The sequence below is a fragment of the Coffea arabica genome, chromosome 10c (assembly GCF_036785885.1).
Source record: "Coffea arabica cultivar ET-39 chromosome 10c, Coffea Arabica ET-39 HiFi, whole genome shotgun sequence".
Classification (NCBI taxonomy): domain Eukaryota; kingdom Viridiplantae; phylum Streptophyta; class Magnoliopsida; order Gentianales; family Rubiaceae; genus Coffea; species Coffea arabica.
In genome coordinates, this window is record NC_092329.1 from 998,074 (window position 1) to 1,136,153 (window position 138,080).

The 138,080-nt window shown below is 36.3% G+C and overlaps 16 protein-coding genes and 1 long non-coding RNA gene across 32 annotated transcripts in view; 9 read left to right on the plus strand and 8 right to left on the minus strand.

Moving 5' to 3' along the window:
* LOC113715155 (mechanosensitive ion channel protein 2, chloroplastic) overlaps positions 1 to 4,670 on the minus strand; it is a 6,628-nt gene extending 1,958 nt beyond the window's left edge. Inside the window, exons 1-12 of one of the 2 annotated variants that reach the window (XM_027239378.2) lie at positions 4,507 to 4,670; positions 3,580 to 3,745; positions 3,440 to 3,499; positions 2,864 to 3,021; positions 2,542 to 2,665; positions 2,348 to 2,445; positions 2,144 to 2,257; positions 1,483 to 1,543; positions 814 to 963; positions 569 to 679; positions 231 to 398; positions 29 to 142 (exon numbers count right to left, since the gene is read on the minus strand). In XM_027239378.2, the coding sequence (XP_027095179.2) occupies positions 29 to 142; positions 231 to 398; positions 569 to 679; positions 814 to 963; positions 1,483 to 1,543; positions 2,144 to 2,257; positions 2,348 to 2,445; positions 2,542 to 2,665; positions 2,864 to 3,021; positions 3,440 to 3,499; positions 3,580 to 3,672 (1,251 nt within the window). In that variant the 5' untranslated portion in view covers positions 3,673 to 3,745; positions 4,507 to 4,670. Of the gene's footprint in view, positions 1 to 28; positions 143 to 230; positions 399 to 568; positions 680 to 813; positions 964 to 1,482; positions 1,544 to 2,143; positions 2,258 to 2,347; positions 2,446 to 2,541; positions 2,669 to 2,863; positions 3,022 to 3,439; positions 3,500 to 3,579; positions 3,746 to 4,506 lie in introns of both variants that reach the window. The other variant, XM_027239377.2, reaches the window with a different exon arrangement.
* A 3,103-nt stretch (positions 4,671 to 7,773) lies between these two features.
* LOC113714286 (kinesin-like protein KIN-4C) lies at positions 7,774 to 19,025 on the plus strand. Of its 2 annotated transcripts, none has more exons than XM_072068930.1 (28): positions 7,774 to 7,910; positions 8,114 to 8,274; positions 8,466 to 8,612; positions 8,710 to 8,862; positions 8,963 to 9,213; positions 10,358 to 10,536; positions 10,667 to 10,791; positions 11,417 to 11,453; positions 11,604 to 11,695; positions 11,771 to 11,887; positions 12,105 to 12,218; positions 12,319 to 12,402; positions 12,478 to 12,664; positions 12,916 to 13,016; positions 13,122 to 13,220; positions 13,288 to 13,401; positions 13,469 to 13,585; positions 13,666 to 13,746; positions 14,693 to 14,764; positions 14,850 to 14,940; positions 15,039 to 15,070; positions 15,236 to 15,321; positions 16,098 to 16,169; positions 16,282 to 16,500; positions 16,590 to 16,725; positions 17,355 to 17,450; positions 17,601 to 18,248; positions 18,359 to 19,025. In XM_072068930.1, exons 2-28 carry the CDS (start codon positions 8,146 to 8,148, stop codon positions 18,683 to 18,685), a joined length of 3,906 nt encoding a protein of 1,301 aa, XP_071925031.1. In that variant the 5' UTR covers positions 7,774 to 7,910; positions 8,114 to 8,145; the 3' UTR covers positions 18,686 to 19,025. The 2 variants fall into 2 exon arrangements, with proteins under 2 accessions (XP_071925031.1, XP_071925032.1); XM_072068931.1 differs by having other exon boundaries at positions 17,358 to 17,450.
* A 342-nt stretch (positions 19,026 to 19,367) lies between these two features.
* Positions 19,368 to 23,857, minus strand: LOC113714499 (argininosuccinate lyase, chloroplastic-like). Its single transcript, XM_027238368.2, has 7 exons — positions 23,381 to 23,857; positions 22,801 to 23,064; positions 22,576 to 22,692; positions 21,610 to 21,758; positions 20,787 to 21,078; positions 20,413 to 20,577; positions 19,368 to 19,997 (listed from the first exon to the last, which is right to left on the minus strand). The coding sequence occupies exons 1-7, from the start codon at positions 23,756 to 23,758 to the stop codon at positions 19,740 to 19,742; spliced, it is 1,623 nt and encodes a 540-aa protein (XP_027094169.2). The 5' UTR covers positions 23,759 to 23,857; the 3' UTR covers positions 19,368 to 19,739.
* Positions 23,858 to 26,415: 2,558 nt separating this feature from the next.
* Positions 26,416 to 28,395, minus strand: LOC140016041 (uncharacterized). Its single transcript, XR_011822370.1, has 3 exons — positions 28,004 to 28,395; positions 26,830 to 27,256; positions 26,416 to 26,665 (listed from the first exon to the last, which is right to left on the minus strand). It is a non-coding gene; the product is annotated as an uncharacterized lncRNA (long non-coding RNA).
* Positions 28,396 to 34,843: 6,448 nt separating this feature from the next.
* Positions 34,844 to 39,242, plus strand: LOC113713559 (uncharacterized). Its single transcript, XM_027237313.2, has 3 exons — positions 34,844 to 35,142; positions 36,041 to 36,663; positions 38,531 to 39,242. Exons 2-3 carry the CDS (start codon positions 36,192 to 36,194, stop codon positions 38,578 to 38,580), a joined length of 522 nt encoding a protein of 173 aa, XP_027093114.1. The 5' UTR covers positions 34,844 to 35,142; positions 36,041 to 36,191; the 3' UTR covers positions 38,581 to 39,242.
* Positions 39,243 to 40,279: 1,037 nt separating this feature from the next.
* On the plus strand, positions 40,280 to 45,612 carry LOC113714287 (protein NETWORKED 2A). Its single transcript, XM_072068360.1, has 3 exons — positions 40,280 to 40,658; positions 41,351 to 44,089; positions 44,164 to 45,612. Exons 1-3 carry the CDS (start codon positions 40,565 to 40,567, stop codon positions 45,432 to 45,434), a joined length of 4,104 nt encoding a protein of 1,367 aa, XP_071924461.1. The 5' UTR covers positions 40,280 to 40,564; the 3' UTR covers positions 45,435 to 45,612.
* A 179-nt stretch (positions 45,613 to 45,791) lies between these two features.
* On the minus strand, positions 45,792 to 53,167 carry LOC113714869 (uncharacterized). The gene is made up of 6 exons (XM_027238994.2): positions 51,629 to 53,167; positions 51,313 to 51,508; positions 50,825 to 50,911; positions 49,655 to 50,023; positions 48,017 to 48,170; positions 45,792 to 47,199 (listed from the first exon to the last, which is right to left on the minus strand). Exons 1-6 carry the CDS (start codon positions 51,697 to 51,699, stop codon positions 46,064 to 46,066), a joined length of 2,013 nt encoding a protein of 670 aa, XP_027094795.2. The 5' UTR covers positions 51,700 to 53,167; the 3' UTR covers positions 45,792 to 46,063.
* A 1,486-nt stretch (positions 53,168 to 54,653) lies between these two features.
* On the minus strand, positions 54,654 to 62,219 carry LOC113714485 (NADPH--cytochrome P450 reductase-like). Its single transcript, XM_072068285.1, has 18 exons — positions 61,603 to 62,219; positions 60,534 to 60,593; positions 60,368 to 60,444; positions 60,167 to 60,224; positions 59,983 to 60,069; positions 59,782 to 59,818; positions 58,439 to 58,508; positions 58,083 to 58,277; positions 57,889 to 57,981; positions 57,123 to 57,348; positions 56,909 to 56,992; positions 56,548 to 56,699; positions 56,354 to 56,450; positions 56,102 to 56,251; positions 55,948 to 56,025; positions 55,731 to 55,853; positions 55,535 to 55,648; positions 54,654 to 55,128 (listed from the first exon to the last, which is right to left on the minus strand). Exons 1-18 carry the CDS (start codon positions 61,894 to 61,896, stop codon positions 55,048 to 55,050), a joined length of 2,076 nt encoding a protein of 691 aa, XP_071924386.1. The 5' UTR covers positions 61,897 to 62,219; the 3' UTR covers positions 54,654 to 55,047.
* A 4,091-nt stretch (positions 62,220 to 66,310) lies between these two features.
* On the minus strand, positions 66,311 to 74,178 carry LOC113713479 (protein ECERIFERUM 2-like). 7 transcript variants are annotated; one of them, XR_011822555.1, is made up of 5 exons: positions 73,605 to 74,178; positions 69,764 to 70,754; positions 68,299 to 68,865; positions 67,784 to 67,812; positions 66,311 to 67,587 (listed from the first exon to the last, which is right to left on the minus strand). XR_011822555.1 is itself a non-coding variant. In XM_027237206.2 (2 exons), exons 1-2 carry the CDS (start codon positions 74,034 to 74,036, stop codon positions 69,867 to 69,869), a joined length of 1,320 nt encoding a protein of 439 aa, XP_027093007.2. In that variant the 5' UTR covers positions 74,037 to 74,178; the 3' UTR covers positions 69,654 to 69,866. The 7 variants fall into 7 exon arrangements, 1 of the variants encoding a protein (XP_027093007.2); XR_011822552.1 differs by having other exon boundaries at positions 66,311 to 67,670; XR_003453547.2 differs by lacking the exon at positions 68,299 to 68,865.
* A 4,460-nt stretch (positions 74,179 to 78,638) lies between these two features.
* LOC113714373 (VIN3-like protein 2) lies at positions 78,639 to 83,268 on the plus strand. Of its 2 annotated transcripts, none has more exons than XM_027238181.2 (5): positions 78,639 to 78,921; positions 79,022 to 79,074; positions 80,474 to 81,140; positions 81,642 to 81,961; positions 82,122 to 83,268. In XM_027238181.2, exons 2-5 carry the CDS (start codon positions 79,032 to 79,034, stop codon positions 82,949 to 82,951), a joined length of 1,860 nt encoding a protein of 619 aa, XP_027093982.2. In that variant the 5' UTR covers positions 78,639 to 78,921; positions 79,022 to 79,031; the 3' UTR covers positions 82,952 to 83,268. The 2 variants fall into 2 exon arrangements, with proteins under 2 accessions (XP_027093982.2, XP_071924488.1); XM_072068387.1 differs by having other exon boundaries at positions 82,125 to 83,268.
* A 1,202-nt stretch (positions 83,269 to 84,470) lies between these two features.
* On the plus strand, positions 84,471 to 88,277 carry LOC113713337 (double-stranded RNA-binding protein 1-like). 2 transcript variants are annotated; one of them, XM_072069487.1, is made up of 3 exons: positions 84,471 to 84,661; positions 85,502 to 85,780; positions 87,276 to 88,277. In XM_072069487.1, the coding sequence occupies exons 2-3, from the start codon at positions 85,508 to 85,510 to the stop codon at positions 87,948 to 87,950; spliced, it is 948 nt and encodes a 315-aa protein (XP_071925588.1). In that variant the 5' UTR covers positions 84,471 to 84,661; positions 85,502 to 85,507; the 3' UTR covers positions 87,951 to 88,277. The 2 variants fall into 2 exon arrangements, with proteins under 2 accessions (XP_071925588.1, XP_027092844.2); XM_027237043.2 differs by having other exon boundaries at positions 85,518 to 85,780.
* A 1,321-nt stretch (positions 88,278 to 89,598) lies between these two features.
* On the plus strand, positions 89,599 to 96,655 carry LOC113714754 (tRNA-specific adenosine deaminase TAD2). Of its 5 annotated transcripts, none has more exons than XM_072068422.1 (8): positions 89,599 to 89,904; positions 90,038 to 90,200; positions 90,638 to 90,798; positions 90,886 to 90,990; positions 91,718 to 92,494; positions 92,586 to 92,778; positions 93,031 to 93,214; positions 95,947 to 96,655. In XM_072068422.1, exons 1-8 carry the CDS (start codon positions 89,789 to 89,791, stop codon positions 96,516 to 96,518), a joined length of 2,271 nt encoding a protein of 756 aa, XP_071924523.1. In that variant the 5' UTR covers positions 89,599 to 89,788; the 3' UTR covers positions 96,519 to 96,655. The 5 variants fall into 5 exon arrangements, with proteins under 5 accessions (XP_071924523.1, XP_027094610.1, XP_071924524.1 ...); XM_027238809.2 differs by lacking the exon at positions 95,947 to 96,655 and adding an exon at positions 93,444 to 94,050 and having other exon boundaries at positions 89,603 to 89,904; XM_072068423.1 differs by lacking the exons at positions 89,599 to 89,904; positions 90,038 to 90,200 and having other exon boundaries at positions 90,661 to 90,798; positions 90,897 to 90,990.
* A 520-nt stretch (positions 96,656 to 97,175) lies between these two features.
* Positions 97,176 to 100,112, plus strand: LOC113713432 (uncharacterized). Of its 2 annotated transcripts, none has more exons than XM_027237157.2 (3): positions 97,176 to 97,420; positions 98,561 to 98,780; positions 99,860 to 100,112. In XM_027237157.2, the coding sequence occupies exons 2-3, from the start codon at positions 98,629 to 98,631 to the stop codon at positions 99,924 to 99,926; spliced, it is 219 nt and encodes a 72-aa protein (XP_027092958.1). In that variant the 5' UTR covers positions 97,176 to 97,420; positions 98,561 to 98,628; the 3' UTR covers positions 99,927 to 100,112. The 2 variants fall into 2 exon arrangements, with proteins under 2 accessions (XP_027092958.1, XP_027092957.1); XM_027237156.2 differs by having other exon boundaries at positions 97,204 to 97,420; positions 98,593 to 98,780.
* A 3,482-nt stretch (positions 100,113 to 103,594) lies between these two features.
* Positions 103,595 to 105,207, plus strand: LOC113714302 (uncharacterized). Its single transcript, XM_027238085.2, has 2 exons — positions 103,595 to 104,131; positions 104,696 to 105,207. The coding sequence occupies exons 1-2, from the start codon at positions 103,745 to 103,747 to the stop codon at positions 105,137 to 105,139; spliced, it is 831 nt and encodes a 276-aa protein (XP_027093886.1). The 5' UTR covers positions 103,595 to 103,744; the 3' UTR covers positions 105,140 to 105,207.
* Positions 105,208 to 105,520: 313 nt separating this feature from the next.
* LOC113714301 (uncharacterized) lies at positions 105,521 to 107,297 on the minus strand. The gene has a single exon (XM_027238084.2). The coding sequence runs from the start codon at positions 107,195 to 107,197 to the stop codon at positions 105,752 to 105,754; it is 1,446 nt and encodes a 481-aa protein (XP_027093885.1). The 5' UTR covers positions 107,198 to 107,297; the 3' UTR covers positions 105,521 to 105,751.
* Positions 107,298 to 117,929: 10,632 nt separating this feature from the next.
* On the plus strand, positions 117,930 to 131,432 carry LOC113714600 (SCY1-like protein 2 A). Its single transcript, XM_072068278.1, has 14 exons — positions 117,930 to 118,621; positions 120,544 to 120,648; positions 121,648 to 121,758; positions 123,320 to 123,502; positions 123,824 to 123,950; positions 124,401 to 124,462; positions 124,579 to 124,665; positions 125,107 to 125,193; positions 126,278 to 126,391; positions 128,059 to 128,187; positions 128,842 to 128,904; positions 129,561 to 129,722; positions 129,805 to 129,923; positions 130,136 to 131,432. Exons 1-14 carry the CDS (start codon positions 118,133 to 118,135, stop codon positions 131,091 to 131,093), a joined length of 2,796 nt encoding a protein of 931 aa, XP_071924379.1. The 5' UTR covers positions 117,930 to 118,132; the 3' UTR covers positions 131,094 to 131,432.
* A 1,468-nt stretch (positions 131,433 to 132,900) lies between these two features.
* On the minus strand, positions 132,901 to 135,154 carry LOC113713502 (mannan endo-1,4-beta-mannosidase 5). Its single transcript, XM_027237236.2, has 5 exons — positions 134,750 to 135,154; positions 134,444 to 134,638; positions 134,050 to 134,172; positions 133,706 to 133,908; positions 132,901 to 133,587 (listed from the first exon to the last, which is right to left on the minus strand). The coding sequence occupies exons 1-5, from the start codon at positions 135,098 to 135,100 to the stop codon at positions 133,176 to 133,178; spliced, it is 1,284 nt and encodes a 427-aa protein (XP_027093037.1). The 5' UTR covers positions 135,101 to 135,154; the 3' UTR covers positions 132,901 to 133,175.
* Between the last annotated feature and the right edge of the window lie 2,926 nt (positions 135,155 to 138,080).

Below are 138,080 nucleotides of genomic sequence, written 5' to 3' on the forward strand. Positions count from 1 at the left end.
GATAACAGTTATGAAATGAAAAACTCACCATGAGTGCCTGATTCTCTGTATCTATATAATCTAGAAATACTCGTCTATGCAACTTCTGCTGCTCTATTTGAGGATTTTTAGCCAAAACCTTGCGCATATCAGACACAATATTCTGTGTAAAACAAAAGGTATAAGTGGTGTGAAAATAGAGGAACAATGCCAACATCATAGCATATATAAGAAGGAATATCAAATCTTACATTGATCTTATTGACATCCAAATGACTTATGGCAAGGCTGGATTTAATTCGCCAATGAGTCTTCTGGCTAAGATTCCTTACCACATTCATTGTAAACTTGTGACTTGGAATGTGAACTGCTTCACGGTCATCACCTCTTATAACTGTTGGCGACCACCATCCCACATGCTGAACAACAAATTAAATACATTTTAGATTCTCCAGCCAGTATTTCAACGCTAAGTCACATGTTCATACAGTATTTACTGATCCAGTTAACTCTACAAGGAGTTTAAGATTTATATACAGAACTTTGTCACCACAAATATCATAAAGCTTTTAGGACAATGCTGACAAACCTCAACTGTACCAGAAACTTCATAGCCATCAATCTTTGTCTGAATCCAATCGTTGAGAACAAATGGCCGTGTTGCATGGATCATTGCACTTGAAAGAAAATTTGTGAGAATCTGAAGAAAATGGAAGAGAAACTATTTAGCCTTAGAAGGAAAGGGAAGCTAAGACAGATGCGGGGAAAGGTATTTACAGTAATTACTTGCACTAATTGCTACAAAAGATATAGGGAGGAAGGAGAATGATTTACCTCACGACCAGCAAGGGTTAATAATACTGTCCCAAGACCCCCAGCAGTTAGCCACTTCTGGGTTGAAAAACCAAGCAATTCCATGAATAATGAAACAGCAGCAACCCATACTGCAGTATATACAGCTTTTCCAGCAAACTCAAAGCCCATCTAAAGGTGCAAAGCATCACGAAGTTAGATTATTTACAATACCATAGGCAAACTGACAGATCCATTAGACCAAAACCAACCAAATGAACAAAATGCTAGACCTAATTGACAGTCTATCTAAACACATGGATGGAATTCTCTACGAATTAGGATGCATGTTATCCGTAAGAACCTATAAACAGTATCATGAATACGTGACAGCTGAAAACTAAACACCAACTGTAGGTAGTGTTTGTAGAGCAAAACACGAAATCTTTGGTTAACTCAGAACCAAAAGGCAATACCATAGTAAGCAACAGAGAATGTGCATGCATGACAAGGCAGAAAGACTAGCATCTTAATTACCCATTAGTCATTAATGACTGGCAACATAATGGCCTCTTGCATCAATTAATGGGCCTTTTCTACAAGCGGTTTTAGGTTCACATTAATTTCTAGTATGCACAAGATTTGAACGGTTGCACATGTAATGAGAGAATGTAAATCTGTTGCATAGTTCTAAAAGTAATCAAAACGTACTGTTCTTGCATCACTAGATTCTTTTGTTTCCACAAAGAACTTCTGAGTCTGATGAATCAAGCTGTCCAAAAAAAAAAACCAAGATTAGATATCATACTCCAGAATCTATACTAACTCCAACAGAAAGGGCATGACAAGAGAACCAACAGACTGCAGACAAGGTCCAATTACAGCAAGCACATTTACCTGCTCACATCCATGCGTACAAGTATGTTTGTATCTAAGGGGCACAAAGAAAGGGGAGGGAGGGAGGGAGCCGCGGGGGGGGGGGGGGGGGGAGGGGGTGCACAGCAGCATAAAGTTGTACAAACAATTAAATGGAAAGCAGACACTCATCCTAAGAAGATTGTTGCCACAGCAAAACAACTTATATTTTCAAGGAGGGGCAAACAACATACAGTTACAAGATCATATCTTATGATACAAAGAGGGGGGAGGGGGAGAGAGAGAGAGAGCTATGCCTTTAACATCAGCAAAACAACCAACTCCAGTATAAATAAAACAAGTTAAACAACCAATAATGCGAACTTTGAGTTTTCTAAGAGAAATCAATCGTAGAATGACCCTATCCTTTTACTTTAACATAAAAGAAAACAAAGATAGTAATAGATCAAGTTGTTTGTTGCCTAGCACTAGAGAGTTTTTACAGCAATAAGTTTACCTTGATAAACAGTAGGCAAAGGCAAGAATAGTAGACAGTGATCGTACAAAATACAAAAGCCGTCGCTTGACAGCCTGGCTAGTTACTGTAGTTAGAATCACAGGATCAAGTGCTCTGCAGAAGTTCCATCATAAGGAAAAATAATCAGATTGTCTAAAGACAAAACAGGTTATAACAAACATTCCAATTTTGTCCCACTAGTACCTGCAAATGAGCATTGCTCCAGTCCAAAACAGCAAAGGTTGAAGATAGGAAGTCACAAGATTATGTATCCCGGTTTTTTTCCAACTACCATCATTCTTCTGCATGAAAAAAATCACGAGGGACATCAGCAAATTATCAGCTTAAACACCTCATGAAAGAAAAGAAAAATATTGGGGTAATGATAAAGAATGTACACTTAGGAAAAGAATCCTCCCAAAACGCATGAGTGGTCCTAAGCCCCAAGCAGCAAAGGCAATTATACCAATGGCTGGAACCAAATGAAGCACAGGAGGACTTCCATACAAAGTACCATGTGACCTGCTAAAAAATGTTATGAGCTTATCCAATGTGCTCGTCATCTCATGGTGCAAAAAAAAAACTGTATTTGCAATAAATAAAGACAAGCTTATGGTCCATCCTACCATTTCATGACAACCAACGAGGACAACAAGAGGGAAAGGGGACCCTTATAAGAATCCCACAGAAAGCCTTGAAAGCATTAAATAAAACATGTACCTGGAAATTATTTTTGCAGCTGCTTTCAGAACAGGAATCTCATTTCCTCCACCGGGTTTTAATAGGGATCGGCACGTAAAACCATTAAATTTAGCATTATTAGGGCATAGGGGGCCATGTACATTTTTCAAAACGTAGAGACTCCAAGCATCCTGTCGCTACATGATTGACAAAATTAGTGTCCACACATAAGACAACTTCTCTAAAATAAATAAATAAATAAATACATCCCTCACAGATCACAGAAGTGCTGGTCAAGGACTAGGTAAATTTTTAGAATCCACGAAATTTGACAAGTTCCCATTAAATTTAACCAAATATATCGAATTTCGCTCATTTCATCATCCACTTGGAAAGTTTCAACTCCCAAACAAAACATGAATCCAAAAAGATAGCAAATAACAAGCTTAAGTAGATAATGGATATGCTAAAAACAAACTTCTTCTTTGGTATCAACAACATTGAGATATTTGGGTTGGTATGCTATTCACGAATTCCAATCAGTTGCTTAGCATGAAAGCATAAAATTCCAGCAGCATAAGAGGAGTAAATGGAAAGCATATGCGCGTTACATACCACTGAATGCGATGAAAGAGACGCGCTAAACGAGTGTAAGCGGGTCTTCTCCATCATGCCCTGGACACGAACAAATGAAAATTAGAATAACTTACCTGAGAAAAAGTTAGCAAAAAGACTGAAGGGTGCAGATCATGTACCGAATGTAGTAAACCTCCATGCACCTTAAACTGGCCATAGTGGCCACAGATTCGCATTTCACAGGGCGAAAGCAAGGAAGTTGCAGCTGCCATTGTCTCAACATATAAAAAGAAACGGCACAATACCGAGTGCACATCAACTGGAACTCCCCCTGGAACCTACCATCTTCACAAGAAATAGATACACAACCAAAAAATCATGTGAAGTCAAACAGGCAGGCAGACATAATTAAATAACATTTATCCCAGAATAATGATCAAGAAAAAAAATAAAGATTCCATTTTTAGCAACCCAAACAATTAATATGCACAACTCTACAATAGTAACATTTTCTTTTTTTTTTCAACTCTATAATAACAGTTCATCAAAGACAAAAACTAAATTCTCTAATTATAGAAAACACTTTCGCTGGACAACGATTTAGAGCAAATCCATTTTTGTTATAAAGTTACACATAAATTAACAAATAAAAGTATCCAAGTGCATAACATGAAGAATTCTCACTCGCCCTTAAGCTTTGACAATCTCTCTCTCTCTCTCCTTTTTTTTTTTGGGAAGGGGGGGGGGGGTGGTGGGGTTCCAAGGGAATAGAAAAAGGTTGCATTATTTACTTATTTAGCAGTCTTTTCTTAGCTATCCTCTGCTACATTTAGCTGCCAAATCAAACAAAATAACAGAAAAGGTCATCAAAATAATCTCCATCCTTCGGTGCTTATTATATTCCCAGTTCCTCGTCCTCCAAATTTCAGCTCAACCTTAACTCTACAGCCACAACCCGAACAAAATTTATCACAATTAAAGAACCCCAAGATTCAAAATGCAGAGCATCTTAACCAATTAACCCTGCATATATCAACAAGGGCGACGAAATTTTAAATAAAATAAAATAAAAAAGAAAAAGGAAAAGGAAAACTAATGGCTTCTACCTTTAGTTTACCGCAAAATGCAAACAGCAAGAAAAGCGGACCAAAATAAATAAATGAATAAAACTTTGTTTGGAACTGAGAAGGAACGAAAGAGGAAAAACTTGCGCCGGCCGGCTGCTACTGTTCCGTGGTCAAATGGAACTACTACTATTATTACTTGGGGCCTTTTGTAGGGGGGGATTGTTCATTATTGTTATGGATAAATAGGGACTGCTGACGTGGCGGACTGAGAGCTATGTTTTGTTGCCGCGTACGTCGGTCCATTGCCTGTTGCTTTGCTTTTGCAACTAACCCACGTTTCCCACAAGTTGTTTTGCCTTTTTTTTTTTTTTTTTTTTTTTGTTATTGGTACGAAGTACTAGTAAATAATACTACCAAAAAGCGTTTAAAAATGGATTCACATAAATAATTTTTTTTTTGTTTTGAAAAATGACCAATTCATGCAAGTTCAAAATCTTTTCATTTTTCAACACTTGATTATATGCAATAAAAATTATTTTAAATATATGTCACGTGTGTAAAATTTAGAGTTAAATTTCAAAAATAAAATGACATGATATGATATGCATCCAAATTCGTATATTATCAATGTCGATAAAATCTATCTAATCAAAAAAAAATAAAGAGCAAAGAGTATCATTTTTCTAGATGTCAATTGCTAACAGATACATATTTCTTGAGGTTGGGTGCTATAAAATTTCATAATTTGGTGATCACGTTATTCAATTCTATTTGAATTCAAACGAGTAACGATACTTGAGTTTGAACTCGACTCGTGCAAGTAATGCACAAACTTGAGCTCGACTCAAATTAACTCAAAGGTTCCGTCAAGCTTTGTCGAAGTTCGATCCACCCAAACCCAAGTTCAAACTCGAATGGCTCGAGCTTGAAATTGAGCTCAAAGCCTGATTTTTATATTCAATTTCCATTCCTAATTTCCCATTCAACTCAGCTCAATTCGTGAGAATAACTCGAAGTTCCACTACTACTTACTGTATACTAGCCATATTATATAATTTTTGTTACACTACTCATTAGTCACAACTCACAACTACTGATGTTGCCTTGAACGTTGAATCTGGCGCGACCCATGGGAATGAATCCCGAAATATTTTGTTAAGGCACGAATTTAGCAAGTTTCATTCCGGCTTTTATCATTTTGCTAGGACCCATGAATAAAGTCCGATCGAGGCACGCTTCGCTCGTGGTTTCGGGGGCTTGAGTGATGATATTTTATTCTGGCAAATACGGATGACGACGCGATTGGCCTGAAAGCAATTTATTTCTAACGACTAAAGTTCATTCTAGCAAAACCGCATCATGAATCACTAACTTGGAAGGTGCAACTGGGCCGCTTCACCACTGTTGTAACCTCAAACTTCAAAATCTCGGTCCGCCTAATCAATTTGAGCACTTGATGAAACAAACCCACCCCACCCTCGCTCACCCAGTCCAACAAAAATTAGGGGTAGCAATCGGATAAAATACGACTCGGCGGACCGGGGTGAGACCCGGATAATACTAATAATCTGCTGATTCGAATACGATCCGCCAACTCTAAATGGATCAGACATCTGACCCGAATCTAAAAATTTCGGGTTGGCGGGTCAATTCAAATGACTTGAGATATAATTTCAATTTCCTAATTTATCACTGTGGTTTCTAACGGAACCAATTTCGTATAAGGCTAATTACATAATCAATTAATAAAAATCTCGATAAAACAATCCAAAATCATGTCTGAAATAAATTAAAACATTGTAAAAATATTTTATCCCAAACCAAATCTAAAATAAATTAAAATATTATAAAAATAGAAAATAATGTAATATATCATTTGTCCAAACATAGTAATTTCAAATTCACACAAATTAAACAAATTCATTTAGGATTAAGTGGTTAATGCCTTTGGGGAAAAAAGAATAACTTAGTTTAGTTAAATAAAATATTTTTATATTTATTAAATTATTTTTAATTCATAAGCGGATTATCAGGTCAACCTATGGGTGACATAAATTTGACATTTTTTTTTCGAATTCATCAGGTTCGACAAAATTTCATTAATTTCGTGTTGAAAAATTGCCACCCCTAACAAAAAACCAAGAAAGCCATTCCCCATAACAACTATTTTTTGAACTGAACATTTTAGTATAAAAATATAAGGGTAAAAAATAAAAAAACTCCCTGTAGTAAACCTAATGCACAAAAAAGTCCCCTGTGATTTCAAAACATACTATATAACACTTCATGTTTTGAATTAAATTGTAAATATGACGGAATCCGTTAAATTTAACGGAAATAGATGAAATGACCAAAATGCCATGATGTAATTAAGCAAAAAACAGCTCAAAAAATCATTTGTTTTATTCATTAGATAGAGAGAATTGAAGATTAAGGGGTAGAACAGGTATATTGGTTACAAATTAGGTATAAATTTTTTTTTTGTTCCAATAAGTTATTTCCGTTAAATTTAACGGATTTCGTTACCTTTACAATTTAGTTCAAAGTATGAAGTGTAATGTTGTACGTTTTGAAATCATGGGGGGACTTTTCTGTATATTAGATTTATCGCAGGGAATTTTTTTTGTTTTTTACCCGAAAACATAATGAACTGTCTTTTTAACTAATTAGTGCACCAGCTCTTTTTTTGACTATAAATGCTCGAAAATAGATCCACAGTCATTTGACTAATATCTTTATCCATGTTAAATTTTATTTTCTTTTCAAATACAGGCAAATCTGAGTAGTATTGGAAATATTTATTTTTATTAATTTTTTTGGGCCAACACAGTATCAAGATTCAAAAGAATCCATTCTTAGGCATTCAACGAAAACCCCGTGATAATAATCAAACATTACTCTCATTTTTTTCTCCATAAATAATCAATTTTTTTTCTCCTTTCTTTCTTCTCTCTTTTTTTTTTTTTGACTTTTTTGTTATTAAATTCGGAAGTAAATACCACATGAACATTACTCTCATCTCAGTCGACTTGAGAAGTAAATTTTATTATGATAATAAGATAATCTTTAAGAGTATCGGATAATTAACATACTGAGAAAAATCGTTTGTTGGGATGTGAGTTTTAAATGATTTGCTAGTAATTGTTTGGTTATGATGACATATTATTGATACAACAGTTGTGAGTTGTAACGTTTAAAAACTTCAAGAGCACCTGCAGTCACTTGCATCGCACGTGACCTTCGCCTCATTTGAATTTCGGACTCCAGCGCCTTTTCTTCAATTCACCTTTTTAAAGTTTGGAGTTCGCCCTTTCCTTTTGTTTTCTTCTCTGTCCACCGTCCCTCCCAATTCCCCGTTCAAAATCAATCCAACCCTCAACGGTCACCCCTCCCATCCTCCTCCTCCGTCCCAACCCCTCATTCCCACCTCTTTCTCCCCTCAGGTACGGTTCAAACTATTCAACTACATTTTTCACTCGTCGCTATACATTTTGGTCGATTTATAGAATAATGTGTGGTTAATGAGATCTCGAAGGTCAAGATTAAAATGATGGCCTTAGAGTTGGATTTTTTATTGTGTGTGCAGGCTCAATTGAATCTAGCTAGGGTTTCTGTTGCTTACTTCTTTTTTTCTTTCCTGTCGTAGTGATTCAAAATTTCAAATTGCATTGAGTGGAGATGGACAGTTCTGAAGTTAAAGACACATCTCAGTGTGTGAGGGTTGCAGTCAATGTTCGGCCGCTTGTCACTCATGAGCTTGTTGCTGGATGCACTGATTGCATCACCGCTGTCCCTGGAGAACCACAGGTACTTGGGATGAGTATTCTTTTGTTTAATACTTGGAAACTATATAATTATTACTATTATTTTTTAAAAAACATGTGCTCTTTTGATTGAGAATTTTTTTTAATTGTGTGTTTTTGGTCGCGAATTTTTAGTGGAGTATTGAGATTTAGGTGAAAATTGGGAGTTATTGAGGTGTTTGTATGCTCAAACAGGTTCAAATTGGATCACATGCCTTCACATTTGATTATGTGTTTGGGAGTGCTGGGTTATCGTCTTCACGGATATTTGATGAGTGTGTGGCTCCATTAGTTGATGCACTCTTCCACGGCTACAATGGTACCGTTCTTGCGTATGGACAGGTATGGAACCTGTTTCTGATATTACGTTATTTTCTGCAATTTAACGTTCTTTTGTTTGTGTTTCCTTACCTTGTTCAAAATTTGTTTCATGTGAAAGACTGGCTCTGGAAAAACATACACTATGGGAACTAACTATAATGGAGAAGACCATAAAGGAGGAGTTATTCCCAAAGTAATGGAAACCATATTTTCGCGAGTAGAGGCTATGAAAGCCTCTACAGAGTTTCTTATAAGAGTATCTTTTATTGAGGTATGGTAATTTGGTTTTTCGGTGTATTATTACTAAAGTCTCATAGTTCATGTATTGACCGCCTAATTTGGTATCATGTTATTTATTTTATGATTTGCAGATTTTTAAGGAAGAGGTATTTGATTTACTAGATCCAAACCCACCTGTTATTGCAAAAGGTGATGGGGCATCTATAGCAAAACCTGGCCCAGCAAGAGCTCCCATTCAAATTAGAGAAACTGTCAATGGTGGGATCACACTTGCCGGTGTTACAGAGGCAGAGGTTAGGACAAAAGAAGAGATGGCATCATACCTCTTGCGTGGTTCAGTATCTCGTGCTACGGGGAGCACTAACATGAATAGCCAATCAAGGTGTGTGCATTGTTTTAGTGTTATTGATAAAATCTACCTGTATGTCTCTAACTTCTTAGATTTTTGTGCATTGTCTATGATGTTGACTAACGTAGTTAATTTTATATGGAGGTGCTGATTTATGTCTTCAGTTACATGATGATTCTTGTGTGCTCTTTACTGTGTGAGTCATTCTTTTTTGTAAAGAGAGCAGATACCAAAATTACTCAGAATTATGGATCCTCTAAATCATGTTATCTTGTGCTACTCTCTCTCTCTCTCTCTATCACTTCTCTGCTTAAATTACTTTTTTCAATCTCCTTCAAAAGCGTTAGGGCATAAGCCTGTATATAATGTGGATTAACTCTGCAAAACTAGCATTAGTTAAACATTTATGCTTGAGGGATAGAGATTTTGTAGTTTCAGGTTTTGCTTGAAAGCAAAAATTGCTTGTGAAGATGCCAATAATGAGCTGGTCAATCAACATCATCCCCTTCTTTTCTCTTCTGCCTCCCCTTTTTTCTGATGTAATGTTTCTGTGTCAAGAATTTACTGATATTTCTCTGGATGTCCCTGGGTTCAGAATATATATGACAATTGGAGTTACTTAAACAAAGGTGTTAATGGTGTCTTCAAGTTACTACAGTCATATGGCGCTTACAGTAGCTCTAACTCTTAAAATGAAACTCAATGTATGCTAGTTGGGTGCTGCCTTTGATTGAAGGATACGTAGTGTAAGAGTTAGTTTCTAATGACAATTAGCTTGTTGCAGCTGAGAAATTAAATCAGATCATCACAATCTTCTGAACTAATGTAATAACTTCTCGTTTCTTCATTGTAGCCTGCAATTGTTTTAGGAGAAGTAATTTTTCTATTGTTTTTTACCTGTTTAATTTCTTCTTTATCACAGTAAATGTATCGGTCTAGCTGACAGAGTTGTGTTAACAAGAAGTCTCATTAATCTTGGAGCATGTTTCCAATCTTAATACGAATTGTCAGTGCTCTCTTATTAGCACCCTAGTGAAATCTGTAGAGAGCACTCTAGATAGGTTGCATACCTTGAAGAAACCAGCAGATTTAGCTGTTTTCTTGGCCTTTCTTTTAACGTACTCTTTCAGTCATTACAATGAGAATTTTTTAATGTTAGTGTGATATGATTTTTCAGTCGTTCGCATGCAATTTTCACAATATCAATGGAACAAAAAAGAACAAGCAGTTGCTCTAGTGGAGACATACATGATGAATTTAGTGACGAAATCTTGGGTGCTAAGCTTCACTTGGTGGACCTAGCAGGTTCTGAAAGAGCAAAGCGAACCGGAGCAGATGGGATGCGTTTGAAAGAAGGTGGAACTATCCTTGATAACTGAAATATATACTCTGGCTACTGGACCTGCTTGATGATGCTTTTTTTTCTTTATTGTTTTTGCTACTTCTCATTTATTTGGCATTCTTTTTAATTGAAAATATGGATTAGGCATTCATATCAACAAAGGGTTGCTGGCTCTTGGCAATGTGATTAGTGCTTTGGGTGATGACAAGAAACGGAAAGAAGGTGGTCATGTTCCTTATCGAGATAGCAAATTAACTCGGCTGTTGCAGGCAAGACATGTTTCTTTCTTTGCTTCCTTATTCATCCTTCCCAAGTTTCTAAACAACCATATATTATAATATGGTGTTCATATGTTAGTATATCTTACATTTCCGTCTACTTTTCAACCTTAGTCATAATCTTTCTTACGAACAAAATTTTTTCTATTGCTTTATATGGCATTGTGTTAGGACCATGCAGTTAACAAGTAAAAGTACATATCAGAATGAACTCTACGACGTATTGAATGGAAACATAAAAATCAGCTTATTTCAAAGTAGTAATCTGTTCTTGAATCTTCATTCTCATTTTCCTTTTTCCTTTCCAATCAGAAGACATGATCTTATCTGGTTTTTGTTCTCTGTAAGTTGTTTATATTGTTTGAACTTTTCTAGAGTGGTGGCTCCTATTGATGCTCAGTTCTATTGACAATTTTCTCTCATAAGGATTGCATTGCATGCCTCCATCAATACCATGTGTTCTAACTAATCCTGATTGTGCTTTCATTTTTTTAACATGATTCACTATATTAGTGGTTGTCCTGTCTGGCCAGCTTGATTTTCCCTGCGTGTCCTTGATGTTATATGTAATTTAAGCAAATCTACCATTGCTAACCTTGGGAATATTCTGTTTCAGGATTCTCTTGGAGGGAACAGCAAAACAGTAATGATTGGTAAACTTTTAATTTTGTTTCCCCAAAATGCTTTATATCTGTCCTCAGGAACATGATATGCTGTTTTATTATATGATTTTGCTGGGCATTTCATCATTTCTTTAATTAATGTCACTTAACTTCTTCTTTCTTTTTGCATTTATGTGGTAGCTTGCATCAGTCCAGCAGATACAAATGCAGAGGAGACACTAAACACTCTGAAGTATGCAAATCGTGCTCGTAATATTCAAAATAAAGCAATTGTAAGTTTAATATTGTTAAGAAAAATCATATTTTTTTTAATTCAATCAGTATACTCACCTACTTTTAATTTCTAGATCAACCGTGATCCAATGGCAACTCAGATGCAAAGAATGAAAAATCAGATTGAACAGTTGCAAGCTGAGCTTCTTTTCTTTCGTGGAGACTGCACTGTTCCTTTTGAGGAACTTCAGGTTTCATTTTTCCTCATAAGTGTCAGTCTGTCAGTTTCTTAGTTGCTGTGATTGGGAGGATGATTAAAATGATTATCATTGTGTTGGGTTGTGCATATAGATTTGAGGTGGTTACTTCTTAGAGCTAATACAAGAGGCTGTATTATCCTTTTAATTAATAACCTCTGTCCATAAGTGTGTCTCGGTTAGAAATTGACTTGTTCCTTCTGCCCTACAGATTCTTAAGCATAAAATTTCTTTGCTTGAAGCAAGCAATGCACAACTACAGCAGGAGCTTCAAGAACGTCGAATTACTTGTGATCATTTGACACAACGAGCCCTAGATGCTCAGGTAGTTTTATTTGTGTAATTGCCAATGTTAAAATGATCTATTTACGGCATCCAAGTTAGATGCATTTTTTGAAGCCGCTTACATCAAAATAATGTATTAGGTGGAGAGGGATAGGCTTGTCATGAAGATTGAATCAGCTCGAAGTCAAAAATCGTGGAATGAAATAGATTCTGATTCTAATCAGGTAGATAGGATTCCTGATCAATTTGCCATGTAGTTTGGGAAACTTGGCTAATATAAATTTTCAAATTTCCTACAGGATTTTGATTTGTTAAAAGGATATGTATCCAAGATACAAGAATTGGAAGGAGAATTATTGCGGCTCCAAAGTGCTAACCATTTAAGGCAGAATGATTTTGTTGACTACGTTAGTTTGGATGATAGCGGGCTTCATTCAAAAGATAACTGTTTTGCAGAGTCCGAAACAAAAGCTGATAATTTAAGTGGTGAGCTACCATAAGCTGTTCCATGATAATTATGTACACTCTTGTTTCTGTGTTTGTTCAGGTGGCTGCTATGCGGTGGATGTTTCTTGTTGTGGCTTTCTAGTATTTTATGTTGCGCATTATCATTGACTCTGCTTGACAAGAGGATTATGTTGCAACAACTTGTACCTGAATGGTCGTGATTTATGTTTGGAATTTGACCAAGTTGATTTCAAGTTGCTGGTAGAATAATGTTCTTTCATATTTGTTAGGTGTGTTTGAGGATGAGCAGAAAGAGCGAGAACATTCTTCTCTTCAAGAAAAATTGGACATGGAGCTCAAAGAATTGGACAAAAGACTTGAACAGAAGGAGGTATGTGGTATCTCTTCAAGTAATTATATTGGTTGGCTTAAATCTAGAAGCAATTGTTACCTTGTAACTTCTGATTTCACCTTGACCTATTATATCTGTTTATAGGCTGAGATGAAGCGGTTTGCAAATCCTGATACCTCAACTCTTAAGCAACATTATGATAAAAAAATTCAGGAGTTAGAACTCGAAAAGAGATTCCTGCAGGTATGTCTTTGAGTATGATGATTTTAGTTGATAATTTCTTTGTTTCTGAGCTAATTTTCCATTGCAGAAAGAGATCGAGGAACTTAGACATAATCTTGCAAATATATCATCTACTACTGATGATAGTGCTCAGAAGCTGAAGGAAGATTATCTTCAAAAGTTAAATGTCCTTGAAGCTCAGGTATTCCTTCAACTGTTTTTTTCCCCCACCAAACTTTATGTCTGGATAATAATTTCGGCCTCTGCAGGTTGTCGAGTTGAAGAAGAAGCAAGATGCTCAAGCCCAGCTTTTGAGACAAAAGCAAAAGAGCGATGAGGCTGCAAAACGACTACAGGATGAGATACAGAGGATAAAAACACAGAAGGTACAGGGTCTTGGTATTTGATACTTGTTTAGATATAGAGAATCCCTTGCTTCTTCTAATGGCATTCTATTGTCTAAAAGGTTCAATTGCAACAAAAGATAAAGCAAGAATCTGAGCAATTCAGGTTATGGAAAGCATCACGTGAAAAAGAGGTCCTTCAGGTACTACAGTTTTTTCACTATTCCATTTGGCTTCTTCTTTTACTACAGATTTTTACCAGAAGATGGAACACCAAACTTAAATAGTGAAATTATGAGTATTTGGCTCTAGTGGTGCCCTGGTGCTATCTCATTGACTCGTGTTACTTTTGTATGGATAGCAAGTTGTTAAGTGTGGTAATGTTGCTCATATTTTGCATAAGCTCTGAAATAATGGTAAATGGGAATCTTTGAGCCACAAGACAACATGTACTTTTTTTATTGAAAGATAAGAGTCTGCGAGGGACAAGAAGGCATTCAAGATCCAAGTAGTAGAATTGCAAGTACATAAACAAGTCATTTTAATGGTACTGAAGTAAACAGGCACTAACAAAAGTTTCTTTATACTGGCAAGATTTTTGTCCTATTTAACTACAGACTCTAGATGGAATCTTACATTGGATGAACCTTAAAGGTAGCAAGTAGGTTCTATTAACGATTTATTGAGAACCTGTTTCCACTAAGGGAGTTCTCAGCTTTAGCTTGCTTCCTGGATGTGTAGTTTATGTCATGTTTTTAGATGTTGGCAGACAGAGTACAATGTGGAAGTAACTACACGTGATGTCAGCCTTTGTAAATAAACAATTGATTCAAAAATCAACAAACATGTATTAATATTTTTAGTTAGTGCGTTGCTTTTCTAAATTGGAATCATGCTCCATTTCCAGAATGTAAGCCAGTACTTCCTGCTATTGAGAGTTAAGACTTCGGTATTAGCCTGTAGCAAAATATATTTTTTGTCGGTCCCACCACCCCCAGCCCACCTCCCTTTTAGTTTTCTCTGTTAAGGCAATTAGTGCTTTGCAATGAAGGAAGCATTATAATTTCCTTATTCGTACACAATGTGCTCCTGTAGTATGAACTAATTTTCTAAGGAGGCAATTGTATATCTTTTGAATTTCCTTAACAGCTAAAGAAAGAGGGAAGAAGGAACGAATATGAGTTGCATAAGTTATTAGCGCTCAATCAAAGACAAAAGATGGTGAGTCATTCTTTTCTTTTTCCTCGAATTACGAAACTTATCTATTTGTGAAGAACCATTCTTTTCACTCTCAATTGCATGTTAGGTTTTGCAACGAAAGACAGAGGAAGCAGCTCTGGCCACTAAGAGGCTTAAAGAGTTGCTAGAATCTCGGAAAGCTTCACGTGAACTATCTGGTAGGGATATGCTCTATTACACAGTCCTTAGACTAGACATCAATTTACAGTTTATGGTCCACTAACATTTCCTCTATTACTCTTGCATTTTTGTCTAGGTGTTGGAAATAGCAGTGGCCCTGGAATCCAGGTATCTTAAACTAATGTTTACATGCACATGTTCTAGTGTTTGATTGATTAATCATTGTCCTAGTGTTGTATGAATGTATGGGATATCTCTTTAAGGGGTTCCCCAGATTGCAGCAGATGTTGGTATTCTATTATGCATCCAACTAATAAGTTTTCTATTCAAAAGGCATTAATGCAGGCAATTGAACATGAACTTGAGGTCACTGTACGTGTACATGAAGTTCGGGCAGAATATGAGCGTCAAATTGAAGAGTGAGTTCTGTTACTTTACAATTACAATCTTTTGTTGATCCTTTAATAGTTGCTCAAACTTTAGTATCCTATTGTAATGTCGCTCTAAAGTTCTAGGCGTAACTGTTCATGCGGTACAATTTCTTATTTGATGGCCTCTGCAGTATAAATTTACTTTTACTTTTGGATTGATGGTTGGATATGAATTACAAAAGGGCGCAAAGTTAGTATCCTCTCAGAATCTTACTAAGATATGCTGTGGATGACACAAAAAAAATATGTAGCAGATCTGCTGCACATATAGGCAGCTGGTAGTGTTTTATTCTTTAGCAATTTGAGAAGATAACAACAGTGTCAAATTCTTTACTTGGTTGAACTATGCCACAGCATACTCTTTGTTGAGGTTTATATTGGGCCAGAGTTTTCCTGATTATGGTCACTGTTATCAATTGCTGACAATCACAAATAGAATATGTAAAAGGTTTCATTGTTCTGATTCAGCTGAAGTTTTTGCCCCAAGAGTATGGATTTAGGTATTCTTACCATTTGAGTGGTGTAGGGTTGCCAAATGAGAATATGGTGAAGTGGGCTATTCCACGGATTCCCTGATCTTAGTAGTACTTATTATGATGCTTCTGTAAACATGAGAATCATTACCTCACTTTTTGATGAATCTACTACTAAATGTTTGTAATTTGTCTTATCATCACTAATTTCATTATGTTAGTGATCCGTTCGACACTTACTAGAATTTACTTTAATACCTGACTTTCTGAGAATTTTATTTGTAAATACAGGAGAACTAGAATGGCTAGGGAAGTTGCAGAATTAAAGGAAGAGGCACAGATTACGAAACAAGGAAACTTAAGGTTTGACTTTGGGGGCTTTTGTTATCTGGTTCTAATTATTTTGAGATTTTATAATATCATCATTGACCTGAGGGATCATATAAAATTATTACTTTGGCTGTAACGGTTGCAGACACACCATGTCTCCTGGTGCAAGAGATTCAAGAATTTTTGCGCTTGAAAACATGCTTGCCACCTCATCCAGCTCCCTTGTTTCCATGGCATCACACCTGTCAGAAGCAGAAGAGCGTGAACGAGCCTTTAGTGGTAGAGGACGATGGAAACAAGTTCGATCTCTTGCTGAAGCAAAAGATGTCATGAACTTTTTATTTAACTTAGCTTCCTCCTCCAGGTCTGCATTAAAAAATAGATCTCCTTACAGAGTATATGACCTTCTAAAGCTGTGTACTGAAAAGGGTACTTTGGCATTGTTTCTTGAAGATGCCAGCTGATGGATCGTGAAGTTTACTGTAGAGAGAAGGATGCTGAAATTAGAGACCTGAAGGAGAAGGTAGTCAAGTTGGTTAGGCAGATAGAACTACAAAAGGCTGATCTCCTTCGTCAAGAGAAATTTATGGTTAGTGATTCTTGAGTCTACAACTTTTGGCTTATTTTCTCGTCTGAATATATTGTGAATTTTCTTGGATATGATGACTTTTGGGTTCAAGTTTTAAGAACTTATTTTCCTTTTGAGAGTTGGTGAATATTTGAGTGCTGCACCTAGTTAGGGGTATAAACAAGTCAATCTGATGCCCTACAGCCAAGGTGTTCAGCTGGTTTGGTTGCTAACTTGCTTAAATGTCATCTTCAAGTTTGCTAGTTGCTTAAATTAGCTTAAGTAATATGAGCTCAATCAATGGATTACAATTAGCTTGGTTGTCTTCTATGATACTTTTGTGTGTTTTATAGACTCGTGAGCAAGCCTTGAGTTTGTTTCACAAGTCAATCAACTAGAAATGTGGGGTGTTTTCCTATTTGAATTCACAGCAGATGTGAAGCTCTTATTCATAATCGTCTGCTGTTTCCCTCTTGGTGTCTCACCTTGTTTGTCTTGTAATTATTCCCATCCAGTTTTCTGTATTTTCTAGCGGTGTTCTAGTTGATTGACCTCTCCAATTCAGGAAGGTTCACAATTAAAACTTCCCGCATAGGCTTCCTTGTCATATTGATTACTTAGTTATTAGCCAATGACTTAATCTTTTGTAGAAGTTGGCTGCCAAGAAACCCAAGGGAGAGGCAAAGAATGGTGAAGATGCATCAAAGGGTGGTGCTGAAGGGCACATATATGATTTGAGGCCCAAGGTAATTCTTTTTAAGCTGCAGATACGTAGTTGCAGAGTCCATGAAAATAGATGACTCAATTTCTTTCTTAAAACTTTCAAATAAGAGTAATTGCTTCTGGCCACCTGAATTAGTGAAAAACAAGTGAAACCTTTGCCTTGTCTTTATCAGGGGATACGACAGTCTGTCATCTTAAATGGTGGCTGGAATAATTTGCAATCTTTGGAAGACATGGATACCTCAGATTCAGAATATTCAGACAATGGCCAAGGGGATGATGACCATGAGTTGGGACATACTGATTTGGATGACCCTGAGTGGTCCCTTACAAATGGAAGAAGAAGGCGTGCCAAGAAAAGGAACTCCAAGAATAGCAGCCATTCTGGCACAGCATCTCATCCCATATCTGCCAGTGATTCTGAAGGTTTGAATACAAAGACATCAGGTGGGGAAGATAGTACCGGGAGTCAGAAATATGAGTCTGCAATCTGCTGCTCCTGCAGTAAGAAGTCTTTGTGCAAGACAATGAAATGTGAATGTCGACTTGCTGACGGCATTTGTGGGACATCTTGTGGCTGTGATCCTGTAAAATGCAGTAATAGAGAATCAGCACTCACCCAAGAGGACAATGGCTTGCCACCATCAGAAATTGTTGGACTGACTAGAACTGCTTCAGAGACTGATGAAGCAGATGGAAGTCACGTCCTTGCTTCTCATGGTGCAATGTTACTCCAGTCTGCACTTTCTGAGAAGCCTATGATCTCAAATGATGAAGGTGGACCCAGAAGAAAGCCTTTATCTGACATTGGAAATACTCTGGTATGTCTGTTTTACAATCTTTCTTCTTGTCACTGATGTGTGCATGTTTCTTTTATGATGTCTGTCTTCAGACTTCTTTAGGCTTTTCTTATTTAGCTATTCAATTACAGGCAAAATCAAATGCTCCAAAACCTAATCAAAGAAAGAAATGGCGGAAATCTACTATTCAACTTGTTCCAGCTCCACCACCTGCCGCTGAACCTGAAAATGTTGAAGGATCTGTAAAGCCTGAAATCAGCTCAAGTGAGAGTGATATTTCCTTGAAATTACCCAGATTTATGCGCTCTGCTTTCGTGCATAATAATCCTTTAAGAGAAAGGAATTCAGATGCACACAGTGATTCTACTGTTATGAAGGAGATTGGAGTTACAGCTTCTAGAAGTCCTCAAGAACAATCGAGAACAACAGATGAGAAAGAAAATAATTATAAGCCATAATTTCCTCTGCTGCAGTTGGTGGTTTGATTAAATTTTGTACAAGCTGCTTTTTCTAACATTTTGAAGAGATTGGAGGTTCTTTTGGTGTTCTGTAGTAGGCGATTGGCTCTTTGTGTAATTTAATTAGTGGCTGACCTGTAGAACCGCAATTTGTTTCTCCATTGCTGGTTCCAAAATTGCTGATTCAATCTTCAAAGTGACTCTCAGAGCAAGCTCTTTATGATCCGTAAGGCGGTGCAGTTGTAAAAGCTCCTGTGTTCATCATGCATGTACATTTTTCTTGTGCTTGTTGATGCTTGGAATTGACTCAATATGTAACGCGAGTTTATAGCCTGATTAACAGCTTCTGGCTAGCAAATGAATCCAGTCAAACTGGTTGGGCTACGGCGATTGATCACAAAAGAGGTGAAACTAATTCTAAAGGCTTCTGTTTTTCTTCCACATTGTGCGACAAATCACAGAAGGTTTTTTTTTTTTTTTGGGATGGTTTTAGTTCTCGTTATCCTTACAGGTTACAACATGTTTTCGAGATTACAAATTACGACCTACCAATATAGTCCTCCTCATATTAGCAGCAAAAGTTGAACACGACCTTTTGACAAAAATGTTTCGTCCTTACCAGGCCAACTTGTGTTGGCCTCGAAGATGTTTGCATAAATGGAATTAGTGAAGGATAGGAGGATTGGAGGAAATGATTACCAAATGTTATTCCTGCAAAAAAGTGCCAGGAAGTCTCATGAGTCCTCCAGAAAAGCATCCAGAGGTTAATATGACCACTTCCTAAAATGGCTAATTGTTATCTAAATATATTTTTGTAAAAAGCAGCAAGGCATACAACATAACACTCGGAACAACGTGGCGAGTCTAAACTAAGGCAACAAAATGAATCACTAGATTTAGTACTCATCCATAAAATTCCAGATCGGGAATGCTAAATTTGGAACCAGTAATGAAGTAGCATCCGTCATAGCTGGTTTTGACCTTGAGTTGCCTGCTCAGTTCTGGAAGCAATAATTTGGAGATGACTCGTTCTCATATTTTATAGGCATCACAGCTATGTCTCTCGATTTATATCAAGCTTGGCTGTCCAGTAGTCTAGCTGACTAGCAACACAATCCGAACCTGTTGAACCATACGAGCTGAATTTCTTGACGGCATTCTCCACTCCAAGAAACTCATAGACATCCTCGTCAAACGCAGGACTTATATTCTGAAGTTCCCCTATACTCAGGTCCTGAAGCTGACAGTTTATTGAAACACACATGGCAACTGCCCTTCCGACTATATCATGAGAAGTTCTAAAAGGAACGCCCTGCAGACAAATTCCAGATTGTCAAAGGAGAGGAATTTATATTTTATAGCCTACCAACTATTAAACAAGAGAATAGATGATTTTCATCAAAACGCTGAGGCTACTTGCAGAAGCACATGCCCACACCACTTTAATCATTCTGATTGTCGTCAAAATTCAACTCATCCAAGGGAAAAAGCAAGAAAAGCTAATCATTCTTCAGAAGAGCCTCATTTTTAATACGAGTATAAGAATCCCAACGTCCAGGAAATTGATGCTTAACTAGTCGCATCGACTCTTCAGATGTAGATTCTATGTACCACATACTCAATCAGACATTTCTCAACTTTCCCACCTCTTTGGTAAATGGTATTAGACATCACAGAAGATATACCTAAGAGGATAACAGTTACTGGAAATCTTGTACAGTATTTACCTTTTTAACGAGGTAATCTGCTAGAGTGGTGGCATCAAGATGACCCGCTGGTAAAGCTTTTTGTATTTTCTGCTGATTAAAGGTGATATTCTGGGCAAACTCAGTTGATACCTCAAGCATTCCGATTATTGTTTTGACACTGTCAAATACAGGTTCTTTATCTTCCTGTTTGGGGTGACAATCAAATCAAATGCAAGACTATCAAATGATAGGTACATGTTGAAATCAAGGCAAGACAAAATAGGCATCAGCTCTTCGATAAGTATGTTATGATAAGTAGCCTAATAATAGAAAGCAAGAAGCATGGTATCAAAGGGAGGTGAGGTGATACAAGTAGACCATTAGCTTGTAAACTGTAGATGAACAAATTTTACCTGCAAATCGCGATTGTATGCATGCGGGAGTCCTTTGCACAATACAAGAAGTGAGACCAGATCCCCTATTACTCTAGCAGATTTTCCACGAACAAGTTCCATTGGATCTGGGTTTTTCTTTTGAGGCATTATACTGCTTCCAGTAGAAACTGAGTCACTTGGGATGAGAAATCCAAATTCTTCTGATGCCCACAATACCCATTCTTCTCCAAGCCGAGATAGATGAGTGGCCATGATTGAATTTGCAGAAAGGAACTCCAAGACGAAGTCTCTATCAGAAACTGCATCGATGCTATTTCAAATAACCGTGTCACCAGTGGTACGAGTACAGGATATCAGGCCAAGGATTACACAGCAAGCATGAAAATCAACTAAACCTGAGAACAATATAGATTGTGCTCATGGTATAAAAATTAATCAAAATTAAAAGAGCAAGATACTTTTGTCAAATTTGGATTGAAAAGTAATCAATCTTTTAAAATGTTGCAGGAAATTTTTTTAAAAAAATTCAGCAATATCAAAATGACTACAATTTAGCTACCCTTTGGTGAAGAAGTAAAACCAGTTCAATAGTTCTTCAGCATTTTAGGATGATAGTAGAAAGAGTTGTTTTTGCCAGTACCAAATCCAGTGGAGTAACAGGCTTTCCAAGAAAAAAAATTGTCCCTTTTTATTCATCCATTTAGTTATTTTTTAAAGTCTGTGTCTATCACCAGGATCTTCAATGGATCTAAAAAATATCAATAATTTGTATACTGAATGATTACTTGGTGAGAATCTTAGTTCTATAGCAGCCAGAATCAAAAGCGGATTCAGCTAATACCTGTTTCTCAATGGAGCAGTGAATCCCAAAGCTTCAGAAGTCATAAACCTATCAATGGGAAGACCAGTACCAGCTAATGCACATGCACCCAGAGGGCAGAAATTCATCCTTACTTTACAGTCTAGTAAACGGCCAACATCACGTTCAAACTACAGTTCACCATTGAGTCTTCAGTAAGTTGAAGTACAGTTTGGTTAAATTGTAGAAGTTCTAAGAGATGAATATGAGAGTGTAGTCTCTTTAACTCACTAATCAAATGAAGGTCATACCAAAAAAACTAAGAACTGGAACAGCAAAAGCTGAGAAAAAAAGAATGAAGAAAGTGTATACAAAATAACAAGTGTTTTTGGAGGTGGGGGTTGTTAGGAAGGAGGGGAGACACAATAATACTCTGGCGCATATGTTTTGAATCCTGATCATGGCATATAACTATTGACAACAGGCTGCCAATCACCTAAGGACAGTTAAATAAAAATTGAAAGATGTGCTATTTAAAGCATCTTAAATTGTTGTCAAAATATCATGACTTTCTAAGTCTAACAATTTCCGTTTTGGTATGATAAAGGAATAGCTAAACATTAAAGTGTTCTTCTTCCTATCAGCTATCATGCGTGCATGACAGTTGAATGGAAGAAGCCATCCTTTTAATAGGTTCAAAATTCTATGTAGATTTTTGTGAAATAATTAAGTTCAGATATTTTCGCAGTTAAATTACTTTTGGAATAAGATTGGTAATAAGTCAGAGAAACTGTATGGTGGAGGCTTCAGAGGTCTTATAGGAGAAAAACTACTAGAGGCCTTTGGATGAAGTTCCATTTACTAGGGTTCCCAAGGACAAAAGGGAATCAGGATATTCTTTTAATGGAGTTCAAATTCTCATTCATTAATGAAAAGTTCCCAAACGAACACATCACACAATTGAAAAACCATCAATAATCAATAACTGTAAGTTTATGAAATATATACCTGCTCGACATATGCTAAGAGAAGATGCTGCAAAAGAACAGGTTGAGCCCTTTGCAAATGGGTATATCCAGGAACTATCAATCCCTCATTCCTCATTGCAAGTTTCAGCAGTGAAACCTGCAATATTTGAAGTATAAATTTGACCGATCGCGAAGTTGATTAATTGCAAACTATAAGCTGCACACGAAATCAAAGAGAAAAAGATAACCAAGAAAGTCATGCAACCTGAAGGCGTCTAATGCATGCAACAATAATGTCTATATTGTCACGGCACCATAGGCGAAAGTCAGTTGAGACTTGGTCATTCCTGCTCCTGGCTGTATGGAGCTTCTTTGCAGGTTCACCAACAATATCAGTAAGTGCTGCTTCAATGTTCATGTGTACGTCCTCCCTATCGGTCCTCCACACAAATTCTCCTGCTTCAATTTGCCTCTCTACCTCATCAAGACCTCGTAAAATGCTATCCCTGTCTTTTTCGCTTATCAATCCCTAAATATCAACAATATCCATCAAAGGACACATTTTTATTCAACATCTCTACAAAATTGTAACTTAGTTCCCGAAACAACAAAAAAAAAATTGTAGAACTCAAAATCTCAACCTACTAGCAAAGTACTCCTATATAGAAAATTTTAGTCTCCCATACTTTTTTCCTTCGCTATTTTTTCTTGTTAAAAAAAAAAGAAAAAATAAAATCATCTAAACATTCTGCAAACGAACACCCGATGGAAAGGAATAGCAAACCACGGCATTCAAAAATAAATTAAAAATTTAGCAAAAAAAAAAAGATTAATCAAAAGAAGACCTGGTGAGCTAGCATGGAGGCATGAGCCCGACTGCCCATAATGTCATGTTTGTAAAGAACTTTATCAAATGAGATTGATTCAGTGAAGTTTTCCACTGCATCAGTCACACTCTCTTCGAACCTCCCACCCCATAATTTGACTTCCTTCTTCAATGGGCCGTCGGTGGTGGGGGAAGCGTCGGAGCTGCTCATGTTCTGGGCTGCGTAGGGAGTTGTTCTTCTGTTTGGTTTGGTAAAAGAGAGGTTTTGGGGTTTAAGAAAGATGGGATTTTTATGGAGGTTAAGAGAGCGTTGAACTGGGGAAAAACTGGGAATGGAAGCCGAAGATGATGAAGAAGGAGGAGAGGAAGAGGAGGGGGAAACCAACCGGGTCTCCATTGTGCGGCGGCGAACCGATGCGAGAGGGGGAAGCGGTGATTAATCGCTTTCAAGAACCGGTGGAAAGACTTGTTCCCTGCATTCATTCCTTTTCTTAAAGAGTCAAATTTCTTTGGGCTGGCATAACGGATTTATTGAATGAACGCCACTTCGGTTGTTTGAAAACAAATCCAATGTTGGGCTAATGTTGGGCCAAGCCTAGCCAGCGAGTAATAGCCGAAGGCAAAAAAGGGAGAGATAGCGAAGAGAACTAGAGGAGACAAGGGAGAACGTGATTGTAATTTGAAAAAGCTAATTTGTAGGGGTGGTTATGATTAGTTAAGGTGAGTGTGCATCGAAATCGAAATCGAAATCGGTAATTCAAAATTTTAAATTTAAAATTATTTGAAATTTTGGCATAAGAAAATCTGATCGAATTCGATTTTGAATTCATTAATTTTGAATTCGAATTCGTACCAAATTCAATTCGGAATTCAGTAAATTTTCATTTCACGGAATTTGGGAACTCTTTTTTTCCTTGTGTAATTTTGTTTCGTATTTCTAATTTTTTTTATTATAATTATATATAAGTTTTTCTAAACTAAATGCTAACTTTTATATAATATGTGTTTTTAATTATAACATAATATACAACTAACTTAATAAAACTTATTATTGTATTGTTAAACACTATAATTATTAGTTAGATGTATTATTATATAATATAAATTTTATATTACATATATGTATATATAACAAATTTGAAATTGAAATCGGTATTCAATTTTCGATTTCACACCGAATTTGAACAAAATTCGTATGCCTCGAAATAAAAAAATCCAAATTTCATTCCGATTTTTGATTTACTAATTTCAAAAATTTTGAATTCAGTTAGAATTCGGCAGGTAAATCAGAATTTTTCAATTTTGCACACTTCTAGTCATGCTTATCACACGTTGGTGTATCTTTTACCGAAGAAGCAATTATAATATAAATTAAAAAATTGTTAGTATATTACATTCAACTTGCTCTCATGGTTGTTAAAATCACGATTACGATCCGGATAAGTAAAATCGATCCAGATCATGCATAGAATCGAAAATCACCTTAATATGCATAATATCACTAGAATCGTTTGTGTGACCATCGGATCGTACGAATTTTTGATAATTTTATAAATTTGGGGCTAAATCTTGAAACTAAATGAAAACATTTGGAGTAGGTTTGTAACTTGTCAAAAAATTAGATCCTTTAATTATAATTTTGCAACAATTTTTGTTTAAAAACAAAAGTTACAACAAAAAGGCTTTAGTAGGGATAAATAAATGAAACCACAAAAGGATGAAGAGAGAGAAAGTTTCTTTGGTTCTTCCCCATCTCCAATCCGACCTTCTTCCCCGTCTAGATTCCAATAAAATTTCACAAATTTTGCTAATCTCCTATATCTAATTCTCTATTGTTTTTGTACCTTTGTCCAAGTTCAAGGAATTTTTGACAGAACAAGTCGCTCAATGAAAACAACAGTGAGTACTCGTAACTTCTAATTTCATTGTTTCTTTTAATTATGCCTGTCAACTATATATGTATACTAAATGCTTTTACTATCAAGTATTAAGATTGGTTGTATTCTTATTTCTGATTAGACAAGACACCAGGACCTTTTCTTTTCATTTTGGGGTTCCCTTGCTTTTCTTTCCTCTTTTTTTTTTTGGTTATTTTGTGACATTGAAATATATATAATTCTGGATTTCAATCTAGTGCTTGTTTCTAATATTTGCTGTCCTTGTACTACTTAATATCTTTGTGAATTGCATCTGAAGTTGTATCAATGATGTTTATTCTTTAATGTTGGTATGAGTTTTACTGGAAGTCTTGGTTTTACTAGAAGTCAAAAAAGGTCTCATTCTTCAATGTTGGTTTGGATTTTGCTAGAAGTCTCAGTTTTACTAGAAGTAAAAAAAAGGTCTAAAAATAATTAACATACATAAATAATTAATCTAGTTTTTTGAAAAATTTTGAGGTATTTTAAGAGAATGATATCTTGAAAGTTTTGCTAATTGTAGCCAACCACATAGTTGAATTGCAAAAATAACGAAACCAAATAATTAGAAAATCATGTAAGGTACACGAATGGAGAAAAATAAAGGTGCTATTTTAATAGATGACACGCTTAGATTTTAAATTATTGTTATGTAAACTGTAAAGCATTTAATTTTAAAACTTGTAATTATAATTTATAACTATTTATATTCTTCTTTATTTCTTGTCAAACTATAGGCAAAAAATGCTAAATGTTTATAAATAATTTACTTATTTGATATCTTTTAGGTTGTACAAAATTGTATATGAATTTTAAATTAATTAATTTAGGAGTTTTTGGTGGGATCTTACGACCTACGATTCAATCCTGTAAAACTAAAATCAATCTTACACAGAATCCTAATTTTGCAAACCTGCTTACTCTATGCTTGCATACAAAAACATATACGTCATCTAAGTATATTTTGGATGGTTTTATATACAGTAAGTGAGGTAGCATATTGGATGGTCTATATGCGCTAACTATTATTATCTGATGATAAGTGAACAGTATTGAGTGAATTAAATTGTATTGTCATACCATACATATACATATATATATATATATATATATATATATACATACTAGGGGGAGTGCCCGCGCATCGTGCGGGTGTTTGATGCCTGTAGGGAATGAGATTTTTTTGTTAAACAAACAATAGTACATTGTGAGAAGAAATAAAATTTAGTACGAAAAGATAAACGATATAATCAATCAATTCACACAAAGTTATAATAAAACTGTGTCAAATTGAAGGTCGTTGAAAATACAGAAAGGCAGAGCAACACATAAAACTAACCTTATTCCAGAATCCCCACCGAGAGCTCTTTCTTGCTGTTGCTCCAAACCTATAAGATTATAACCAATTCAGACCAATTGGGGTTAAGCGATGAGAAAAATGCTATCTTGTAGTTAGGCAACGCGATAAGATTCGCTAATTATAGGTACTAAGAACACATCGACAAAATTACGAAAGGTACTGAAAAATTGGGAGGGTGAAGTCTAATCTTACGCTGAACCACCAGGAGTAGCTGAGATTGAAGAGTATTCTGAGCTGATTGGTATGAAGGCAGGTAAAATTATCCCAATTCTAGAATGCAAATAGGGAGAAACTGATAATCAACCGTTTAAGCATTAACATACCAACGGTTCGGCAATTAAATTGGGTGTAATTAATGACGAAATAATAGATAATTTCAAAGTTGAGCTCGGATGGAAGAGAAAACGATAAGGCAAATCATTGTAGACAAAGGCAAAAAGAGAAAACTTAACTCTTGGAACTGAAAGGGGATAAACTAACCAACGTTTGTGCCTCACAAATGCAGATTATAAATGATAGCGAAATGGGTTCCTACCATTGATAGAAAAATCGTTGGCACATTTCCTAAATTCGATTGTCATTCAAACGTTTCAGACAAAGCAACATCTCAAACGGTTATCTGCAATTGAAAAGCGGAATTATTGGTAGTTAAGAGATATTCCAGTAATTACACTAACACATAAACATATATGGGTTGTACAAAATGCAAAAACAATTGCACACTAATTACACATTCCATCAATACTCTGATGGCTCATCAATGACAACTTTAAATGTATTAAATGGGGTCATTTCTGTAAACATACCCAAATACATGTTTCCTTAACTTGTACCTAAAGATTTTAAACTAATATACAATATTTCACATTCCCAATAAGCCCCCACCTATGCGGTTGAAATTCAACTTATTCTTTGATCAAAACTCAATCTTATATAATATAAGGATACAATTTGTGCATCGGTGAATGTTATTGAATGTAAATTAGCCTATAAAGATTGAATAAATCACTCCCTTTTATAGAAAATGTTAGTCTCCCATACTTTTTTCCTTCACTATTTTTTCTTGTTATAAAAAAAGAAAAGAAAATCATCTAAATATTCTACAAAGGAACAGCCAACCCAATTTCAAACCAGCTCATTTCTTCGATCTCCATTTCAAATATATAATAGAATGCATACAACCCCAAGTCTTGAGAACACTTGGGAAACTTAAAAATCATTAAAAAGAATACAAAGACTAATAAAAAGCCAAAAGCCATAAAAGCATCTAGCTTTAAGCAATAAAAAAGAATAACAACCACGACATTCAAAAATAAATTGAAAATTTAGGGGAAAAAAATAATCAAAAGAGGATCAAGCGAGTCACCATGGAGGCATGAGCACGACTGCCCATAATGTCATGTTTGTAAAGAGTTTTATCAAATGAGATTGATTCAATGAAATTTTCCACTGCATCAGTCACACTCATTTCAAACCTCCCACCCCATAATTTGATTTCCTTCTTCAATGGGCCATCGGTGGTGGCAGAAGCGGCGGATCTGCTCATGTTTTGGGCGGCGCAGGAAGTTGTTCTTCTGGATAGTTTGGTAAAAGAGGGGTTTTAGGGTTTAAGAAAAATGGGTTTGTTACGGAGGTTAAAGGAGTATTGGACTGGAAAAAAACTGGGAATGGTAGCCAAAGATGATGAAGAAGAAAAGAAAGAAGAGAGAGAGACCAACAGTGTCTCCATTGTGCGGCGGCTGGTGATTAGCTAGTGTTTCTGTGGGTTTATTGTGTGGGACAAATTTGGGTATTGCATTTAATTAATCAACAAAAAAATTAGAAAAATGAAATGCATTTAATTTTATTCTATAAGAGAAAAGAGGATCCAATCATCTATATCCATATCTATATATCTATATGTACTACAGGAGAGATTTTGACAAGGAGTTTCCAAAAGCGTCAAAAATCCGAATCCTATTTTACGACATTTTACATTTTTTAATTAAGCAATGTTTATTCCTTAACTAATTGTAATCACCCCCATAAATTAGTTTTGCAAATTACAATCGCGTTTAAAAGACACCACTATATCATGTGCATACAACTAACTCCACACACCTTCCCACTCCAATTAAGAATTCAACTTCAATTAAAACTTCTCCAAGACATAGCATTCTATGATTCATTCTTTCAATCAAATTACCCCATATGCTCAATCGTTATTTTTTCATTGACATAACAGGAATTTGTCATCTCTTTCAACTTCCTTGCAGTATCGATCGTAACCCTCAACTTAATTTCACCATGGAACATGACCATTTACAAGCATTTCAACAAAGGTTAAATTTCAAACTCGTAAGATTGCAAATGAGGAAACATTTACTTACAATGTGAAAGAAGCTTTGTAATTACATAAATTACAATGTTATATTACAAATTATATAGATGAAGTTTTACAAATGTCAAAAATTATCTACTTGACACTGTTTGCCACAATGTTTATTTCATTGGTTGAAATAATTCTCTAATAAGATAAGTTTAAAACTAAAAAGAATTGGTTTAGTTGTAATAGGTTAAATGGTTAAAGAATAGTTATAATTGGATATGTCACTATAATATATATATATATATATATATATATATATATATATATATATATATATATATATAAGGAAAGTGCTAAAATATTACCATGTAAATTATTAAAAAATGGGACTAATCACAATATTCCTCTCAAGAAAATTGGAATAAACTGTTCAACCAACGAATCAATTCATGCAAAGATCGTGCATTTTCATTTATAATATGAACTCCACAAAATTCAATAGAGTTAATTAAACCACCAATATTGGCTTTCATACTAAATATTGATTGGTGTGAAGAATATTCGCACCTTCATACAATATTATCAAATCAAATGCATACCGTTTGTAAGTATTTCATTTTAAAATTAAGTAAAACATGCAATTACATTTATTTTTATTCATATATCATTCATTTTTCTAATATAAATTTTTATTATTCTTTCTGGATCTATCATCCGAAAAAAACAGTTCTTGAATGATATATATATTTTATCATACTTCAAACTATTGCTAGACAAATATTACATTTTAATTATGTTGGTACAATTTTTAAACTTTTTTTTAATTCACCGTCTCTTTTTATTTCTTCTAATAATGTCAGCACCATGCGTAGCACGGGTATTCACACTAGTGTATATAATAATAATAAAGTCGTAATCTAATACTTATCCATTTACCTTTATCTCTTTCCTATGTGGCTGTTTGATATATCGAATTTTTTACACTTGTTCTCTCAATGTCTATGCACTCTTTGACCAGCGATTATTTCTCCCAATTTCCTTTTGTCTTTATTTTTTTCCCTCTCAATGTTAGATAATCTTTCCACCAATATCTTTAATTTAAAATTTATTATTATCCTCATCATATGTGTTGTTATTTTTTTTCCTTATCAATTTTGAATAATTTTTCCACTAATATCTTTAATTCAAAATTTATTATTATCCTTATCACACGTGTTGTCATGTTGAATTCTCAATATGTTTCTTCTAATAAATTTCTATTTCACTCTTAATGACTCATTTTTAATCGACCTTGTCAGAATCTTTTTCAAATTAAATTTTGAAAAGAACATTAACCTTATCATCTAACTTCTATATATTACAGGCTCAATTACTTTTTCTTTGTAGTTGCATGTATGTTTATCATCAAAGTTTCATTTTGGGGAGCCATGCGTTGGATGGTATGAGAGGAGGGGGTGTAAATAAAAGGTGTCAAGTTTGAGACCTCCCACCTATCAAAATAAAATTTATTTATAGTTCTCTGCATAACTTTTAATATAAATTCTTAACAATTGTAAACAAATTCTAAACCTGTCTTATTCGAGTATTGTAGTTTTAAGTAATGACATTTAGAAGTAAAAAGAATTTTTCATTCCATTGGAGACGTTTTAAAATTAGGAGTTTGTAACAATTACATGGTATAGAGAAATTATATAAAGTGTTTATGCATAGAAAATTATGCTTTGATATGGTGATGCTACATAAATGTTATTTTGCTTACATAAGTAATCTATACATGCTTTTAGAAAACATTTTTCAAAATTTTCATGGTGATATTATTTTTTTTATTTTGGTTTTTGTTTTGGATTTAGTTAAATTATTTTTACTTTTAGTTATCACAAAGCTAGCGTGAAGAAGCAAAATAGTTACAAATAAATATTGTTTATTCCTATATCCTACATTAAGGGGATTGATCATGAAATTCTTAGCAATTGAGTCCGAAGTTATATTTATGAGAAGAAAAATATAAAAATGACATGTTTTATTTTATGACATATCATTTCCAATCAAAGATATGTGCCAATGCACAGGGATGAATCTAGTTTGACAAAGAGAAAGAGGAAGAAAACAACTCGAGAATTGAACCAAAGTCATTGGTAATCACCAGCTCACATATCTGAGATGCATAAAATACATTATTGTTGTAAGCCGTTTGTAAAACTGTTCTTATTGAAATTAAAATCAAGCTAGCTAGATACAACTTTACTTTGGTTCTTTGTGGAAGACGTTAAGCTTTCCTTCCAATTATTGATTAAGAAAAAATACATTTTCATGTCGTATTCGATATGGAGGTCATATGACCTACCCATTTTGTGGTACAAAAATAAGTCAAAAACTAGTTGCCAGTGGCACATACCATACGTACATGGAGAATTTCCTGTTCTTATCAAACCTTAAGGGCCTGTTTTTTCCAAGTTTTTATTATACTAGTTTTTTAACAACTTGTGCTACAGGAACCCCAAAAACTTATCAAAATTTTTAATTTACACACATAAAATATTTAAAACACAAAAAAGAAAAAATTTCCTTCCTTTTTTCTTCTTCTTTCTCCCCCACCACCAGTTTCGTCGCCGGCCACCATTTCCGCCGTCTCTTCCGGCGCCGATTTTTGGTGCCGATGCCGGTCTTTTTTTTTTTCCCATTTTTTCCTCTGCCCCTCTTCCTCCCCTGCCATCATCCCTTCTGTCTTTTTTTTCTCTCTGCGTCTCCCCCACTCCTCCCCCACCACCATTCCCCTTCCCATCTGGCCGATCTGGTCATTAGACCAGATCGCACCGGAAGAGGGTGAGGGTGGCGGAGAAAGTAGAGGAGAGGGGGAGAAGAAAAATTGTCCAAAAAAAAAAAAACGGAGCCAGGGAAGTGGTCATGGGAGGACCAAGCAGCCAATGGTGGTGTATCCAAATGGGACGACGTTAAGAACAATGATACGGATACGGGTGTGCAATAAATAACTTCAGTCTTGGGTCAAGAATCCTTTGATCAACATTGGTGGTCTGATGACAAGATCAAGAACCAAGAAAGTGAAGGAAGTTTTACGAGCCTTGATCATTCACCATACAAGCAAGGAGCAAGTTAGGTTTGAAGATTTGATGGACCATGACGTTACTTTGTTCACTTGTACGTTTGAAGTGAAGGAATGATCTCATACTTGTTAGTTTAGTTGGTAGTTGTTTTAAGACTGTCTAGTTTAGTAGTTGTTAGGCGTTGAGTATTTTATTACTTATTGGGCCTTATCGGAAAGCCTTAAAGAGCTGGCTCTTTAAGCTCTTTATGAGGACCGAATTTCTTTCAGGTTTATGTGGGCCGGATTTTGCCCTAGCTTTAGCCTATAAAAAGGCACCTCTTCTATCAGTCCGGAGAGAAGATGACAACCAGAAATCGTGAGGAATTTTTCTTTCAAGTTCTTAACCGAACTTACTCTTGAATTCTTGAGTTCATTGCTTAGGATTCAAATCTGACTTTATCGATTAGTTTGTTCTCTAATCGTGGTGTCTCTTCATCCATCTTTATTTGCTTAAGGTTGCTGATTGCTTTTGTGTGTCAGAGGTCTTGAGTTCATGAGAACAATCGAGTTCAATTTCCATTGGGAGAAAAGGTCCAACTCTGATAATTACAAGGTTGGGAGGGTCTAGGAGGGTCTTCCCCTAGGGTTGCCCATATCAAACAAGCAAGCCCAGAAGAATATGAAGTCCATGAGAACTAGAGATCTCTGCTTTTTCAACCATTCCGGCTCTAAAGCCTGCCGTGTGGTGGGTGCTGTCTCTGTTGTCCGTGAATGGTACGCTGATGATAGCGGTGATGGTGCGGTGGATGTGTACTATAGTAAAGTTTTAGACAAACTCCCAAAAAACTCAGATTCTAAACAAACCCTTAGTTCTCGTCCTGACGATGATGAAAATGAAATGAAACCCCACCCCTCCCCCCCTCCACACACAATATTTTTAGGAGCATTGAAGCAAGCATAAGATGATATTGTGGTTATGTTTGGTCATATTAGATTAGATTAGTTTTTTTTTTGGTACTATGATATTACACAATTGTGGTGTCCTTTTTAATGGAAAATGATTGATGCTAATTGCACAGTTTACACACTTTGAATGCCATTTAAGGTCATAAAGACAACTTTCAATCAGGTGGTATATCTAAGATTAAGACTTCAGATGCGTTTGATAAAACTGAAGTTTGAAATCTAAAATCTAAAATTTGAATCCATTAAGTTATTGAATTGATAAGTATTAAATCATATACATTTGATTGTATATCACATTCAGTGATAAGTTAAAAACTTATTACTCGTTTTTTAGATCAATTTTTGTCTAGAAAATTTGGTGCCATTTAATTAATTCATATGTTCAATTTTTAATTATCAAACATATATAAACATATTAAGATTAGAATTTATTAAATTTAAATACTGAATCAAGTTACCAAACAGAGCCTTTGTCACATTGATTGAACTATCCCCGAAGAAAGTTATTCTGGAGGATAGGAAACTTCACGCGCAAGTGTAGAACCAATTACTAGAAATGTACTACGAGTAGTAGTAGTAGTAGTATAAATATTGGACCTTGAGAGGTCTCTATGCATGTCGAATCCTCTATCTCTATGGTCTATTATCTGTAGCATGGAAGCCCTTTCTTCGGTGCTCAAAACTCAGAAGGGTAAGAAAGTGGACATAGTTGCTCGAACGGTCACAATGTCACGCAAACGCCTGGTCATCTCAACTGCCACCTCACCACAATTTTACGCACCCCGCTGGCACTGGCAGCCAAATGTCCGACCTAACCTGGCAATTCATTTTCCATTCAATTCAATTATATTACTCCTTCCATCCCACTTTAATAGTCCCGTTTTCCTTTTTCGTCCGTCCCAAATTATAATCCACTTTTCAATTGAAGAATGTAGTTGTATTTTAATTTTGCTAAAATACCATTATTTAATGTAAGTTGTTGTTACTATAAACCTACCCCATTTAATGAGAGTTGATTCTTTTTTTACCATCAATTCAAGTTCCCATAAAATTGTACTCTATTTAATGTGAGGGTATTTTAGAAAAATAGCAATCTAAATTTACTTTTCCAACAAAATTAACTACTTTTTCTTAAACTGTGTGAAAAAAGAAACAGGACTATCAAAGTGGGGCGGAGGGAGTAGTATAATCCTCCTTTTTTGTTTCTTTCTTAAGAAGATCAAGAGGACACCCTAATCAAAATAATTTAAAAAAAAAGACAATTCATTAATCGAATAAGTATGTCCAATCTCCCTAAAGCACCAAAATGCCTAGCAATTCATTTTTGTTATTAAATTATAATCTTCATTTTTATTTTTATTCTTTTTTTTAGTTCCAATAGATACCCTAATCAAGTTCAAACCCTTTCACTAATACTTTATAAAAAAAAAAACTCTAATCAAGTTTCGAGTCTTTTAAAAAATCGTAACCAACGAAAAGAATAACATAGTTCGTTAATCAAATAAGCACCTCCAATTTCGCTCAACTGCGATGGGAGTCAAAATCTTTGTTGATTAGGCACAGAAATTCCGTGCAATTTGGTATACTATTATATGCTGTATATGAATAAAATATATAACGCATATCACTGTGGTTGAGATTCCATGAGGTTTGATACACTACTCCATTATATACTATTATACATTGAGTATATATATATAGAATAACGGACCCGTAATGAGTATCCGGACGAAGCAGGTTACGGATATCCGAACTAGGCGTAAGTGTCTGACCATCATTAATATTTTATTATTTTGAAAATTCTATCCATACTGAAAATTCGGCAAGTTTATACTGTAGTAGATTTATTCTGTACTACTGACTACTCCTATTGGCTATTAGTCTATTACTACATACTACTAATGTAGTATTGCGCGGGGAGCTTGCCTGAGGTAGCCTACTACTGATCAGCGTACAAGAAACCACCTCTGGGTTGGGTTGGGTTGGCGGTTCTGCCTCTGTCTTCCTTTCTCCTCCTGTCACACGTTTTTATTTCTCTCTCCCCAAGACTACATATTTCTTCGCATCACATCCAAGACTGAAATTTTAAAATTAATCCACCCCCCCCCCTCTCCCGAACCCACCTCAGAAAAACTATTCGGAAGATTTGGGTTTACTGCAAGCTTTCATCCCTGTTTTATTTTACAAGGTTACATACTTTACAAGGAGCCCTTTATCTCCATGTACACGGAAGTCTGTATTTATTTATTTTTCTGTCTTTTTGCTTGTCTTGTACCTCCTGGTGCATTGAATCTTTCATCCACATTCGAATTCTGATTGAGAAGGAAAGTATGTGTGTTCGCTCCGACAACCCTTGTCGGGGTTTTGCCAAACCTTCAATTTGTATGGAGTATTTAAATTTCACTGGATTCGTATCTTTTTTTTGCTTGTTCAATTTTTTCCTTTTTTGCTTGGTTTAATGCATTATTTATTGATAAAATATTGGATTTTTACCCATTTATAGCGAAATTGTGAGTTCAGGGTGCTTAAAAAAATTTAAGGGATGTGATTTTAAGGCGAGAAAGATTAATGTGCTCAATTCGGGAAAGATACTTCATGGCCGCTTCGTATGGCTTTTTCATGGTTTTTAGTAAGTAGTTTTTGACGAGGACGTGTAAAAATTGAATTTGTCTTTCTTTTAGCAGTTTTCGAATCTTGTCTGCTACGCAATAAAGTTATTAATACCCTGAATTTTCTGGGTCAAATTTGGTTGTTTATCTCTTGACCCGTATATGGGAATGTTTTTAGCTGTCACGTTTTTACTTTTGTTGCTGTTGAATGTGTGATGACTTATCTGGATTGGTGGAGGATATTTTCGAAATAGAGGAAAAGTGTAAAAACAGTAATATGTACCTTCGTGGAAATTGATGGCCCTGATTTAGGTTTAAACTAAACGAATCAACTCTTATGATCTACGGTCTTCTTCACATTTTAATTGATCTTTAGCTGATGCATCTGTTTTACGTTGTTGTAATTTTGTCTTGGTTGTTTCTTCGAAGGTTGTTGGTGTCAATTCTTTAATGTAACTGTAATTTTTATTGCTACAGGGATAAACAATACTTTGAATATTCTGCCTCGCTGTCCAGATTCTTTGACAATAAAAGTACATTGTATCCACCTGGATTTTCTCTTCTCAATTGATCAGTCTGGACTTTAAGACCTGGTTGGTGTAGGAGGGTTCTTGGATTCAGGGTAGCCATGGCTATAGCATTTACAAATGTGTCATGGTGGTTGTGGAGTGGAAAGCAGCATGAACATGAGGACCCCAAAGTCCCCAATGGAACTTCTGTGAATCCTTCACCTGATCCCGGATTGTGGGAAGCGGATACTGTAAAGTTTCCTCTGGTTCACAGGGGAGGTTTGGGACCTTCTCCTAGACGAGTTAAGAGAAAATGGCATAGTCGGGAGGCGAGGAAGATTGACAAGGAGTATGATGTTGTTCTTGTCCCATCAGATGGTGGATGCCTTTCAGGGTCTGATTCTGATGATTCAGATTGGTCAATCGGATGGCTGGAGCCCCATGGCCCTGCCTTCCGAACCGATGATGATTCAGATGATAGTTTTGCTGTGCTGGTTCCTTGTTATGGACGTGGCCGGGGAGAACTGGAAGAGAATGTGAAGGACAAGATTTTGGACACCATTGGAAACATCCCTGATCTGTATGCTACAGGTAAGGAGCAGTTTCTGGTGAATTTGGTCTCTTGAAATTGTTATTGTCTAACAACACCGTAAATTTCTTAGAGAAGTTTTTGCCTCATAGTTCAATTGAAAGTTGAACATTACATATCGTCCCTCTCTTGGACGCAGGATAACATACTAGTGTACAACTTGATTTTGGACCTTTACTCACAAAAGTTGTGGTGGTGAATAATGTGATTGGCTCTGGAAAGTCATTAGTTATATGATCCAGGGGAATGAATGTGCTATTAAAGTTGCACTGTATGGAGTTAGTTGGATTGCCCATGATTTCAAGCGAGATGTATCAAGAGCTAAATGAAGTATTCCAGGGTGTTTTGTGGAAAGTTTATATGATTGAATACTCGCTGCATAGAACTCCATGATAGCCTATGAACGCATAAAATGTGGTTGCATGGAAAGTTTTGAAAGGCAGTTGCTATTATTATTGTCTTTAATCTTTGTCTATCTAATTACGGTATAAAAACTTTTCATAGAAAAAAATCCAGGTGCATGAAATTATTTGCTTTCATACTCCTGTAGCTCTGAATGGTATGATGTAAATAGGAGTTGACTTGTTATTTTAGTACTCAGAAGAATTTTTTCTGTTACAAACAGTTTGCTGCATTATTTCGTAGTCTGTCAAATGGATAAGATCTTTTGCAATTATAATCTCTTTCTGCTCTTATTTCCTAGGCATCCTACACTACTTGCAATTTGTCTCCTTCCTTCACTACCCCGGTGATCTTTCAAGGACAATTGACAACATGAGAAACTTTTCACTTTTACTGGTGTTTAATGTAAAGTTGAGAGGACAGTAGCAACATTGAAACTTAGCCAAGCAGATTTACTTGTTTGTATCTCTTTTCATTTATTTTGTTTAGGGGTTTTAGGAGCTCAATTAGTATGATTAGATGCAAAGATGATCCTTTTTTTTTTCCCTCTGAATACTTCAAGTTAGTCGTTACAGATCTAAATAGATAACCACATTTCTTCAGTTGCACAAATAGTTAACTACCATATCAAGTAACCACATCAATTATTGCATTCTTGGAATTGCAAAATGTTTGATGACCATGTGAAGTGATGACATTGACAATGGTGTACAATGATATATGATTTCCTTTTGGCTTGCTTAAGTTGCAATGTTGTCACTTAAGGTTCCTTAAGTTTCAATTAGCATTTTAGGCCTCATTAATCTGGTCAACTCCTAACTATAAAGTATTTTGTAGCTCTAGAACAGTGTGGGATTTGGAAACCAAATGGTACCAATTCAAGACTGCTTTCTTCTGAAAAGAACGTAGTAGAAATGGCAATCTTATTGGTGTGAATAAATTATAAGCTTATGCTTACTACTAGTCTAGAAGTGCAAATCTACTTACTTTACCAACAAAATTGAGTGTTGAAATTGGGATGAATGCTAGACTTGAATATAGTAACTTAATCTGTACGAGTCATCTGAAAATGACATGTCAGAACTGGTGATGAAGGATTTATGTTGCAAAGCCCAATAGTAAGAATTCATGATGAAGGATTTATGTAGCAAAGCCCAATAGTATAAGGTTATTTTGTGCATTGATCTGAGCACAAAATGAATGAATTAAGTCATTCTTGTTATGAATGCTGTTCGTTGGTTTGATACAGGTCATGAAGGCACACACTACTGCATGATATGAGGGGAAACCACGTGTCTGTGATTTGCCTGTATTTCCACAAAAGATCATTTGTTTTGTCAAAATGTTTTCCTCCCTAGAAGTACAGCCCTAATCTGTGCTTGACAAAGTTGAATAAATTTTCTGCATCATTTACCCCGAGATGGAATTATCCTAATTTTGAATTTTTTCTGTTGTTCTGATATGCAGAAAGCAAGAATTATATGGAGCAGTGGCTTTCTTCTCTACAGAACAATTGACATAAACATGCCCTCGTGTGAATCTCCATATGTTATGCTGCACTTCTGTCCCAGTGGATTAACTTATAATGGGTATTAGCCTAAACATACTAGTACTGAGAAAAACTGGAAAATAGAGAAAAAAAAATAGTAAAAAGCTGTAAATTATAGTACAATTAAGTTTGGTGATTTGGTACTTTATTCACATTGGTAGTAGGGGAGGAGGGTTGAACTTATTCTGACCTAGGACAAAAGGAAACGGAAAATAGGGGGATGATGATGTTTCCTTATTTGGGGGATGCTGGTTGCTGAGGAAAGCAAAAAAAGAAGGGGGACAAAGAAGGAAGAGAAACAGAAATTGACTCTTTCTGTCTAGGAGGTGATACGCTTGTGCACTTCCAGGTCCAGGAATTGGCAAGGAACTTTATATTTGTTTCTAAAACGCCTGAGATTATTTTTCAGACACAGACTTGTTTTGAAGGGGAGGGAAGAAATAAGAAAGCTTTGCTTGTGTCATTCTTTGATGTAAATAGTTTTATACATAAGTTTGGCAAGTCGGATGGCTGGACCAGTGATCTTTTGTACATATGTATATATGTCAGGTTGCAGTTTGAATAAACAAATTCCTGTAAATAATTGTAGCGTTCTTGGTATCATTATTGCAAAATGTAGCTATTTTTTCATTTGCTACTGTTGTTTTTTCTGCGAGATAGCACTGTAGTTTTGTACCTTGGTGATGGCTTTAAGCACTGCAACAAATCCCCTGTACCATTCTTCATTTTCGTGGTGAATTATTGATGCAGCTCTCCTGATAAAACTTCAGATTTGCTGCGGTATGGTTCCTCATGATAGAGAATTTTGGGCTAAAGAAAACCTGTTGTGCAATAGTCTTGCAAGATTCAACAGATCCAGTTACAAGTTTACTCCTCTCTCACAGTGATCGACCCAGAAATAGAGCAGTTAATCCGATACAAACAGTGAAAAGCATTGGCTTCTTGTGGAACCATCAATCTGATACACATATAGAACGTGAGGGACGAAATTGTCATTTTAAATAGCTAATGGATTTACCTGTGTCTGTCAAATTGGTCCCTTAGTTTCCGAATGCAGTTACTTTGGTGGCCTTTGATCCGACGGACCAATTATACCAAATCTGAGCACAACTTTACCCAGACTGAAAGTAGATGAGGAGGGTCCAAAACATGGTTCAAAGTCTCAGCTTAGATCAAGACGACTCGGCCAAGTCGTCATCGGAACAGATTTCTCTGATACAATACCGGAACGAGATGACTCTGAAATACTTGATTCGTTGAGAACTCGGTTGAGTCACCGAAAACTCGGCCGAGAAGTCTCCGATACGAATAGTCTCGATCGAGTTGGTCCGTGTCAATTCATAAATTTATATTTTATAGATTTTCTTTTGCTAATATTTAAATTATTTTTGTTTAGCATATTTTTGAATATTATTCACAAATTTTAAAATATTAAATACTTCAAAATTTGCATCTCGTCAAGGCCGTGACCGATATGCCGAAACCAATGTAAAACAGTTCAGGCCACGACCACGACTGCGATTTTGAACCACGGTCTGAAATAAAACTTAATAGTATTAAAGATGAAGAAGCATCAGAGGTGTAATTTACTCAAGAAAGAAAAAGGAAAAGGAAAAAAGTCAATGGCTGAAAAAAACATGCACGCCTCATATTCCATTCTAGGACATGCCAAATGTGACAACAAATTAGCTGATGGATTCCTACATTTGTGCTTTCCGCTTATTTTGACGAAGGATGCTCCCCTCCATTTCTGGCCAAAATCAAGCCATATCATTCCCCCAGAAGCCCAAGATTGTCTCATTACTAGTTTTTTCCATTTTGTATTGATTATATTTCCTCCTAAACAGTGATGGGTCGATTTTCTCTTGCTATATTTTAGGTGAGACAGCAGAGTCAATGCATGTATCAGAGGGATTTCGAAGGGTGAAGAGTCATAGGGAGAGAGAAGAAGAATGTTGCATAGAGCAGCTAGGAATGCATATTCATGGTGGTGGGCTAGCCATGTTAGAACGAAGCAGTCAAAATGGCTGGACCAAAACCTACAAGGTGAACTTTTTCAACTTTCTTAATTGTGTGAACATTTTTTCTGTTCGTATTTCTATACATGCTAACCAGGCTTTTGCTTAGAAGTAAGGGTTTTCCTAAATTTGCATGAACGGCAGCATAGAGTCGTCCATTTTAGCACATGAAACAGTCTTTATTTTTGCCTATTAGCATGGTTCACAAGGAGGGAAAACACCAAGGTTATGTTAAACCCCTTCGGTTCAACTTGCCTATTAGCACTTGAAGGAATTATGTCTGTAAGATCATTGTGAATTAGACAATGGGTGTCCTTTTCTTGATTAATTAAAACAATTATGAATAAAGATTCCGAATAGTGATTAACCATTGACACTGTGCTGTATGGTACCTTTGAAACAGTCAAATTTTAGGATTAACAGGTGTATAAAGATGGTTTAGGTGTTGTAAACTAGCACCTACTCTCACAGGGTACTTGGATTGCTGTAAAGTTATTCAATTAAACTATTTCGGAAAGGTCTCCAACCAATTCATTTACGCTCACTAAATTTGCATAATAGAAGAAGGAATCAGCACATTTCGTAATCTAATATGTACACCTGCTCAAAGATGGTTAATTTAACTTTTGCACAGTGCCTTTTTCTGAATGATCAATTAAAGGTTGAACGGATTCTTTCTACTATTGAAGGGCCTTTAATTCTCAAACTACTTGTTTGCAGATATGGAAGAAAAAGTGGAGTACGTACTTAAAATCATTGAAGAGGAAGCTGACACGTTTAAACAGCGGGCTGAAATGTACTATAGGAAGAGACCAGAGCTCGTAAACTTTGTTGAAGATTCGGTCAGGAGATACAGAGCTTTGGCTGAGAGATATGATCATTTGTCAAGAGAGCTGCAGAATGCCAATAAAACCATTGCCTCTGTCTTCCCTGAAACTGTTGATTTACCGATGGATGACGATGATTTTGATGGACAAAACTTGCCTGTGGCAGCGATGCCTCTTGATAAATTCAACATCCTCTCCAACTCCAAGCATCCACCTCCTGCCCCTGAGATGAGTATAGCAAAAAATAGTAGTGTTAGAAAGAGAAATGGCAAGATGCCAACTAGACTAATGTCAAGGAAGGGGTTGCTGAAGACTAATGCTGATGATTCAGCAGCTGCCGGTCCGATATCAGGATTGAACAAATCTGAGGCATTTCAAAAAATTGACAAGATTCAAAAGGAAATTTTGGCCCTCCAAACTGAAAAGGAGTTCGTGAAAAGCTCATACGAGTCTGGGCTAGAAAAATATTGGAACATTGAAAACCAGATAAGTGGAATGCAAACAGAGGTCAGCAACTTACAGGATGAGTTTGGGATTTGCAAGGTTATCGATGATAATGAAGCTCGAACCTTGATGACTGCCACAGCCCTGAAGTCATGCCAACAGGCCTTAACCCAATTACAAGAAAAACAAGAAAAATCAGCTGAAGAGGCCCGAGGGGAGAACCGAAAACTTCAAGAAACCCGAGAGAAATTCAAGAGGCTAAAAGAGAAATTTAACAGCAATCAGGCACATCAGGAAGTGTACTTGGAAGAAGAAAGCAGAACGAGCCACAACGTTGGAGCATATAAGCAAGATAAAGAAGTAGACAATGCTGAACAGAACATTATTCATGACGTTGAACCACTGCAGAAAAGAATAAAGGAAGAGTCGCAGCTAAACTTAGCAAGTCCTCTGACCATGTCAGAACTTGCAGAGAAAGTTGATGAACTCGTGGATCAGATTATAAATTTGGAAAGTGCTGTATTTTCTCAGACTGCTTATGTAAAGAGATTAACGTCAGAGACAAATGAGCTCCAGACACACCTTAGAAGTTTGGAAGAGGAGAAAGACACTCTGATTGAAGGTTCAGACGGCATGAATCGGAAGATAAGAGATCTTGAAGAAGAATTGCAGAGAGTACAAAGACTCAACAAGTGCATTCAAGAAAAAAACCACCACCTCCAAGATCATTGTGTTGAAGCAAGTTGTAATCTCGATGATCTTTCTGAAAAATTGCTGCATGTGAAGCTAGATGAGGAGACAGAGAAGTTAACTTTATTCAGCAAAGATACCCATGTTCCAGGTGTCAATCCAGCCAAAGATATTCTTCGTAATAAGAAACACGCACAGAATGCTGAAGAAAATTTTCATGTTGTGAACATTCAAGCAGAGAAGCAAGCCAGCAAACCGGAGCAAAATAGATGCAAAATCAAGGAGATAAACTGTCCTGTGCAATCCAGCTCAAGCAACCACCATGACTGTATCCTGCCATATAGAGAAGTGAAATCCACTACAGATGCCAGTGCAGGATTAGAAGTTCAAGAAATTCCTTCCTGCAGCTCTGTGGTTCTGCAATGTAAGGTAGAGAGTGATGGTATCAAGGGTGACAGCAACTCCACAAGTGCTGAATCAAACAGTTGTCTGCTGTCCAACCAAAGCCAAAACCAATTTACTTCCCTATCTGGAGCTTCTCTTGATGTGAATTCAGAAGAGTGGTTTGGAGAAGCAAGAGATGGGATAGGTCCTGATTATGGCTCAACAATTATGAAGAACAGAGTGAAATTTAATCTTGTGGATACCAGCACTTCTGAAACGGCAAGAGACGAAAGCTTTTTCCAATTAAATCAACAACCTAACAGTGATGATTTTCCCACAGCACAAAAAGTAGCTAGTCCAGGTGCCAATTCACAGAAAAAGTGCAGTCAAGATGAATCTGTGAGTCCACCTGACTATCACATTAAGCCTCTAGAAAATGTGACAATGGAAGAAAAAGTGCTGAAAAAGGATGTTCTGGTGCACAGCAGTTCTTCCATATGTGGAAAGGGTATAATGTATTCAAACCAAGGTGATCACCTTTGTGATAAACCAATAAAAGGTCCAATGAAAGATGTTCATAGCGACAGTTCTGAAAGGAGGTCAGCAGAAGAGGGTCGTGGTACAGCTACTTATCAGTCTTTGTCTATTGAAGGGCACATGAAAGTAGAATCCAGCCTGGATGACTTTTTTCTCTCCAACAGGGATGATTGCATGGATGGTTACTCATTGAAAGATCAAGTGGGAGATCTTCTGGATGCCAATCTAGATAAGTCAGATAACAATAACAACATCCAATCAGCTGCCAAGAACCATCCCAGGTCATTTAAGATAGAAACAGGTGGTGATCTTTCGACACCGAGTGCTTCTGATAACAATAGGGACATGGAGGAGGATTATTGGAATACCGCAAAAGCCAGCAGAAATTCTGGAGAGTCCAGACTCAGTAGCCAGCTTAATGATCTTCCAATGAATAGTCAAGTGAAAAGCATTTCAGATACCAGTCCATTAAAGGTGCTTGCTGCAAATGAAGATAACAGAGCTCCTGACATCTCACCCACCTCATCAGAATTGGCAACTGTAAAGGACCAAAAGATGTACAGCTTTCTGGATCAAGGTACATTTACCATATTGAATAGAACCATTTTGGTTCTGTCTGTTTCTAGGCAATAACCTTCAACTATCTTGCAGGCAAGGATCAGGAAGCAAAGCAGCAACAGGTGTTCCAGCCACTTCAACATGATCTCAGTGGGAACCAAGATGAACTTGGTGTAGGGGATGATGATCAGCCTAATTGGAAAGAACTGTTTTTGAGTGGGTTAGATGACAGAGAGAAGCTTCTATTGCAGGAGTATACATCCATTCTTAGGAATTACAAGGAAGCAAAAAAGAAGCTCAATGAAGTGGAGAAGAAAAAGCGAGCTAGCCTTTTTCAGTATTGCATACAGATAAAAGTCCTCAAGAGTGCTAATGCCTCAAAAGATGCAAAGATTGAATCATTGGAGAAGAAACTGAACTTGCTTGGAAAAAAAAAAGATGCAGCTGTTGATTCAATAGAAAGCAGAGCCTCAGCCAGCTACCATGTCTCAGCTGAACAGAATTTACTAACAGAGCAGAAGGCTCTTGCAGATATGGTAGGTGCTCCAACTCCTCAGTCCATGGATACTAGTGTGGAATCGCCTCCACAAGAGCAGCCAAAGATCTCCTTTGTGGAAGAGAATGGAGCCATCAAGGTTATTAACCTAGATGAAACTCAAAATCTTTCGGTTGTCGAAGAAAGAATTCGCACAGACATTGATGAATTGCTGGAGGAAAATATAGGATTCTGGATGAAGTTTAGCACCTCGTTCCATCAAGTACAAAAATTCCGAACAACTGTCCGGGATCTGCAAGCTGAGCTAGCAGAAGTGAAGGCAAACAACAAGCACAGTGGAAGCACAAACCATCAATTACTTGTATCAGAAATTCGTCCAATTTACAGGCACCTGTCAGAAATACAAACTGAGCTAACTCTATGGTTGGACCAAAATGACATGTTGAAAGATGACTTGGATAACAGGTTAGCCTCGCTGTCTGGCATACAAGAAGAGATCACAAGATTGTCAAATGCAGGGTCGAGTGCAGAAGAAACTGAGCTGAGTGACTATCAAGCAGCCAAGTTCCAGGGCGAGGTTTTGAATATGAAACAGGAGAACAATAAGCTTGCTGGTGAACTGCACTTCGGTCTGGAACGTGTCAAAGTCATCCTGGTTGAGATTGAAAGGACACTTAGAGACCTTGATACTGAGTTTGGAGTTGCCGCAAGAAAGCAACAACCTAGGAACTCACCGATTCGATCCAAAATTCCGTTGAGGACTTTCTTGTTTGGTGTAAAGTTAAAGAAACAGAAGCCATCATTCTTTGCTTGCATTAGTCCGTCATTGCAGAAGCAATATAGCGACTTAAAAGCTGTACAGATATAGAGTTGTTGCTTCACCTTCTTTTAGGATTTGATGGTGTACATTAGTATTATAGATTGTTAGCATTCTATGGTTATACCGGACAAACAAAATCACGGGAAGGCCACCTCAATCACCCGTTACTTGCTCTATAGAAAACATTTCTGAATAGCTACTATGATAGCATAATCCTTCTTGTTGAGATATTCTTCAGTTATAACTTCTTACGGGGAAATCCAACTCGCAAGACGAATAGAAGAATAGCACTAGCAGAACCATCTAATTGAAAAGTGAAAACGAAATTAATAGGGTACAACTGCAGAAGTCAAAAGAGGCATAGAGTAACTGAGTCAAGCCCAAGCTTGATCTGAGGAAAGGGGAGATCAAACATTTCCTCCAATATAAGAAATTGATGAAACGAAATATACCCTACTTATGTCAGAACGCCTTCAACTTATTTACAAACTAATCAAAGAGGGCTCCACTATTCACAGATGAAAAGATACCAGAAGTCATGAATTCACAAGCTTTTTCTATCTAACCTGACAGTAACTGCTTCCTGCAAAATTACATACAATTCAGAAAGGTGGGGAGAGAGGAATAATAACATCGGCCAACAGTCATTCCACAAGTAATTAATTCAGGCGAGCAAGCTATTTTTCACTTCGCCCCATTCTAAAAGCTTCTCGTTGCTTTAAATTTGCTTGTCCATCATTTCCATCCAAATCCATGATTAAGCCCTCTTCTCTCTTTGCCATGTTATTCTCAAACATTTCCTTGACGGGTTTATCACTGATGCATTTAACTGGCATACCCATCACATCATCCTTACTTATGCTGTCAAATGTGGTTGAGGCCTGGTTGTCAGTTGGACTAAGATGACCATTGCTAGCTGCCATACTAGAGCTTTGTGAATCAATCAGATCTCCTGCTTTTTTGTTAAGAGCATTGGCTGAAGCAGAGACCTCATCACCACTGGCATGCTCTTTCAATATTTCGCCCATAACAGATGCTTGACCTCCCTCAGCCTGATCACTACATAAATTCTCTGAAGCACCCTGATCCTCTTGGACTTGATTTGGTTTAGTATCAACAGAAACAGCAGTCAGATCTCCTTTCATTTGTTCATTGGACCCGTCACATTTGAAACCAGCTTGATTTTCTTTAAGAAGGTCTTTTTCAGAATTGCACATAAAGGTACCAAAATCCTCAACAATTTTTGACTCGAGCCTTGAAACAGGGCCAGGCACGGCAACACTTGTTACTTCAGACGGTGCACTTAATTCTTGAGCAGTGCCAGCTGAGTTGGGTTGATTTAGAGGTATTGCAGGTTTTGAAGATGTGCCTAGGACTTGCTGAGTTCCACCATTTTGTGAGGAACTTACTGCAGCTGTTGAGTAAGTGGAAAGTGGTTTTGAAGCCAGGCCAGTGCGGATGAAGTGCACATTGCTGGGCAATGAATTTGCATTGCCTGCCATGGACGATTTGAGCACAGAACCTCCGGGCATGATATGGACAGCATTCTTAGATTGTGCAGCCTTGAGTAGTGTTGCAGCATCTGAAGGGGTAGCAATCCGGGCTCCAGCAGCTACTGCTGCCGCTTTAACCATTGAATCCGGACTAATAGTAGATTTTGTAGAAGGTTTCTTGGTTGTAACTCGAGATTTTGATGATCCAATTTGATGCCCTGCAGTTGACACAGAATCATGTTGCAATGGTGCGACAATGGATGGAGTTTCATTAGAATGAGGTGGTCCAAGTTTGCTGTGTGCAACATTTGTATTCGTCCCTGCCATCCAATTTCAACCAGAAACTAGTGAAAGCTTTGCAAAAGTTGATGAAGACATACTGGGTGTAACTGTGATGATGATCTGTTGAATTTAACTGATTAAAAAGTTCAAAAAAGAAAAGCATAATGCTATTCCTACCATCTTCCAAACCGTTGGGCACCTTTGCAACTGAAAATGTAAGATGCTCAACACATTTCTCATCCAATGGTTTGCTCTTTGTTTGTGTTAAAAGAGTTTTGCAAATATCAAACAAATATGTCAGCAGGCATTTCACCTCCTGTTACTCTATTATTCACATAATGAACCTTGACAACGGTCATCCCCAAACAGCCACTCAACTGACAAGTCAGGTGCAATGGAATATATGTCGTTTGAGTTAAGATACAGAAAAACGGAAGAAGATAGGCTTTAAAATATCAAGAACCATTAATTGTATCTGTCTAATTTTTGGCAGGTTAAAGCAACTTTATAACCAAATCATAGAAAAGCCTTAGCATTTGCAGAATAGGTTGAAGAGCTCATTTGATCTAAAGGTGTCTTGTTTCCCAAATTATGGGAAGCAAGTATTAGCTAAAGGCTTTTGTGTAACTTCACGCACTGGTTTGAAATTGACCATTAAACATACCACTTACAGTTGACAAACCAATATCATCTTTGATTTACCCCCGTCTCCATCCCATCTACTTTACACTCAAATCTATACTCAATATTCACCATGAATGTAAGCACAAAAAACATAAACTATCTTTGGATCAAGTTCAAGAAATTTTCTTTTGTCATAATTTTCCACACACGTGCACACACAGATATAACTACCTGATGAAATCGAAGGAGATGATTTCAAGGTATCCCCCATAGGCATATTAAGAGCCAGTGACACAGCACGACGGGCAGCCAGCTGAACCTCTGAAAGCTGTGAGCCTGTTCCTAGAGTCACATTACCCTTTCGTTTCTTGATAATAGCCCACCTCTGCACATATTCATGACCAAGAAATTAGACTAACTGAATATGTAGACCAGTAACAATGCAGAGAACTAATAGTAAAAGTTGTTTACATGATCAGACACATTTTATTAATTTGCATAAGTTTGGACCATGTGACTAGGTCTTCTCTTCACCGAGTATTCACAAACTGCATTTATGTAATACGAGTGCAATGTGTATATCCATCCGCACAGTTAAACTTCTAAATACCTATTCCGTTGCCGGGAATTGAACCCGGGAGACCTGGACAAAATCCAGGCATCCTAACCATACTAGATAACAAGGGATTCCTTCACTAAAATATCTTAGTGAAACCATGTAATGAAGATGATGCAAGTCAACTGTTGATGCGTCTTGATCATCAAGTTTGCTATGACCTGCTCAGACAAAACTGTAGATTCCATCATGGGGGCTGAAACGTATCCTACTAGCTTCAATTTATTATCCTGAATGAAATCATTTCCTAAAAAGTTGACCTTAAACAAAGCAATGTTTGCATCAGAAATTTTGCAAAATCCTCTAACCTGTTTATTCATTTTCTTATACCTTACTTTCCACAGTTTTCATTCTCCACAGGAGTAAAACTCCAAAAGAATACAAAATGTCACCTTACTGAAGGCTTCCTACAAGTTATGTCTTGTATAATTACACTAACAGTCTATTAAAAGGTTTGCCATGCAAATTAAAAATATCTCATATTAAAGCCAAATCCCAACATTCCTGGAAGCCCTGACCAGCCATCATGTAGCAATATGGTAAAAGGAACACCTATCAGGAAACATGAAAAAGGAAAACAAAAAAGAAAAACGGAAAAGAACAGATATACGGCAGCAAACAGACCTAGCTGTGTATCTTTATCACCAACCCTCAAAACAACTAACTAGTCTGATAGGGTTCCAGAAAATTATACTAGATCCGGTATCTCAAAAATTCTCACACACATGATAAATAAAACATCTGAAAAGTTTCACCAATTTGATTGTCTTCCTGATACAACTCGTGAAAATCCTATGTAAACCATGCTTCATCAGATTTCTGAAAATTCAGATGAATCTTTATACAGAAGGATATTCTTCTTTCGGAATTTTATTAAATAGAGCAGCCACTCTTACTGATTTTTCTCTGTGCATGTATTTAAGTTAATTCCCCAGTAACATCCAGAAATATCAATTCTCTTAAATGCCCAAAGGAGTGCAGTTAACTGACTCTCTTCTGAACTAAGGGCAGACTTGTCCTTCTGCCTCTGAACGAGTTAAAGCTACTCGTAATTTTTAAAGTCAAGCTTAACTATGTCATATAACCCAAACAAGAAAACTTTCATTTTGTTAGTAAGGATTTAAGAACATTTTTTGCATCATTGAAGATAAGCCTTCACCATGCTTACATCCAAGAATATCTGGCTCATAAGATTAAAACAAATAAAAACATACTTGGACCATCAAGGAAACTTTGCAAATTAGATAAAGAACCTGAGATAGTTGTGAGGCTGTTCTATCACTCTTAAAGTCTCCTTTTAAGATATTTGCCCAATTTCCTTCACCAAACTTTCGCACAGCAGCCATAAGTTCCTGATCCTCAACATCTGTCCATGCTTTTCTTTTCCTTCGAGGCAAATTTGCATTAGCTGCTCCATTAGAATCCAATGCTTCAGCACTTGCGACAGAAGGCAGTGACGGTTTCTGTACAGAAACTGGAACTGTTATGTTCGTCCCTTGCGCAAACACATTACAATGTGAATTCTCAGGAGCTCTGGATGGCTGGCCTTTCGGAATATTAATAGTTAAGGGAGCTTCAACTGTTAAGCCATTGGGATCGCTTGGTCCAGAAGCAATTAATACCTATGCAGGGCAAATTTTCACCAAAAGTCAATCAGAAATATACAGAATGACACATACGCATTTATGCAAAGTGTACAATGGAAATGTAGTGAAACAAGTGAATATGTGCGTTACAGCTTTGAGTGTATAATCAAAATGTAGTGAAACAAGTGAATACATGCGACAACTTTTCCGAAGCACTAGAAATCAATCATAGAGTGTATCTTAGCAGCAAAAACCAAGAAAAAAAAATCCATCTACATAAAAAATATATACATAGACCATCAACCCAATTTCTCCATTGTATTAGCCAAATAAGAATCCAATCAGTGTAACCAACCAACCAAATCATTCCCTTTCCTATACAGTCTCAACAAAAAAATAGCTAAGCAGTTTAAGCAGCAGTAGGCAAGATCGATAAAACAAATTTGCAACTGCTTTCAAGCTTCAAAAATTTGTACCATCTTAAAAAGCCTAAAAGTGAAGTCCTTCGAGGTACAGTGTTGAAGCACCTTAAAATCATCCCATACAAGATATACGCCACACATTTAATTCTTTGAATCTTACCATTTTGGACATTTATGTCCCAATAATCGTTGTTCTACTAAGTTCCAAATGTAATTAAATCAAGTCAGCTAACAAGCAAAAAGTGAAAAGTAGCTTTTACATTGAAAGCTGCCAAAACTACCAACATAATGGCCACACATTACGCAAATACTCCATCTAGCTAAATATTCGCCTGGAGTACCATTCAATGCAAGCATACCATTCAGCATAAAACTGTAAAAAAAATGCAGGTAAAATATTATACATCAACTTTACCTTCACACAAGCTGCAGCTTCTGCCAAAGCTTCATTACTCACCGCGGGAAAAGCTTCCAAGTCACATTCTAAATCACTATCATCATCCTGCCAAGCAAGCATCATCAAATCTTACCACACCCTCACTACCAACACCCCAGTCCATGCACAGAAACAGTAAGTACATCCCTCAAGCGTACAAAAGAAAAGCACTGCAGGCCTAAAAACTTCTCACTTTTCCCTAAATCACCACAATACACACCTTTTAGAACACGTAACTACGTCTCTACAGATAAACACATACACAAGTGCGTAACTCAACAGAGGTCAAGCAACATCTTCGACTCTATTGACTGAAATAATATACATATTCCTCGTCACTTTTTTTTAAGTTTTTTTGTGTGTGTGTGGGGGGGGGGGGGAGGGGGTGTTGCTAATTTCTTAAGCGCAAGACATCCAGGGCTACGAATTAATTGACCTCAATTGAATCCAAAGCAGCGGTAATTTACCAGAGGTTGAGCAGCAGCATCATCGAGTCTATCAAGCAAAGCGTCGCGATAAGCCAAATGCCGCCAAAGCATCTGGTACTCCCTCGGGTTAGAAATTCCTGTCTTCGACTTTTTCACCAAAACATTCCAATCAATTTTAGAATCCTCCACCTGCGCCACCTCCTGCAGCAGCGTAAGCACCGTCGTCGCCGTATACCTTCATTCACCAATTTCAAACAAGAACACCCGACCCGGGAAAAAAAAAACCTCAGTAAGGGAAAACCAGAAAAAAGGGGGGGGGGAATGATTTTGGGGAAAAAGAATAATGTGTAGAGACCTTTGTAAGAGAGTGGAAAAGTCTTCTTCGGTGACGAAATTCTTTCTGGGCTTCTTTGATTTCTCCCCCATTTTGGTTATGGCAAAACCCCAGATAGAGAGAGAGTGTGTGTGAGAGAGAGGGAAAGGGAGGGTTTAGCAGAGAAATTGTTGGGGGCCGGGGAAGGGGTGGGTTGTAAGGGAGACGAAGGCTACGTTGGACGACGACGTTTCTGAGAGGACGGAGCTGAAGAGGAAAGTGAAAGACAGTTGAAGATCGTGGACGACACGCGCATCCGGAATTTACGACACGAGAGCGTGGGGGAGAAGGGGAGACTGGCTGCACTGACGGCGTGCGCGTGAGCGGACAGAAGTTGGGTACTGCTACTCGTCTGCTACTGTACTCGTACTAGCAGTCTAGTAGTGGTAGTAGTGGAATATTAGTACTAGTAGGAGTAGTACGTGTTTGGGGCTCAAGAAATCAAAGCTGGTTTCACCGATGCAAACATAGAGATGTAAACGAGTCGAATTGAATCTAGTATCTTATGTTTGAACTTTATTCGTTAAATGATTCGAACAATGTTCGAATTCGTTCGTTAATTTTCGAACTTCAAACCTATGGACCTGTTTGGAACCTCAATTTTTTACCAAGTTTTTTAGCTACTAGTTTTTTAACAACTTTAACTACAAGAACCCAGAAAAATTTATCAAATTTTTTAATCAATGCACTTCGAAATATCTAATACCCAAAAAACTTTCTCTTTTCTTCAACTTTCTCCCTTACCCCGATCCACCACACCTACATCGCCGGCCACCACCTCCACCGCTGCTTCCGGCGCCAATCACATATTCCGGAGTCAGTCTTCCTTTTTTTTTTTTTTTTTCCTTTCTCCCTCTCCCTCTTCTCTTTTGACCGATCTGCAACCCCTTTCTTTTCTTTTTTCTTTTTTTTCTCTCCATTTCCCGCTCCTTCCCTCCCCTCTCCCCCGCTCCTCCCCCTCCCCTCCCCTTCCCGGCCACCCTCCAACCTTCTTTTTTTTCTACCCCTTGAGTAGCTTAGTGGTGGGCGGCTGGTGGTTACATAAGCCGTCTCTCTCTCTCGATTTTCCAAAACCTTTACCCTCTTACTCTCATTTTCCGTGTCATCGCCGCTGCTACTCCTGCCACCGCTACCTCTGCCGCCGCGACCATGAACCTCTCATCGTCCTCCTCTTTAAGACTCGATACTAATTTGATTTGCACCAGAGCAGTTGTAGCAGTCACATTCAATGGACCTCAATCTTACTGAATTCCCTTTGGCGGGATGGGTCCGAGGAAAGTGGTATAGTTCAGCCCCACTTGCTTCTCTGCAGCCAAGCCGATAGATGTTGTGGTGGATAGGCAACTGCAGAAGGTGGGTGAGTTGGGGTCCTGTGGGCTGAGTCGAATTGAGTCCCTGAGTCAAGTTTCGGGGGTGCTAGGTTGCTAATGGGGCGATGAAGGGAAATTTGGACCATCTGCTGGTTCTTCAATGTCGAGACAGAGCTGACGGGGGAGGGAAGGGGGAGGGGAAGGAAGAAAAAGAAAAAGAAGAGAGGAAAGATAAGAAAAAGGAAAGAAAGAAAGAGAAAAAAAAAAAGTTTTTCATCTTAAAAAATGTTTTCAAAAACTTCTACAGTGAACTACAGTTAAAATTTTAGACAAATTATCAAAAAACTCAGGTTCCAAACAGGGCCTATGTTCGTATTCGATTCGTTAAGCAAAGTTCATGTTCGAGTTCATGTTCGGCTCGTTTAACATAAACGAGCCGTTTGCGAACATATTCGAAATGCTCGAATTCAAATTATTTTAAGTCTTAAATATGCCATACAAATCCTTAATCATTCTAAAAAACAATTAAAGTACTAAGTGACTATATTCTATTATTCATTAACTATATAACTAACATTAACATAAAAATAACAAATAAAACCCTCCTAATATAATAGTCTAGCCATAAAATTAATCCTAAAATTTGTCAAATGATAATTATGTCTATATTTGTGAACATTCATTAAAACTTGTGAACATGCTTGTGTTCGCAAACGTTTGTTAAAACTCGCAAATATGTTCGTGTTCGCGAAATTATTAATCGAACAAAAAAATTCATTCGAATTTATTTCAAAAGGTTTCGAACGAGTCTTTCACGAACACTAACATATCGAAACGAACCGAGTTACCGAACAATTCGATTCGTTTAACAGCTCTATACAAACATAATCAAAATACTAATGTTAGATACATTCTACTTCTACTTTTCAGCTTTTTCGTCTTCTATTAAAACAAATCTTACCTCTAAATACAAAAGTAGAATCAGAATGTCAAATTCCCACCCCCAAAAAAAAAAAAAAAAAAAAAAAATTTCTGAATGAGCCTAAACAAGAACAAGCCTTTTATATTCCACGATGTACATTCTCATTCCGAGCTGCCTGTAATGACGAGCAAACAAAAGATTATGCATGCACATATCAACTTAGTTGAAGTTGAGCTGCAAACCAAAAAGACCATTTGCGCAATTACCAAACTTGGAGCGATACTCATCAGGAGACATGAACGCATCTCTTCAGACTTTGTTGGAATGCGACCTCTTTCCTGCTATACCGTAGACCGTAGCGTGTTCATTATTGTAGCCCTTAAAATTAACACCAAATCACCACAATTCAGTTACTGTTTGCCCAAATCTTGTCCAGCTGTTTCAAGTATAAATTCACGTCCTTCATCTTCTTGGTTTCCTCCAGTCCAACCCGAAATCAAACATGCAAAAATGTGACTTTCTCCAGAACCAGAACCTCCAACCAAAAGTTTCCCACTTCTCGAACGTTACTTCATTGGCATGATCATCAGGAACGTTACTTCAGTTCAAGAATTGGCATGATCATCAGGTGCTACCAGCAGCAAATCCGCTATTAACTTGTTTTACCACTTCTTGTCGGTCAAATAGGTTAACAAATTGGCAAGTTTATGGTTCGTACACACACACACACACACGCACGCATAGTTGGCAATTTGCGTTGTATCCTCTCCTAGTCTAAACAAAGTGCCAATTATCAGCTTTATTCTTACTCTTACTTTGTTTACATAACTAACATTACAAAACCATGCAAAGCAACCCAACTACAACCAACTTGGCCTCCACATGACTTGCTGCTACCTAGTATGATGTTTTTCCGTATCAATGTTGAATTTAACCAAGAGATTCACATATATTATGTATGTCCAATACAAACAGAAAACCCTGCAACCCAGCAGACAAAACTTTCATGTAGCCAGGAATACACGGCTGCAGTTTAGAGTGTTGGTCCATCACTAGCTTCTGGCACCCAAACCAACCGAGAAAACTGCAAAGAACGAGCTTGTAATATGGAAGAAAAAAGAATTGCGTCCTGCCTATGAAGCAAACAATTGGTACACGAGTAAATATCATCACCAAACGTCCCTGAGATACCTCCCGTCCATTTGTAGTTTCTTCACCATGGCCTCCGCTTCTGTGGAATCGACCTTTTCCTAAAAAAACAGAAAGGCAGTTTGCATGGATGCATTCTTAGAGAGATGTACCCAAGTTAAGCTTCCAATGCAAAAGTATATACAAATATTGCAAAGAAATAACTCTGATAGCATTGACATTTTACTTTATCATGTCACTACTAGGAAATTAAAAATCACATGCAACAGAACATCGAAACAGCTTCCTACAAAATAGTCTGTAATGTATATTATACTTAGTGTAGGCAGTATCACAGGGAAATGCCTCAGCCTAAAAAACAACCTAATTTACGTTAGAATAGAGAAGCCCAACAATCAACCTTAATCAACAGCAGTTAAAACTTTCTCATGGGAATTCCCCCCCCCCCTTTTTTCTTTTTTGGGGGGGGGGGGGGGGGGCAAGAGAGAGAGAGAGAGAATTTCGTACCTGCTCCTGAACAATGGTATGCAAAGTGCGATGCACGTCTCTTGCCATCCCCTTTGCATCCCCACATACATAAAGATGCCCCTTCTGGGAGATCAAACTCCAAAACTCGGCAGCCTGCCCAATAAAAAAGCTGGTGGTTAGTAAAGTGCAACTTCCAACTCATAACCGTAGGCAAACCTGATAAGAATTGACAAACCTTCTCTATCATCTTATGTTGCACATAATCTTTCTGTGGCCCCTCGCGAGAAAATGCAACAATCAGCTTTGATATTACACCTTGGTCAACAAAATTATTTAGCTCATCCTCGTAAATGAAGTCCTGGAAGCAAAGTGTGTTTTAAGGAAGACCTCGAGCAATGGAATAATGTAATAATTTGTGAGACTGAGAGAATAAATAGAATAGTCATGATTACCATCCTGCGATTTCTGCAGCCAAAGAACAATAAAGCAGGACCAAGCTGAGCGCCCTCTTCTTTCAAGACCAATCTCTCCTGTAATGGACATCTGCACCATAAGATTTCTTTTCATGGGAACAGGAGAAATCCAAAAAAAGGAAGTCATCCTTACTTGTAAAAATCCTCTAAATGGAGCCAAGCCAGTGCCAGGTCCCACCATGATGATTGGAATTGAAGGATCAGCTGGTAACTTGAAATTGGAAGATCTAATAAAAACAGGAGCCTTGCTGCAATCTTGGCTTCTCTCCAATGGAACAGCATTCTGCATCAAGTTTTAAATTAACGTGCCGTCTCCAAGAGCTACAGAAGATATTATAAGCACAAATCACAAATATCAATTATACACCTTAGCTTTTCAACTTACTTTCATCCAGGTTGAACATACTCCTTTGTGAATACGGCCAGTTGGAGTTGGCCCATAAACCAAGGCACAGGTCACATGAACTCTATTGGGAACAAATCTGCAGCAAGTTAATGAAATCAACCAATTGTTAGTCGATTGCAATTCATGCTACACACCATTTTTATTGTCATAGATGATTATTGGGTAAAAATCACCTGGGTGAAGAAGAGATCGAATAGTAACGAGGTGGCAGACGAGGGGCTATTGCTGCAAAAAATACACCAAGTGGAGGTTTCACTGAGGGAAACTCAGCCATTACCTCAAGAAGACTCCTCTGACTCCCCACAACCCATTGGGAGTACTCATCCTGAAATCCAATCACACCATTTAGAAACACAATACTAAGCAGAAGCACTCACCAAGGTAAGGAATTAGTCTATTCGATAAGTAGTTACTAATTTGCTATTTATAGTCAAGCAGGTCAAAAAACAAAAGTATGATAAAGGGAAATAAAGAATGTGAACGAAGCAACAAAGATCAAATGGAAAAGAAACAACATTGGAGGAACTTGTTCACCTTCCCCTGAGGTGATGATAAGAATTTTAGCCTTTCTGCTTCACTAGGTTCACTTGCATGAGCAGCTAATGCGACCAAAGCAGCCTGTAAATTTTCAAAATTTAGAAATTAGGGCCACAGTTAGCAATTATAACTGTCAAAAGTTAAACAGTAAAATTTTCACAAAAGATCTCGATCTACATTCTACAAAAAAAAAAAAAAAAAAAAAGCACACCTTTCGAGGAGGATTCAAAAGATCAGCATAGCGAGCAAGGGCAGTACGAAGAAAGCAAGGACCGGGAAAAGGAGGCGGTAATGAGCCTCCAAGGGATGTTCCATCTTCTTTGTCAGCATGGATAGAAAATCGTACACTTAAAGGTTGGCCCAACAGTTTTGCTGCTTCTTCAACAGTTTCATCACAGTTTTCAGCATAAACCCCCACATGATCTCCAGTTTCATAACTGTAAAAGAAGTATATGATTAGGAGAACAAGATTGGCCTGTAACAATTACATGATGAATTTAAACATATAGAGAGTACATAAAAGAAAATTAGCAGATAAATGGAAGTATAGGCAGGCTTTTATAGAAGTCAAGGGCAATTAAGAATAAGTTCCATGGTCAAGAATCAACTTTGGCTTCTACAATCCACCATCAGCCCAAAAAGCTGTAATCAGGTAATCCATCAGCTAAAAGAAGAGAAAGCTGATTCAAGGAAGTTAAGAAAATAATGATCATTTACAGGAAAACATGCACTAGTATTATTGGGAAAAATGATCAGATCTTCTGAGATAAGATAAGGCGATATAATTTCCTAATTATCTTTCAAGGGAACAGAGATTTCAGGCAGATATCATTCCCTATCTTTTCCATTTCCACATTTAATAAAAAGAAAAACATTAGTACGAGCTTTTCCGTTTCTTAAACCCTATTATGAACAGAAAAAAATAGTCGTACTTAGACCCCCACCCCACCCCCCAAAAAAAACAGAGAGGTTCTTACTTGATGCCAGTGCCAGATATATCAAATTCCAGGTGGATGCATGACCGATCAGATTCGGGTGTATGAAGCTCTCTTTGAACAGCAACATTAACTCTGCAGATTTTAGTGGGGTTTTAGAGTAGGGGCAGTGAGAATGGTCAGTAAGCCATTAGAATGGTCAAAGAGAACGAATCGCAATATTACTAATCACATACATGCAAGGATGATGAATATCATATGAGGTGTTCCCATTAGCCATGCTGAATTGCTTATCCTCGTAAGATGTGTCCTCAGAATCATAAAACACTACTCTATACTCGAGAATTGCAGCAGTATATGGGGTAGACGCAGAGTTTGCATCATCCTCGTTCCTAAGTATCTGATCCAATTCAGGCCAAAGTTGATCTCGCCTAAACATAATGACACTTACAGAGTCAACCCAACTAGAGAAGCTGATAAAATGCTCTTAATAGTCCATTATTTGCACAAAAATCTAGATTCATAAAGGCAACATAAAATGTAGGACACCTATCACTAAAGAACATTTGGAAATCAGAAAAATAAAACATACCAGGCAGCAAAATCATCCTCGATACATTGGTCATCATCACCAAGACCAAGTGGAACAATCTGTTTCGCACCTGTTCAATCAAAGATATAACTAAATCATCGTGCACTAAACACAAACGTATAAAGAAATATGCAGCATCATGGAAGTGAAGAATCTCCCATTCCCAAACCATAAGCCTTCGAAATGAAAGGAGGTGGTGGGATAAGGGTGATGCAGGAGCATGTTAGATCTTGGATTTTGTTTTTGTTTAGTATATTGTTAGTTATGCTTTTTTGCTATATGTTGCAGTAGTTTTGGAAATTGTTGTGCAGCTGGTGCACATGTGCTATGCATATGCCCCATTAAGGTTATTTTGGTGCTTTGTCACTTTAGGGGGCAACAATGTGCTTGGAGCCCTATAAGCACACATCTTATGTACTGCAGCCAGCAGTTTTCATTTTCGATTTAAAATTTGTATCAGCACTCTTTGGCTTTCATACAGCCTAAAAGCTATTCTCTTTCAAACTTTTTCAATCAATCCCTATCACTTAGTGCTGCTACCCATCCTTTTAGGTACTACACACACACACACACACACATATAGAGAGAGAGAGAGAGAGAGAGAGAGAGTCAGAAAGAGGGAGTGTTTACAGTAAAAGCACAACATTTTCAACATCTCATACCTTCCAGCCATATTGGATCATAATCAACAAGAGGTCCTCTATTAGTGGCAGGCCTTTTTATTGCTATTCTGCACTGCTACTTAACTTATGTCACCTCAATCACTTTCCGATGGCTACTGTGGGGCCGCTATATACTTGTCATCTTGTTGTAGAAAAGCTCCTTTCCTAGACTAAGGATGCATCTTTTATTCTTTTATTCCTCTCTCTCTCTCTCTCTCTGGGTCTCCCATGTTTCTGAAAGGGTTCCTTCTTGAATGAATTTCTTACTACTAAATGTTAACATCGTTGAGAACAAAATGGTCAACTGAAGCATGCAAATCCTGCCCTTGCAATGATCTTAAACTCAAAATAGCGCAGGCAGGTTGAGAGTCAATCCAGGGTTCACATTTTATAAAAAGAATATGAGATGCATGATGGAAGCCAAGATCTACATAATCGTGTATACAAGAAAAACTTATGGAAGAAGTTCCTTTAACTAACACATTTGGAAATTGCTTAGATTGATAATCAAATCACTCTAAAAGTGAGATTACCCTAATAAGAATAATTTTCCAAAATATCAGGAAAGGAGCTTTATTAACAGACCAAATCAGCTAGATCAGAACTTGTGCTAGTGACAAGTTAGATAACACAATAATGCATGACCAGACTGTATTCTGGAGACAAGAAACTTCCATCTACCTTGTTCACTTAGTTGTTCATCGATTACCTTGCCGATCTGTCAAAAAATTTACTGTTAATGAATAGAAGACCAATATCTGCGAAAAGAACATATTTTCAATGTACCTCATTGAAACTCTCATACTAACACTCACCAAGACCATAATTTCTGTTAATAAACGGAAGACCAGTAGATGAGACAAGAATATGTTTTCAATCTACCTTATTGAAATGCTCATACTGACGGTTACCCAGACCAAACACACCATAGGTAAGTTGTTGAAGCCAGGGCTCCCTGTCTTTTAATCCCTAAAAAGAATTATCAAAATGATTCAAAAAGTATTTCACAAGGCAAATACACGAGTTAACATGATCAAAACCAATTCAGTTTGATCTTCCAACCAACCTCACTAAACCATTTGTAAAATCTTGCAGCATTATCAGTCGGCTCTCCATCTCCATAACTAAAAGATCAACGTTAATTATTCAAGCTCATATATTTGCAAACACAACCATACTTTCAGACGCAAAAAATATCTATAGAATCATTTCTTTCAGCTAAAAATACATGGAAGATAAATAAAGGAAGTACAGGCAAATATCTTACGTTGCAACCATGAAGAATGCCAAGGTCTCTTTCTTCAGCTTTTCCTCATACTGATCATCATCCGCAGCATAATCATCCTATTCCCAGTAACAAAGAACGTGATGAATCAATACTCTTTAAATCACAAGCTACCTTCATATAACAGTAGAAAATTTCTCAAGCATACCAAATCAACAACTTTAACAACTGCTTTCTCATATCTTGCCTTGATCTCTTCACCCAATGCCTATCAAAAAATTCACGAAAATTGTTCAGAGGCAATCAGAGTATTATCTGTTCTACCCAAAAACACAAAAGGCGTAATCAAAAGGAACTAACTTGAAATGTAAATATACTTAGAACAAATTCCTGAACAAGCACAAGGCAAAAAAATGCATGTACTACAAAGTTTATGCAGTTGATAAATCATATGATGGATAATGTGTTCCACATGACATAGCCATGCATCTATTATTTGCGCTCTCTGCTTTACTAGTCAAGCAAGCAGGGTAGTAGGCAAGGCTAACTCATATCGTCACATACATGGTGCAATTACTGTACTCCAAAAGGACAATATGTGCATAAAGAAAAATAAAAAATAAAAAAGAAGAAGATAGATTTATAAACCTTTTTTTATGTTGCATCCAGTGACTAATAAAATGTTCGAACCTTCCAACGTTTCCGACGATTAACCAGCAGCAACGAAGTTAAGTAGCCAAAAATTGATATACTATAAATTAGCTAGAAAAAAAAAGAAATGAAAAATCCAGCTGGCCTTCAGGTATATAAAACAAGATAGACTCTGTACATCTCCTGATCCAGCGCTTTTGACAATAGTAAACTAAAAATCAACTTTCTCAAACAATAACACTCAAAAGGAAGACATTCATTTTGTTGTTGTCATTCACCAGTAAATGAAACAAAACTAATCTCCTTAACGAATAAATGGCTAGAGTAATCTTCACCACAACAAATTCTTTTTTTTTTTTTGAGACCAGCATGCACGATCTCTGCGCTAATTCCTCATTTTATGGCCACAAAACAACAGAAATGAAGGCATAAGCTTGTCACTGATTCCACATTCATATTTAATAATCAAACTCATAAATTCAAAAGCAAACTGCCAAAACTTCACATCCAATTCAAAGTCAATGCTCATTTCAAATCAAAAATTCAAGGAAAAAAATCCAATCTTTGACTATTCTAACAAGACAAAATACTAGTAAAAATCAAAGTAAAGATCTCTACTAGTATACCTTAGCAAAGCCCTCAGCAGTACCAGTCTGAGTACCAAAAAAAATCGTAACTTTAACCTTACTAGGATCCACATCATCCTCTTCCTCCTCCGGGACCGAAGTGTTCAACTTGGTAATCACCAACGGCTTCGTTTCTTTACTTCGATCACTCGATCTCTTCCATAAAAACACTAATAAACCCACGATCGCCGCCAACGACGTGGTTAGGACCAACAGAACTTGGTTTCCATCTTCCCCCAACGACACCCCCAAAGCTGACTCAATTGATCTTATTAGCTCCAATTTTGACTCCATCTTTTATAAGACCTCCGCCGAGCTGACTTTGCAGGATGCAAGGCGCGCTGTGGTTGTTAGCGGAGGAGGGGTGTGGTGGGGCGGAGATAGGAGTTTGAGGAGATTTTGACCAGACGGTTTATTGGGGCCGGTGAGTTGAGGGGGCAGGAAAAGCCAAAATGAGGGTCTTTTCCTTTCAGGAAAGCTCCTTTCGGAGTGCGGAAAAAAGGTGGAAGAAAAGGAGGGATTTTGGAATTGTTTGAAATATTCGGGGTCAATGTGTGATAAGGGAGAGAGTGGCAACGCAATTTTTGCGTTATAATACCCTACAGCTCTATATCAATGCACTCCACTAAGAAGGATTTTTCACTTAAAAGCCCAGATCTCCAAACTCTCAATTCCTTTTTTTTTTTTTTTTTTTTTGTAGATTTTCTATTTATTTTAGTTCTTAAAATGCAATGAGTTGGATTCAAAATCTTGACTGTAGACTAACATTCTCATCATTTCAAAATTGTAATTATTTGGATTCCTTTTATTCTATATTTTTTATTTATTTTAATTCCTAAAATGTAATGAGTTGATTTCAAAATCTTGATTGTAGACTATATTCTCATCATTTCAAAATTGAAATTATTTCAAATTATAATAATTTGATGATACATGTGACTTTAATATTTGAGAGGAAAAAGGAATTTTCTGGTCAACACATATTTTTGGTTATGTATTACCCTAATTATATTGAATTATTTTTTCTTTATCTCCAAGATCCTTCTTTGGTTTCTATAGGTATTATTTGTGTTCTTTGATTATGAAATTATCTACACTAATGCCTGGAAAAGAGTTTACATATTATCATATGTATCTATATACATCTATCAATTTTCATACAGATTTTATTCTAGACCTTTCAAAAAGGCTCCTAAAACTCCTTTTCTCCAAAAACACACAATCCAAAAATCAATATATATAAAAATTGCAAAATGATTTTTTAGTTAGAAGCCATGTTGAAAATTGTAACTTCATGTACTACTTAATATTTTTAATCCAAATAAACAAACAGAGATTTTGAAATTTGAAATTTTAAAATTATATAAAATGGACCCTTGATAATTATTTTTTTATTATTCTTGAAAGAATCTAATACTGTATGGATTTTATGCCAAAAAGTAATGGATATATTGATTGAGAAATAAATTAACATTTTGGCAAATAGTTTTTGAATTTTCTAAATGTTGGACATGATGGTTGAGAAATTAATTGGCATTTAGCAAATATTATTTGGTTTTAGATCCATTTCAATTTAATATGACATGTTCTATGTATTATACTAATTTTTTCTCTTTCTTTTTTTTTTTTTTTTGTAATGCATGTTTGTAATAGGGAGACGATAGCTAAAAATTATTTTTTTTAAAATTTTTTATGCATTGGAGGGGTGGGATTTGTGAAGTGAGAAGCTGGAAAGAGTAGGTTAAAGTTGTTTGCAGGTTAAACTAATTTATTAAATTTCTGTATGTTATATATTCCCAAAACTATTTATTTCTTTTTCATAATACGCTTTATGACCTTGCGTAGCACGGATTTTTAGACTAATATTGTAAAATTTAAAAGATATGTAAATGGATGAACAAATTGAATTGCATATTCTTTTCGGGATTAATGTTGATGCCCATATTGATTGGGAATTTGGAATCCATAATCAAAATAAATTTTAACAGATAAAGTATTTAACGAAAGTGCAGAGAGATTGAGAGGTTATTTGGATTACATTTTCTAAAGAGTTTTTCGAAAAAAAATTACTGTCATTCTTTTTAAAGATGTGATGTATATAAAGTGAAAAGGTGATTGAAAAATGTGTTAAATAATTTTTTAAAAATTTAAAAAAATCAAAAATTAGCAATCGAAATAGGACCTAAATTAATTTTGTGGTACCAAATAGGTGCATGTCATTTTACCAATGTGGTAGGCAGAATTTATGGCTGTGTCTAATTGCAGTTTTGGGTGGCAAAGAACTGGTAGAAGTTTCCAGTAAGTTTTGGTACCATTTTGATTCGACTGAATATCCAAAACGAGCAATTTTTCTTTTTCTTTTTTTTTTGTGATTTATTGTTGACCAGTTCAAAGATTGCTCAAACAAAAATAAATAATGCCTATTTGGATTGCTATTTTTTAGATTTTTTGTTAAAAAAAATATACTGTAACAATTTGATGTACATAAGATAAAAAAATAATTAAAAAATATGTTAAAAGAAAACTAAAAAATTTTTTGGAGAAAAATTCCAACCCAAACAAGGTTTTAAATCATTGTCTGGATAGCTTTTTTCAAATAAATATTTCACTTGCATTGCAAACATATTTTTAAGTCCCTTTGTTATCATTTTTTATCTTGCAAATATTACATCATAACAAATACTATAATAATTATTTTAAATAATATTTTAAATAATACTTTTTCCAAACACACTGTTTTTCTTGTTAAAAGAATTAGTGTTCGACAATTTCCAAGCCCTTTGGAAGCAGGCAATCAAAACAAAATAAAAAAACAGGATGAAGATGTATCTGACAGTGATTTGACATCATGAATAATAAGGATACACCAATGGCACGCAATTGAATTTGCCGCTGTGCCTGTGGCCAGTGGTCACTGCCCAACCTTCTATCACCAAAAATTGGCACAATATGTGATGGTTTTCGTTGATCATTTTCGATGTAGTTTTTATTTATATTGAATCCCCTACCCCTCTAAATTAGACTAGTTTAAGTTATAAGAATCTTATCGTTGCAAAAAAAAAAAAGAGAATTAGGTGCTTTTTATTGTTTTCTTTTTTTGTAAATCTACATATAATGTTCTGTCGCAACTTTTAGCCTAATTTGGAAGTTGGGATGGAGATATTTTTCAGCTTCCAATTCAATTTTGAATTATTAGGTTGTTTTTGTCTTTAATGACTGCATTAAAGCATTTACTCATACTTTTTGTTTCAGTTTACCATTCAAATTACATTAATTTTGATTGCAAAGTAGACAATACTTTTTTATGCTTTGAATTATTAGGTTGTTTTTGTCTTCAATGACTGCATTAATCCATTGACTCATACATTTTGTTTAAGTTTACCATCCAAATTACAAAATGGAAGAGAGAAACTGTGTTTTGCCAAAAAAAATACTTCATCCCTCCCATTTTAATAGTTTTGTTTTCCTTTTTTATCAATCTCAAATTATAGTTTACATTTTAATTGAAAAATATAATTAACTTGTAACTTTTTTTAATATACCCTTATTTAATATAGTTTGTTATCAGGGAGTACAACCTATCTTAATCATTAATGATTCATGCCTTGGTGGTGCAACTTTCCATAATATTGTTGTTATAATTAATGTAAATATATAGTGATTAATCATACTCCTAATATTAATGTAAGTGTATTGTTGTAATTAATGTTAAGATACAGTGATTAATCCTACTCCTAATATTAATGCAAGGATATTTTAAAAAAATATTATGTTAGATTTACTTTTTCAATAATATTAACTAATTTTTCTTAAAATGTGTGAAAAAAGAAAAAGAAAAAGTAAGACTACTAAACTAGGATAGAGAAAGTAACCTTTTTCCAAATTGATGTAAACCTGTACATACCTTTTGGACTTGACAGTAACTAATATGTGTTTCATACTTTATTCTTCTTTAGTTTGGAACTTGGAAGTGCAAATCCCTTTTTAAAAGAGAAAATAAAACATTAAACTTCTAATGCAGCGTATAATCATTTTTGTGCACAAGATGCAGTTCTCGTAGTATGAACTTGTTAATTGCGTACCTGTATACTTTTCTTTTCTTTAAAAGCGAGCCATTAAAATTTCAGATTGCATACTACCTTTCTACAGCTTGCATGTTTTTAATAGCGTAGTTAATGAAGGTTTTCATTAATTTTTAGGATTAATCTTTATGGTATATACACTGCCAGTATTGAGAATGATAATTATGCAAAATTTGAATTTAAAATTCGACTTTTACACATATACCGTAAATTTAACAATTAGTGGTATTATATACATTGTTAGTGTATATAAGATTTACTCTAATTTTTATACAGTGTTTTGATGTACACATATGGCCACTAAATATGCCAATTGCTATAATAAGAATCAATTAGTGCAATTGAACTGCATCATGCGGGAAGAATCATTCATATGCTTAGTTTTGTAAGCTACTGTAAATTGCAATTTACACTTTTTATGTGTATTTGAATTTGAGTATGTTTTTTGCTAGGAAATTACCATTGAGTGTGTTTTTACTTAGTAGGCAACTGATGATTACGGTATGATGCATTTGCTCTCGCTTAATATTAATTTTTTTTAAGGCCACCTAATACTAAGTAATTGAAATGGAAAATTTCTATTTCATAGTATGAACTTGTTTTTTTGTATGTACAAATACTTAATATGTATAAGTTCATCGTATATACCAATACACAATATATACAAAGCACACAATAATGTGTATGAATCCAAATACAAAATTCGATGTATGAACTTGTTCATTGCACATACAAATACATAGTTAGTATGTTCAAGTTGGTGATTTGTCTTAAAAATATTCAATAATTAAAATTGCAACTTTTCACACACATTTTCCCACACTCTATATAAAAGTGAAATGGATCTTAATTTGGTCACTGGGCCAATGGCTCAGTGGCCACCAGGGAGGGACTTAAGTTGGTGAGGGTTCAAACCTCATCAGCAGTGAAAAAAATCTAAGGATTGTGTCATAACACTCCCTTGATCTAGTTAGGTCTGTATACCCACTAGCCCCTACAACAGCCTCCTTAGGCTCCCCCTCCCCTTAGTTAGGTCTGTATCGTTGTTGAAAAAAAAAAATCTTAATTTGGTGCATAAGGAACAGGAGCAGTTGTTGAGTGTTGGGACTGGAATTAATGTAATCGGTGACGCATAAACTTTTCTCTCTCGTCATTAAAAGGGGCGACAAATGCGTACACAAGGAATTAACTCCATACTTTGCTGAGGACTAGGTGATGTTCACCGTGCTTGCGCACGGTGGTACGTTATAAGTATGCCCAGGTTGAGAGGACAGTAAGCATTTGTTTAAAAATAGATTTGTTGTACAGAGAAATTATTTAGCTGACCGTGCTTGTTTTTGAATTCTTAACAGGGTTACAGAATATATATTGCAAATGTAAGCACATTTGTATTTTTTTGTCCTATAACCTTTGACATGCACTTTGGTAGCTCGTTAGGAGTGAGTACGAAGGCATTGAGGTTAGAAAAAAGGAATGTTTGGAAGCATTCGCGTGTTCGGGGTAACTTTTTCAGCAGGAGAGAATTTGAATTGGTAAGTGGATTTTCGTTAGTGGATGGCGTTGTCACAGCAGGCAATTGTATGAGAGCCGAAACACCAGACAGAGAAACAACAACTCAATGGATACAGAACCTGGTAAAGATGCTCGATGACCACCCAAAGTAACATTGGCAGGATCAGCAAAAGAACTTTGTTTAGGAGGTGGACACTGGCTGGTTCCAACATTAGCACGATAGGCACTACATGGCTGATCAGAACCAGCAGAAACACGAACACCTGTGTATATGCCTGGTGAAGCCGCTTCCTGGACATCAGCTCCGCGTTTTCTTTTTGAGAGGCGAGCTGTAGGTCCAAGACCCGAAGGAGCAAGGGCCATATTTTTTTTCTTTGCAGCATTAGCTTCCCTGTAGCGCCGCAAAAGGTCATCATTCTTTTCCCGTGCGGGTTGTAAGAGTAGCCCATGAGCATGAAGAGAAAAAAGAAGAGGCTAAACAAATGTATAAAAGATGGAATGAGCATGAAGGCTAAGCAGCAACAAAAAGTTTGATTGATGACGAAGTTCTAGCAGCAAAGTTCACACAGGGAAAGAGTAGAGAGTACCTTTAACTGAAGGAGATGGAACACACAACCTGCATGCAAGAAACACAAGGAACGGACTGAACGTTAACGACACATGAGTTGAGCAAAACAGCAGTGGCACATCTAGGAAAAAACAACAAAGAACAGTTCGACGAACAAGGGCACATGGAATGACAAAATAAGCAAATAAAACCAAGCGCATACGGCTAAGAGGAGTAGCAGTAGCTTCAAAAACACCAGCATGTAAAACAATGGGGCTAAAAAGAAAGAAAGGCGCAAGTAAGGGACTAACAAAGTCAACGCACACAACATGACCAGCCAAGCCGCGGATAAACGTAAACCATCTAAGTAGCAGGCACCATGGAAAAACAGTATAGGGACAGGAACTAATCTCACAAACGAAAAAAGCTAACCAGTGAACAAGCGAAACTTGAGTGCAGAGTGATAGAACCACAGCCTAATTAAGCTCAGAACCTGGATAGGAAGGAAGCAAGAAATATAAAAAAAGAACCTCAAAGTAGAAATAGAACGAGAACCTCTTCCAGCTAACAGCAGCAAGGAGTATATTGGCGGTGAGAGGAAGAGCCCCAAAAATGCAACAAAACCAGCGAAGGTTGAGGAACAGGTCCAAAATAAGGTGGAGGAGAGGAAGGGATGGCGAGGCGCCTGCAAGAAGAAGGACTAAAAGCTACTCTCCACCTCCGGCCATGGAAAGGCGGGCCAAGAAGCTCCATGAAAAGCCGTAAAGAGTGCCCGCGTGCTTAAAATCCGAGCAACCATTAAGGCGGTTGAAATTAGCGCACAGTCGGCCTGCATGTATAGCTGCCATGTCTACTCTAAAATTATATATTGATGATGATTATTGATGGACAGCGATATATTAAGGTTCCAGGGTCCTGCTATCTGCCTTTAATTTAATAGGAAGCTAATCATCACCATCCCAATTTTAACAGCTCAATACAATATGAAAAGCACGCTGCTTAGCAAAGATGCTATAATCAGTGCTGGGTTCCAAGGAGCTTTCGTATAAGGTTGCTAGCAGAGATGCTATAATTAGCGTTGGGTTCCAAGGACAAAAGGCATTTGATGGAGGACGCCGATAACTTGCAGAATAAAGAAAAGAAGAAAGACGTTGGGTTCCAAGAAAAAAGAAGAAAGAACGAACAAACAAATAAAATAAAGGAAAAATATATATATAAGATTTCCAGCTCGGGCCACTTTGACAACCCGCACGTGAGACAATACATGGAGGACGACCATGCTTTGGCAGCCCCTTCCCAATTTATATACATTCTTTAAATAAAATAAAGGAAAAATATATATATAAGATTTCCAGCTCGGGCCACTTTGACAACCCGCACGTGAGCAATACATGGAGGACGACCATGCTTTGGCAGCCCCTTCCCAATTTATATACATTCTTTAAACGAGTGGAGGTGTTTTGGACGACATCTTTGGTCATAAGTCTTCATGAACAAATAAAAAATAAGCATGAATGGATGGACCAAGGAGAGGAGACACATGTACTTGTGTTTTGATGTATAAATACGTGTTATTGTAGTTTCAGGGCAAAAACCCAATTACGTGTGTTTGGATTAGCTGTTTTTTGGGTGTTTTTTAAAAAATTTTTACTGTAGCAGTGTATATAAAATTTTTTTTTGAAATATTTGATATATTGTACGGATGAGATGTTTTTTGAGTTATTATGTGTTACTGTAATATTGCATTTGAAAATCTTATTTTTGAAAAAAATGACCGATCCAAATATTTGAAAAATTAGTTTTTAAAAAATTGAAGGATCCTTCCACTTTATTTGCATACATTGATTTGACTTGCCTGAATTTTCAATATATTTTTTAATCATTTTTTTTATTTCACATACTCACATTAATTAAAAAAAGTGATACAATAATATTTTTTCATAAAACTATCTCAAATAATTTACTATCCAGCCATACATGCGTATGCATTTCCGTAAAGACATGAACAACGCAAACTTACAAGAAACCGAGAGATGAAACGCGTTCGTTTGACAAATGAACGATCAAATATTCAGCAACTTCCATCTCCAGCCAACCAAGGATTTGTCCAGGTTTTCAGCTGATTAATGTATACCCCACTCGCTTCCAAGTCGATACTTGAGTTCGTCGAGTTGATTTTCGGGCAGAATCAAATTTATTACCCTTCCCCCTTCATCTTTGCCACTCTCAGTCCCAGGAGGAGGTCCCGGCAGCACCAAAACTGCACCTTCATCCCCAACCCCACTTACAGAATAACTTGCAAAAACTGGTTGATGATGGCCGCTCATTTTCAGCCCGTAAATATTCATCTTCTCCAAATTTACAAAGGTGAGACGGGCGCCGTATAAGATAAAGTCGCGAGACTCTCCATCATCACTGCCCTTCTGATACATCACTCGTTCAACTAAATGGGTCTCGTCCTCCTGTTTCCGAGCAATCAGCCTGGCCAAGTCTGCTAAATCAGCCTGTGCAGGCGGAGCCTCAGCCGCTTCAATTGTGCTAATGATGACTCGAGAATTGCTCGGCAGTCCATTTTCTTTATCCCAAGTGCTAGAGATTAATGTCACAACTTTAGGCTCTTCTGCTTTGCCACTTGTCTTGGCCAAAGACTTCCATATCACTGCCGAGATGACTTCAAAGGGCTTTGCCAGTTTAGCTTCTTCGGTCAAACGATTCAACTGTTTTGGAGTTACGTGGAAGGAATGGGCTCTCATTTTTCTGTGATTGGGAATGAGCCAATGGCCACCATCCGACTCCAGCAGTACCCTCTGGACAGAAAGTGGTACCTTGGCAAGTGGGGAGGGGAACTTTTTTCGGTTTTTGGGGTTGTGGGCGTCGAGATGATGAGGTGGCACTTGACCTGTCAAGATCTGGCCCCACATGTTGATGAAGTGTGAAGCTGAGAATGCATCTCCCACAATATGAGCCCAACTTAGTCCAATTGAGATTCCTCCACATTTGAACCATGTGAACTGAGCACAAATCAAGACGGCACGTTACATTACATTAATGTGAATGATGAATGACTACTAACTGCTATATATGCAATTTGGACAAAAAATGCACAGGTCGCCAATGTTCTTGGAACCGTGCCCTTGAGTTGAGAGGACGTGGACCCAACGTTTGATTCATAACACTAATTTCAGACAGCTCCCCCAAATTGTAGGAACTGATTTTTACTTAATACTTTTTAATTTGTTTTGGGAAACAAAATTATGGATTCGCTAACAATTGCGTCAAAGGTCATGATTGCCTTCATTTCTGTCAAATGAAAACTTCTTATTTATAAAATATTTCTACTACTTGAAAGTGCATATATATATATATATATGAAACTCAAATTACAGGCCTGTTTGGCCAGCATCCAGTTTGTTTGTTATAAGTTTTTTAATAACTTTAATTATAATAATTTTAAAAAATTTCTCAAAATTTTACGAGTTTCAAAAATTTTTCTTACAATCTCTACGGTAAGTTACAGTAAAATTTCATACAAACATAAAAAAAAATTCATTAGTCAAACGAGGCCTGTATGAATAGGGGGCTTCGTGATGTATATGTATAATGTATGTGTGTATGTATACACACATTTACTACTACTACATGGAAAATTTTTCTCTGTGTTTCCAACACAGAAAAAGGGAAAAGTTCTATAAGCGGTGGTGTCTGCTAGCAAGCTGTATGTGAATACACACAACATAGTCAAAGAATGTGAGAAGTTGTAACTTGTACGTAATATGCTAGCCAATTTTGCCTTTTGAGGCAGGTGGATGGGTAGTTGGTCATCGTGCATGAGCTCTGTTAAGGAGTAAGTTGAAGACTTGAAGAAAGAAAGGGTAGTTAATGACTCGGCGTGCATTAAAACTTCACTCTTTCTCCGAGAAATTAAACTAAGTACCTCACGTCTCTTTTCAATTTATTGGCCACGTCGATCGGTACGGTTACTAGACAAAGTTGCATCTCTGGATGGAAGATCTCCTATTGGCATCCCATCCCCTATTGACTTTTACATTTCATGCAGTATCATTTAGATTCTGCTTTGTGTACTTCAAACTCTCTACTTTTGTGCATAGGATGGCTGGCTGACTGGCTGGCTACAGACATGTCAACCGGGGGCCTAATGAGTTGGATTTTCGTGAGTTTAAGTTCAGCTTATTTAATTTAAAATATTTTCATATTTTGGCTATAAGTTTCGGATTCATAAACGTGAAATTCATACTCAACTCACGTAATATTTGAGTTGTGAGTCTTAATTGGGCTTAACCTAAACTCACTTATTACTCCTTAATTTTTTTAACATAATTGTTATAACTATTAAGTTGTCAAACTAATTTAACATTTACAAGACTATAATATTAAAATTAAACATGAACAAATAATAGTTCTTAAAAATTATATAAACCAAAAAATTTTCAACAATATTTATATTTACTTCGTTCAAAATGCATGAAAGATAGCAATAAAACATGTGAACGTAAACCAATATATCTGTAAAAGTTGAAGCTTTTTTTTTTATAATCTTGTGATTTGAATCCAAACATGCATGATGATTTGTGTTTCTAGACCAAAAAGAAATCAATCAATATGATGCCAATACAAAAATTTACTCAACCAATAAAAAAAATTAGAGATTCAGTTATGCATTACTAATATTGACTCTCAAGAAAGCTCATGGAAGAGTCTTTAGATGTATTTTTGTAATTTGTAATTTATATATATTTAGTATTTAATTTGGATATATAATTATACATGATATCAAAATATAAATATTATATATATAGGTAATTAAAGGGTCGGGCTTATATTGGTTTTGAGCTTAATAAGGCCCAAACTCAGCTTATATTTAATTGGAACCTATTTTTTAGGCTCAAACTCAGATCGACTCACTAAAAAATCGGATTCATCGGACTTTTTGTCGGGTCGAACGAGCTGAGTTCGACCTGGCCCAAACCCATTGACGGTCCTAGCTGGCTGCATATGGTGGAATTTTTACAGGTTTATTGTGTTGGTTTTGATCTTTTCTTGTATTGGATGGATGAGGGGTACCGTCCGGTTGTATATTGCTTCATTTCTGAAAGCAACCATTAAACCAAAAGAAAAAGAAAATCACAAACTTTTGTATGTCAATTATTGAGGATGTGATTGATGTAGCTTGATAACCACAATGGAACATGGAATTTAATTAGGGACCAAATTAAATTAAACTCCTCCCTGCCCCCCAACAGCCACTGGCCATTCGATTGATGTTCATAGAGCAGTAATCTAACATAGCCAGTCATTTTGTGATTGGTTCCTGCTTGACACCATCTAATTCCCCCATCAGATTTCCAGATTAATTTGTCCACTTGCTTCCTGGTTTTATGCTAATCTACTAGCGGTAGTATAATTCTCTCTTGAAAGGGAAGCCAGAGGGAAAGATGAACTAATTAAAGATTTGTGTAGGTCAATATCTCATTCCGAAGCTAGCATTAGAAATCAATTATTGTGTTTCTAAAGATAAAACAACACTAAAGATTGCACCAATACATCAAATGCTCATGATGCGTGTATGTATGTATGTATGTATGTATACACACAGGAAGATGCATCACAAAATACCAGTATTAGTTTAAGGTCGTACTAATCAACCCCAGAAGGATTAAAAATAATTATATATTATCCAAATTCTTGAGGCTGACCAAAATGAACAGTCTTAGTAATTTTGTCAATAGATTATTTAAGTTTTGAAGATTTTAATGCATAATCCTTGTACAAATGAAGTATGCACTTCCAAAATAGGAAGGAGGAGGAGGAGGAGAAGGGAGAAGTGAGTTGGTGCTAATTACCTGGACAAAAACAAGAGGAGTGAATCCGGCATCAGGAGCAAGGAACTGGCTGTAAATTAGCTGATCGTTGAGGGAATCATCGTTGAAAGCCAGCCATTCATCCAAAGTTTTACTGCACTTTGCCTCGGCAATACGAACACCGCTATCATTGCATTTGATGAATGGTCTTCCATCTTCGGACTTTCTAATTCTCCCCGACAAAGTGGAGTAGAGGGCTAAGCATTCAAACATTGGTTTTTTCAGGTCATTTATGGTTAGCCCTCGTGCTGCTCCACTTCTAAAGAAGTATATTCCCTTGACATAATGCAGCTTCAGCATCAAGTCCATGTTGCTGAGTTCATGGACCTTATCCTCTCCGGTGATGCTCGCCGGGACCACCGACGACAGCCTTACGTCGTAAACGGCGGCGTTTTCGCCCGCTGTCGATACCATATCTTGATATATGATCAGACAAGGAGGTGCAGAGAAGGTGAGATCTTAAAGGAAAAAGGAAATTGGTGCCGAGCTAGCTAGAAATGGACTAAAGGAGAAGTGTAAGACTTTTCATTTAGAAAAGAATATGATTTGATTATATGAGGGGGAAGAGGGGCACTATAAATAAATATGAAGGGGAAGAGGGGTACTCTTTTATCTTTGCGTTGGACCATTTGTTTAAGTTTACAAATGGAGGGGGGGAATTGACGCACAAAGACTAAGGCCCGTTTGGATAGCCATTTTACGCCGAAAAATTGCGTCGTTTTCTGTTATCACATTTTCTTATTATCTTTTTTCCTCCCATACATCAAATCGTTACAGTAATTTTTCATCAAAAAAATCCAAGAAAATGCAATCCAAACGAAATTTAAAAGGTTAGGCGTCAAGGATCAATCAGATCTGGTGGGAGTTGAAAGTTGTGGCATCTTGCAAATTAATACTTATTAGATTCAATTTTGGAGTTGGATATTATTGGCTATAAAAATTGGACTACATATTCCTTTTCTCGAGGGTCTTCTTCTAACGAATTGCCCGCAACCACCTGATACTCTTGTTTATGTGGCAAAATTTAATGAAAGCTAATTTAGTGGTTTGTTTTAGAGAGAATTGTAGTTTCGGTGTTAAATGCTTTGGGTTTAAGCGTTTTTAGTCTCTGAAGTTTGGATGAAAGCAAATATATAGTTCTATATTTTTATGCACATTTAGTCCTAATGACTGATTTTGACCAATTACTATCGGAATCTGGTCATGTGCCAGCAACTAATTTTTGGGGAAAAAATTTGAAAAATTCTTCAATAAAAAATTGCTAGCCATAATTTATAATAAAAAATAACTAATTACTCATATGCTAGTAACGTGAATAATTAGTTTTTAACCTATTTTTTTTTCTACCAACTTAAATTTTTGTATTTCTAGATTAAAGACTAGTGTTGAATCAAGTAGAATACTTAGTGTTTAGACTTATATTATATGAATATACGAACAGGGTTTAAGTTCGACTCGAATATCAAAAGAACTATAAGTATTGCTTGAATTCAATTCGTTTATTCGTATAAGTATTCGAGTTCAAATTCGAGCTCGGCTTGTTAAACTAAAAGAGCCGAATTTGAGCTCAAACTCGAGTTCAAATTAGAGTTTAGAGATGATTTAATTATATGTGAATAAACAATACATTATTTAGAATGAGTTTGATTGTAGTATTTCTTGGTTTAAAAAAATAATAGTTTTTGTATAATTAATTTTTTTAGTAAAATACAATATATATTTAATAATATTAAATATTAAATATTTTTATTTTTATAATTATATATGTATTCATGAACTTCTAGAATAGTTTGTGAACGGGTTCATGTTCGGCTCAATTATTAAATGAGCCTAATGTTGTGTTCGAGTATCCCTTGATTTTTTTAATAAACCAGTAAACTTTTTTTGAACTCGAACGAATCGAACGTGGTGAAGTGCTCGATTCATTAGCAGCTCTACTACAAACTAATGACTCGGGTGATTGGCTTGAGAGTAATTAGTCTTATTTTACTACAAATTATGATCAACAATAGTTATTTCAAGTTTTTTTTTTATTTTTTAAATATATCAATTGCCAGTACGTGATATCATGTGATCGGATACTAATAGCAATCGGTGAAAATGAGTCAATAGGACTAAATGAGTTTAGAGTTTGAATAACATTTGGGACTAACATTTACTTTCTTTCAAACTTTATGGATTAGAAGGGCTCGTGCTCTCAAAACTGTAATTCTCTTTTTATTTAACACTTCCGACCCATGCAGCTGCACCTGCAGCTCTTGACGTCCGAAGTGCAAATAACTAAATAGTAGCATATGAATGAATTGAGAGGGGTGGAAAGAGCTTGCCTCCATCTAATGCATCAAACGTTCTTCAGATCTACTGGACTTTTCCATTGAATTTAAGATTGTGAAAATTACTGGAAACCTGTCCTTGTCAAACTCACGGGTACCTCACTACCTTGAAGAAATCAACAACATTTCTCGGCAGCAAACAGAGCCACACAAATCCCACATTACAACGGTGCCTTTGGATTCGAATTAACTATCTATATATATATATATATATATATATATATATATGCAATGCCTGTGCCGTCCCAAACACTGGAACTAATTACGATGAATACTTTCTGATGACTTGCTCACACTCGATCCCTTAGTTTGACTTAGGGGTGCAAACGAACGCGAGCGGCTCGAGTCGAGCTCGAACTCAAAATATTAAACTCGTTAGTTCGCGAGCCGGCTCGCGAGCTCGAGTATATATATATATATTTTTTTAATTTTTATTTTTAATAGTAAAATTACATAAATATTCTTAATATTTTATTATTTATTAAGAAAAAATATTATTTTATTTATTTTTTTAAAAATAAAATAATTATTTTTTATTTTTTTCGAGCTTCGAGCTTGAAAATTACCAGCTCGTCGAGCTCGAACTCGAGTTCGAGTTCGATGAAATTAAGTTAAGGCTCAACTCGATAAGGCCAAAGTTCGACTCGGCTCGACTCGTTTGCACCCCTAATTGACTAAGAATCCTGTTATGTGCTCAATTAATGAAAATGAGGCATGTTTTAAGAGTAGAAAATTAATGATTAATTTCTTTTTTTCTTAAACTATTTAGATTAACGAGTAGAATGTATCTAATGGATAATTCGAACCTGAAACGAGAAGATTTGGTGATAAGAGTTAAAATCCTTAGGGTTATCCGATTGGGTTTCGCAAAAGATTTAAATATGTGAATGAGGATTGCATAAGAGAGATTTTTGAGGGTATCCGATTCACGATTCACTGCTGTCCCTTTTATTTATGAGAAAAAAGAAGAAGATCATGCCTTGCTGCTTTGCCATTAGATGTATCAAATCACATCCAATTTTTGTTGACCTCTAAATTTACCCAAATAAGATTACAGCCTAGATGGGATCTTGGATTAGACCACCCAACCTGATCGAGGACACATTCCCTTAAGGGCACCGTCAACAAAGCCCTGCATTTATTTATTTTGGTGCAAGGAAAATCCTATGCTTTATCAAAGGAAGGGAAAAAGGAGAGGATTATTTTTTATTATTATTATTTTTTTGTCATCACTGTGGATATCCGGGTCTACACCCGACTAATTCCACAGCGCTTCAGCAGAGCGGGTCCGACCGATGCTGAAGAAGATAACAACTGGGTTGCTGTCCGGGATCGAACTCAGGTGGTACTCACCTATTTCCACCGGCAGACCAACCCAGCGCGGGCAGAAAAAGGAGAGGTTTTGAGAGATCCATCATTCAGCTATCATCACCTAAACAACATCGTTCCTACCGATTAGGTTACAACTCGGAAACGAAAAGTCCCGTTACTGGGGAGGATGTCCTCGTAATTTGCGGTTTCAATCATATATTACCAGTAGTATAATTAAAGTTTTTTATACCATCTGTTTTTCAACCAAAAAAAAAAGAAAGTCGTTTAACCATTTGGTTTGGTGATGACATTCATTCTTACACCGCAATATTGAAGTTAAGTTGTGCAAGAAACTGAAATGTGGTGTACGAATATCGTACCCTTTATTTATTGACAGCCTCCTTTAAGAGCGTACAATTGGTGTATGAAGCTGTACGTGATGGGAAATAATGTGCATTGATTGTAATTTGGGCCCAAGGCGGTGGGGGTCCCCTTCAAATCTAGGGCTTTGTTTGCGAGGGTGTCTAGACCTAACTGGTCCCCAATCTCAGGAGGAATCCCAATTCCGGGACACTTACTCATGTTTACCACCGGAGTACCAGACCAGAGAATTAATGGTTGCTAATTACTTAGGAGGAACTTAACAGTAGTTGATACCCTTAGCAAGGAGAGGGGGCCAGTATAATTAGGCATGCTATACAATTGCTACTATAGTTGTACTTTTTTCACAAGGCATGGTACATTTAAAATTACCACTGTATTAAATTATTGAGTTGATGTACAATAAAGAGACGTAAATATACATCGAATCATCTAAAATATACAACAATCGCATGCTTGATGCTTGTAGGAATATCCCAATTGTATTGAACCCTTTTAATTTTTGGTCTTGTGAATGGAGAAAACAATTTTGAAAAAGCTATCTTAGAATGGGATTGTCTTATAGTTATACTGCTCCAATTGTTCAAGGCCTAATCTTTTTTTTTTTTTTTTTGGTTCAGAGACGATAACAAAAGGAAAGGGAGAGTCTAAAGACACTTGTGTTAAGGATTCGTAGATACACAGGTTTTACTAAATCAAAGAGGTGCTTTAGCACCGCTCTTAAATTTTTTTTGCTACAAGTGAAATTTGAACCCCTACTTACAGCTAAAAGTGGGACTTAAGACCCTCCTTGACCAAGGTTAGTGGTTGAATTGTTCAAGGCCTAATCAGGACACCAAAGGAAAAGAAAACAAAAAAAAAAAAGTTCAGACGAGAGGGAAGGAGGGAGGCGAAAAAAAGTAAGGCCGTGGGAGGGTGAAAGTAAACCACGCCAAGGCTATAGCTAAGACCCCAAAACCCAATGTATCCAGCTATCCCTCCATACGATGCATACATAGGGGGCTCAGCCTCAGAGGACCGAGGAGTGAGGGGCTTTTCGTTTACTGCACCGTAGTAGTTAGAAAACGGAGCCTCTTTTTGTCATCATTCATCATCATCGTCATCAGCAGCTATTCATTCATTCTGGGCTCACGCCAAGCATTCTAAAGTCTAAACAAACAAATGCAATCAATGCCACTCTTTCTTTACTCCCTAGAACAACTAGAACCCTTTTCTTTTTCTTGTTCCCTCCTCCTCCTCCCTGCGCCTCTCTCTTTCGTGCTTCTAGTCTAGAGGTATGCAAAGTTCCTAACTTCATATGCGATTTTTTATTTATCATGTTGTAATTTTGATATCTACATTGTCGGGTTTATCTTTTTCTTTTTTTGAATGCAGTGTACGACCAATGAGGAAACCAGAGAGTAAAAGGGTCGATTCTATGGCATCGGGTAACTCCTATGACCTTTTTCCTTTTCTGGGTTTTGCCTATATTTGATACAACAAGTCTTAGATTTCTTGCTGTTGCTTTTTCCGATTGTACGGTTTGGCGTTTGATCGTTTGTCTTTTTGGCTTCTATAATTCCATGGTGCATTTAGTGCTTTTCTTAGAGACAATGCAGGTCATAGGGTGACTAGTTATATGCATTAGTTTGTTGACAGTCTTATTTGTTTCTTGGGAAAATAATTGTTAGGAAAATGTTTCACAAGATAATTGGGGTGACAAAACGAGATGAATACATCTTTGGAACTCAAGGTTGCTGAACCCCTTTTTTTTTTTTTTTTTTTTTTCTCTTCTTTTTCCCTCTTTCCTTTTTTTTTTTTTGGGGCAGCTTTAAGCAGGCGTTGTTCAATCCCTATATTTGGGAAGTAATTAAAATTTTTTTTTGATGATCTAGAGGCCATGCATTTTTCTTTTTGGCTCGTTTTGCTCAATTTTCAGCTTCCATTTTTTTCCTTGACAAACAAAGGTTTTCGCAAGAATCTTTTAGTTTCAGACTTTTGTTTATAAACCGTCTCTATTCATGCTAAATTTGCTTCACTACATGCATGTGCATTCTGCTTGAATGCATGCATGTAGATTTTATTCCCTTCTAATGACATGGTGATCAGATTTATTATCAGAAGTGGTAAAAGCCTTCTTTAGTACCCCATTTGTTTTTCCTTTTATTTTAAATGAAAATTATGTAGGCTAAATAGTTAAAGACCTGGGGGTCAATGAAGTGCATAATAGAGGTATGATTATTTGGAATTTGGAATAGGTGGACATGATCCTAAGACACAATCTTCACATCTCTCATGGTGTTATTAAGAAGATATTAGCAGCTGGATTGCAAAATGCAATAATGACGATCGCTCTTAATTGTTTCTGTCGCCTTCTAAGTATATAATTTGGGCTCATGCGTCTAAAGATGAGGCTTAGTTATTTTAGGAAAAAGAACAGAAGAAAGAATGAAGCAACACCTTGCCTCGGCGTAAGATCTTGATATAGAAGTATAACTTTCTTAAGATCTGGGACTTGATAGCATGTGGAGATCCGTTGAGGTATTGATCTTCCAGAGGATAATCTTAAATCAAATTGGTCAGATCACCAAGGCTTCGCAAGCCTGATATAGCAAAACTTTTGTGCTGCAATAATATGACCTGAACGACAATCTTGGCTTTCTTTTCAATACTGGATAATAGGACTTTATTAGATCATCTCATTCTGGTTACTGATCCTTGCTTCTCTTTCTCAGTTTGCCAGCTTTTTCAGTTGAAACTTTATTTCATTTATGGAATTGAAGTCATAGCTGGGTAAATTTGGTGTTCATCATGATTCATTTGTAAAACTGCTTTTCTCATCTCCAGGTTTTGTATGTCGCTCTAAAAAGACTTCTTGGTCAAGCTTGGAAGAGAAGAGGCAATTAGTCCACGAAATTGCTCAGTGCTTAGACGATGCTCCAGCAGTCCTGAACTCATTTACACGGAAAGAACTTCTTGAAATAATATGTGCTGAAGTAGGCAAAGAGTGCAAGTGCTCTGGATTCACAAAACCTAAAATGATAGAGTACCTTTTAGAGTTGGTAACCAGGAAGTGCAACCAGGAAACCGTTAAAAACTTGGCTCCTCCTTCCCCCTCACAAGATGAAAAGAAATTCAATAAGCAACGGAAGAACAAATATCTATCCCAACTAACCACTGAATCTGATCAATCTTGCGCGGAAATCATGGTCGAAGACCAAAAATTACTATTATGTGGCAACCTTGCATGCAGAGCTGCTCTGAGCACAGATGATGCATTTTGCAAAAGATGTTCTTGCTGTATATGTCTCCAATATGATGAAAACAAGGATCCTAGTCTGTGGTTAACCTGTGATTATAATTACCCCGAGGAAGGTGAACTTTGTGGAATATCATGCCATCTGAAATGTGTCCTTGAGCATGAGCCTATGGGGATGAAGAATCAAGATTCTTCTGCAAATCTAGATGGGTATTTCTGCTGTGTTTCTTGTCGAAAATCTAATGAAGTGATGAGGTAAATAATGTTTTCTAGAACTTATATACCTTTATTTGAGAATGTAATGACCATTGAGCAGGCTCAAAGCAGTACTTGAACGGTGAAGCAAGTCCTTGGGGACTTAGATGACCTATCTGAACCAATATTTTCTGTGTGTTCAGAGTTGGTATAGCAATAGCATTTATTTCAATTGTACCTTGCATGTGCAGCATGATCTGAGTTCAAGCCCTTAAACTATTTTCCTTCAATTTTGATCATTGAAAGTAACAAGGATAGAAAATCAGACCTGATATAGTACCGAAATGAAACAATTTTGTTACCAAAATTACCTAATTTTGCCTGTTGATAACTTAAGTAAGATTGCAATCCTGTGCTTTGTTCTAGTCATTAGAATGCGAGTGTCAGCATCAAAAGCAGGAAGACTGCCATTATTCTTTCATGGGTGATAACTTTGTTGAAAGTGCTTGACGCATGCTGTCACACTCTCAACTCAACTTAATCAGTGCTAAACACTTTCAGAACCTGGAGAAAACAATTGGTTGTAGCCAAAGAGGCAAGGAGAGTGGATGTCCTTTGTCTACGGCTCTCCCTAAGCTATAAGATTCTGGTAGGAACCAACAAGTACAAGGAACTACTGAAAATCGTTGAATCTGCTGTGACAATCCTGGAAAATGAAGTCGGGCCTCTACATCGGGCATCAGCAACTATGGACCGGAGAATTGTTAATAGACTCTCTTGTGGTGCTCAAGTTCAGAAGTTGTGTGCCTCTGCAGTAGAAGCTTTTGATCGCATGATGGCCAGCAAATGCTTTGATCATGTAAATGAGATGGAATCACCAGGTATTGTCCCCAACTTCATATTAATATTTCTAGTGACGAGCTCCACCTTGAGCCTTTAGCATACAGAGTATAGATTGAAGGGACTTGATTCCTGTATGTTTACCTAGATAACAATGCATACATTTGACGTCTCATGTCTTGTACATAATAATACTGACAGCAGTCAAAATACACTTTGAAGCATCCTCTCCAGCTAAAGTAACCATTGTCTTGGAGTATGAAGATTGTATCTTGAAGGATATTCTAGGCTGCAGGCTTTGGTATCGAAGATATGACATGGATTATCCGCAGGAACCAACTTATGCTGTATTAGCGCCAGTGGAGAGACTTGAATTGTATGACCTAGATCCTTCAACCCAATATTTCTGCAAGATTTCAGTCGATGGTGAAACTAGAACCCCTCTGGGAGTTTGTGAAGCTAACTGGATAACACCTGCACAGTTCGATGAAAAACAAGCGGCAGGAGAAAACACTAACGAACATAACTCCCAGATGCGGACAGAGTCAATGAATTCCAGCGACAGCAAAGTTGCTTTAAGTGATGATCACTCGAAGGAACTGTCGTTTAGTGAGTACGGAAACAAGAGTGATGGGTCTCCTGCATTACCTTCTCCCATGAAGAATGTCTCTCTAGCAAGTCCCAGCTCAAATGCTCCATCAACGCCTTGTAAATCTGATGGAACTACGGGGATGCCACAGCTGGTTAGCAAGAGCCAGGTGAAGGAAACTGACTATGAGTATGCAGTAAGGGTTATCAGAAAATTGGAGCACGAAGGGCACCTAGGATCAGATTTCAGGGTGAAGTTTCTCGCCTGGTTTAGCTTGAAAGCCACAGTCCAAGAGAAAAGGGTAGTCAGTGTTTTCGTGGACACCTTTGTCGATGATCCTTCAAGCTTGGCCGGGCAGCTACTTGATACCTTCGAAGATGAGATTTGCAGTGAGGAGAAATTGGCTTCTTCACACAGATTCTGCACTAGATTGTGGCATTAGCTTCATTTTTTTTTTTTTTTTTTTTTTTTGTGGAAAGAAAGAGTGGTAGTTGCTGTTGCATAGAGGTCCTTTTGAACCTGTATAAGACAATCTTCTGCAATTTTGGGCTCGGAGAATTGCTGGTTGTTTCCTTGCTAACTTGTAATTTAGATATCTCTCAGTCAAATAGAAAGAAGAAAGTGCCCTCAAACTTCGAAGTTTGTACAATTGTTCAGAGCCTCATGTAACGTAATACATCTTGCGTGCAGACTGCAGAAACTAATTTACTTCCCAAGAAAAACAGCAAAACATGATGCTAGAGGAAGGTCATTAATTTAGAGTCTTGAGTTTAATTTTCTAACTCTCTCCTTTCCTTTTTGGTCCAAAACAAGAAATGGAAAAAAAGGGCTCTACACTCAAAAAATTGTTAGTACTATGGACAAAAGGCAATTTGTTACAAATAGATCAAAAAGTTCCTGCACCATTTAATAAGTTAAAAAGCCATTGATGAATAATAGAGTCCCACCAACAACACGCCCAGGCCACGAAAGATTTGATTGGGCTTAATCAAAATATTTATTTTTAAAGTTTGGGTTTGGATTAATCGGATTTCGGCTTGTTGTTGGGTTGGGAGAAAAAAATCCAGCTGTGTATATAAAATTTACTCTTATTTATTTATTTTTTGCAAAGGAATTCCCCCAAAACTAGGATCATCCTCATTGTAGGTGGAAGCTTTATTCTACTTAATAGTACAAAGTTGAATCTTACCTCTGTATAATATGCCTACCACTCGTTCAAGTACCCATGACAATCTCAAGTATCCTATGAAACTATGGAGAGTACAATCTCAAGGCTAACAAACTTAGGGAAAGCACCTAACTTTAGATTTCTTTTAGAGCCAACACCAATACTAGATTTTCAATAGCTCCAACTATCTATTCAAGAGACTTTCATTCGTAGTACAAATCTTATTCCTTTCCCAACTTGATATATCATATATCAAACAATAGAACCAAACGAAATTCCCATAAAGGGATGTTTGTGAAATTATCCCTTTTCGTTTTTTATGCTGATTATTTCTTTTCTTGCCTATTTTTCATTTTATCCTTATTTTTAGCTTTTCCCCCCTCCCCTTACGTACGGGACGCAAGTGTTTATTGATGGATGCTTAGTCAAAATTGCCAAAAGTTGACTGATTGCATGCAGGAAACTGGCAGATTTTGTTAAAAATGTGATTTAAGTTTACTTAACGGACCAGTTCCGTTAAAAATTGGCTAAATTGTCGTTTGAAGATGACATTGGTCAAAAAATATTAATTCAGACATCAAATGTGTCGTGCCCATAAGTTGAGGGACGAAATGTGTCCTTACCCCAAAGTTTGGGGATGAAAACCGGTATTTTCCTTTTTTTTTTTTTTTTCGCAACCTCAGAAATAATTGATATAAAAACTTGACGCGGTAAATAGAAGTTCAAAGAATCATAAGGACTAAGATGGTAAATTTGCTAACCAAAATAACGAGAAAACACCACTTGTAAATGATATTCTGACAAAAACCGAAAGTACAAGAAACCTACTGATCACTTAAAACTCGAACAAGTAAAAACAGCAAACCCTTTTTCCCACCGAACCCAGAAAGAAGGAGAATCGAGCGATTACTCGTCGTTTGTTCTCTGATTCTTTCTATTCATCAGCAACACTCCACCAAATGCCCACCACCGACGCCTTCCAAGGTATTTTGCTGATAATATCACCATTTTTTTTTCTTTTTGAGTGCTGCTAGTATTTTTGTTTTGGGGTGAAAGATTGAATGTCATCTGGGAAAAATTTATTTATTGGGATTGTTTGTTTTCCTTTTTTTTGTTTGGTTTTGTTTTTTTACGCTTGTCAGGTTTTTTTTCCTCCTATATTATTGTTATTATATAGTAGAGTAGAGTAGTTCTTTAGCTGAGGATACCTTTTTCCAGAGGAATAAAAAATATACAGTTTTTTATATAATGGGACTAGATTGAGAAAGAAACAGAGAAAGATGAAAACTTTTATTTATTTAGGTTAAGTTCTTGGTGCAAATGGAAATTCTGTTTGCCTTTTTAGCAAAGGGTGAACAGAATTATGCCTTTTTAACAATTTATGCAAATGAAAATGAAGCATATAGTTCTTCCATTGGTTTTGCTGGTTATACTTTATATAATCTTTTTGTCTTTTGTTTTTTGAAAACAAAAAATATAGTGCGCCTTTTCTCTGAACAATGCTGATTAGTCTTTTGTTGAGGATAGTGTCTCCAATTCATTCATAGTATTCACAAATTTAGAACATACCTTGATCTGCCAGGCTAATTGCTACCTTAAATAATCAGGTGGTGGGTTTGTTGATGTAGGATGGTTGCAGTCCGAAGGGAGTTGGGTATTAGGCTTCAGTATATTCTATGTAGAGGAAGTGCTAGTTTTCTTGTCAATACCTAATAACTTCTTTTTTCCTGCCAGTACACTGAAACTGCTCATAGAAATTTCTCTTATTGGAATAGAGATTTCATGTCCATATATCACTCTGGGATATTACATACTTTCACATAGTTATCAATGATTGCAGGTGTATCAAACTGTTATGTTTTCAAGAGCCGCTTGCAAGAATTCGCTCAGAAAGTAGGACTGCCTACGCCTGTTTATGACACTATAAAGGAAGGTCCTTCTCATGAACCTACATTTAGGTCAACAGTAATTGTAAATAACGTTAGATATGATTCTCTCCCCGGATTTTATAATCGGAAGGCTGCAGAGCAATCAGCAGCAGAAGTTGCTCTTTTGCAGCTCTCAAGTTCAGAAGCCAGGGTAGATTGCATTTCTCAACCAGTGGTAACGACCCCTACCTTCCATTGAGGAATTTTTTTCTTCTTCTTCTTCTTTAATCTATTGACTTTGGAGATATATGTATTCAATATGCACATAGAGAAAAAATGTCTGTATGCAGACATGGTATGACATGGAATATGGCATACACATACCTCCTCGATGGTGTTAATATGTTGTTATACCTTTCTTCACTCCTTTACCTCTTTATTAATATTTCCTTCCTCCTGGAAATTATTTTTCTATTTTTTGAGGGGTGGGGGACTGGGGATGTAGGGGGGAAAGGGGGAGGTGGGTAGCGTACAATGCCTTCTAGGGTGTATTTTTTGTGATTTCTAGAGTTAATGCAAAGTGAAACATTTTAGTATTTCAGCAAGCACACAAACATTTTGCTATGGCATGGTGAGCAGGGTGCTATAAAAGTAACTTTGCTAATTTATCAAGGTTCTTTCTTGAGATTTTTAAGCTTTAGTATATATTTTTTATTTTTAGCTCGAAGGTTTTTGTTCTTAGTTGGACATATGAAGATCTATTAGCCTAGGCTGGCATAGGAGTCATTTTCACGTTATCAACAAGGATGAAACTAAAGGACCAAGTGCTTTACTGAAGCTGCTCAATGAAGAAAATCTTTCTGCTGGGATAATTGTTTGACCTTTTCTGATAGCCAATGGGATGGGATACCCAATTGTTTATTCAAGTTGCAGTATCTGATCCTTAGCATTCTTTTCCCACTTTATGGTGGTTTCATGTCGTATACCAGTTTTCAGTGATTTGCTATGAAATAGCAACTTGGATCATAGCTTCAAAAGAAGCAAATTTTCATGTAAATTACGAAGTAGTCCAATGTGCTAAGTGGGTAGCATGCTATTTATATTGACCTTATGGTCAAATGTTATTTAATACTTACTTTCATGGCTTCTTTCTAAGGGTAGCAGACAACAGTAAAGATGATGGTTCTATAAGACACACACACACAATAACTACAACACCTTTACAAAGTAATCCACATTGTCATTTAGTAATGATAAGAGTGTGAAGTTAAGTTCGGTTATCTCAATTGCTTGGTGCATAGCTCTAAGTTCTTCAGAATGTTTCACATTGGCACTGAACTTGCTTAAGGAAGTAGCAAGCCAAAGTAGTAATGTAGATTTACTTATTCTCTGAAGTTATCTGGTATTCATGGTATCAGCCATCTTTCTTCTGCAAGTGTATCACCCTACTTCCTTTCTTCTAAAGTCTGGTTTGTACAATCAATTTGAGATGGGATGACAGACTGGCATTAAACTGCAAAGTAGAATTGTTGACCTTGTAGTGTGTCATGGCTCTCTGTGTGAGGAAATTCGCATCGTTGGTACTTGGAAAATGCACTGATTTTTATATTGAACTTGAGCTGCCAAGGGGGAAGACTAAATGGCACAACCGTTTTTGTTGCACGTGTCTCTAACATTAATTATCTCAGATAACACTGTATTGAATCATTCGATTTTGGTTTTTGTTTCAGCATGAAACAGGTTTGTGCAAAAATTTATTGCAAGAATATGCTCAAAAGATGAATTATGCAATTCCAATGTACGAGTGTAGCAAGGATGAGACTCCTGGCAGAGCGCCCTTGTTTTCATGTACTGTTGATATTGGAGGAATCAAATACATTGGAGCAGCAGCAAGAACAAAGAAAGAAGCAGAAATCAAAGCTGCCCGAACTGCTTTGCTAGCCATCCAGGCTAATGCGTCTGGTTCTGATTTTAATGGCAGCTCGATACATACTGTTGTTCCGCATAAGAAGAAAATGGCAGATTTGGGAATCAATTCCCAGGAGACTCCAGCGGCACTAAAACCGAAGAAAAGGCGTTTCAAAAAGAAATCCAAGAAGAAGAAGCATGCTACAGGTGAAGGTAACCCTGTCCCAAACCAGAGCATAGCCAGCTTGGTGGTTCATACGGATGATCAGCTGGGACAGGGTAGAGCTGATTCTAGTGTCAGCAAAGTGGCTGACTTTGGAGTTTCAACAGATGAAGCATGTTACAGTGAAGTTGTGGGAACTGTTTCAGTCCCTCACGTAAATGGGGATTCTAAACCAGAATTTAATCTTCTCAACGATGGAGATGGTTTGAATGGCTTGGTTAAGGAAGCAAATGAAACTCCTGAAATTGTGCAGTTGAATTCAACCAGTAAATAGCTGTGTGTAGGCTTGGAACCAGCTTGAAGCATCAGATTTTCGCTTTAGGGATATGTGGAATCATGGAGGAGACATGAAAGCGAGTATTCTTCTTGGATTGTTGTTTGAGCTTGATAATAACATATGACAAGGGGATAGGGAAGTGAAGATTTATGGTTCCATTTTGGGGTTCATGAATTTAGTGAACCTTGGTTTAAATAGTTAGGCTCGCCTTGATGAATTGTCAGATAAACATCATTATTGTGAGAATTGTACCTTTACATGAAAACATCCTTTTGAGTCCTGGATGAAGTGATGAATGAAGTAATGACTCTCAGACTTTCGTTATCTTTAGTATTCTATCGTTCTTCCTTCGGGAGTTTCTCTTCCTTCACAATATCAGTATCTGTCAGAATGAAGACTAATTATCGTGCAAGTTTTGTTTACATAATATTCGAACTGTTGAAAATATTGTGTAGGCCAGAAAAAATTTTTAAACAACGTTTTATAGTATTTGAGCAAATTTTCTAAATAGTCCTTCAGCTTTTCAATCAATCCATGTTTGGTCCTCGATTTTAAAAGTGGAACAGATTGGTCCTTCAATAAAAATTTTTTGAACCAAATTGGTTTCTATAGGGGGGAGCAGTCAAGGAAAAAATTGGACCAAAGTGGTGATGAGATTTGAATTTTCTTGGCTATTCATCACATAAGGACAAATTTGGCCCAAAAAATTTTATTGAATGATTATTATGTCCTATTCTTAAAATTGAGGAGTAAACGTGAATTAATAAAAAAGTTGAAGGCCTATTTTGGGAATTTGATCTACTTGTGTTTTGTTTTCTTGCCAAAGTTGAGTCTTACATTTTTTTTTTCAACTTTTACTTGTAAAAACATTAGAAGAAATGAGAAAAAGTCACTAGTACTTGCAACATTTTACATTGTTGTTCTTTATCTTAATGACTTAATTGAACGGAGCTACTAGCGAGTATTTCACGAGTAACTCAGTTAAGAACTCAATTCGCACTCAACTTTGATTGAGTGCGAGTCAAGCTCAAGTGGCTGGATAGTATTTCGATCTTGAGTTTAAGTATTATTTTTTTAGGTTCGAAAGCTGGTCAACCTTATCGAGTACCAAGTAATAAATTAAACTTATATATTTAGTTATTACATATTTACTCTTTTAGGTTTGAGAGTTGTATAAATTACCAGAATATTGGTTATGACTTTAAAATATTTATAGATCATATAGTCATTTTGCATGGAGATATGTAAAAAATAAAATTGTGCATTTTCGAAATTGGACAAGGATCTTGACCTCAAGTACTTAACTCAAGCTTGATCATATTTGCAAAAAAATCGAGCATAATTGAGTCAATCTCGAATTTTCTAACAATTTTTTAAGTTCGAGTTTGAGCTCCAATTTTGCTATTTACTCGAATTCGAGTTTGAGCTCGAATAGTGTCTCCCTAGTGTCGAGTCGAACTCGAGTTCGACTCGATTTGATTACCTCCTTACTTTACCTCCCTTTATCAAAAGATAAAGGTGTTTACCATTGACACTAATTATTAGATAGATCAAAACTGAGAGTCTAATATTAAAGAGGTAAAAAAAAGTTAGTAAAATTGAGGGGAGTATATTCACAGCCTTCCAGACGTAAGGGGTTAGCATTGCAATTTGACAAAATTAAGATTTGTTTCTTCCATGCTAAGTTGTCCGACTCCTACGTCACTATAACGATCCAAAGCCCCGTCCTCACCGTCACCGCTCCCTCCCTCCTCCTCCCCAGAGCCACCTCCACCGCCACTGGCGTGTCACGGGATCCAATCTCGACTCCACCGTTACGAGAGAAAGGGAAAAAAATGCACGGAAGGCCGCGAAAAGCCCCAACTGAAGAAGAGCAAGAAGCTTCGGTGGTTAAAGGCGCAAAACTCCGTTCTATCCAGGCTAAGTTCTTCCAATTTCATCACACTAATACGTAATTCAGCTTTAACTTCCTCCTTAACCAAAAGAATTAAGTCAAAAGACAGTCTTTTCTTTTCTTTTTTTCCTATTTACTTATTGTTTTATTTTATTTTATTTTTGGGACTGGGTGATTGGGGAACTTTTAGGTATACGAAAGAAGCCCTAGAGGTCAATGCGAAACTACTGGAAATGAATCCGGAATTTATTACTGGTTGGAATTACCGAAAGCTTGCTGTTCAATATCATCTCGAGGCTGCCCAATCCGACGAGGACTCGATTAAGTCCATTTTAGACGAAGAATTGAAAGTTGTAAGTCATAGTACTGTATGAAATCTTATTATTTATTAGTGATCCTGGAATCTTGTATATATGTTTTTTTTTTTAATTTTTTTAAATCAAATATTTAAGGACTCCATTGTGTATTTCTGATTTGGAATCAATTACTTGGAATTGAATAAAGGAAACTAAATGGAACGTTTCTGGATCGACCAAAACTGCGTCTTGAACTAACTGCACTTTATTTTAATCTAGAATCAAGGGGATAGAAAAAAAACAGAATTTGAATACTGATTTTGACTGAAGAAAGTCGGGACAATAGGTGAAGTTGAGTTTCTAGTGTTTTCTTTTGTTTGAGTTTTGGTTATGCAAAACATTAGTAGAAATTTAGCTACAGAGAAAATAAACCAATGTTCTTTTTTTTTTCTTTCATGTAATTTGTTGTTAAGCCTGCATTTTTCTTTATCTAGGTGGAGAGCGCATTGATGACAAACTTCAAGTCATATGGAGCTTGGCATCATAGGAAATGGGTGCTAAACATGGGGCATTCTTCTACAGACCGTGAATTGTTTCTCCTGAAAAAGTTTCAGAAGTTAGACGCACGAAATTTCCATGCGTGGAATTACCGAAGGTGTAGAGATTGATATGTAGAGAACCTGTATTGTGTTCTAACACAACTTCATTTTCTGGAATAACCTAGTTTGACTTTACTTGTTAGATTTGTGACAGCATTGAAGAATATACCTGATGAGGAGGAGCTGCAATATACAACGGATATGATATATGAAAACTTCAGCAACTATTCTGCTTGGCATAACCGTAGGTACATTTTAATGCAAATTGATACTCTTACAAGTGTTATGAACTATTATATTGTACGTGGAAATACTTTCATTCTGGTACATGCCACATATCTATTAGATAAAGAAATAGGCCTTCTTGACCAATTAAGTCCTTGAGCAAATTATTTGTGCAGAAAAAGAAAAATAAAGAGGATAAAGATTTTGTTTTATTTTTGTTCCCGAGGGGGGCGGGATTGGAAGGCTGGCACCCTAGAAGTTTGGTCTTTGTCGTGATTGTAGACTAATCACTGCAGTTGAAATCTAGGCATGCTATTTGCATATTTGAAGCGATCAGTAAAAGACATGAAGAATGGCTGGATTTATAATATGATGAATGTTACCACATTTTTGGGCCCATTAGGTTGTAGATTTTCTGTTCTGTGTATGCCATTTACAAATTTTTGAGGGGAGGTGAGAACTTTTGATATTCAATTTATGGACCTGCAAATTTTGTAGGTTATGTTTACAATTTTATTATTAATTGTGGTATTTATATCATTGAAATGGTGACCAAGTTTCTTTGCTTGAGTTGCTGCACATTGTGTACCAATTGCATTGGATGAATTTTTGTAATAGTTTTACATTCTTATTTGGGTTCATCTTTTTATTTATTTCTTTTTGCTGCATTTGCTCACTTCACATTCTTGTCTCCATATATTTCAAATGCTGTTCTATGCATATCTGTCTGACGAGTGAACTTGTGTGCAGTGTGCTTCTTTCTCGTTTGCTGAAGGAGGAGGTAGAAGGATACTACCCAAAAGAGAAGGTTTTGACAGAGGAGTTTGAGTTTGTTCGCAATGCACTTTTCACAGATCCGGATGATCAAAGTGGCTGGTTTTATCATCTTTGGCTTTTGGATCAGACAGTTAAACTCGAGCATTTACTGGTTTCTTCTTGGCCACCTAATGGTTCCAATGTTAATGTATCAGACTATTGTGCTTTGTCACCTAGTTTATCATCAATATCTAGAACACTTCCACTTATTCTTTGTTTTAGTGAAGCAGTTGGAGGCATTAATTCTTCTACAGTAAGTGTAGTATGTGAAAGCAATATGGATAGCAATCTCATTTGGACACCGATTTCAGTAGATAAATCAGGGTTAGCCAGAACATGGTTGACATACCTAACTTTTTCCTCTGAGCCAATGCATCCTTCCAGGAATTATCTAGTGAAGGTTAGCATCGCCAATTCTGAGGGCATAATTTCTTCAGCTGGTTTTTGCTGTAGCAATCCTTCTCATATGGCATTCACAGTTTGTCTACCATCAAGTAACACAGAATTTGATGAAGGGCCTGATATAGAGAGGATAGATTGGTCCGAGGAAAACTTCTCTTCCAATCAATTGCATTCTGAGAATTTAGGCTTGATTAACTCATTTAATGAGCTGACAATCAGTGGGGATAACAAGAAAACATATGAAACGAATGCCAAGATCATAGCTGATGAGATTGATTATTGTCGTGAATTGCTGTCAGAAATGGACTGGTATGCTTGAATGTTTTTGAGATAACTTAGAAACTTCATAGAACCTTTACATTATCAAGTCTGTTTGACGAACTCTTCTTCTTTGTTGTAGTAAAATTGGAAAGCTTACACTTGCAAGACTGTTATTGGCATATGATGCATTGTCATCAGCATCTCGTGGTGTACAGGATCAAAACATGTTCCAGTACAAAGAAATTCTTGAACTTTACCACGATTTGATGAAGCTGGACCCGCCACATTTTCAATACTACAAGGATCAATACAGTTTGGTGTTTTTAAAGCAGGTGAAACTCTGCTACTTTGTTCTTGGGCTTGTAAAGCGCAACAGAATCTTGTGATTGTATCTCTGGTTACTTTTGCCAAAAAAAAAAGGGTTCTGGCTATTACCCTAGTCTGTGGAATCTTTTCAAACATAAGAATGAACTTCCAATTATTCATTGAGTTACTAAATTTTCATCCCTTCTGAGGTTTGCTTTTTTTTTTTTTTTTTTTTTTGGGCTGCTAATGAGAAGGTTTGCTTTTCCTTTGGGCTACAGGAGCTTGCGAATGAGGAGTCATTGCTGAAATACTGTTATCAATATAGAGATTCAACTTCTTTGAGTAATAATTCTTTATGTCTATGCCTGCGCGGTCTTTCACTGTCGCAAATAGGGTGTATAGAGCGACTGCTGTGGGTACAAATGCTTGATCTTAGCAACAATGGAATTCGTTCAATTGAAGGTACCTATAATTAGATGATCTGTTGTTTGTAGCCATGCTTTCAGGATTATGATGCTTCTTGACTGGAATTTCTTGTACATTTGAACAACTATTATCTGCTACTTTTTGGAATTAGTTACTCTGTTTTATCTGTTACATCACTAAAAAGATCTTGATCTTCAAACTAGCCAACGTTCAACTAGATATCAGAGTTTCTCGGTCTCACATTACCTCTTGTTATTTTGCACAGGTTTGGAGTCCTTGCAGCTTCTTTGCTGCTTAAATCTTAGTAACAATAAAATTTGCAGTTTTTCTGCTCTAGAGCCTTTGAGACTGCTGAAGTCATTAAAAGTGTTAGATATCTCACACAATGAAATTGGAGCACATCCTATTGACACAAGAAGATATTTGTGTGCGTCTCCACTGTCCCATACAAGTGATTGGAAGAGAGAGGAATTTGTGGTTAGTGGTCCCGAGATGACAATTTATTGGGATGCTTTTTCGATTTTTAGTGGCTTGAATTTGAGACAGTTAAGTGTTACCGGAAATCCAATTGCTGACAAAAAGTTTAAGTTGTTTTTATGTAAGCTATTGCCAGCAATGAAGTGGCTTGATGATGAAAAATTGAGATGATTACTGGATCTCTGAATTAGTCGGGTCTCATTTCTTCTGCAATTTTTAGAATTACATACATGAGAGGGCATGCTATTTCTGTTTCGAAAACATACCAAAGCATGCGATTTCTCCAGTCCCGAATTATTTGTAGTGCGTGACACATGGGAGAATATCTTTCGTTTATTTTTTCACTCAAATTTGTGTCTTGAATAGAATGACTCGTACATTTGTTTTGGACCTTAGACTTGCAGCATTTAGAAATATTTTTGCTCTTGCTTTGGATGGTGCTATGCTATTACTGAAAATCATGGCTGACAATTCTGGGGACAGCCAACAAATTTCCAGCTACAGCATCTGTTATTAGTCCCTAGTTTATATAAGCAGTGAAGTAAGTGTTCACATCATCATAGTGAGTAGGGAATTTGATGTTAACTTCCAAGCTGGTTTCTTCATTATTATTTTTTTTTTTGGTGGGGATTATTTATGAAGAGTGAAATCTGAAGAATAGAGTAACAATGTCGAGATTACAGCAGCTTCGTTGTTCATGTCCGTTTAAAGTGATTTCTTCCTTTGCAATAACCATGGCTCCACAGAGACAATAATATCACGCAGAGAGTTTTCCAGTTACCAAACATTATTGCTTCTCTTCAACTGCATTTTGTTCAAACATCAAAATCGTGCAAACCTTAGGCCTTATCCTTGTTTCCTTTGCTCATTTCTCTTGCCTTTTCCTCTATCTTTCTTTCCCTGGTTGATGGCGGTTGGTTGATTTTTAGATGATCATGAGTTACAAAATCATCCAAAAAGCATCTAAAACTTCCTGGGAAAATCAATTTGGCCCTCTTTTAGAGTTGAGAGAAAAAGAGACAGAGAGAACCAAATTGATGCTTCTTTGGTGTAAAATAAGTAGTCGTGTGGCCCTTGTGAGTTTTAAGAACCAGAGGCAAGATGATGAAGCTGAACAAAGTAAAAGCAAGCGGACTTATTGGCAATGTTTACTGGTTAGACATATGGAACTACTACTACATGTTATTTCTTTTCTTTTAAATTTGCACGTATACATGTACTACTGACCATTACGGTCCTGCTCAGTGCAACTCCCCCCGGGCCCCCTTCCCGGGCCGCCCCAAATTAAAAAAAAAAAAAAATTCCCTTCTGCCTTTATTCTCTACAGCACGTGTGGTAAATTTCAATGTAATTTTTGGAGATTTTCTATTTACAATTTTTTTTTATTGTGCCATCTAATCATATGACTGAAACTGCAATTAATTTTTTTAAACAAGATTTGGGCTTAAATTAGGCTATACAGCCTATGCCGACCTCGGCTTAGGAGCAAAGCTTTCCGGTTTTAAAAGAAGATGCCCTCCCTAAAGTTACCCTACTCTTCCCGCGGTTGGTCTCTCTCTCTCTCTCTCTCTCTCTCTCTTAGCCTTCCTGCAGGAAGTCTCCAATCTGTCAAAGTCCAATCGGCCACTGGCCGTTCCTCTTCCCTCCTATACTCTCCTCTTCTTTCTGCTACTCTTGGCGTACCACCAAAACACCAAGTTTTCAGCTGCGATATTGGGCTGATCTAGATTGTGTTTGTTTCCAAATTTAGCATCCTTTCTTACTTAATTCAGGTAATTAACCATTAGCTGCATATTAACTTGGACAACTTCCAGATTAGCATTAGATTGTTATTGAATTTATTGGGTTGCTATCTCTCACTTGCTTATTTGCTGTCTAGTTGCATTTGTCGTTTTTTTTTTCTTCTTTTTTGAGGGGATTAAGCCTGTAACTTCATTTATCTATCTGGGTTTTCTATATACTTATTACTATTCAAGAAAGTTGATTCCTTTACTTAATTTTCTAGAACCCCACTTGCATTTAGTAAATTTGAGTCACAATTTCCAAGCATTGCACGCTAATTTGATCAAAGATTGCATTTTGTTGAAGTTTTTTTGGAAAAAATGGGACAAGTGTAATACGCATTTTGAACTCAAATTTTGCCCTTGTAATTGTTATACAATGTGATTTTCAAAGTAAAGAAAGAAAAAAAATAATCTTTTCCGTAAGAAGAAATTCATCACTTAAGTGGCTGATAGATGCATTTTAATGCATTTTCCTCTTGTTTTCTTCTTCCGCCCCGTTTCTTTTAGTTGTATACATGTCGGCACTTGCAGTCACAGAAAGACTGCAGATGGAGATGGTGCCAGATACCGAAGCATTTATGAAGTTTGCATTCCACCAAGCAAAGCTTGCTTTAGATAGCCTTGAAGTTCCTGTTGGTTGTGTCATTGTGGATGAAGGGAATAATATTATTGCCTCTGGAAGAAATCGAACCACTGAGAGCCGAAATGCTATGAGGCATGCAGAGATGGAAGCTATTGATGTGCTTCTGGACCGGTGGCGAGAAACTGGACTTTCAAAGGCTCAAGTTGCTGAAAAGTTTTCAAACTGCACCCTTTACGTCACATGCGAGCCGTGCATTATGTGTGCTGCAGCCTTATCGATGCTTGGTATAAAACAAGTGTATTATGGCTGTGCAAATGATAAATTTGGAGGCTGTGGATCCATATTGTCACTGCATTCTGGAGATCCGTCGAGGAAGGGTTTCAAGTGCCAAGGAGGAATAATGATATCAGAGGCGGTCTCTCTTCTACGGGCTTTCTATGAGCAGGGAAATCCCAATGCTCCTAGGCCTCATAGACCACCGAGTCAGTTGGTTTAGGACTCTGATTTAGGTCAATGAAAGTGACCGACCTTTGTTGCTCCTACAATGACACCTCTGTAATCATTCATTATTAAGAGATCTGTTAGTGAAACAAGTATTGCATCAGTATTAACAAATTTTTAATTGCCTTCTAAGTCTGTCTTTTGAAGTTTTCGTTCGACATTTGTATCCCTATCTTGTTCAAGGACGAACAAATAATAATACTTTGGCGGGGAAGGAATGATCAGATGTACAGGTCAGGTGCAGTGGAACTTGCAACTTAAAAAGATGCTAGAAGTAGAAAGTCGTATACTTGGGAGTTGAGCTCATTAACTTGGGTTTACATCTTGCTTCATTTCCTCCTTTAATCACCAAACCAGATATGGGAAGCATGAGCGGATTGCTTTATTGTTGGATGAGGTCTTCCTGACTTTATGGCTGATAATTTGCCTATTTGCAGTTTTGACTCCTAGGTTGTTGGCACATGATATTGTATGAGCAATTAATTGTACATTCTGCTGATTATATGTTGGTTGAGAGGAAGATTTAGTTTGTGAAGTGCTCAATTAGCCTATCATTCCTATTAATATCTATATGTTTTTTGAATACTATGAGGATAAGCCAAGCCAAATCAGAGCTTTAGTAAAATGTAGGGAAAAAAAAAACAGAGATTTAATAGATTATCAAACGGTAGCGTGGGTGCTTTGTGCGCAATTCCATAATTGAGTGGTGTATTACGAAACGCATTTTTTCAACTAATTTTTTATATTTTCAGTTAACTTATCGAAACATACTCTCAGTTATATTTATAGAACGGATTGGAGCACCGATGCCGTTGCTAATCTTGGATCGTCCATCCGAACCCTGGTACCCCCGACCTCTCCAGCCTACTCGTCGCCCTCAATTCGACATTTCCTCCTGTAAGTCACCGTGAATGACCTAAGGCCTCCACATCGCCTGCTCTTGGTTCCGTTTTGTCCTGGCTCAAGTTTGCTTCTTAATTTTTTGTTCATCAAAATTAAAGCTTTTTATGTAAATTGAAATAGTCAGGGCTTTGCTACAGTTTCTTGCCTGTTGATTTCTTTAGCACATGGAGTCAGGGTTTAGCTTTCTTGCTTTTGTTGTGAATTTGCCCTGAAATCTTGCCGAAACTTTCCTTTGAACATGCTGTGTGATACTGGCAGCTTATTTACGTTTGTCCTGTGGAGCTATTTTTATTTAATATTGCTGTTTTTAATTCCAAACAGCGAAAAATCGATACTTTTATCTGATTTACATGAGAATATGAATGGGTTTCTTAAAAATCGACTTCAAAGTGGATTTCCAAGAAATGGACTTCTTCTCCTTTTTTTCCCCTCCCCTCTTTGTTTTTCTGCTCCTTCTTTTGCGATTCACCCGACTCCCTCAGAGAGGCAGTCAATGTCACACAGGGCCTTCGTTTTGGTACACCACAGATCCACCATAACTGATCCCAATAATTGAGTAATTATTGACACCATCTTTTCCGACAAATTTCCAACATATAAATTTTGGAAAAGCTGGGATCTTTCATTGGACAGGAGTGTATGCTAAATTCATGGGCAAAGTACTATATGCCCCCTTAAGATTGTAGACACCATATTCATACATCGGTTGGCCATGAATTGGGACTAAAGAGGTTTTATAGGTGGAAAGGTTTCAGTTTGGACGCCAAAGTTGTATTGTGACCTGATTGTGTTGTTTACTGTTCTTGGAGGTAGTATTTACTACTCAACATGCTTGATTAAGGAGAGTCTATAGTCACGTTATCAAAACTAGGGAAAATTGTGCTAAAAGCCTTCAATATTTAAAACTAACTTTCTTCTCAATGCAGACCTTATTCTTGGAAAATAGTATTCTTAAAGATTTTTTTTTTCTTTTTTTGGTTGGTCTTTAAGGCTCTTGTTTAGTCTTTGTGATTGCTTGCTTCAGAAAGGGCTTTATCCCTTCTCTCTCTCTCTTTTTTTTTTATTTGATGCATGCTTTTTATGCAAAGTTGAAGATTCCTGAGGTACCTTTTTGTGTTGCAACATTTTTTGTAGCTGGATGATTACTGTTAGTTTCTGCATTGAAGGTACGGTTGTGTAAGTGAATCAAGACAATCAGTCAAATGGCCTTAACCAACTTCATACTCACTGTGGCGGGGGTCAGTGCTGTGATTCTGCTGCTTAGGAGTGACGTCAAGCAATCTGCCACCATCTTCAGACGCAATGTCCGACAGATACGCCATTGGCTTGAGGAAGAGTCTGCTTCTGCTGCAAAGTATGCCTTCCTTATTTATTCCTGATATTTGCTTGTACTCATTGGCCTTTTGTTTTAATACCCAACTCAACAAAAAATTTTACTTCTCTCATTTGAAATATCAATTTTTTTTAATCCATTTCTGACGCCAATGCTGTTGCTATTTAGCCTTTTTAGACCACATGCTTCCTAATTGAAAATCTGGATAACTAGTCATTCTTTTTCCCTTCTGTGGATTCGGTTTTGTCATAATATGAGGAAAATAGTTATTTGGTTTTACTCTTTTGACGTTTCCACATTTTAACAGCTTAAACTTGGTTGTGGAAGAAGTTTAATTCAGCAGTGGAAGTGTTTGTTTCTTGAACTTAGACAACAAATATTTCATCCGAGTTGCATGTTCAATTATGCTCGAGTCAAAAGGCACGAAAAGTTCCAAAAAACTTTGCTGAAATGTCATCATGATTTGTTGTGTAGACCAAGTCGAACCTAATTTGGTCGCTAGTGGTAGCTAAATCATGATGATTTATTCTTGTTGGGCAGATTTCTTTTGCTGGGGCTATATAGTTTTTGGGCATTAAGTTTTGCTCGTAATATAGTATTTGGGCATTAAGTTTTGCTTGTAGTTAAGCATTTCAGATTAGCATGTGACTGCCTGATGTTTCCATGGAAGGAATGAAAGTTTTTTGTCAGATGCTCGTGTCATTAGCATTTCTTTTAAACCGAGAAACTATTCTATTGTTCTTGGATTACACTTGGAGACCTGAAGAACACAGTTAAAGCACTTGCTTACTTATACATGTTAAAAAGAACAAAATGGTGATCGGAGGTTGGCCCAAATATTTTGGGTGAGATAGGAACTCCATGTGAGCAGGGGAACACAACACTTACTCGGCTGTGTCGCCCAAATAATTCTTACTTATTACGTGTTTAGTGGGAAGAGCAACTGAATTTGAACTGACGGTGATATCTGATGCAGCTGCATATGTCCTTGTTTGCTACATTGATATCTCTGGTATTCTTAAATTTGCGTTTTTGAAGGAGCCTGTTATCTCATTGTTATCATTAAGCAACCGTATAATGGCATGCTTGGTTCCATTTAGGGAGATGGAGAAGGCAAAGCCAAAGGAGATACCTGGGAAGGATACACCCAAGGAGGAAAAGCACTAATTTGGTCCTTGAAGCCTGGTTTATGTAGGAAACTGTACATTTTTGCAACCTGTCTTTGGCATCTGGTCCGTCTTGTGTAAATCTGAGAGCGTGGAGAGAGTTTTTGGTCTTGATTAGATATATTTTGTTTTTCTGAAGCACGGACTTGGGATTCCATAATGCTTAACGTTTCTAGAAGTTAGGTTACCTTCTGGTGTTGGCTTCTATGCTTTTCGTGGAATGTTTTGCTTGAAACCCTTTGGGGGGGAAAAAGAAATAAAAAGTCTTAACAAGTTCAAAGGTGGAAGATTAAAACTGGAAAGTAAATCCTTTGCATGGGCAAATTTGCATCAATCATAGGAGTACTATACTATAGTAACTATACTGCACATCTTTGGTTTCTTTCCCTTTTTTGTAGTCTTTGTTGAGACGTGGGAAAGGAGAGCAACACAACCAAATTTAAATGGATCTTGCAGCTTTATATATTGAGATCGATATTAGGAAGATAATTGTAGTGTGTCAAATTTTCCTATTGAAAATGGAATTTACCTTGTGCTATTGAGCATGGTTCTGTAGATGGCATAGAATTAGTAGTGTTAGATTTTTTTTCACTGGCTAATGCTGATGGGATCTCGAGATAACATAATGGATCACAAATCTAAGCGAAATTTGGCTTGAAGGACACATTTTACCCATGCTTTAGTCACACCATCATGAAAATAAAGTTCTAGCCTTAATAAAGAAGAAACTTTAAAATGATTATTGTCAAAAGAAGCTTTTAAATGTTCAAAACCGACAAAATCCATGCAGAAGAGTAAAATATTTCTTCTGTGAATAATTTAGAGGAAAGAATTTTTTTTTTCCTCACATTTGTTTTGTGCCTAATTTTTAAAACATGAGGGGAGCTCTTTGCAATTATTAAAAACCTTAGGGAGGTTTGTGAAATTATCCCTTTTATCTTTGGAAAAGGTTTAAGAAGTTCTCTGAAACGGTCTTATACACCAACAATCATAAATAATGCACACATACACACTACCTAAGGGAAATTCACGGCCCAACTCAAAAGGCATGCTGACTTTCAGGTCACACCGAGGATCTTAAGTAGTACACACATCACTCACAATCGATGTGAGATAGAGAGAAATGGGGAGGGGAAACACCAAGACTATTGCCCAAAGGCTCACCAACGACTTTTAATCACACTACATGATTTTCTTTATCCACTAACAACCGTAAACAACGCGCGTACACACACACTACCTAAAGGCTGAAACGGTCTTATACAATACTACTACTTTCGGTACATTAGCATTCAAAAAGATAAGACTATAACTAGTGCCATCCACATCATAGAGGTAATTAAAGCTTGTGCATGTAAACAACAACAATCTTTTCTAAGGATAAGCATAAGAAGAGTAATGATTCTATGACCCTTCAATTTGTTCAACTAGTTCTGGAGAATGTCGATAAATCCACACATCCATTTCCACCACTTGCTAAATCCATGACCTTTTTACAATGGGGAAAAAAAGGGAGGTTTTATAATTCACAATTCAATGCACAATAGATAGGGAAATGCTTGTATGTATATCTTAGCCATCTAACAAAGAGTCAAGTGCTTTACATATATATATGTATATATCTGGCTGTGTGTGTGTATGTATGTATATGTGCGTGTACATATATGTATATATGTGTCCATATGTGTGACTGTGTGTCTGTATATATATATATATACACACACATATATGTATGTGTGCATATACGTAGCACACACATTATTTCTATAGTAAAACAATAACTAACATTTAAGAATAAAAATCTGTAGAATATCTTTCTTATTGAACAAAAGCTCATTGGCCACCTCATGCAAATTGGAGTGGAGATTTTTTTCGTGGCTAAAACTAGAAGTAATGAAAAACTGCCGTCCTTTGGCTTGAAGTTCGTGTCGCAAATGTGCAAAATAGAAAGGAAATTAACTGTTAAACAATCATGCACAAAATCCACGTACGTAACTCGATCATCTTTGACTCAGAAAATTTGGTCGTTGAAATAAAACGTTCTCTCTCTAACCATTCAACATAGCAGAGAGGCGCTTGAAATCATTAATGAGCGAATTTATGAAACAGCATCCCATCCATTACTTGGTGATATAAATATGTTATTAATGAATGATTAATGCCGCTTAGCTTAGCTTACCCGGTGGTCCACCAGCTTCACTAAATCAATGGACAGCGTTACCCTGCTGCTGCCTATCCCTTTCCCTTTCTTCCTTCCTATGCATCAAAACTAATCATCATAACAGTAATAAAAGAGATCAATATTAATGAACAGCCTGTCAAAATTGAAAATCAAGAATAATAGCCTTTCAAAATTGAAACGTAGAAAGAACCCTTTATCATGGCGTAAGGAATTGATACATACTCCATCCGTCCCACTTTGATAGTCCTGTTTCTTTTTTCACACAGTTTGAGAAAAAGTAGTTAACTTTGTTGGAAAAGTAAATTTAGATTGCTATTTTCCTAAAATACCCTCACATTAAATAGAGTACAACTTTATGAGAACTTGAATTGATGGTAAAAAAAGAATCAACTCTCATTAAATGGGGTAGGTTTATAGCAACAACAACTTGTATTAAATAAGGATATTTTAGGAAAATGAAAATACAACTACATTCTTCAATTGGAAAGTGGACTGCAATTTGGGACAGACAAAAAAGGAAAACAAGACTATCAAAGTGGGACGGAGGGAGTACAATTTATCATTATCTTACACGACAAGGACCCTTTACCATGGTGTATTCTTGCTTCACGCAAAGCACAATTTGCACATGATGAGATGTTATGAATACGATTTCCCACCAAAACGTCACCCCTTTTTCTTTTTTCTTTATTTTTTGCGTCTCCGCACAGCTAGGGTTGATTTCATCACAATTTCTTGTTGCAACTGGTTCCGCAGAGTCTGATAGTTATCGGCAGATTCTGTGATTGATCCTCGTGTATTACCTTACTGTGTATTATTGAGACAAAACTCTACGTGAGTTTAGGGAATTAGTTCAGGCAAAATATTGGAATACCTTTAAGAAAACAAAAACCATATTAGAGGTAACTTTTATTTTCTGCCTTTTCTATTTTTTTCTTTCTTTCTTTCTAATAAAAGGATCAATATATTGGTCAGTCAAAGAACGATCAAGAAGAGTAGAATTGTTAGTTGTTACATCAATCATCCCTTTTTATTATTTTACATCACATGGTGGCTGTCCCTTTTAATTGTTTGTTTTGGTATAGAATTATTATTATTATTATGTCTTACCTCCGATTGGTCTAATCTTTTTTTTCCAATACAAATGTTTTTAAACCATATACATATACATCCACTTTATCTCTTGACCCGTATTATGTATCGCTTTTTTTTTTTTTCCCCCTACTATTATCCTGTTTCCAGCTATGTACTCCTATGTTTCCTGCTTGTTTCTTTAAAAAAATCTGACGTGGAAAATAGAAAAATGACATGGCACGAGTAGTCTGGAGAAACGCGTCCAAACGGCGCAAGTGAGTCGCGGGCGGGAACGTGCATGGATGCAGCCCAGTCATGGCGTGCCACGTCGGACTCTCCCCCCACCCCCCTGCCTATTTACAGTTAGTTACCCAAGCCGCCCCCATAAATATATAACCACAGAACCTGGATCCTAAGAAACAACGGAGACAGAGGAATCCTTGCCATTCTCTTCTTCTTCTTTCTCCCTGTCTCTGTTCAATTCATTCTCGGGTTATTTCTATTGTCAGGAATTTATTCTTGATCAACTATACACGCTCATTTATTTATACATACATATCAGCATGGCATCCATGCCTTTGCGGGCTAAATCTGTACATAATTTAGAAGATTTACGAAGCTGTTGCTTCGGTAATACTCAATCTTTGATGCCTAACAAGGGTTTTGTGAGTTTTTATAGCCGGAGCAGGAATCATCAAAACCAGATTTGCCAAGCACCCCGGCTTAGTATTAGTTCTGCTGCTGCCTCTGCCTCTGCCTCGGTTGTAAATGATAATACTAACGATTATAGTTGCAGCAGCAGTACTCATTTATCTGTATTTAATCCTCATTCAGCTTCAATTTATAACAATGCTTGTATTTCTTCCAAAAATAAGAAAAGGGTGTTTGATAAGGAGGAAAGTGATTTTTCTGGGAATCTTGATCGCTGGGTTAAAGAATCCGTTGTCGAGGTAAATTTTCCTCAATCTCTGTCGTTTTTTTTTTACACTTTTTTCCATTAATTTTTGGATCCGTGTTCTTTTTCTTCTTTTTTACTTCTTGTTTTTTTTTTTCCCTAATGTGTGTTGGAAATTTTCAACGTTTGCATTTTTTTTAGGTAGATGATAGTTACGTTATTACGCGTATATGCGGCGACCATGTCCCGTTGTACTTAGTCTACAAATAACTCTCTGTGATAATTGATGTTGGACTGTGGTTATTGAGACAAGTACTTAAATTAGTCCATGTCTTGTAAGAGTGAAACTGGCCTTAATTTTCTCTGGATCCTTTTGCCAAAACTGGGTTCGTAATGGATGATGGCCTTGATCTTCAACCATCAGTCATATTTAATAGCCTTTAGCACATATTAGGGATTCCTTTTGTTTGATGTATTCAACAGTTTTGCTGTTGAATTGTATCATCCATCATTCTTTGTCAACTTTCCTGGAAGTTTGAAAGCTTGCCTTTTTTCACTAAAGATTTTGAAGATTTGTCTTGGTATTGTTTGTTCATGGCCCGGTTGTTATTTTGTTCAGATATTGAATAACCTCGATGAAGCACCTTTTCTTGTGCACATCTACTCTGATGGCGAAGAGGCATCTGTATCCATGAGCAACACCAGATTAGTAAAAGAGAAGGCAGATGCACAGAGCTGGCCCCGTATCAAAGGAAGATGGGGTGGAGGTAGCCCCTCTCCTAGTGGCATTATCTTGGTCGAAGAAATGAGCACTGAAGATGCTCTTAGCTCTGATGGTGAAAACCTTGGAAGTTTGGGAATGGATTATGATTCGCGTTCTTCTTCAACCAAAGTATGGGGTATACTGATTCAAGGCAAAGGTTCAACTTGCCCTGCTTGTTACATCCTGAAAACTTGCCGAGTGAGGTCTATTGCAGGGTTCTGCACTCACTTTTGTTTAGTGAGAGTGAAGTGCTTCTTTGAAAGTGTAGATATACAGCTCAAGAAATTGTGGCTGGTGTAAACATCTTATTCTTAATATTCTATTTATTGAATGAAATATACAGCTCAAGAAATTGTGGCTGGTGTAAACATCTTATTTTTAACGTTCAATTTGATTGAATCAAATCTAACAAACCCTATGAGAGGCCATTCAAAAGAATGACTATTTATTACAGCAACTTCATTCTCAATGGTTGGTTCATCAGTCTATTGCCTTTAGACACAAATTTTCATATTCATTACCATTTCACTCACTAGTCATGAACCAACTCCTCCTGTATAAATTGATCTGATCAGCCTGCTGCATCTTGAAAGTGGTATGGTAGGGTTGTCGTCTTTTGATCACCTTTCAGAAATTAGAACAGGAGATAATAATGGTCCGCAACAAATCAAGCAGACATGCTTTCTTTCAATGAAGTCTATTATTGCTTTTAATAACTTTATTCCACCTCTAAATAAATTGCTGAGCTTACGTCAATCATTAACTATGAAAAGCATAAATAAATCTTTGTAGAACAAGCACTTATTGGAATGCCAGTCTTCCAGCTAGACCTGGCCATGGCATTATTTCAGAAAGGTTTAAACAGAAAAAAAAAAAAAAAGAGAGGCCTGCATAGTGACAGGATGTTAAAATTTATTTACAGGCGGGTAACGGAGAGCCACACAAACAATCATTCCCAGAGAATGCGCTGGCTGGAAACCTGGTCTTGGGGAGCTGACCGCACAAGTGATTATGGCTAACGTTCAGTTTTTGAAGCCCTGCAACTGCATTAGGCACCTTCCCACTTATCAAATTCCGCGATAAATCCAGGTCCTTCAAAGTCTTGGGAAGTTTCAAGGTCTCCAGTTTAAAGTTTAACTTGTTCCCCGAAGCGTAGAACCCCTTGAGATATTCCGTTCTGTTCAACAATTTGAACGGACTCCCGGTAATTTGATTCTCAGAAAGATCGATGTAATCGTAGAAGTACGTTTGTGCGGGATTCCAGTCGTCCAATTTCAGATTGATCCCACATTTTGCCAGCTTCAGAGAATAGATAATTGGGGAAGAAGTCACCCAGGCTGGGATGTTGACCAGATGGAACTGGTTATGGGACAAGTCTAAGGATTCAATGCCTTTAACCTGCATTGCTGGAAATGGATCCACTAGGTAATTATGGCAGAGGTCAAGGTTAAATATCTTAGTAAGATTTGAGAAAGTTTTCGGGACAAGTCCTGAAAATTGGTTCCAAGACAGGTCTAAAGTGTCCAGGGCCCGAAACTTTCCAAGGAAATCTGGGATTTGTCCTGAGAGAGAATTGTGGCCGAGCTCGAGGTACCTGAGATTTGGTGCCAGAGATAAAATGCTTGTTGGGATGTTTCCGGTTAGTTTATTGTTTGCCAGGTTTAGATTATAGAGGGTGGGGAACGATGCAAAAATATCCGGTATGGTGCCGGTGAGTTGGTTCCCATCCAGGGTCAAAGAAGTTAAGTTTTTGAGGTTCTGGATTCCCAGGGGTATGGTGCCCGTGAGAAGGTTGCCGCCGAGTCTGAGCTGAGATAGCTGAGTGAGCTGGGAGATTGAAGTGGGAATGTGGCCTGAGAACCGGTTTCCTTGAAGACTGAATGCTTGGAGTTTGGCCAGACTACCAACGTTTTCAGGTATCGGACCCGACAATCTATTGTTTTCAATGTAAATAAAGATGAGCCTGGGGAGGCTGAAGAGGAAATTTGGAAAAGGACCGGATAATTTTCGGAGGTTTAAGAAGTAAACGCCGTCCAAGAACTGAAGTTTTGAAAGAGATGGTGAGATAGTACCGGATAAAACCTGGGTGGAGTTCTGAGGCTGTCCGGAGAGGTCGAGGGCCGTGACCCGGGTGCCTTGTAGGCATGTTATGCCGTTCCAGGAGCAGCAGTCTGTTCCGGGCTTCCAAGACTGAAGCATGCCGGAAGGGTCAGCTGTGATGCCGGACTTGAATGCGAGTAAGCCGGCTTCATCGTCTGGGTGGCATTTTGCTGCTTCGGCTGTGAGGTAGCGGAGATTGAGAAGAGTGAAGAGGAGGAGGAAAGCACAAAGGAGATGGGAGAAGAAGAGAGATTGCATTGTATCTGGATATTGTGCTGCTCTGCTCTATTCTACTGTGTAAGAGACGGACACTAGTAAGATTATGAAGATTGATATGCCAGTTGCCAGCCCCAATCAATCGTACATTCATGTGTGTATATATATATATATATATCAGTAGTCAGCTCCAAGGTCAAGTATGGGATTTTAAAAAATTTATTATGTACTTCCTATTTTAAGTAAGTTTTTTCAAGTGTCATTGTTGTGATTTTGTGAATGGTCGGTCAAGGGAGGGAAAACTTTGATGATGAGTGGAGCTGCAAGTCGGTAGGGTTGCTATTATGTTACCATTAAATGTTGGAACTTTAATGTGAAGGGCCACACATCACCATGCCGGGAGGACTTTAGGATCCTATGTAGCACTCTCAAGATAGGATCAAGGAGCCACCGAGCTTTTGGTTCGGTAGTTATCACCAAAAAGGATTTAGTCTCTTTTTTTTTTTTTTTAATTATAGATTGGGAGTTTGAATTTCATTTGCCGTGAAATAAATTCAAAGAAAGTGTCAGATCATTTTTTTTTTTATTTAGTCAGATTTTTATACATATTAGTCCCTTATACACATGTCGCTCTGTTTGGATTGTAAATTATTTGTCAAAATTTATTTGCTTACATCATCATTACAATTTCCAACACACCTCTTTATCTTTTCAATTATCTTTTTATTTCGCATACATCACATCATAAAAAGTACTACAGTATAAATATCTCAAATAATTTACAATCCAAACAGAGCGCAGTTTCTTTAGCCTCCCCTCTTTATAAATTAGGATGGATTAGATTAAGAAATGCTATCGTTATATAAAAAAAATAAAATCAAGGACTCTCTGTATAATTGAATTGTTAATTGTATGTAAAAATATAACATTTATTTTATTTTTAAAAAATTGTGTCTAAAAATTGATGTGCTAGTGTCTAAATTATATACTACTATACAGCTATTTATCACAATCTAGGGGCTATTTATCACAATCCAACTACGATACATTTGTATAACCTACTCAATCCTAATCTAGGGGGAGGGGGAGCCTAAGGAGAGTGTTGTAGGGGCTAATGGGTATACAAACTCAACTAGATCAAGGGAGTGCTATGACACAACTCTTAAATTTTTTTCGCTGCTGATGAAGGTGATGAGGTTTGAATCCTCACCAACAGTCCAAGAAGGGACTTAAGTCCCTTCCTGATGGCCACTGAGCCATTGGCCCATGGTTGAGACGAGGAGAGTCGGATACGCGCTTTTGGGAGCTCTAAGATGGCCTAGACTAAAACGGGGAATTTGACCGTCCGCAGTCAGCGGAGTAGTAGCAATTTGGGACCTCGATGCTGAATAGTGATGACTAATGACGGTCAAGTGCGTCGGCGGCCAGGTAAGGCGGAGCAGACTAGCGACTTTCAAAAACGTCATGCCGGCACAGGCACATGCACCGCAGCCGCATCTTGCTGGATGCCACGAGTGTCTACTTCCTGTACAACAATCTCCAAATTGCAAAGCCAAATGAGAATTAATAATGACGAAAAGCAAGGCTCACATAACATCAATAATACCCTTTCCAACCATATATTGACAATTCCAATTATGCCACCATATGCTTATTCCCCTTCTCCTCTCATCTAAAATTTCATCCTACTTCCCCTGTGTTTGCATAATCCCACAACAAATCTTATATTACTGTGTCTGGATAATAAATTATTTCAAATATTATTTCACTTGTATCATAAATATATTTTTCAAAATCCACCTTTTAATACTATTCTTAACCATCCTTTTTATCTCATATAAATCACATCACAAAAAATACTACTCCCTCCGTCCCACTTTGTTAGTCTTGTTTTCCTTTTTCGTCCGTCCCAAATTGTAGTCCACTTTCCCATTAAGAAATGTAGTAATTTTCAAATTGTCTAAAATACCCTTATTAAATATCTTGTTATTAATACATTGTTATTAAATACTAACCCACTACACATAGTTATTAAACCCGGCCCGGCCCGGCGGTCGAACCGGTCAAACCGGTGAACCGGACATTGGACCGGGCTGGGTTTTGAGTTAGATCGTTTAAACAATCAACCCGTTGACTAGTCAACGGACCGGCGGTTCGACCGGATTAAACCGGAAACTCGGCCGGTTTTTGTCTACAAACCGGGTTCCTGAGAAAAAATTTATAGGGTCCGTTTGGATTCTTGTTTTTGGGCCTGTTTTTGAAAAACTGTTTTTCACAATCCAAATGCTATAGTAAATGTGTATTTCAAAAACAACTCCAAAAACACCAATATCCAAACAATATATCAAAAACAACTCCAAATACATATTTAATATGTTTATTTCAACTTATATATTTCAATTATGTATAGGATATATATATATTATATTAATTTAAATATATGTATTTATACATATTATAAATATTTTACTTTATATAAAATATATTTTTATATATTTATATAAATATTATATATTATATAAATTATATATATTATAAATATGTTATTATACATTTATATAAATGTTATATATTATATATATTTAATATATACATAATATATATTATATATATTGAACATTTATATAAATGTACATTTAAGCATAATATATATATTTATGTATATTTATAATATACATTTATATTATGTATTATATATAATATAATACATTTATACATTTATATTAATATACATAATATTAATAAATGTATACATTTATATTTATTACATTAATACATTTATACATAGTATTAATATATATTTATAATATATTAATTTATACATTTATATAATATTCATTTATAATTTATACACATTTATAATAATATACATTTATATATTTATAAATATATTTATATTATGTATTATATATAATATAATACACTTATAATACATTTATATATTTATTTATAAATATAATATATAATAAATAAATATAATACACTTATTTATTTATATATAATATATAAATTTATTTATAAATATAATATACTTATTTATTTATACATAATATATAAATATATTTATTTATAAATATTTATAATTGTATTATAAATGCATAAATGTATATAAATATAAAAACATAAAAATTATAAATTGTAATATACATTTATATAATATTCATTTATAATTTATACACATTTATAATAATATACATTTATACATTTACAAATATATTTATATTATGTATTATATATAATATAATACACTTATAATACACTTATATATTTATTTATAAATATAATATATAATAAATAAATAAATATAATACACTTATTTATTTATATATAATAAATAAATTTATTTATAAATATAATACACTTACTTATTTAGAATAATATATAAATATATTTATTCATAAATATTTATAATTGTATTATAAATGCATAAATGTATATAAATATAAAAACATAAAAATTATAAATTATAAATTATAATATACATTTATATAATATTCATTTATAATTTATATATTTATAGTAATATACATTTAAACATTTATAAATATATTTATATTATGTATTATATATAATATAATACATTTATATATAAATATATGAATATATTTATTTATAAAAGTACAAATATATTTATTTATAAATATTTAAATATATATATTTATAAATATTAATAAATGTATTATAAATGCATAAATGTATATAAATATAAAAATATAAAAATTATAATTTATAATTTATACATTTATAATTATATTTATATTATGTATTATATATAATATAATACATTTATATATTTTTATATAAATTTATTTATTTATAAATATTTATAAATGTATAATTATATATTGTTATAAAAATATAAAAATTATAATTTATAAAAATACTCGAAAATATGTTTTAAAAATACATCTAAAAATAATCCATAAAACATCTACAGTAAAAGTTTTTTATATAATTTTTGAAAAACAACCCCAAACACAACTAATCCAAACGGACTTGTATTTAAAAAACAAAATGCTACAGTGCTGTTTTTGAAAAACAAGCCCAAAAACAGCTAATCCAAACGGACCCTTATGCCTTTGATGGGATTCGAACATTGGACGTATAAACATTGTAACAACGCAGACACCACCAAGCTACTTCACAATATGGTGCTAAGGTTTCTTACTTATAATATATAAACCTTTTTCAATTTTATCTTTTTTATTATTTCTCTAAAACAAATTTATTTGGAATCTTTTAATAAAAATTTATGACCCCCAAACTCTATAAGTTATAAAATAGACTTCAAAAATAACATATTACATAATTCATTTTAAAGACAAATATTATTTTTAATATTTTTTTGCACTTAAACTTATAAATAAGTTAGATAATTACACTGAATATAGATAAAATTTTATACTTAAAATTTGGTGTATTACTAAATAATTTTATATTTTATTGATTCTTATATGAATTAATTATTTTATAGCAAATTAAATTATATGAGTATTTGCTATGACATTATTTATTACAATTTATATCTTATATCTTATATTTAAAATTATGAAATATAATATTTAAATATATTTAGTGACCCACCGGTTCAACCACTCACCCACTGGTTGAACCAGTAACCCGTTGACCCACCTCGTTCGCCGGGTTCCCTCCCGGGTTGGGTTTAATAACTATGCCACTACATTGAATACATTGAGTTTTTCCAATACTAACCCATTAGCTGTAACTGATATTAATTGGCACTTTTCGTGATTAGCATAAGGGTATTTTAGGAAATTATTAATCTAAATTTATGTTTCCAACCAAATTAATTACACTTTCTTAATCTGTGTGAAAAAAAAAACCAAGACTAACAAAACGGGACGGAGGGAGTACTATAGTAATTATTTTAAATAATACTCTATTCAAACACAATAATGAAAATGAAAAATGAATGTAGCATCAATTAAACGTGTGGTAGTGCCCGCTAGCTAAGGATGTCTTAAAGACACAAGTACAATGCGGTGCACTAACTAAGAAGGTGGCATTGGTAAGGAATGGCTTGCTCCCCGCCTTCCTTCCTAATTTAATTCCTCCTTCCGCTGAATGATCCATTGAAATCCTACTGTTGAATCTTCTGAAGTTGAATTGTCTTGTACCAGGTCAAAGGCTTGAACAATTGCCACTCATGTAAACGATCTTGTCACTAACATTTCAGCCTTTTTTAGGCTGCTCTATATTTTGTTATTGCCATTAAATGCCTTGCTACAGCTTTCGTGTTTCGCATTCTGTGATCTATTCATTGGCATTTTTATGTTGCATGCAATAACTAATTACTCTGATTTTTAGTAGAAATTTGTAGGGGAAAAATAACAATAATATGTATTAACACTCTATTAGGTTGACTAAGTCCCGTTTGACAATCTAATTCAGCACTTAAATTTAATGAAATCAGATCCTAACATATTCAAAACCGTTCGATAACAGAAAATTGAACATCTGAATTAATTAGGTAGCACTGAATTTCGTAGGTAAAACTTATTCTCAAAATTAAGTGATAAACTATTCACTTATCACTAAATATGATATGCACTCAAATGTATTAAATTTAATAATTAACAATTTAATATTTAATACATTCAAACTTCAAATTTTTATTTCAAATTTCAGTTTTATCAGTATCACCCCAACCGCCCAACTCTAATAATTGATGAGCGTACTTGATGAAAAGTTAGTACAAAATAAGGGATAATTGCAGAAACCTCCCCTGAGGTTTATGACATTTGCACTAACCTTCCCTGTGATTTGAAAAATTACACTGACCTCCCCTGAGATTACTAATTTTTTGCAAATTCAGTCCAAACGATTAAAATATTATTTTAAGAGTGAAATTAAAATTTTTTACCAAATTTGTCCTTTGTACTACATCTCCAATGAATGACAAAGTACTACAAATAAATTAACAATTAATAAACTTTAAGGAGTATAGTTTATAGGCAAATACGCATTACCTATTTAAAGTACCGGTTCTTTATGGGTATTTTACTTTCAAACATTTAATTTAATACAAATATTTACACTCAAATACGTATTTGTATTTACTTTCAAATATTTAATTTTTATTAAATACAAAAACTACCAATCTCTCTTCCGTAAAAATATTAATATAACACTTTTTCAAATTTAGTTACAAACATTTATGTATTTAATAAAAATTAAATGATTTAGAATAAAATGCCCATAAAGAGCCAATACTTTACTCATGTAATAGATGAAAGTCATAAAGAATTAATACTTTATGGACCATTTTTTTAAAATATTTAATTTATATTAAATAAATAACCCACCGATTTTCTTTTTGCAAGAATATTACTGTAACATTTTTTTAATTTTACTTACAAACATTGATATATTTATCATAAATTAAATGTTTGAAAGTAAAATACCCATAAAAAGTCTATACTTTAAATGAGTAATGCGTGTTTGCCCATAAAAAGCCGGTAGCTATTTAAAATACCGGTTCTTTACAGGTATTTTACTTTCAAACATTTAATTTAATACAAATATTTACGCTCAAATACAGATTTGTATTTACTTTTAAATATTTAATTTTTGTTAAATACAAAACCTACCAATCTCTCTTCCGTAAAAATATTAATATAACACTTTTTCAATTTTAGTTATAAACATTTATATATTTAACATAAATTAAATGAATAAAATGCACATAAAGAGCGAATACTTTACTCATGTAATGGATGAAAGTAATAAAAAATTAATACTTTATGGGCCATTTCTTTTTTTAAAAAAATATTTAAAGTACCGGCTCTTTACAGGTATTTTATTTTTAAATATTTAATTTACAGTAAATATATCAATATTTGTAATTAAAAATTAAAAGGTGTTACAATAATATTCTTGTAAAAAGAAAATCGATAGGTTATCTATTTAATATAAATTAAAATTTAAAAAAAAGAAATGGCCTATAAAATGTTAATTTTTTATTGTTTTCATCCATTACATGAGTAAAGTATTCGCTCTTTATGAGTATTTTATTTTGAATCATTTAATTTATGTTAAATACATAAATATTTGTAATTGAAATTGAAAAAATGTTATATTAATATTTCTACGGAAGAAAAACTAGTAGGTTTTGTATTTAGCAAAAATTAAATGTTTGAGAGTAAATATAAATCTATATTTGAGAATAAATATTTGTGATAAAGTAAATGTTTGAAAGTAAAATACATGTAAAGAGCTGGTACTTTAAATAGGCAATACGTATTTGCCTATAAACTACGCTCGTTAAAGTTTATTAATTGTTAATTAATTTGTAATACTTTGCCATTCATTGGACATGTGGCACAAAGGACAAATCAGGTACAAAATTCTAATTTCACTCTCTAAAATAATATTGTAATCATTTGGACTGAATTTATAAAGGATTGGTAACCTCAGGGGAGGTCAGTGTAATTGTTCAAACTACAGGGGAGGTAAGTATAAATGTCAGAAACCTCAGGGGAGGTTTCTGCAATTATCCCTAATATATCTATAGATGATTTGATGGCTGTCGATTTCAGTAAATAAATTGTTATCCAAAGCTATTACGACTCTTTTTGGCAAATATGTATGCAAGGCGACACATTTTTTTCTTTTTTCTTTTTAAATTTTAGTAAAAGAGCAAAGTGTTGATACAAAGACTTTCGGGGCAAATGTGAAGCTCTGACCAGAATATGTATAGGGGGGTTTAGAACAACTTTTTGTTTGTTCTTACTTCTTAGGATAAAATTAAAAGTTTTGCAAAACTTAAGGGCTCAATAAAGGATTTTATTTCTTTGGAGGGCTATTTGGCCATTAAACCAACAACTATATAAATGCGGTTTAAATTTGGAGCAACATTAATATTGGTCTCTTCTTCTCCCTCCCTGGTTCCTTCTTCTGTAACTTTGTAACTTTTAGGGTACCACAATTTCTCCAAATGTACTGCATTCCACCGTTAATTTGTCTAAAAGATTGGATCTTTCGAGTTTATCAATATCATGTATGGGTTTGTCGATTGGAGCTCGTAGCAGCGGTAGGGATCATATTTCTAGTGCTCCATTTTCACTTGTGGGCTGCTGCTCAGTCACTCACCAATGGTGCTATTGTTGAACGAGAGAAAAAAACCGAAGATAAATAGGGGGGAAGAAAAAGCGACAATGGGATAAGAAAAAGTGCATTCAACAAAAAATAAAGGGCAATTTGGATTACTACTAAATAAAGGCCAAAGTATTTATGAAATGACAAGCATTTAAAGGTTTGGCGTCGGCAAAAGGGACTACTACTCCGACCCGCATACTGGGGTTAGCCAAATTTTATTTTCGTTTTGTATAGAAGGTGACATGAAAAAGAGTTATATGGGCAAAATTGAGACTTTCAACATGATTTTGGAGGGACAATTCGCCAGATGACCAGAAGAAAATGGGCTATACCTCTTCTCTGCTTCTTTATGGCTCCTTCTCCTGTTCTCCTGTACGAGTAAAACTTAAGGTAAGGTACCACATTTTGCTGCAGAAATTTTGGGTAAAGATTGGGTCTTGGAGTTTTATGATGTATGGGTTTGTCCATTAAAGGCCGCAGCAGCAAAAGGGGCCATTTAGTAGTTGTCAATCTGCAGTTATGGACTATTCAACGTAGCAAAATGGGTTCTTGTCATTTATTTCATTGAAAGTACAGCTAAAAGTAGTAGTGGCTGAGAAGTTCCTTATTCGATGGTAACTGTAGTATTTTTCTTTGGCCATTTCGTTTTTGAAATTCTGTTTTTGACTTCTTGAAAGGTGGAGTAAGATGCAACTTTTGTAAATAAATTAATGGTTCTCCTTCGATCTTAACGTTTGTTAAATATTAACCTCTGTCGAGGCCATTTGCCTCCCCAGTTTAGGCTTCTTTTTTAGTTTCTATATACTTTGTGTGCACATGTATTTTGAAGCAGTAATAAATAGATTGTTTTGAAAGTTATGAATGATTTGCAATTCGTAAAGCACCGCTACAAAATCTGTCATGGAATCCACTGATGGCCGTTTGGCCAAACAATGGCTAACTGTATATGTGATTGGTGTACGCTACAGTTTTGCTTTATGCTCGGAAGCTTTCACTGCACCAGACATTAGGGCCACCTCTTTTGGCTATGCTGTTGAACCTCTGTGAAGATTCACTTTATCATTTCATTGACCGGTTACATATCACGAATTTCTCATCGCAGATAGACACTTTTTTACTGCAAAATGGAAATAAAGTGTTATGAGAAATGGTTATGGTTATACTGTGAGGCAGTTGATGCACTCGAGGAGCTGGGAGATGTATACCAGTACATCAAGAGCAGTCAGTACAAGGAGGCATTTTGTGAAACCTGTGTCCCTCCCGTTGCTCCTTCCTCAAGCTGTCGGCTAGTGAAAGGAAACTTCTGGTTGGAAGATCTGCTGCTGCTGCATTGTGTGTGTGTGTTTTTGGGGTACGCATTGTTTACAACTGACATATTCCGCCCATTCATTGCGTGATGTACCTCAAAGGTTGTCAGCCAATCAGAGAATTCTTTATATGTATGTGAAGCTTCATGCAATATAAAGCTTTTGGGGGGGGGGGGGGGGTTTGGTATTCTTATTATGGTGGTTTGATCGGTAGCCCTGGTCGTAATTCAGGGTTATTATATCATATTCGGTGGTCTTCAATACGTTGGGTAGCCTATCCATGAACCTGCAAATAAATATTCAAGATGTTGTACATAAAATTTCCCCTTCCAAGTTAGCATATTTTCAGGAAAAATAATAATGTATGCAACTTTTCAATATTTTTAGCACAGAAATGTTGTTTCTGTTTTTAAAAAATTTGCTATATAGAATTGTTTTATGGCCAAATTTTGGATCGTTAATGAGTACCATATATTCCAAATAATAGGACTGATGCTGAACCGAGTAGCTTGACTCGAGATAACAAGTTATTTGGTCAACAACTTGGCTCGAGCTTGTTTTGACCGAACTCGAGCTGCTTGATAAAAGCAGCGAGTTGAGCTCGAATTTCAATATTTTGCACTTGAAGGCTCGACGAACCTAATCGAGCTTTTTATAATATATATTTTATTTTTTATATTTATTATTATGAAATGTCAATAATATCATTTATTTAAAATTATATGTAAAATATTAATTTTTATTACGTGAGTTTAATTAGACTTAATTGAGTTCGAATAGGTTCGATAGAGTTTGATTTGAATTTGTTACATTTAATTAAACTCGAACTTGAGTTCGGTCTCGAGTAACGTAAATTGAAGTGGAGTATGAGTTCGATCTCGAATTCTAAAAGTTCGATGAGATCGAGCTTAATTATTTTATTTCGAGTTGAACTCGAATAGTGCACTTCTCGACTAGACTCAACTTGGCTCCAAATAGAACTTCAAATAATCTTTCTATCCAATCACACTTGTAAACGTGACAAAAGGCAAAAGCTTCCAAACACCAAGCTTCCAAATAGAGATTTGTTTTTGCAGTAAGAACCGCCAGTGTAATTTGGACAAATTTTAGAGAACTTATTTTTAATTTAGTCAAAATGTAATTGCAAACATGCAAATAGAGAAAATAACGGGCTTGAAGGCATCACACATCACTGACATCAGCGACCGACAAAGGTACACCTCATGGGAAACCAGCACCGCAGCACGATTGAATTAAATAAATTTAAAAATAAAATATCCAGAAAATTAGAAAAATTCCAAGCTGGCATCTCCTCCACTCCCATAGACTTGTTCTGGTTCCTCATCATCATCATCATCTTCTTCTTCATTCTACCAGGCGAAGACGACGTCGTCGTCGTCGTCGTTTAGGTGTGGGATCCGAATCTGATCGCCTCTTGTTTCAGTACTTTGTACTAATTCGATCCACTTTCAATTCCACCCCACGGCAGACGTCCAATTACAGCATCATTTATCTCAGAATTTCCCCTCTAGATTTCTCATAGTTTTCAATCATGTCCCTGAATATGAAAACCCTCACTCAGGCCTTCGCCAAGGCCTCAGCAGCGATCGAGAAAACGGTCCAAACCACGGTCCAGGAAGTCACTGGCCTGCCCAAGCCCTTACAGGACTACGACTTGCTCGACCAGATCGGGTCCGCCGGCCCGGGACTCGCCTGGAAGCTATATTCTGCTAAGTCCCGTGACGGCCGCGCGGTGTATCCCAATGTTTGTGTGTGGCTGCTTGACAAGAAGGCACTGTCGGAGGCGAGGCAGCGGGCCGGGCTTTCCAAGGCTGCGGAGGATGCGTTTTTGGAGGTTCTCAGAGCTGATGCTTCCCGGTTGGTCAGGCTGAGGCATCCTGGGGTTGTGCATGTGGTCCACGCGCTTGATGAGAGTAAGAACGCAATGGCTATGGTTACCGAGCCTTTGTTTGCATCGGCCGCAAATGCTTTGGGGAATTTGGAGAATGTTGAGAAAGTGCCCAAGGAGCTCAAAGGAATGGTAATTGTTTGCTTTTGATGTAAATATTTTATTAGCATCATTAGGTGGATTCTCTTATGACTTGAGAATCCTCGTAGTGGAAGCAACTTATGCTGACTTGAGGATTTGGTGCCTATTTCTACACTCCGTGGACTAAATTTCAGTAATTTTCCACAGTATATGGCCCGAAGGCGATCTGATTTTACTAACAATATGTATGTGTCGACATTTTAATGGTAGTATGATTCATGAGCAGTGATATGCTGAAAAAATGATAATAATGTATAGCAGTCCACTCATAGGCCATCTTGTGTCTTGCCAAGTTGCTTTGAACATAGTGCCACGGCAAATGGTGTCGCATTCTGTCTGGAATCAAAAATTTTTTTTTCCCCTTTAAGTACATTATGTTCTAGGGATGAAGTTTTTCAGGAGTTGTAGAATTGGCGCTGCCTTGAAATGAGTTATGTGAAAATATGCTAGACGAATTGTTTCTTTTCTTATTAGATGAGGTGGTTTAAGTTATTTGGGTGACAAGATGGTATTTTTAGGTACAAGACTGAGCTCAAAAAGAGTATACTCTGAGGTCAGCTATGGGTGGGGAATCTGAGTTCTCTATTAATATAGTTACTACATGATGTTGAGAAGGAGAGATTGTGAAAATTAGGAATGAGATGAAAATGAAAACTGATCCAAGAATGTCAGATGAACTACGTTTTAGATACTTGGTTTGAAGATCATTATTGCCCTTTGAGAGTCTATACGGCGACTAATTTATTTTGGTATTTAATTGGAAGGAAACCATTTTAAATGTTAACCGTAACATCATTCTGATTGAGTTCTATAATAAGTACATTAGTAAGTTGTAATAGAGGTGGACTAAAGATTTAATTGTGCAGAGAACTTGGTTGACTTGTCGATTTGTTAAAATGCACTATTTTTTTTTTTTGCAGGTATGGCCACTCTTGATTAGTAGACTTTGTCTTCCATATGTTTATCTGCGGCCTATAAGCTTACTGAAACCCCTCAACTAGACCATAAAGTGTAGGCATTCTTCTGGAGTTGTTTAGGAAAAATTTGTAATCTTGGCATAGATTTTGGCAGAACTTGGAATTATATTTGTTAATAGCTTAACAAAGATGGCAAATTTCTCGTCGGTTTATATGATAGTTCAGTACTGCTTGGATCTTGAAGTCAGTCAAGCGTCCTTACATGAATGGACATTAGTTCATTATATGCAGCTAAGTGTAAATTATCCCAGAAGATACACCAATCTTGCCTTGGTTTGTACTCTGGAAATAGTGTTGGATAACATGCAATGCACCAACATAGTAAGGGGAATGAACTACAATGCTCTTTATTTGTTTTTAAGTATTTCTAGAAGTTAAAAAGAAGCCAATTACCGGTGAATGATAGTAATGGCAATGATATGGGACAGCTCACAGAGAAGATGTGGTTTACATGTGAATGAACTGTTGTACTAACAAAAGAACTAAAGGAGGCACAAAGGAAAAGTGCTGAATTCAAAAAATCTTATACAATGCACATTAATGTGTCATCTTGTTTAATATTTCTTCTCGAGTAAATTTGACAACTACCAGGTGTTTCCCTCTGGCCCTTTGTTTTTCTTTGGCAGACGGAGGAGGTGCATGCAATCTCCCTTTGCCTATTGCTGTGACTGATATAATGAGTTTACCTACTAGATTGCTAGATTATACAAAAGTCCAACTTCAATTCTGGATTCAAGATCTGGTTTTGTTTGGATTCATTCTGGAAAAAGGGAGATTAGAGTGCCGGACTCATACATGACTGATTTGTATGCTACAATCTTCTTGAAGTAGATAATGTATCAAGCCATGCTACTGAATTTCTTCACTTTATCCAGTAATATATGGCTGCAAATAATTATGATTTATGCAGTTTTCTGATAATCTCCTTATGTGCAGGAAATGAGATTATTGGAGGTGAAGCATGGTCTCCTACAAATTGCAGAAACTTTGGATTTTCTCCACAACAATGCTCGTCTTATACATCGGTCTATAGCACCTGAGGTAATTTTTTCTTCTTTCCATATTGTCTTTTTCAGTCAATATCATACTTGGCATTTTGCATTTCTTTTTGTCCTTTCTAAAAGAACCTTTTTTTTGTTTTTGGGGGGTTGGAGGACGACGCATCCTCTTTTCTGTTCCCTTATTTGGAGGAATAATGGGAAAAGATATGTATCCTTTCTAAATATTTGCTCATTCTGAGTTGGCACTTCTTTTTTTTTTTTTTTTTTTCCTGTTTTCCCATGAAGTTTTAAAGAGAGGTTTGTGGTTTATCTAATTCTCTTATTCATTTTAGTTGGTATTTTAGAGCCTTGAGCAGTAGTTTACATACAAAATGATAATTAAGCAGTAGTTAATCTAAAAATGTTTGTTTGTCCAATGCTTGGTGTCTAGTAGTGAGAAGCTAAATTGTGTAGTTCAGATTTTTCTGCTCCAATTGGTAGATAGCACCATGCAAGTCTGCAGAAGATGGGGCTTGTTACTGTGTTTCTCTTTTAATTCCTGGTTTCTCATCCTTCTAAAAATGTCCAGAGGAATCTTTTTCATGCTTACTCGTGTGCTAACCTCCTGCTTCTCTGCTTCTCTTGGTTTTGAGCCAAGTGAAAAATCTGCTGATATCCATTGCTAGTGGCTACTTGACTCAATCTTAATAGCTTTCTAAGCACTGATATCTCTTAAAACTTATAAAAATTTTCTTTTTGAGTCAGGAAGGTTGGGCGAGGATTGTTTTTGGTGTTTTTGAGGCAAGCATTAACTATCGCAAACATATTGTCTTATCAAGGATCAAGATAATTGATAATAGATTGCTTTGCTAAATATTGGCCTAAAGATGGTTTGTCATTGTTGCTTTAGTTGTTTTCATCATTCGTGCCTAAAGAGAGCAATAGATTCTATAAGAAGAATCATGCCGTCTTTTGCTTCTCATGCAATCCAGAAAGCCTTTAGGTTCTTTTCAAGTAATGTGCATTATTTGATGTATTGCCTCTTTATCTGATATTGCAGACAATTTTAATCACATCTAATGGAGCTTGGAAGCTAGGTGGATTTGGTTTCACAATATCTACAGATCAATCATCCAGTGATTCAGCAAATTTGCAGGCTTTCCACTATGCTGTGAGTGGAAATTTTAGATCCATTATGGAAACACAAAACTTATGCATTTGTATTTTTTTTTAGATCTTTTACTGCATTTCTGTTTTCTGAAATTGTATTTTGATTACATTTATCTGACCCCTATTTTATAAGTTGCTGTTCCAACATCTACTTCTTGAACTCTCATGGAAAACTGATACAGGAACTTTCGTTTAGTATGCTTTACTCTGAAAAGAGACTCTTGGCACATCCCCTATTTAAGGCTGGTTTCATTTCACCCTAATGGCATTAAGTCTTAGGGAGACAGGAGCAAAATATTGGGAGACCAAGAGCTTTCTTGCATTGATGTTATGTACAAACAAAAAGCACATTTGGTTTTGCAAATTGTTTAATGCCTGAGATTAAATTACTGTGATCACTACAAGAGTTTTTCTTTTGTGATTGTAGGGCTTTGTTGGTAAGAAGAATAGGCTCGTTACTTTCATAATGTCTGAGATTCTATTGTAGTAGCATCGTTGTCTCAAGTTTTGGACTAGATTTTACAGGTAGTGCATCTGATATGGGTTGGGATTGATTGTTGGGAAAAGTTTTGAGTGCAAGGTCTTTTTCTGGAAGGGACATTTTGGATTTGGAGTGTGAGAGTGAATTTCAAGTTTGGAGAATGGTCATGAAAGTGGATTATGCTTCTTCCTAGGTTGATATGCACAAGGAATATGAAGAGGAATGGTGTATAATTTTTTTTTTTTATATAACTTTTGGCATGGGCTTATGTTGTTATGGAGGTGCATAATGGGAGAGGTAGAAGAAACTGCGTGACCAGAATAAAACTTGTAAGAGGCATGGCAGAAAAAGAAGAAGTAAAAGTGATGTCTGAATCTCTGTTTAAAAGGATCTTAGAGGCCAGTTTCAACTTAAAGTTCTTTAATGCTCCCTTTTCGAGTTGTTGACTTGTCATCTCTCTATGAGCAGGAGGAGAGGCCAAAGTTGATTGCAATTTCCTTCCAATCCTTTACCAAGTTTGAGCCGAGTATGCAGAGTAATACTAAAACAATACATAGACAAAAATAAGATTTCCTTGGGTATAACATGTTGTATCATCTCTGTTTAGGAGGATTCCAGAGGCCAGGTTCAAACTTAAGTCCTTCCGTATTCCTACTCGAGTTGTTGTCTATCTATTCTATCTTGATATATGGTTTAGCAACAGTTCTGAATTGATCGGAAGAGGATTAATATATTTAGTTCAGTTCTTCTCTTTCTGTTTTTCTTGGTAGTTTTACTATCTTGCTGTGTATTTAAGCAGATGGCCTTAACTTCTAATTGCAATTGCATTGACTTCTTCCAGTTTTGTCTATAAGTTGCTCTGCATGGAATAAATTGTTACATATGGCCGAAGAAAGTTTTGAAAGGATTGTTTCTATTGTATTTGTATGCTCTGTCTCTTTGTTCTGGAGATGTGCAACACCTTCAGCATCAAAATTTTTGCAGCAGTTGATTGGAGTTCTATTAACTGGTCTATTGGATTCTATCTGGAACAACTTCTGACTAAGGCTCTAACTAGTCCGCTAATATAATTCTTTGACAGGAATATGATGTTGAAGATTCTATTTTGCCCCTTCAGCCAGCACTGGACTACACTGCTCCTGAACTTGTTCGAAGTAAAGCATCTACAGTTGGATCTGCCTCTGATATCTTCAGTTTTGCATGTCTTGCCTACCACTTGGTTGCTCGAAAACCGTTGTTTAATTGTCACAACAATGTCAAAATGGTATTTATCTAATATTTCCTGGCGCAATGATTTGCACAATTTATGGGTGGAGTAGGAGATTTGAGATTGTAACAATGAATTGCTGTATGGTTATAAGATGACAACATTATGACTAAAATAGATACTCTGCTAAAATCAATAATAGTCTGGTTAATTGGTCTCTTGAATGAGAAGTACAGTTGTTTTCCTGTTCTGTTGGATTATTCATTGCTGCCTCAAAGTAGTGTGTATCTTTATTATAGATATGTTCATATGTTTAATTTACATGGTAATAGCATATGTAACTTTTTATACTAATGTCCCTATGCAACTCGGGTGCAGTACATGAATACTTTGACATACTTATCCAGTGAGGCTTTTTCGTCAATACCGCGGGACTTGGTTTCGGACTTGCAAAGGATGCTTTCTTCTAACGAGGCTTTGAGGCCAACAGCAATGGACTTTACAGGTAAGGATGTGATACTATCTTCGCACACATATGCTTTGGTGATATTGTATGAGATGAACATCTGGGAAGTAGCATTTTGGGAGAATTCCTGTCCTAGTTTTCTTTGAAGCTTTTTGTTTTTGTTTTGGATGGTTGGGCTAGGGGGAAGATGGCAGATACTCCTCTATAGTATTTTAACAAGAAAGAGAAACACAATCTCTAAATAATTGTAGGATGTGAAAATAGATGGAGAGCATCTGGAATGTGGTAGTAAAATGGTCTTTTTGTCTTTGTGGTTGTAAGTTAATGAGGCTTTGGACTAGCAATTTAACTATTGTTTAGAGGAGGCTTTGTAGTTTGTGAGCGTGCGTAATGTTGAATTGCTTTACTTCTGTTCTTATTGTGTTTAGGATTTTTATTTAGGCGTATCTTGTTATTCTATATAACCAAATGTACATTCCTTCTTTGCAGGGTCTCCTTTTTTCCGTGATGACACTAGGTTGCGTGCACTTCGTTTCCTGGATCACATGCTTGTATGCTTTTTTATATTAGTTTGACAGCCAGAAGAGGCTTAGCAAGGACAATTATTTTTTGTAGTAGAATGTTATGGAACCTTGAGTATTCCTACTCAAACTCTGCTTGATTGCAGGAAAGGGATAACATGCAGAAGACTGAGTTTCTAAAAGCATTATCAGACATGTGGAAAGATTTTGATCCGCGTGTCTTGCGGTATAAGGTTTGTTTTTCTGCTTCCTTTTGTGTAATATGACTTTATAACGTTGTCTGACATACTTCTTTGAGCTGCATGTGCTTTTATATTTTTTTACAGAACCAAAGAACTAGATGATTGCAGGAATAATTGATTTCATGATGTCTGAAGTCCCTTTTAGATGATTCTACAGTGATTTTGGATATTTAACCAAGTTGACTCCTGGTTACCTTGTTTCACTGTGTATTTAGACTCCAAAACATCGCATGAAACCGTTCTCTTGCCTTAACATCTCTGATAGTGCCCCCACAGATAAAGAGGAGAAACGGAAAAAGAGAAAAGAGTTAGTAAATAGGGTATTGTTAAGCAGCGAGTCATACCGATGTTGGACATGGATGAGACATTTTAATTCCTTTTGCTGTGGAAAGAGTTTTAATGAGATGGCTCTTATCTTGATGATCTTTGCAGGTACTTCCACCACTTTGTGCTGAGCTTCGGAATCTGGTCATGCAGCCAATGATACTTCCCATGGTTCTTACAATAGCAGAGTCTCAGGTACCATTGATACTAATGCCTGCAAATCTTGATCCATATGCCCATGTTCAATGACAAAATAAGGAGCCTTCATTTTTGAGCCTGAACTTGAACATGGCCAAACAGTTGACTTTTGCCTGTGTGTTTAATGTGTTCCCCATGTTGCCAGCTATGTTAAATCTTCGGCCGTTCTCTGTGAAAGATGTTAAGCTACATTTTATTCTTATTTCTTTTTATATTTCAAGTAAAATATTGATAGAGATTCATATGGTTTATCACATTGATAAGATAAGCTTCTCAGTGCCATGCTGTCAACAAGTTCAGATCTGGAAGGTTTTGAGATTTATGAAAAAGTTGGACTTCATTAAACAGAATGGCAGGGTAGTCTAGGATTAGTTGTTGAAAGAAAGTCATAGTATTCAAGGAAAAAAGTTAAAAGTCTCTTTGCAGTCCTTTAGTCATGCATGATTCGACCAGATTGGTTTCCAGAAAGATTAATTGAGGGAATACTCTAGCATGTGCAATGTAAAGAATTTCACTTGCACTCTTCACAAAGGCTATAGCATTTCCTGCAATGGTTGGCATAAGCTCTCACAGGCGAGTTTGAAATGAGTGTTTCTTTTGGTTTAATATGTCATATAGATTAAAGAGGTGATAAAATTGAGGACCTTCCAAGAATGCTGTGTCTGGATATCATGTTCAGGTTTTTCTGCCAATGAAGCAAAACATCTTAACAAAATCGATTATTTGAAGACATATGTTAACTCAGTCTACTCCAGACCAATGGGCTCTGGTTGATGTGATTTCTCCTACTACTATTTTTTATCAAGATATGTTGTGCAGTACCATTTTGAAACGCTTATAATTTACGAAAATTAACAATGATATTGTGGCATTATGAAACTTTTTTGTTTTATTATTCTTTTGCTTACTGCACAACCCTTGCCTCAGGTTCTGATTGCTGGGTCATAGAGAAATGATTATCTTGCTTGTTCGTGTGGACCATATTATGATATTGTCTGATAAATGTGAAGTTTGGTAGGAGATAATTATGAAACTTGTATATCACATAATTCGTAGATTTATGTGTATAAGAATTTTGCAGGACAAAAATGATTTTGAGCTGTCTACTCTTCCAGCTCTTGTTCCTGTCCTAATTAGTGCTGCAGGTGAGACATTGTTGCTACTTGTGAAGCATGCCGAGCTTATTATCAATAAGGTAACAGAGATAGCTTTGAAGAACTTCTGCTAATGCAAGAAATTGCTTTTGGATGTCCTGTTTTTCTTTTGGTCAATGCCTTTACATTTTCTCTTTGTTGATTTCTTATCATAGAATTTTTTCCTTTTAGGTTCATATCAACTTAATGATTAGGAGATAAATCTGATTTGTTTAGTAAAATGTCTTTAATTCGTATGCAGAAATTGGTAATTAACTGATTGTTCTTGGGAATCTATATTAGTTGTAAGAGTGGTTCACTTTATGGTAGCTCTTTGTGATTTTTATGTATTACTCAATTAAAGGAGACTGCCATAAGTGTTTGTTTAGTTAGAACTTGATAAGCCCTTGCCTGTGAAAAATTTTAGTTTGTCTGAACTAGTTCTGTTATGCCATTTAATGTACAAATGGCTATTATCTGTTTTGAAGTGTTAGTTTTGAGGTTCAGAAAAAGTGACAATTTAAGCTCACTGCAGCAGGCTTCACCTGAAAAGATAATCAAGCTGTGGGAGTTGGTCATTTTTTGTGTACTTGTAGATTTACATGCAAGGAAAAAGAAAAAAAAAAGCTGTGGGAAAAGGGGAAAAGATCAAGCTGTGGGAGTCGGTCATTTTATGTGTACTCGTAGGTTTACATACAGAAAACTCGAAGTTCAGTTCCTATTCCCGTCACTCCTGACACCACTCAATTAAAGTTGTCTTTGCTGGGATTGTTTTATGTCATGGTGTTGAATAATTTTCCTAGAAGCATTGATTGATTACTTGGTAGTTGGTATGGAATTAGGGGTATTGATGCAATTGCTGTAAGTTTTCTTAGTGAGTATTAAGGTGCTGCTTTAACTTGCCTAATTGGACTTGTTTAAGTGGATGGATTAGTCTGGTGTATTATCTTCATTTCTCCCAATCCTTTTGGGGAGTGTCTGAATAATATTTAGTCCAGTGATGAAATGGGCATTGATTATTGGCTGAGGAGTTATTCTCAAAGCATTGAACCCTTGTAGTTTTACATGCAAAAGCTATTTTGGTCTTTCATTTTTGCTTATAATTCTGTTTTATCCGTCTATGATGTAATGAAAATTTCCAAGAAACTCCTCCCAGTAGCTGCATTGTGATTGTAGTGCTTTCTGGTCGTTGGTTTATATATACTTTTAGGTGTCCACTAATAAAGTTTGACTTGGCTATGGTGTCTTAGACTATGACTGGGAACATGTAATAATAAATTCTAGGTGAGCTGGCTTTGGAAGGGATTTGAAATGTAGCTCTCCAGTACATTAGAATTCATAAATGGTAATTTCCAAATGGTGTCATGGGAAAGCCTTATCCTGCCTTTCAAGAGTGAATCCAATTTTGGGACTATTACTAGTAATGTCTAGACTGGAAAATTTGAAACGAAAGTATTTTGGTGAGAGGATTTTATTCTCGAAAGTAGTTGTTTCTGTTCCATCCTCATTTTTAAATGAGAAGAAGATACTGTGAGAAATTTAGTTGAACTAATTACAATTAAAATGCTTTCCACTTGCAGTTTTGGTTTATTGTTGGTTTAGATAACCATTGTGTTTTAAACTCTGTGTTTATTTCTTTGCCTTGTTATTAAGCTGCTAAGTAGTTAAAAGATGGGTTATGACCATGGCTTATACTCATTTAACTAGCAATTTTTACATGTTTTATCAGGCTAGTCATGAGCACTTGATTTCCCATGTTCTACCGATGCTTGTTCGAGCTTATGATGACACTGATGCTCGTATGCAAGAGGAAGTTCTGAAAAAGACTGTATCGCTTGTTAAGCAGCTTGATGTTCAGGTAATTGGCAAGTGCATTGCCATTCTTATTATTTAGTGTGTGTTAGCTTAGTGCTTCTCAAGACCCTTTTTTCTTGTCAATTTGGATATTCATGTGTATCTTTTGCAGTAGCAAACTTGTATTGTGTTGTTATCATATAATTTGCAGTTTAGGGATGGCAGACTAGTTTTAGCCTGATGTCTTGGTCCTCTAATAATTTCTTAATGAATCATAGCCTTTAAACGGCAGGATTTCTGGAGTGTTTTCGTTTCTATTCTTGCACTGATGATTAGTAAGTGGTGAGCTCTGAGAATATTAGGCTTAATGATAAGTTTTCTCGATTGTTCAGGAGGATATAATTGGTTTGGTGTGAAGATATAAATGTCTCACTTGTTACAGGATAGTGTACTCATGCGTCTTCTTGATGTCCATCTTTTCTGGATATTTGCTTCTTAGTGATAATGTGATTCAGCCCTGGATATTCTTGTCCTTTAATGGTCTTCCAATGATTCTTCATAGTTCTCCTCAAGCACATCTCTACAGCACCTGAAAAGCGACCATAATGGTTTGGTGGTTGTAGCATATTGCAACTATCATTGTCTGTTATTTTTGATTTTAGAATAGCATTAGCTAACCTATCTGCGTTGGTCTATTGTGGTTTTTCTTTTGCTGCAGTTGGTGAAGCAAGCAATCTTGCCCCGAGTTCATGGTTTAGCATTAAAGACAACTGTTGCTGCAGTATGTGGGCTTCTACTCTTGATGTTGATGGTTAAATTTGGGTTTTAGCCTGCTGAAGTTGCATTAGCTTTTACTGTTAATGATATTTGAACATATTGAATTTGCACCTAGAGAGAAAGGATTGTCATTAAAATCCTTTCATCGCTGTTTCCATTTTGTTCTTTAAGTTGTGTAAACCTGTTGAGAGATGACTGCTTAAGGCAATTTTTGAAATCAGATGCTTTGACAAAAAAGGTATTCTTGAGGAGTGAAGACTATCTTGTGGTCTATTGCAGCATGAAATTGACAGAAGGAAAAAGATGTTTCCAGCCTTACGATGCAAAAAGATGCATACTTTATGGCTATCCTCTTTGTATAAACCAAGCATGACTGATTTGAGATTAAACCAATTTTGCCACTTTAGTTTATAGAATATGATTCTACATTAGAGAGTTAGGAAGTGCAGTTTTGATGCCCTTAATTAGTTATGCTGGTAATTAAGAGTTAAATTCATGATTACTGGCAGTCGGTAGTTTTTATATGTCCAACTGTCCCGTAAAATCTGCAGCTTATGAATAGCTTTCAAGTTCTTCCCGTGCCTGTGGTATTTGTAGTTTAGAGCACACACAAGTAGAAATCAGCTCGCCAATCTGAAGATTTTGTTTTTATATTGGCAGGTCAGAGTGAATGCACTATTATGCCTGGGTGATATGGTTCACATGCTTGATAAGAATGCTGTTGTAGATGTTTTGCAAACTATACAACGTTGCACGGCTGTAGATCATTCTGCTCCAACTCTTATGTGTACCCTTGGTGTTGCCAACTCTATTTTGAAGCAGGTAATATTTTAGCCTAACTTGGTCAGATATATAATGTTCTGTTTCGTGATCATGACTCGGGTCCTTGCCATCTTTCTTTCAGTATGGAGTAGAATTTGTGGCAGAACATGTCCTTCCACTACTCACTCCTCTTCTGATTGTCCAACAATTAAATGTTCAGCAATTTGCCAAGTATATGCACTTTGTCAAGGATATTCTCAGGTATTCCTCGTCTGATATAGTTCTCTTTTCCGTCTGCTTTGCAAGGGAGTAATGATCTTCGAAAACCAAAACCTTCTCAATTGTTTGGTGGCTTTTAGATTTTCTATTGGATTTTCACTCGTCTTTTGTGCATTCTCTATCCTCGAGAGTACATAGGCGGACCAAAGTTTCTTTATCCAAGTTAATACGTGTTGTTACCTGTTGAATAACAGGAAAATAGAAGAAAAAAGAGGAGTAACTTTGACTGACAATGGGATTCCAGAAGTAAGACCATCCCCTATTGCTGATGGGCATATGCCGGGACAAGTGAATAAAACTAGCACGGCTGCCTCATCTAATATGAAGCACAGCCCATCATGGGATGAAGATTGGATTCCGACAAGGCAATCATCTGCAAGTATACCGTCATCTGCAACAAAGGCAACAGCTCATCCATCTGCCTCAACTCAGTCTGTTCAGGGTACTTCAGGATATTTGCAGTCCACAATGACGTCTACTGCATCTGGTCAGTCATCATCTTCATGTCCCGCAGTTGACATAGAATGGCCCCCACGCTCGTCCTCGTTGGGTTTGTCAACTCAATTAGACATCAGTGGGAAGCTAACTGAAAGCAAAACTTTGTCAGCTACCAGTTTGGATGATATAGATCCTTTTGCCAACTGGCCTCCACGGCCTGGTGGTTCTACATCTGCCTTTGGTTCTTCCACCAATGGCGGGATGGCTCTATCAGCTAACAAAAATGGATCGAGTTACGGTGGTGCTGCCCCTAATGGCTTGAGCTTTCAAACAGGTAGCAGTACCTCGTGGGCCTTTAACACCGAAAGTTTAACAGAACCGATGAGACCCAATCAAGGGAATTCCTCATTGAATACCAACAGTCTTAATGGTGGGGGACTCAACACTCAAAATTCGCTTGGGTTCATGAAACAAAATCAAGGTGTTTCCACGTACGGTGTTTCAAGTGAGAAAACAATGGATCTTGGATCCATATTTGCTTCGAGCAAAAGTGAGCACACTGCACCAAGACTTGCTCCACCCCCAGTAACTGCTGTCGGTAGAGGGAGGGGAAGAGGGCGAGGAAATCAGGGGCAACTTAGTGCCTCTTCAGCATCACGATCTAGCCACATGAAACCTCAGTCTGAACAGCCACCCCTATTGGATTTGCTTTAAATGAGGGCTCGCATTTGTGTGAATGCGAAGTCAGCACAGTAATATGAGGCATGGATCAAAATATGCACATGGTCAGTCCCACGCAAAAAGATGTGGAAGAATGTTTTGATAGTTGCTGCAGTGAAAACCTGTTGTTTCCGGAGATGATGTAGAGAAGTATGTGAATTTTTGCTTGTAGCATAGTGGCCTTGTTCTGTATACATATTTTTCTTTTCTTTGCTCAATTATTGATATTGTTGCCAGGATACTCTTGGTTCCGCGTCAGTGTATTGATCATAATAGACAACTCCAAATTGGTATACGGCCAAATAATGAGGAGTAATTTTTTGGTTGTGGTCATTCTTAGCTGAGCAGTTTGTATTCCTGATCTTATGTTTGTCGGAAGTTGCTGGAGTAAGAAGGATAGTTCATATTAATGATTTCATTCTCTGCGACAACTTTTTTGCTAGGTTCTGAAGGTCATCACATGTTATACTTAATGTAATCGGTGACGGATATCTTAGCTGGTAGATGCATGCCATAATTATATATTTAGCTGGTGGATGCATGCATTTTCATATATTTTGTTAGTGAATTTAAAAGGCAATTGACGGTATCAGATAACATGTGGTACTTTGGCTCAAGCGTTAGTGTTGTTGCATCATTGGACTTTATTAAAGCAGGTAGGTCTGTTTTCCTTTTCTTCTTTGTAGTTCTAGTGTTATACTAACACATATGGGCACCACTTGGCCATTAAAAGCGAAATATGCCAAGGAGAAATATCTTTTGGGTAGTTTTCTACGCTCCTAGTAAATTTCACAAAATTTAATACATATTGGGTGATAATTTACCCACATTAAAACATGTGAGGGAGAAGAGTAATAATATTAACAATATAATATCATAAACATTATAATAAAAATACTTTCACTCTCTTCACAATTGATAATAACTATATAAGACTCTCAATTTATGCACCAGATAACTTGGTAAACGAGTTTTGATAAAATTAATACAACTTGACTCCAATAGTGGTGTTATCTTAAAATCTTAATCTAACTGAAACGCCGCTAAATAGTTATATGAAAATTTTTATTTTTGAGATTTGATTTAATATACCAATATTATATCCCTTAAATCAAATTCTCTTCTGGATCAAATTTACCACCATCCTTTGCAAATTCTACCGGCATCACTCTGACTTCTTTTCTTCTTCAAAAGTGTTCATTGCTGCAATATTCCATGCATCTAGACAAATTCATCTTGTCGCTCACTTTATTTTTGACTTGCTAAAATAATTCACATTCTGGATCGACTGTTTTCATTGATATCAATTTTCAATCGACAAGATTCTTCTCCGATCTCTATCGTCACACTCCCAATCAATATAATAATTCTCTGACCAATTTCATGGTCTAATCTTCATATCTAACAATTCTCGAATCAATCTTATGACCCAGTTTTCATTAACCGAATACTCCATGACCAATCATATGGTCTAACTCGATTAATTGACTTCTTCACAACAACTTTTATGCTTTCAATTTTGACAGTGAAAAATACCCGCGACTAATTTCATAGTCTCGTCAATTCTTCAATGTTCACAAGAACGTCAAGTTCAATTTCTTGAACCTAAGACTCTGATTATCAGATGTAGAACCCAAAAAGTTCCACAAAAAAGATATAAGAGATAAATTTCATAAAAATCAATATGTATGGGGGACAATTTACACATATAAAAATGTGCGCGAGAAAAGAGTAATAATATCAACAATATAATATTAGTAACAGCATAATAATAATACTTTCAAATTTTCACTCTTCTCAAATGATAATAATGATAAGACTTTCCATTTACTTAATAAACAAGTCTCACAACAATAACAAATTTGTAATAAAATACTAATTTTTAAATAACTATCATAACTTGACTCCAACGGTATTACTAGAACTTGACTCCAGCGGTATTACTGTCATAACTATCATGACTCCAGCGGTATTACTAGAACTTGACTAAAACACTCCGAATATAATGGAAATTTCTATGGTTGATACTTGATTTTGACATACGAACAAACTCAAGTAGACTTTCTGGAAGACTGATCACTGCTCCTTTGAATTGCGCAGTTTGTTGCTTTGAGAATTGGTTCTATTACTGCTCATATGGTCGAGTGAAGTCATTTGTCGAGACTGTTGGCTTATGATTCGTCCGGTTGATGGGTTCTGAGACAAGACAATTTCATACCCATCTGCGTACGGTTGCATTCCCTCGGCCAGGATTTGCCAAACCAATCCACCTGCAATGCCTCCTCTTCTAGCAAACCTGTAGATATCACCGTAAATTGCGGCCATGAATGACTCCCTGGCATATAAACTGTATCCTGGATCTTTACTTGATTTCCCAAATTCAGCGAGAACCAATGGTTTTTTAAGTATGGTCTTAGAGTCTGTGGAGTGACTGGTCATCCACCTTCTCATGAACATCATCTGTGCACCGTCGCTCTGTCCAGACAGCCTATTTTGGTAACGTACACACATGATACAAGACATGCAATAAAGAAATTCATTAGGAGAGCGCTCTTCCATGGAAATTAAACGGTGAAGGGAAGAAGAAATGAGGATTTTGTGCGTACCAAATATCGGGATATGCATGAATGGTTGCAAAATCTATCTCTTTGATAAGATTATTGGTGATAAAATCTGTGCCCACTTGGTATCCAGGATTGTACTGCTTTTTGCCTGGCATTGAATCTCCGTAGAATCCCTCCATCCCTATTTCTAGAAGGTGTTTGTTATCGAGTGATTTGACGTAAGTTGCCATTTCTTGAACCCAAGCCTATCATATTCATATATAGTGGCAGAGATTAAAAAAAAAGGGAAAAAATTTGAGAGCGGTTATATACGGAAAGTGGAAACCTGTTTCCCTGGGAGAGAGAACAAGCATGTGAAGACATGAGCTAGAAATAAAAGGACTCACATTTAAGGTTTTTCCGGAGAAGTCGACCTGGCAACGAGGTTCATTTATTAGCTCCCATGCCATGATTGTTGGATCATCTTTATATGCAACTCTACTGATTGTGTTGATCCTAGTCAACACTTTCTGAGATCAAAAAACATAAACATTGGAACGCATGTATTTAGTGCTTTTGTTGATTGCAGCTCAATGATGTTATATAAAACGTAAAATTCGTCTTAGCTATTAATTAATGTCGACGACTGTTGAAAAAGCACACCCCTTCAAACCCAATCCAATCCAATATTGTGCTAACGTGGTATTGTTGATTATAGATAATATAATGTTATAACTCATGAAGTTAATCCCGACGAAGGGGAAAAAAAAATAAGAAGAAGACATGTTTGATCGAAAGGACCTTAATGTGATTCTTGTAATATCCCTTGACAGCATTCTTGGTGTAAAAATCATCATCGCTATTCACTTGTACTCCGGCATTTTTAGCCCACGTCACGTATTGCGTCCTTCCTCCAAAGTCCTTGTAGTTGTTGGTCAGACTCAGGATTAAGTGAACTCCATACTTCCTTGCTTCCGATACCACAAAATCAAGGGCCTGAAGTCATGACAATTAATTTCTCCATTTACTACATGCACTTTGATCTTACCTAAGGAAATTTTGAAGATATGATATGGAGCGTAACGCAAAAAAAGAAAAACAAATAACCTGAAAGACACGTTCATCATAGACTCCGGGGGACATTTGAAGAGCTCGATCGCCACCATCGCTGAATGCCCATGTCCGGCAAACAGTAAGCCCTGTAGCAGCAGCCTCGCGAAATACATTGGAAATTTTATGCCTTTCACTTGGCTCAGCTGCAACATGCATCATCCAGTAGGAGTTGAACCCATTGAAAAAAAATGGGTAGCCACCTAACACGAATCGGGTTCCTCTTGTTTGAATAAAGCGCGAAGCAGAAGAAGAAACTATATGATTTTCGCAATGCAGGGATAAGACGATGATCACAAGGAAGCAGCAAGAGAAGTTGCTGATATTGCTTCTCCTGGAGAAGGCCATTTTTAATGAACTTTCTTCAAGTGGGTAAATGTTTTGGTTGGCTGTGGATGGATCAAAAAATTGTGAGGTTTGGCGGGTACTTATAGTTGGTGAGAAAGGAGCTTTTATGGCGAGGGATTGGAGTGTTGCACAAAAAATCTGTGGAACTTTATTACTAGGACGGAAGAGAGTCAACAACTTCCATGTGATACAGATTTTGAGTGAGTATGGAAAGAAAGCAATTAAAAGGCGATCTGTGATGGTGTTTTTTGTTAGAACAGTTGCTGATGATGATGGGATGAGGTCCAAAAATCATACGGAATAAAGAACATGGAATTGGCGAGAGATCAAGGGATATAATCTCAACTGAATTCCCCGAGGATCTGCCTCAAATTGATGGAGAGTTGTATTATCCTATGTGCTGATTTTTTTTTTGCATCACGACTGATTAATTTGCCTTCCTTGTTCAATTTGTGCGTTTTCTTACATAAGTCATCATTTATGTTCAATTCATTCCTTTGATATCTCTGTCTCGAGCACAAATTAAAACGCCTTCTTCAGGCTTTGTTGCTAACAATTTTACTAGTATATATTGACGACGTTTTACTTTTAATCCCTGAACTGAACTGTTGTTAAGAGACAGTTAGTCACCCCGCAAAACTCATTAATTGCTAATTAAAGATTGATCAGATCATATTTGACCGCCCAAGCATTTATATACATTGACGAGCGAGAGAGAAATTTTCTCACGATCGGAAACCATACTCTGACATGTTCCTTTCGCCATACAATTTAGCTTTTCATGAGAAATGTATGCTATGCTGCTGCAACCAAGAACTCACATTTACCCCTAACTCCAATTTTTTTGTGGAAGAACTGATTCTGAATTGTTCACCGGCCCCTACGCTAGCTGATTTAATTTCATGCCAAAAAAAAAGATTTGTTGGGTTCTACAAATTAAGAACAGTAATATTTCCACATGTTTGGATAGGGTACATCTTATAGGACGTGTTACTCCACAAAAAGATGCAAAAAGATGGGATGGACAATAAGAAAAAGAGAAGGAAGGAATATTGGTTAGTTTGATGGAGTCAGTTAAATCAAATTCTTGGGCGCTAGAAAGATCGGTCAGTTTTCTGGTACCAATAATAATGGCTTTGAGTTTAATCAGGGAAAGGAGCATTTTGATGATGCTAATTGACAAGAGATTCATTCAGGTATGAAAAGCAACACAAACACAAGCCGAGATTCAGGTACGAGAAGGGGCTTTTTGCTTCCTTCTTTATGTGAGAAAAAACCACCGCCGGCGGCGGCGGCGGCAACTAACGTGTATGTATGAGAATGGGTTCCGACTTTGTTAATTATGTTAAGGTTTCCATGCACGTCATACGCCCAAAAGAAAAAGAAAAAGAAAAATTGTGAAATCACTATAGCTACACTATTATATATAGCTTTAAAATTACTCGCACCATCGCCTATATATGCCAAAAAAGGAAAAAGGGAGTTTATGCTTCCCTTTTTCCTGATAAAAACAGCATCGATCGGATTCACTTCTTGTTATGTGTTTTTAAAGGACCAACCAAATAGAGGATTAATTACTTCATATGCATATATATTATTCAAGATACAAGTTAATATGCATGGTAAAGCATCATACTGTATATTTTTAGTAATGCAACTATTCTTTTACTCTAATTAATTTACCAACATTAGTTTCAGTAAAATTTTAATTTCTCTATTTTTAATTTCTTTTTTCTTTCTCTATATTGATTTGTCTTCCTAGCTTCTATTTTCTTGCAAAGCTCACAGGAGCTACAATAGTTGTACATTTCAACACAGCTAGCTACTCATGGAATTTTCAGCAAAAACAACCCACATGAAACATAGAACATTAGTAAGTCCCAAAATCAGCCATATAGCCTGAAGAATGAACATAGTTACAACAAAGGTTCGAAACTTGTCGAGATTCATTTCCATGGAATTTAAAAAAATAGAGAGTGAAAGAAATAGCTCTATTTACAAGACCAATAAGGTGGGAGGAAGAAAACGATGAAAGAGAGAGAGAAGAGAAAGAGGTTGTTTTTGGGGGGAGGGAATGAGAAGGGGGTCGGGGGTGGTGGCGGCGATGGTGGAAGTGAGAATGGCGTGGGAAAATGATAGTAAAAAAGAGAAATGGATGGTGTGTATTTAGGTTTTTGAAATTAGGGTTTAGGTCGGCAATAATTAGGAAAAATGGTAGATTACACGTGAGAAATTGGATCATCATCAAGTAGGTTGCGAAATTTGCTCTTCAAAATCGATCATGTGATGGGTTCATGACATGTTCCGGTTAAAATTTGATCAAAAAAGTGATGAAAGATTGAAAGTGAGCATTTTTATTTGTTAGAGACTAAAGTTCGTCCAACTTGATTTTGAGCAACTAAAACAAATCATTTCATTATTTCTTCCATGCGAGTGGTTTTGTTAAAAAAAAAATTTGCAAAGAATGCAAAAGATGGTCCAAGTGAGAGACAAAAACATCCGTCCCCTCTCCCTCAGTTCTATCCCACATCGATAGAGAGAGGTGTGCGTGTGTTGGATATAAACTCCTTGACGCAACCCGGAAGTTAGCATGTGCCTTTTGGGTTGGGTTGTGGGTTCAGTTTATATCCGGTGTGTGTGTGTTTCTTAACTAAGGTATGAGAGACAAAAACATAAGAATGAGATCCACCACAATTACTTGGGAATAATAATTATGTACAACCGTGAAAGGTAGACACAAAGCATTCAGAAGAGCAGTACAACTGTGAGAGAGAGCAATTCAAAGGAGAAAATCTAGAACTTCATAGTAGGCTTTGTCATCTCATCTCATCTCAAAAGGATTAAACAGCTTCAATGAGTGCCAATTTGTCTCCATCCGTTCAAAATGTGCAATGTGAGAATAATTATATTAGGGATAATTGCAGAAACTTCTTCTGAGGTTTCTGATATTTGCACTGACCTCCCCTATGATTTGAAAAAT

Excerpts from the sequence above, each read along its gene's own strand:
- LOC113714286 (XM_072068930.1), top strand. The coding sequence starts at position 8,146 with ATGGACAGTTCTGAAGTTAAAGACACATCTCAGTGTGTGAGGGTTGCA. Across the intron at positions 11,454-11,603 it reads CAGCAAAACAGTAATGATTG|CTTGCATCAGTCCAGCAGAT; the intron begins GTAAACTTTTAA and ends TTTATGTGGTAG. Across the intron at positions 13,586-13,665 it reads AGAGGATAAAAACACAGAAG|GTTCAATTGCAACAAAAGAT; the intron begins GTACAGGGTCTT and ends ATTGTCTAAAAG.
- LOC113714499 (XM_027238368.2), bottom strand. The coding sequence starts at position 23,758 with ATGGAGACCCGGTTGGTTTCCCCCTCCTCTTCCTCTCCTCCTTCTTCA. Across the intron at positions 22,693-22,800 it reads CATGCATTAGACGCCTTCAG|GTTTCACTGCTGAAACTTGC; the intron begins GTTGCATGACTT and ends CAAATATTGCAG. Across the intron at positions 19,998-20,412 it reads CAGATTACCTCGTTAAAAAG|GGCGTTCCTTTTAGAACTTC; the intron begins GTAAATACTGTA and ends ATTTGTCTGCAG.
- LOC113713559 (XM_027237313.2), top strand. The coding sequence starts at position 36,192 with ATGGCTATAGCATTTACAAATGTGTCATGGTGGTTGTGGAGTGGAAAG. Across the intron at positions 36,664-38,530 it reads CCCTGATCTGTATGCTACAG|AAAGCAAGAATTATATGGAG; the intron begins GTAAGGAGCAGT and ends TCTGATATGCAG.
- LOC113714287 (XM_072068360.1), top strand. The coding sequence starts at position 40,565 with ATGTTGCATAGAGCAGCTAGGAATGCATATTCATGGTGGTGGGCTAGC. Across the intron at positions 40,659-41,350 it reads GCTGGACCAAAACCTACAAG|ATATGGAAGAAAAAGTGGAG; the intron begins GTGAACTTTTTC and ends ACTTGTTTGCAG. Across the intron at positions 44,090-44,163 it reads GTACAGCTTTCTGGATCAAG|GCAAGGATCAGGAAGCAAAG; the intron begins GTACATTTACCA and ends ACTATCTTGCAG.
- LOC113714869 (XM_027238994.2), bottom strand. The coding sequence starts at position 51,699 with ATGGGGGAGAAATCAAAGAAGCCCAGAAAGAATTTCGTCACCGAAGAA. Across the intron at positions 51,509-51,628 it reads TTTTCCACTCTCTTACAAAG|GTATACGGCGACGACGGTGC; the intron begins GTCTCTACACAT and ends TGGTGAATGAAG. Across the intron at positions 50,024-50,824 it reads AAGCTGCAGCTTGTGTGAAG|GTATTAATTGCTTCTGGACC; the intron begins GTAAAGTTGATG and ends TGCCCTGCATAG.
- LOC113714485 (XM_072068285.1), bottom strand. The coding sequence starts at position 61,896 with ATGGAGTCAAAATTGGAGCTAATAAGATCAATTGAGTCAGCTTTGGGG. Across the intron at positions 57,349-57,888 it reads ATATCTGGCACTGGCATCAA|TTATGAAACTGGAGATCATG; the intron begins GTAAGAACCTCT and ends CTTCTTTTACAG. Across the intron at positions 56,993-57,122 it reads TTTTGAATCCTCCTCGAAAG|GCTGCTTTGGTCGCATTAGC; the intron begins GTGTGCTTTTTT and ends GAAAATTTACAG.
- LOC113713479 (XM_027237206.2), bottom strand. The coding sequence starts at position 74,036 with ATGGTATCGACAGCGGGCGAAAACGCCGCCGTTTACGACGTAAGGCTG. Across the intron at positions 70,755-73,604 it reads CTCCTCTTGTTTTTGTCCAG|TTCACATGGTTCAAATGTGG; the intron begins GTAATTAGCACC and ends ATTTGTGCTCAG.
- LOC113714373 (XM_027238181.2), top strand. The coding sequence starts at position 79,032 with ATGAGGAAACCAGAGAGTAAAAGGGTCGATTCTATGGCATCGG. Across the intron at positions 79,075-80,473 it reads GGTCGATTCTATGGCATCGG|GTTTTGTATGTCGCTCTAAA; the intron begins GTAACTCCTATG and ends TCTCATCTCCAG. Across the intron at positions 81,962-82,121 it reads AAATGAGATGGAATCACCAG|CAGTCAAAATACACTTTGAA; the intron begins GTATTGTCCCCA and ends TAATACTGACAG.
- LOC113713337 (XM_027237043.2), top strand. The coding sequence starts at position 84,637 with ATGCCCACCACCGACGCCTTCCAAG. Across the intron at positions 84,662-85,517 it reads CACCACCGACGCCTTCCAAG|GTGTATCAAACTGTTATGTT; the intron begins GTATTTTGCTGA and ends CAATGATTGCAG. Across the intron at positions 85,781-87,275 it reads ATTGCATTTCTCAACCAGTG|CATGAAACAGGTTTGTGCAA; the intron begins GTAACGACCCCT and ends TTTTTGTTTCAG.
- LOC113714754 (XM_072068422.1), top strand. The coding sequence starts at position 89,789 with ATGCACGGAAGGCCGCGAAAAGCCCCAACTGAAGAAGAGCAAGAAGCT. Across the intron at positions 90,201-90,637 it reads TAGACGAAGAATTGAAAGTT|GTGGAGAGCGCATTGATGAC; the intron begins GTAAGTCATAGT and ends TTCTTTATCTAG. Across the intron at positions 90,991-91,717 it reads TCTGCTTGGCATAACCGTAG|TGTGCTTCTTTCTCGTTTGC; the intron begins GTACATTTTAAT and ends ACTTGTGTGCAG.
- LOC113713432 (XM_027237157.2), top strand. The coding sequence starts at position 98,629 with ATGGCCTTAACCAACTTCATACTCACTGTGGCGGGGGTCAGTGCTGTG. Across the intron at positions 98,781-99,859 it reads GAGTCTGCTTCTGCTGCAAA|GGAGATGGAGAAGGCAAAGC; the intron begins GTATGCCTTCCT and ends GGTTCCATTTAG.
- LOC113714302 (XM_027238085.2), top strand. The coding sequence starts at position 103,745 with ATGGCATCCATGCCTTTGCGGGCTAAATCTGTACATAATTTAGAAGAT. Across the intron at positions 104,132-104,695 it reads TTAAAGAATCCGTTGTCGAG|ATATTGAATAACCTCGATGA; the intron begins GTAAATTTTCCT and ends TATTTTGTTCAG.
- LOC113714301 (XM_027238084.2), bottom strand. The coding sequence starts at position 107,197 with ATGCAATCTCTCTTCTTCTCCCATCTCCTTTGTGCTTTCCTCCTCCTC.
- LOC113714600 (XM_072068278.1), top strand. The coding sequence starts at position 118,133 with ATGTCCCTGAATATGAAAACCCTCACTCAGGCCTTCGCCAAGGCCTCA. Across the intron at positions 120,649-121,647 it reads ATCGGTCTATAGCACCTGAG|ACAATTTTAATCACATCTAA; the intron begins GTAATTTTTTCT and ends CTGATATTGCAG. Across the intron at positions 129,723-129,804 it reads CCAACTCTATTTTGAAGCAG|TATGGAGTAGAATTTGTGGC; the intron begins GTAATATTTTAG and ends TCTTTCTTTCAG.
- LOC113713502 (XM_027237236.2), bottom strand. The coding sequence starts at position 135,100 with ATGGCCTTCTCCAGGAGAAGCAATATCAGCAACTTCTCTTGCTGCTTC. Across the intron at positions 134,639-134,749 it reads ATGATGAACGTGTCTTTCAG|GCCCTTGATTTTGTGGTATC; the intron begins GTTATTTGTTTT and ends TCATGACTTCAG. Across the intron at positions 133,909-134,049 it reads TCTCCGGAAAAACCTTAAAT|GCTTGGGTTCAAGAAATGGC; the intron begins GTGAGTCCTTTT and ends TGAATATGATAG.